Source organism: Mus musculus, chromosome X (assembly GCF_000001635.26).
Source record: "Mus musculus strain C57BL/6J chromosome X, GRCm38.p6 C57BL/6J".
NCBI lineage: Eukaryota > Metazoa > Chordata > Mammalia > Rodentia > Muridae > Mus > Mus musculus.
Genome location: NC_000086.7, coordinates 134,535,051 through 134,678,102, shown reverse-complemented (window position 1 = coordinate 134,678,102; position 143,052 = coordinate 134,535,051). Strand labels below are relative to the sequence as shown.

At 42.9% G+C, this 143,052-nt stretch overlaps 5 protein-coding genes and 2 pseudogenes across 10 annotated transcripts; 5 read left to right on the top strand and 2 right to left on the bottom strand.

Moving 5' to 3' along the window:
* Positions 27,461 to 27,711, top strand: Gm19502 (predicted gene, 19502; annotated as a pseudogene).
* On the top strand, positions 52,039 to 53,174 carry Gm7855 (annotated as a pseudogene).
* Positions 53,175 to 71,042: 17,868 nt separating this feature from the next.
* On the bottom strand, positions 71,043 to 76,924 carry Hnrnph2 (heterogeneous nuclear ribonucleoprotein H2). 3 transcript variants are annotated; one of them, NM_019868.4, is made up of 4 exons: positions 76,770 to 76,924; positions 75,341 to 75,411; positions 75,141 to 75,185; positions 71,043 to 73,248 (listed from the first exon to the last, which is right to left on the bottom strand). In NM_019868.4, the coding sequence occupies exon 4, from the start codon at positions 73,193 to 73,195 to the stop codon at positions 71,846 to 71,848; it is 1,350 nt and encodes a 449-aa protein (NP_063921.1). In that variant the 5' UTR covers positions 73,196 to 73,248; positions 75,141 to 75,185; positions 75,341 to 75,411; positions 76,770 to 76,924; the 3' UTR covers positions 71,043 to 71,845. The 3 variants fall into 3 exon arrangements, with proteins under 3 accessions (NP_063921.1, NP_001300645.1, NP_001300646.1); NM_001313716.1 differs by lacking the exon at positions 75,141 to 75,185; NM_001313717.1 differs by lacking the exon at positions 75,341 to 75,411.
* A 173-nt stretch (positions 76,925 to 77,097) lies between these two features.
* Positions 77,098 to 89,934, top strand: Gla (galactosidase, alpha). The gene is made up of 7 exons (NM_013463.2): positions 77,098 to 77,365; positions 81,654 to 81,828; positions 82,746 to 82,923; positions 84,378 to 84,469; positions 85,877 to 86,038; positions 86,960 to 87,157; positions 87,976 to 89,934. The coding sequence occupies exons 1-7, from the start codon at positions 77,166 to 77,168 to the stop codon at positions 88,234 to 88,236; spliced, it is 1,266 nt and encodes a 421-aa protein (NP_038491.2). The 5' UTR covers positions 77,098 to 77,165; the 3' UTR covers positions 88,237 to 89,934.
* Positions 89,935 to 90,040: 106 nt separating this feature from the next.
* Rpl36a (ribosomal protein L36A) lies at positions 90,041 to 92,449 on the bottom strand. The gene is made up of 5 exons (NM_019865.5): positions 92,384 to 92,449; positions 91,920 to 92,025; positions 91,525 to 91,592; positions 90,530 to 90,652; positions 90,041 to 90,166 (listed from the first exon to the last, which is right to left on the bottom strand). Exons 1-5 carry the CDS (start codon positions 92,384 to 92,386, stop codon positions 90,146 to 90,148), a joined length of 321 nt encoding a protein of 106 aa, NP_063918.1. The 5' UTR covers positions 92,387 to 92,449; the 3' UTR covers positions 90,041 to 90,145.
* Positions 92,450 to 94,474: 2,025 nt separating this feature from the next.
* On the top strand, positions 94,475 to 135,769 carry Btk (Bruton agammaglobulinemia tyrosine kinase). Of its 4 annotated transcripts, XM_006528483.4 has the most exons (20): positions 94,475 to 94,650; positions 95,004 to 95,092; positions 104,016 to 104,186; positions 104,796 to 104,894; positions 109,130 to 109,198; positions 112,425 to 112,506; positions 118,777 to 118,905; positions 119,349 to 119,416; positions 121,128 to 121,315; positions 121,703 to 121,765; positions 122,500 to 122,554; positions 123,335 to 123,414; positions 123,577 to 123,704; positions 126,827 to 126,901; positions 127,625 to 127,796; positions 128,472 to 128,688; positions 130,477 to 130,541; positions 131,273 to 131,391; positions 132,464 to 132,621; positions 135,296 to 135,769. In XM_006528483.4, exons 3-20 carry the CDS (start codon positions 104,046 to 104,048, stop codon positions 135,365 to 135,367), a joined length of 1,980 nt encoding a protein of 659 aa, XP_006528546.1. In that variant the 5' UTR covers positions 94,475 to 94,650; positions 95,004 to 95,092; positions 104,016 to 104,045; the 3' UTR covers positions 135,368 to 135,769. The 4 variants fall into 4 exon arrangements, with proteins under 4 accessions (XP_006528546.1, XP_006528548.1, NP_038510.2 ...); XM_006528485.4 differs by lacking the exon at positions 95,004 to 95,092 and having other exon boundaries at positions 94,483 to 94,650; NM_013482.2 differs by lacking the exon at positions 94,475 to 94,650 and having other exon boundaries at positions 94,963 to 95,092; positions 135,296 to 135,762.
* Positions 135,770 to 136,432: 663 nt separating this feature from the next.
* Timm8a1 (translocase of inner mitochondrial membrane 8A1) lies at positions 136,433 to 140,847 on the top strand. Its single transcript, NM_013898.3, has 2 exons — positions 136,433 to 136,646; positions 139,836 to 140,847. The coding sequence occupies exons 1-2, from the start codon at positions 136,515 to 136,517 to the stop codon at positions 139,995 to 139,997; spliced, it is 294 nt and encodes a 97-aa protein (NP_038926.1). The 5' UTR covers positions 136,433 to 136,514; the 3' UTR covers positions 139,998 to 140,847.
* The last annotated feature ends 2,205 nt before the right edge of the window (positions 140,848 to 143,052 follow it).

Here is a 143,052-nt window from a genome sequence, read left to right as displayed (position 1 = left end):
AGAACAAAGCTAGTAATATCACACTAAGTTGAAAACAATTTTGTACATACATATAGTAAGCAAAATAGCATGGAATTTGCATTAAAAGAGAAAGGTAGACTAATGGATCAGACTGGAGAGTTGAAAAACAAGCCTATGTTTTACACCAATGAATTTCTTAACAAAAAATGTCAAGGTCACGGGACAAGGAAAAAACTGTTTAATAAAAGAAAAGCACGATCCATAAAAAAATTTTTTTTTAAATCTGAGATTGATTAACTATTTAAATGTAAAGGTTGAAATTATGAAATTGTTGGAAGAGAGTAGGCCGAGGAGTATATTCCAGGACATTATTCTGCTCAAGGACTGATTTAGACAAGATCTCAAAAATCACAAGAAGGAAAAGCAAAAATAAAGCAAATGAGATTGTGCTGCCTAAAACGCTACTGTAGAACAAAGGACTATCAGCACAGTGAAAAGACAATGCATACAGGATGTCAGAAAATATTTTCAAATTATACATCTAACAAAGGGTTAACATTCAGAATTTATAAGGAATTCAAAGTACTAATAACCCAAGTGATTTCACTGAATTTTTTGATTAGCTTGGGGAATACTTGAAATCTTAGTAACAAGCTATTTTGATCCATGGTCATGCAGTATTTCTGAAATTTATTCATGAAACTGGAAACGTGTCTGAGCAATAGAGTGTTTGCCTAAAATTTATTCACAACCTCTTTTGTTTCCCTCAGGGAAATTATATGGTCTTCTTCATATCGATTTGACACATTTCTTATTTAGCCATAATCCCGGATATTTTAGTTTCTAAGATTGTGAAATATGACAATTTTTGTATCCTGTCTTCTCCTTTTGTTCTTTAAAAAAATAATTTTACTCTTTTTTTAAAAAAATGATTCTGGCTTATTCTTAAAAAGTCGATGCAATGTAAGGTAATGCCAGGATAAAAGGTATAGTATCTCTTGGACTTCTAACAATGTGAAATAACTAAATTCTCAAGCATGAGTTAGGCTTCCCAGGAACACAATATGTGTTCCCATTAGATTTTATTTTGGTTTGGTTTTTAAGACAGGGTCTCACTATGTAGTCCCAGCTAGCCTGAAACTCAAAATCGTACACCAGACTGGCTTCAAAATCACAGAGACCCACCCGCCTGCCTCTGCCTCTTGAATTCTGGGATTGAAGGTGTGTGCCAACACCTGTTTTTTAAGGCAAAACATTTTAATCTTCCTTTTAAAACAATGTTGATATATAATCAGCTCTCCATATGCCTTGGTTTTATATCCGTGGATTCAACCACCCTCAGATAGAAAACATCTATTAAAAAATCTTATCTAGGTGTTGGGGATTTAGCTCAGTGGTAGAGTGCTTGCCTAGCAAGCACAAGGCCCTGGCTTCAGTCCTCAGCTCTGAAAAAAAATTGTATCTAGGGGCTGAAGAGATGGTTCAGTGCTTAAGAGCATGTTGTCATTTTCCAGAGGACCTGAGTTTAGTTCCCCAAATCTACATTGGACAGTTCACAACGTCTTGTAACCCAACTTATATAGGGAGGTCTGGCAATCTCTGGCCTTTGATCTCTCTCTCTCTCTCTCTCTCTCTCACACACACACACACACACGTAATTCAAAATAATAAGAATAAATGCTTTTAAATGTATCCACACAAAACAGTATAGATTTTTTTGTCATTACTATCTAACAGCTATGTCCATGATGTTTACTTTATATTTTGTATTATAAATAATGAGATACAATTTAAAGTAGATGGGATTAAGAATAGAAACATTATAAAAATAAGTAATTGTAATAATGGAATGCAACTGATTACATAAAATAAGAATCCATGCATGAAGTCTGATGAGGTGGTTTAGTGAATAAAAGCAGTTGCCATGACAACCTGGTGACCTGAGTTCCATTTTCAGACCCTTCATAGAAGTGGAAGGAGATAACCGGCTGCACAAAATTGTCCTGTGATTGCAGCATGCATGTAATGACATCCTCTGCCCATCCTCCTAACACATACACACACACAAAAAAACCTCTTCAAACTGAACATTCTGTGCCAGAGACTCTATATAAACTGTATCTCACTATATTCAAAGTTGTCCTTTGGCTTCCTATATCCACACTGTGGCATAAGCACAAACAAAATAATTTTTAAAGAAATTCCATGCATGGCTTCATGGTGACAAAAATGCAACAAATAAATGTAACTGAATGATGTGTGCAGGTTATATGAAAATAATATATCATCTTATACGAGCTATATGGGCCCACAAATGTGAACATCTGTAGAAGGGCCCTGGCTACGACATATGCATGTGCCTGTGTTCATGGATGTGTATATAGTAGATATAGAATTGTTTCTTTTCATTTCTTTCACGTTTTCATGTCCAATCAATGTGATTATTTTCAGCCTTTACCTGCTCATAACTCAATTTCTAGTCACATATTTAAATTGTATGTTGCTTATGAATGATTATTTCTGAAGCTTTTTTCTGTGTTTAGGCAGTGCTGGGTCATTTGTTGCTTCTATAAAGGTGTTTTTCAGTCTGGTTCTTACTAGTCACCTAATTCTGTGATTTTCACATCTTGTCGTTTAGCTCTTGTTTTTAAGTTTTAAGTTCAAATTGCTCTATAGCTTGGTTCATAGTGGATAGTCCATCTGCTCTTTGGGGTATTTTTTTTTCTTCCTTGGATTCTTTGTCTTTTACTTTTTTACCTGTTAAATTAAATCCAGAGCGTCTGAGAAGTGAGAGCAAAGTTCAGACCCTCCAGTCTGGATCCTTTCTGTTTCTGGGTTGGCCCTTTTTAAGAATGCCAGCAGGATGTTCTTTGTTTCCTAGCGGCTGACCTCCACTCCACTCCTGGGCTGTTTTGTTCTGTCTTAGGGCTTTATTGTTGTTGTTGAGTTTCCCCCTCCCCCACCCCAACCCAGCTTTTTTGTATTAAATAAAAGGAGAGGTTCTCCGAGGTGGCCTCTTTCCGCTATTCTCACACAAAAGCTTCTTTTAGTGTATTTTCTAGTTGTTTATCACTGGCATACGCTATGCTTTCTAAATTGGGAAGTTGTAGCAAGCCACACAAATATTTTTCATTGGTTCTAAATGTTTTTTCATGCATGTTGGTACATTCATTTAATCCCAGCTCTTGAGGGCAGAGGCTGCAGGATTAGGTATTCAAGGTCTTTCAATTGAATGGTGAGTTTAAACCAGCCTGGGATACAGTAGTCTAAAGCCCCAAAATTGAAAATTTGTCTACTGCCTCTCTGAATTTTTAAGAGACATTATATTGTTTATCAATGATACTCTAGTACTTTTCCTTTTTGATATTTTATTTTTTATTTTATTCATATTTCTGGAGTCACAGATAGCTTTTTACATACTTCATACTGTTCTTGTATTCCTTTTTTCTTACTGCATGGACCAAAACCTCTAGAAAAATGTCCATTAGTAAAGGTGATTATAGACATCCTTATAATCAATCTAAATCCTGATTATAGTGGGATGTAAGGGTCCAGAAATCACTGCAGAATGACATTCTGGACTCAAATAGTATGTAAACAAACGCAATGTTTTATTCTGCAGAAGTCCAGCATGCTGGGGCCTCCCATCATCAAGATAGAGAGACAAGCACTTGAGCTTGCAGGCCTGATTTAAAGCACATTAGGGAATTCCCGGGTAGGTGAACTCCATGTTAATCTGTTGGGTCCATCTCTATGGACATGCCACTACCGGGGTGTAGGGGCTGGAAACTGGCTGGGGAAGTCTGGAAACTGTTACTGAGGAAGTCACTGAGGAAGTCTGGAAACTGCTGGGATCCATTGTCCTTGCCTCAGGCCAGGTGGCAGGGCAGCTTCTGAGGCCTGGACTTGCCTGGAACTGCCCAGTTCCTAGAAACAGAGATTTAGGCCTAGTCTCCTGAACTACCAATTTGAAGCCTGTTGTGGAGTCAGCTTAGCCATTTCATTCCTTCCTTTTAGTAATGGGCCTTGAATCCTTAAAATGTTCTTGAGGCCCCTACACTAGCAGCTCCAGCCAGCCCTATGTCAAGGAGAGAACCTGGTAGCACTGGGGAAATAGCTACCCTTTTAACTTGATTGTTGGAGGTGCTAGTGAAAGTATAACAACGTAAAAACAGAATTCTAGGCCTTTAGGCCCAGGCTTGGAAATGTGGCCTTTGTAAAGGTATGCTAATCATAAAACAGATAGACAATCCTCCACCCACCCGCTTCCTGGGTTCAAAGAGTGCTCATTCATAGAAAGTCACCCAGAACCTGCAATGCAAATGTACTATTGTTAGGGGCTCTTAGAAGCTGTCTTGAGAGTTAACACTTACCAGGTATTCCTTGTGACTCTTGTAACTTTACACTTCCTTGTGACTCTTAACTGGTACCTTTGGTATCTTCCAACAACTCCCTCCCTACTTCCTTGAGCTGTGGTTTCTTCCTTTAAATACCCCCTTACCCAGCTACTTGGGGCGCCATGGTCCTCTACCCCTGCGTGGTGTATGACCATGGGCCCGAGAGCGCTCTTGAATAAAAATCCTCTTGCAATTTGCAGCAAGACCTGTTTCTTGTGGGTGATTTTGGGGTGTCGCCTCTCCTGAGTCAGAACGTGGGGGAGTCCTCACGTTGTGGGTCTTTCACTAGCCGGTTGAAGACATCCTCTCCAGAGTAATAAGTCACTCTGAGTACAAGCTGTACTAGAATATGAAAATCCACAGAAGTATTTACAAGCATGCCATAAATGCATGGAGTAAGCTCCAAGGTGCAAGCCCACCAAGCATTCAGTGGGGGCAGCATTTATTCTGCAACAGTAGTGGGTACAGTGTGGTTGCATGGATGGGAAAGGGCTGAGGGTACCTTATTTCCAATGCAGAGTCCCTGTTCGGTAACCAACAGTTCTGTGTTAAGTCCGAGAAGAGAAGAGTGGCTATCCAATTGGCCTTCTTGCCAGCCACTGAGAACTTGATGACAAGGCTGTTGCATCGACTGCTGCGGGGTACCCAGATAGTAAGGGGGCAGTGGCTGGTGCAGCAAAGCATAAACAGCAAGCAAGCAGGATCAGGAGCACTGGAGTCACAGTTTCAGCAGATCAACATGGTGTAAAGTGACCTTCCATCCTTTCTGTGGCGGTTCACCTAGAAGTCTCCTCTGCTGGGACCTCAACTGCTGGATCATCTCTGCTGGTGAAAGACCCACAACATGAGGACTACCCCACGTTCTGACTTAGGAGAGGCGACACCCCAAATCACTCACGAGAAACGGTCTTGTTGCAAACTGCAAGAGAACTTTTTATTTCAAGAGTGCTCTGGGGCCCACAGTCATACACCACGCAGGGGTAGAGGAGCGTGGTGCCCCGAGTAGCTGGGTAAGGGAGTATTTAAAGGAAGAAACCACAACTCAAGGGGGTGGGAAGGGTGTTGTTGGAAAATACCAAAAATACCAGTTAAGAATCACAAGGAAGTGCAAAGTCACAAGAGTCACAAGGAATACCTGGTAATTGTGCGGGTTATTTCTCAAAACAGTTTCTAAGAGCCCCTAACAATAGCACATTTACGTAGCGGGTTTCAGCAATGGTCAGGATGGGTCAGGATGACTTTCTTTGAACACTCCTTGAACCCAGGAAGCGAGTGGGTGGAAGAATGTCGCTGTTTTATGATTAGCATACCTTGAAGCATTGAGTCACAGAGGTCACATTCTCAAGCCTGGGCCTAAAGGCCTAGAATTTTGCTTTTTTATACTTTTTCACTGGCAGGCTTAATGTGGGAGTAATGTATCCAAGTCCTGATCCTATCTATTCACCTTATCAGCCATAGGCATGGTCAGGATCATAGTGTGGGGCCCTTTCCAGAGAGGTTCTGGAATCTTGTGGCTATGTGTCTTAATCCAGACTTCATCACTTGATTCAAAGCAATGGGGATTAGGAGGAGGAGCAGACTCATAAACCTGGCAGATGGCAGGCCAGAGTTGCTTCTGGACCCTAAGGATTTTAAATTTTTACGTTGGTCATACTCAGCTAAGATATCAGGCTAGAGGCTAGGCATCATGGGAGGGGGCTTCCCATCCAGGATCTCAAAAAAAGGCGGGGTGGGGGGGTGGGTCCTAAAACTAAGGAGGTGTTTCTAGCCCTATATAAGGCATAAGGTAGGAGAGACACCCAGACACTGCCAGTTTCATTGGTTAATTTGGTCGAGGCCTGTTGGGAATTGGTTCTAGTACTTTGAATTAATCTGACCCCCCCAAAAAAAATCTGGAATCTGCATGTCCAAATGCTGAAGGTCCTTCTCCCGATTGGTTTTCGATTAATCAATAAAGAGCCAATGGCCGAGACAGATCAGATTTAGAGCTGCAGAAGAAAAACCATCCAAAATGTAGGTGGAAAGGGAAAGCTGCCCTATGGGAGGGGCTACCCAGAAGGTAATAGGGCAGCAAAGATAAAAGTGATTTAGAAGGGTTAGAGCCTTTAGTTCAGCTTTCTGGGCTAAAATTCCCAACAGAATGTTGCTCAAATAACAGTCCAAATCCATCACCACTGCCCCTGCATACCTGATTCCATTCTGGATGAAGCTGCTCCCATTCTGTGAAGTAGATACATTCTGCATCTGGCCAGGGTCTGTCAATCAAGTCTAGCATGATGTTCTGGATGTGCCCCAGAACTATAAAGCAATCATACTACATGTCTAAGGATGGGTCAGGTAGCAATGTGGCTGGGTTTAGGGCAGATGATGGGTTATCTGATATGCAAGGGGGATTCAAAAGTAGAGCCTGAAAGTGCAGCAGCTATCTGACCTTGGACAGCCACCAGCTGGATGGATCCTTGAGGGTCCTCTCAATAGAATGGGGGGGTGGGGGATAACAAGTTCCTGCCCCATGGTTATTTTGTCAGCATCCTTGACTAGCAGGGCAGTAGCAGCTATGATCTGAAGGCAAGCTGGCCATCCTTGGTCCATCAGGTCCAGCTTCTTAGATAAATAAACCACAAGTCTTTTCCATGGTCACAAGATTTGGGTGAGGGCCTCCTTTGCTATCCCCTTTCTCTGATCCACATACAGATGGAAAGGTTTGCGAATGTCCAGGAGGGCCAAGGCCAGCACCTCCAATAAGGCTCTTCCTAGACTCTTAAAAGCCATGTCCATATCAGGGGTCTTTACTGGCTGGTTTTGTGTGTCAACTTGACACAGGCTGGAGTTATCACAGATAAAGGAGCTTCAGTTGGGGAAGTGCCTCCATGAGATCTAGCTGTAAGGCATTTTCTCAATTAGTGATCAAGGGGAAAGGCCCCTTGTGGGTGGGACCAACCCTGGGCTGGTAGTCTTGGGTTCTATAAGAAAGCAGGCTGAGCAAGCCAGGGGAAGCAAACCAGTGAGAAACACCCTTCCATGGCCTCTGCATTAGCTCCTGCTTCCTGACCTGCTTGAGTTCCAGTCCTGACTTCCTTTGGTGATGAACAGCAGTGTGGAAATGTAAGCTGAATAAACCCTTTCCTCCCCAACTTGCTTCTTGGTCATGATGTTTGTGCAGGAATAGAAACCCTGACTAAGACAAATTGGTACCAGCATAGTGGGGTATTCCTGTGACAACCTGACCATGATTTGGGGAGGACTGTGGAAGGACTTTGGAACTTTGGGCTAGAAGATCCATTTGGTGTTAAGAGCTCTGTGGGATGTTGTGTAGGAGCTTGGAAGATAATGTTGAGAACAGTGCAGAAGATGGAGGCCTGGCTTGTAAAATTTAAGAGGGAAGATTAAAGACTCTTTTCAGGGCCATTGCTATTTTGATTGTGAAGATTCTGTGGTTCTGGTTAGCTGGGGCTGAAGAATCAGCTGTGATTAACAAGATAGCAGAACTACTAAAGAGAAAACTTTGCATTACTGGGACTATTGATGCTGGTTAGCTGGAGCTAAGAAATTAGCGGTGATTAAGAAGAGACCATCTTGAGGTGACATCTTCTGGAAAGTGTTTTCTGAAAGCACAAAGAGGCTGTGTTCCAGAGATAGCCAAAGTTGTACATTGTGCTGTGGCTGGACTTGGTAATGTATAAGAGTCACCCAGGTGGTACTGGTTTTGAAAGCATGAAGGGGTCATGCAGAGCAGCTGAGGCTCGGCACTGTGAGAGGCCATGGAAGGCCATTGGTGAATGTTCAGCCTCAGTTGCAATTGTTGGCCCAGGACTTAAGGGGTCATGCAGTATTTTGGAGATGCCAGGACCATGAATGAACACCAAGAACAGCAACAGCAGTGGAGTACAGCAGCTGGAGCCTAGAAGACAAGATGTGTGCTACAAAGGGCATGGCTGGAGAAGTGACCCAAGCCCTTGGAGGAGCCCAGAAGATTGTGAGTTGGATCTCAGACATTGGACAGTTGGAGTTTAATTTTTGCTTTTGATTGTGACTGCGCCCTGATATTTTTCCCCTTGAAGGAAGAAAATATTTTAGTGGATCCCACAGTTAAGAGACTTTTAACTGTAAAAGGACTTTGGATTTTAAAAGAGATTGGATATTTTAAGGAGATTGAAATTTTAAGATTTTGCAAAGACTGTGGGACTTTTAAAATTATTTAGATCTTGGGGATGAATAAGAAACTAAGGGTTGAGGCTTACTAGTGATGTGTTTGTGTGTCAAGTTGACAAGGGGTCAATTGTACTGGCTAGTTTTGTGTCACCTTGACACAGGCTGGAGTTATCACAAAGAAATGAGCTTCAGTTGGGGAAATGCCTCCACGAGATCCAGCTGTAAGGCATTTTCTCAATTAGTGATCAAGAGGGGAGGTCCCGGGCTGGTGAGATGGCTCAGTGGGTAAGAGCACCCGACTGCTCTTCCGAAGGTCCGGAGTTCAAATCCCAGCAACCACATGGTGGCTCACAACCATCCGTAACGAGATCTGATGCCCTCTTCTGGAGTGTCTGAAGACAGCTACAGTGTACTTACATATAATAAATAAATAAATCTTTAAAAAAAAAAAAGAGGGGCGGTCCCCTTGTGGGTGGGACCATCTCTGGGCTGGTAGTCTCGGGTTATATAAGAAAGCAGGCTGAGCAAGCCAGGGGAAGCAAGCCAGTAAAGAACATCCCTCCATGGCCTCTGCATCAGCTTCTGCTTTCTGACCTGCTTGAGTTCCAGTCCTGACTTCCTTGGTGATGACCAGCAATGTGGAAGTGTAAGCTGAATAAACCCTTTCCTCCCCAACTTGCTTCTTGGTCATGATGTTTGTGCACGAATAGAAACCCTGACTAAGACAGGGTCCATTCTCTTCTTGGCCCCTGGTGGCCTCATACAACGGTTTGGCTATCTCAGTGAACCCTGACACCCAAAGTCTACAGAACCCAGCAGATCTCAGAAATTGCCTTCGGGTTGATGGGACTGGGATGCTAAGGATGGTTTGCTTCTGGGAGTCCAACAGCATGCATTGGTCACCCCTTCACCCTGCCCCAGTTGAATATGTACTCCAGATAGATGATCTCAAGTTGACAAATCTGGGCCTTCTTAGCAGACACTCAGTAGCTATGTTAACTCTGTTCTTATAGCAGGTCTCATGTGGCATTTGGGCATGTCTCCAAGTCGGGGGACCACAATAGATTTGGGGGTGGGCCTGCTGGTACTCACCTAAGTCCTTATGCAGTGCCTCCTCAAAGGTGGTTGGGTGAGTTTTTGAATCCTTGAGGCAGGAGCATCCAAGTCACTTGTCCCTTGAAGCCTCTCTCCAAGTCTTGCCATTCAAAGACAAATAAAGGCTGGCTTTTGGGTGCCAGAGGCAGGCTGCAAAGTCATTTTGTGCTTGAAGCTTCCAACAGATATCAGGGGCAGCTTGGTTAACAAAAGCCAGGCTCACAGCTGACTGGTGCTCTCTGGCTTCTGGGTCAAAAGTAGTGTAGGTTCTATAGGCTTCAAAAAGTCTTTCTAGATGTTCTCTGTGGCTCTCATTTTGTCCCTGTGTCACCTTGCTTACCTGAGATAAATCAATGGGTGGTCTGGTGGTCTCTTGGAACCGCCCTCCCCATCAGAATCTGGCAGCAGACTCAGAGCCTTCAGTAGTGTTAAAATCCGAGTCGGGGCGAGTCAAAGGGAAAGCTGCATAGATATCATCCTGAACTTGAATGGGGAGCCCATTTGCTTTGGGAACCAATTTCCAGGAGGCTCCCATGATCCTCCCAATTGCTGACAGTCATCCCAGGTGGGCAAGTAAGCCAGCATGATTGAGTCTAGAAGACTTGTGAGAGCTGATGAGCTTTCTAAAAATGAGTTCTGCAACTTCCAATTGTAAAGATCACTAGTGGCAAATGACACATATGCCATGAACTGTCTCCCCTGAGCATCTGGGGGTCCTGTAGCCCAGAGGGGTAAGACCAGAGTAGAGTCGGTCCTCTGTGCAGTATGGTCCAAATGTAAGGTGGGCTCCAAGTGGAGTTGGGGGCATCAGGGGTTGCTCCCTATGCCTGTGCTGGCTGGGCAGGACCAGGAACATAAGAAACAGGACAGAGATCCCCCTCAGGAGTAGAAAAGGAGAGCAAAGCAAGGGGCCAAGGTTGACCCTCCTGCAGAGAAAGAAGGTTGGGGAGCAGCTAGTCCTATAGCACTTGGTCTGGGTGGCTCTAGGCTTCATAAACTAAACCTTCACCCTGTAAGTGATAGGAAGATAGAAAGTCCCCTTGTTGGACCATCCTACTTTATAAGTAGGCCATTCATTCCTGCAAAAGATAGTTAGTTTGCAGGGATGAACAACCAGACCCGAGTCTTCTGTGACTGAGGGGAAGTCCTTAAAATGGTTCAGTGAGGTGCTTTGTGCCTGTCCCATCCTAGGAATCAAAGAAAAATTTGTAAGAGAAAATAAAAAGTACAAACAGACAAACACAGAAGGGCATTCCAGGGAAAACAAAAACAAACTGAAAGTCTGTCTCAGATGGTCTTCCTCCTGCTCATAGGAAGCCCGTAGACCCCACAGTCCATTCAGAAGCCAGATAAGAACTAGCAAGTTCGCCAGCTTCCGATAGGGGGGTCAGGAGCATCCTCCATTGTCCTATGCTGAGTGACAAAATAGAGTCTGCTTTGTTCCTTTCAGCCTCCAGATTAAACCCAAAACAGATTTAAATCTGAAACAGAACACAGATATGTACAAGACAAAAAAAAACAACTGGGTTTCTGGACTTGCCAATCAGAAAAACATTCTACTATTTGGGTCAGGAGGTCTCCAGCGAATCCTGGGATGAGTTCCTAAATGAGGTCCATGATTCACTGAAGAATGATACCCTGAACTCAAATAACGAACAGTGTGTTTTAGTCTACAAAAGTCCAGCATGCTGGGGTCTCCCATAGACAACCAAGTAAGCTTGCACACTGATTTAAAGCACATTAGGGAATTCCAGAGTAGGTGACCTCCATGTTAATCTGTTGGGTCCATCTCTATGGACATTCCATTACGGGAGTGTGGGGCTGGAAACTGGCTGGGGAGGTCTGGAAACTGTTACTGAGGAAGTCGCTGAGGAAGTCTGGAAACTGCTGGGATCCATTGTCCTTGCCTCAGGCCAGGTGGCAGGGAGGCTTCTGAGGCCTGGACTTGCCTGGAACTGCCCAGTTCCTAGAAACAGAGATTTAGGCCTAGTCTCCTGAACTACCAATTTGAAGCCTGTCATGGAGTCAGCCTAGCCTTCTCAGGGAGTGCTTCAAATAGTTCATCCTCAAGTGTGTTTCTGTATATCTCCTATGCAAATCATTTGTCAAGTTAATTTTTTTTCTCTGTTCCAGGAATGCTAGGAGATCTCACTCAATAGCGAATGTTTAAGGCTGGCAAGGTAACTTAGATGGTCAAGGTGCTTTCTACCAATCCTGATGTCCTCAGTTTAAGACCTGGGAATATAAGGTGGAGGGAGATGACTTGACCTAATTGCCTTTTGACTTCCAAATACGTACATGCAGACATGCACACACATATACTAAAATAAATAAATAAATATAACATTTTTTAAAAGAATGGATCCCAAAACAAAAAAATATGGATGCCTAATTCCAACAAATAATTTTGTGAAACATATTGAATGTCCATATTTTTAAATGTGTATTATACTTTTACCACACTTGGATTACCTATATAAACCTCATATGGTAATGATAATTTTTTAATATCCCATTACACTTTAATTTTCTAATATTTGATTTCATAGTTTGGCAGATATTCCCTGATGAAATCAGTTTACACTTTTCTTTCTGTCATACTAAACTTTTCCAATGCGGGTATCATCTACAATAAATTAACTGGAATTTTATTCTGTGGTCTAGAAATGGTTTGTATCACAAGAACATTTTTGACTCCTTGCTAGTTGGAAAAGCTTTCCTAAAGAGAAATCAGCGGTGTCATCCACAGCTCCTGAGCTGAGCTCAGGTGCCCCACGAGTTTTGGAGTTCAAGGAGGCTGTCATTGAGATGCACTAGCAACACTTCTTCCATGCCACCTGCAGATTCCTGCTGCTGTGAGCTGCCCACTGATGATGATGCAAAGCAGGAGACCAGGCTGGGAAGCAGCAGCAGCATCAGTATCTGGTAAACTTCGATGGGACTGTGTGTGTGTGTGTGTGTGTGTGTGTGTGTGTGTGTGTGTGTGTGTGTGCACAAGTGCGCGTGTGAAGGGAGGTCTGCAAGAGTTCACTTCCTTTCACACCTCGAATCCCCATTTTTGGAAGAATGTTCTTTATTGTTTATTATCTGTTCAGGTTTTAAAAATTCTTTTCTTTTAGCCTAGTCAGCCACCAGTGGAAAAAGAGGCCCATTGGTCATGCAAACTTTATATGCCTCAGTACAGGTGAACGACAGGGCCAAGAAGGGGGAGTGGGTGGGTGGGGGAGTGGGTGGGGGAGCGTGTGGGGGACTTTTGGGATAGCATTGGAAATGTAAATAAAATAAATACCCAATAAAAAAGAACATTAAAAAATAAATAAAATGAATAAATAAATAAATAAAATAGCAGATTAAGATTAAATAATTTTACAATTTGGGACTGCAGTTTTGCATTACCTTGTTGTAATGTGTGTGTGTGTGTGTGTGTGTGTGTGTGTGTGTGTGTGCATTTGTGTATGTGTGTGTGTCCATAGCATGTGTGAAAAAAGTAGCTCCTCTTTGTATGATTATATATAGATAGACACGAAGAGTTGATTCTCAGAATCATACTGTAACAGAATTGTGTGCCCTACAGCAAAATGTTTTATGAGATACTCAATTTAAAAGAAATAATGTAAAATCAAATATTTCTTCTTGCAGTTTCTGAAACATATGTAAAAATAAACATTTTCACTTTTAATCATTAAAAAGAAAAGATTTATTTTGTTCTCTAAAGAATACAACACAACTTTCTATATAGCATTTCCAGTGCTATTAGGTAGTATAAGTAATTTAAAGTTTAGACAGGATCATTTGTTCCTTTGGGAATATGCCAAGGAGTGGTATAGCTGGGTCATATAGTAGATTAAATTTTAGCATTTTGAGAATTCTCCGCTGATTTCCAGAGCATCTGGACCACTTTGCAATTCCACCAACTGCAAATGAGGCTTTTCTTTTCTTTTTTTAGTTTTTCAAGAGAGGGTTTCTCTGTGTAGCCCTGGCTGTCCTGGAACTCACTCTGGAGTAGACTAGGCTGGCCTCAAACTCAGAAATCTGCCTGCCTATGCCTCCCATATCCCTGGCTGTCCTGGAACTCACTTTGTAGACCAGGCTGGCCTCAAACCCAGGAATCCGCCTGCCTCTGCCTCCCAAGTGCTGGGATTAAAGGTGTGCGCCACCACTGCCCGGCAAGAGGCTTTTATTTTCTCCAGAAGCAGGCCAGCACTTTTTGTTTGCTTTGTTAATCAGCTATTCTGACTGAGGTAAGATGAAATCTCAAAGTTGTTTTAATGTGCATTTTCCTGATTGCTAGGAACACTAAAAATCTTGAAGCGTTTCCTAATTGTTCTTATTTCATCTGTCTTTTCTTTATGCTTGACATCTTGTCAAATATTAGGTGTCACATATACTCGTGTTTGGGTCTTCTATTTTGTTTCATGGTTTGCATGTCTGTTCTGTCTGTTCAATACCATACCCAAAGCAGTTTTTAAAATAACACCCAGTGTTTGGCATGATGGTGCATGCTTTTAATCCCAGCACTTCAGAGGCAGAGGGTGATGGGCTTCTGAGTTTGAGGCTGCCCTGGACTATACAGTGAGTTCCAGAACGGCCAGGGCTATTTAGAAAGACAGTGTCTCAAAGAAAAATAGCACCCAAAGCCATAGTTTGGCTTGGGAGAGAATTTGTATGTATTTTCTAAAACTGATGAACAGAGAGAAAGTCTGACTGAACAATGCCAAAGCAGTATATTCTCGGGGGAAATTAGCTTCATTAAAGGAGATTCATCAAGCGATTCTGTGTTTTCCCAGCTGGAGTCAAATTTCAGGTAAGCCAAATCCCTGAGGTAGTACAGTGGAAACTTCCTTCTCATTTGAAAGAGTGATCACTAATAAGAATACTAGAATGATCAGATTCAACAGTTACCGGTTGTGATACCCGTCAATGAAATGATTGATTCAGACAAGGACATTTGATGTTTAAAAGCATCAGGCGCTCCTCAAGAGAGGCCCATAACATGTTAGGGTTCTCTGAAGGAATGCAGTGTGCGTGTGTGCGCGTGCGCGCATTTATTAGAATGACTTACAGGCTGTGATCCAGCTAATCCAGCAATGGCTGTCTACATTGTAGAAGAACCAAGAATCTAGTAGCTGTCCAGTCCATGAGGCTGGGTGTCTCAGATTGTCTTCAGTGTACACAAGAATCCTGAAGAAGTGGGCTCTGAATTCCAGAGAAGGAATCCACTTGCTAGCAAGAGTGGGGGGTGGGAGAGGGAGGGAGGGAGGGAGGGAGGGAGGGAGAGAGAGAGAGAGAGAGAGAGAGAGAGAGAGAGAGAGAGAGATTCCTCCTTCTATATCTTTTATATAGGCTTCCAGCTGAAGGTATGGTCTCAATTAAAGGTGGATCTTCCTACCTCAAAGATCCAAAGTAGGAGTGGGTTATCCCACTTCAAATGATTTTATTAAGGAAAAAAGAATCCGTCACAGGTGTGACAAATCATTTGGGTTTTAGTTAATTCCAGATGTATTCAAGTTGACAACCAGTGAAAGCCATCATAACCAATAACAACACATTGTGATTTAGCAGGGTTTTTATCGTTTCTTTAAAATTTAGATTTATTTATTTTATTAATGCTTTGCCCACGGAGGTCAGAGGACAGTGCTGAATCCTCTACAACAGGAGTCACGGATATTTCTAAATATCCTGGAACAGAACCCAGGTCTTTTATAAAAACAAGTGTTCTTAACTGCTGAACCATCTCTCTTTCCAGCTTTTTGTTTTGTTTTATTTTGTTGTTCTTTTCAAGGCAGGGTTTCTCTGTACAGCCCTAGCTGTCCTGGAACTCACTGTGTAGACCAGGCTGGTCTCAAATTCTGAAATCTGCCTGCCTCTGCCTCCCAAGTGCTGGGATTAAAGGCGTGCACCACCACTGCCCGGCTCCTTTCAGCTTCTTGGGACAGATGATTTGACGGCTTATTCCCAGCTATTCTGGCTTCTAAACTGGGTTTATTGAGGTATAGTTTTCACAAGCCTTAAAATTCATTTTTGTAAATCTTTTAAAAATCTTTTTATTGGTTCTTTGTGAGTTTCACATCATGCACCCCAGTTCTGCTCATTTCCCTGCCCCCTCATATCCACCCTTTACTCTTGCAGTCCGCCCCCAACAAGATGACACGCACATACACAACCAAAAAGAAAGCATAGGAAATGATCTCATGGTGGAAGCTGTAGTAGTCAGTGCATCCCACAGTCTATCCTCCAGCCACATCTTGCAAATGTTCTTTGTAATGATTCTTTGGTCTGGTTCAAGGTCTCTGGCTCCTGGGGCACCCAGCTATACTGGATCATCACTGGGACATGGAGATCCTGCAGCTTTGAAACTATAGGACTGACCCTTTCATGCACACCAACTGTTTGTAGATAATATAGATTTGGGGGTGGGTCAACTCAGAGCCCTAGATCTGGATCTGGGTGGTAGCTGAGCTAGTCAGCTCACCTGCTTTCCCGTATCTGAATCATCATGGTGAGCCCTCCAGCATTGTTCGGGTTAGGCCAGCCACTGCTGCCATCAGCAGAAGGCCGGGTCAGCTCTCCTGCTCTCATGCCCTCAGGGTCAGCTAACCTGCACACACACCTCCAGAGCCAGCTCCACTGTGCTGCCCAGTCGAGGCACGGGGCCAGCTCTCCCAAGTGCTGTAGCCTTTGATGGGCTGGGACAGCCCTTCTGCTCCTATACCCTCAGGGCTGTCTCACCTGTGACTTTGCCAACTGGGCCAGGTCCACTTTACCCAGGCAAAGTGTCCGGCTTCCTCTCTGGAGAGCTGTAGCCAGTGAGGGGGCAGGGCTACCTCTCCTGCACTCATGCCCTTAGGGCCAACTCTTCCAACCAAGGCAGGTGGTGAGATGGGGAAAGACATTATGCCCACACTCACACTGCCTCACAGCTGACAGGGGGTGGGACAAGATCTCCTGCACTCTAACCCTCAAGGCTGCCCCACCTGTGCCCCTTCTACCAGAGCCAGCTCTAATGTGCTGTCCAGGCAAGGTGCAGGGCTCACACTCTCTTGTACTGCAGCCAGTGAGCAGCAGTGAGTGGCAGGGCCAGCTCACCTGTTCTCACGACCAGGTCAGTTCTCCCGACTGCCTCCAGTGGTAAGGGGCAAGGGGCCAGAAGGCATCTCCCCCTGCCCAAGCTACTTCATGGCAAAGGAGTGGTGAGGCCAGCTCTCTCATGCTCACATCCTTGGGGCAGCCTCACCTGCATCTGTACCAGCAGGGTCAGCTCTGCTATACTGTCCAGGCAGCAGGGCTAGCTCTCTCACTTAGGACACTGTGGGCAGCTTTGCCCACTGCCAGCTCTTTCATACTCACCTCCTTAGAGCCAACACACACACACACACACACACACACACACACACACACACACACACACTACCATCACCATCACTCCACTGTGCTGTCTGGGCAAGGCTCGAGCCTGCTTTCCCTATAGTGTTGCTGCTGTTGAGAAGTGGGGCCAGCTCTCCAGACCTGCAGCCAGCGAAGAGTGGGGCCAGTTCTGCACAGCCCCTAACCATCTACATGGTCCCTAGCTGCTGCCCCACCCAGGGACAGCCCCTTGTTCTACAGTGGTAACATAAGCCACGGGCATCGACATTAACCCCTACTGGTGCACAGACGTGGCCTCAGCAGCAGCTCAGGCTAGGACCTCACTATGGCCCCCACCACTCACAGCAGGCTACTCCTCTCCACCCTTGGGTCTTCAGATCCATCTTTCTTCACAGTGCTCAAGCTTCCCCACTTCTCTTTCTCTTCCATCGGTCCACCACATACTTGCACACTGTGGTGGCTCCTGTTGCAGATTGGGCATGTGGCTGGCAGGCCCCGGGGCGCGTGTCTTTGGCCTGCCTGTGCCTGGCTCTGGAGAGCAGGTCTGTGTGTGGCATGGCAGTCTGTCACTCTGTCTTCCCCCTTCCTTACTGCACTAAGTGGTGATAGGCGGGGGTGGGGGGTGGGGCTAGGGGCTCTGTGTGTGTGAGGCCCAATAGGGCAAAGGGTAGGCCTGTGGGTGTCTTTTCCCACCTGCACCATGTGGCATGGTGGAATACAGGTCTCTGTCTTCCTCCCCCTGTCCTGCCCTGCCTGGATTTGATCTGATCTGATTTTTCTGTGTCCTAGGCAGAAAACAGCTTCGGACACCAAGCCAGGCATCAAGCTAAGATGAACAAAGGACTGTCACTTGCTCTGCCCTGATTGATATAAGAACACCACTGCCACCACCAAGATGTCTCTTTGCGGGGAGGGGAAGGGGGGAGGGACTCCCTTTATTTATTTATTTATTTATTTATTCATTCATTCATTCATTCATTCATTCATTTATTGTCTTAGCGGTAAAGTTCTAAAAGCTTTTGTTTGGTATACATGATTTGTAGTTTGAGATCTTTCGGGTTTTTGCGTTTAAGAAAGGTGGCACACACCTTTAATCCCAGCACTCGGGAGGCAGAGGCAGGCGGATTTCTGAGTTCGATCGAGGCCAGCCTGGTCTACAGAGTGAGTTCCAGGACAGCCAGGGATACACAGAGAAACCCTGTCTCGAAAAGAAAGAAAGAAAGAAAGAAAGAAAGAAAGAAAGAAAGAAAGAAAGAAAGAAAGAAAGAAAGAAAGAAAGAAAGAAAGAAAGAAAGAAAGAAAGAAAGAGAAAAAGAAACAGTTTCATGTAGCCCAAAGACTCAGCTGGTATTATTCCACAGCCTCCTTAGTGCCAGGATCACAGGCATTCTCTCCACGCCTAAATTCCACAGTATTGACAACTGTATATAATCATGTAACTACCACAGTCATGATATACAATAATTTAATCACCTCCACAACATTCTCTTGTGCCCCATGTATTGTATCCTCTCTCCTCAATCTGGAAACTACTGCTAATAATTTTGCCTCTTTCAAAATGTATAAATATGCAGGTCGTTTATAACCACCCAAGTTTCACTCAATACAATGCTTTTTAGTTTCATTCATATTATGGATTGGTTGAATATATTAGTACTTCCTTATTGCATTTGTATAGATAGTAAAAACTGCCCATTCATTCATCAGTTGATGGACACTTGGATCTTTTCCCGGTCTACCCCATTACAAACAAAGCTGTTATGCAGATTTGCATACAAGTCTTTGTGTTAATCCATGTTTTTATTTCTATTGTATAAATACTTAAGATTTGGCTTGTTAGGCATCTACAAAGACATATTTAATCTTATTTTAAAAGCTATTTTTTCTTTTCTTTTTCTTTTTCTTTTTCTTTTTCTTTTTCTTTTTCTTTTTCTTTTCTTTTCTTTCTTTCTTTCTTTCTTTCTTTCTTTCTTTCTTTCTTTCTTTCTTTCTTTCTTTCTTTTAGACTGGTTTCTCTAGTAGCCCAGGTTGGCATCATCCTCCTTGTGTGTATGAGGATAATAATTGCTGATCCTCCTGCCTCCAATCACTGTCCTAGGCTTACAGATATAAACCAGCACACCTAGTTTACACAGTGCTGAGGACCGAAGCATGGCTTTGGGCCTGCTAGGCAATTGCTATAGCAGTTCACCTCCATCCCCAGGCCCAAGTCATTTCTAGATTGTGAAGGTAGGTCCTTCACTAGCTTTGTTGCTTTGCAAATCCCTTACCCAAGGCTATGGTTTTGCTTTTCAATTTCTTAACAGTATCTTGAGAAGAAGATTTTAATTTTGATAAATCCAGTTTATTGGTTCTTCATGGTTTGGGTTGTTTTTGTCCTAACAAAAGGTCAAATGATTTTTTATCATTTCTAGATATTTTTGTCACTGAAGCTCTTACATGTAAATTGGCAATACATTTCAGTTATTTTTCATAGACGCTATAAATCAGAGTTCATTCTTCTCCATATCGCTGTCCAATTGTTTGTTCCACCACCATTTGTTGAAGATTTGTTTCTTCCTCTGCTAAGTTATCTTGATGCTTTTATTTAAAATCAGTTGACCAAATGTGCATGGATCTAATTCTGTACTCTCTATTCTGGCTCATTGATCTGTGGACCCATCTAGTCCAAACCACATTCTTGAGATCTGTGCTTTACAGTAAGTATCAAATAGCATGACTTCTTCAATTTTGTTCATTCCCTAAATGTTTTTGGTATTCAAGGCTATTTTAGAATCAGCTTGTCAATTTTGACCCCCCCCCCAAAAAAAAGCCTGCTTGGATTTCATATCCCACAAATTTTCTTATATCATGATTTAATTTATAACTCAGCCCAAAATGTTTTCAAATATCTGTTTTATTTCTTCTTTGAACAGCAAGTTATATTTAGAAATATATCTCTTGGGGCTTAGAGGTTTAGAACACATACTTCTCTTCCAGAGGACCCAGGTTTGGTTCCCTGTACCCACGTGCTGGCTGACAACTTTAACTCCAGTACCAGGGGGTCTATTGTACTCTCATGCCCTCTCCAGATATCTAGCATGCACACAAACATACACATAGGTAAAACACTCGTACCATAAAACATAAGGTGAAATAGAAATATAGTTCTCAATTTCAAAGCACACAGTGACTTCTAGTTTTTTGCATCATTTCTCACTTTATTTCATGATGGTCAGAGACTATGCTTTGTGCTCTTTCACTCTTTGCAGTTTGTTCAGACTTGCTTTACACCCTTTGTGTAGTCAATTTTGTAGATTCTTTTTTTTATTTCTAATGAGAAAGTAAACTATCTACTTTTAGAGTGGAGACTTGTGTATTCATTAGTTATATTAACATGATGAATTATGCTAGTCAAGAATTTTTATATTCTCACTAATTTTGTCTTATTATTTTACCAATGATGAGAATGTTTTATTCCCCATTATATTTAGGCAATAAATCACTATACAGCAATAATAGTGAATAATTTACATTCTCATGCAACCAGATGGATGATTAATGAACTGATAATGGAGAATGGGGAAAAGGCAGACACAAAGGAGTACTCTCTGGATGATTCTATTTAGATAAAATTCAACTAACAGACAAAACTCATCTAGGTTTTTATAAGTCCCAACAATGACTGCACCTGGCTGGGAATAGGACATCAATGTGGGGTATAGGACACTAGGAATGTTTTCTTTCCTAATTTGGTTTCTAGCCAGACAAATGTGTTTGCTTTGGAAAAAGTTATAGAGATATATATTTATAACTTGTGAACTTTTGATAGCATTTTAAAAGTCAATCTAGACATGGTAGCCAACACCTGTAATGCTAGCGTTTGGAGACTGAGCCTGGAGGTGCCCAAGGAAGCCAGAGTAAGATGGAACCTTTAAAACTATTGGCCTGTTTTGACCTGTTTTAATTCACTCACCACTATGTGGGCATCAGCAAATCTCAGAAATGGGTAGGCTGCTCTAATTGATGGGTTCTGTTATTATGTATTTTCCAACAGTTCTATAAAGTGCATGTATCATTTACATCTCAAGAAAAGAATAAAATAATAGTGCACATACTAAGAGTGCTCCTCATCCATTCCTCATTGTCATAGAGCAAACTAATTCCACTCATGGTCACTACCAAGTGCTTATCTCTTCATTCTATAAGCCTAGTGTCTTTCCCAAAGAAAAAATTGATCCCTAGCCTTCCTGAGACCCCATTTTTTTTCGAGATAGGGTTTCTCTGTGTAGCCCTGGCTGTCCTGGAACTCACTCTGTAGACCAGGCTGGCCTTGAACTCAGGAATCCACCTGCCTCTGCCTCCCGAGTGCTGGGACACCACACCCAGCTCAAGACCCCATTTCTACATCCTTTAAAGAGTTCATCAAGGCCAGGCATGGTGGTGCACGCCTTTAATCCCAGCACTTGGGAGGTAGAGGCAGGTGGATTTCTGAGTTTGAGGCCAGCCTGGTCTACAGAGTGAGCTCCAGAACAGCCAGGGCTACACAGAGAAACCCTGTCTTGAAAAAGAGTTCACCAAGTGCATATGGTCATCACGTAGGTACAAAGTGTTAAAATCTGTCCATTTCATTCCAGCCTGCTAAAGAGGCACACACAGAACACAGGAGACCCTTAAGGAATCAGGACAATATGCAGTTTTCCAAAAGCACAGAGCACATGGGAGATGAGGCTGTAAACATAACCTGGATCCATGTGTTCAAGAGCCTTGAATGCTCCTTGGGAAAACTCTGGAGTCCCTTATTAGGAAGTAGAGCTCCTCTGTGTTTATGTAATTGTAGCAGTGCTTGCTTCAGAGATACTGCTCTGGGAAATTAAGGGTTAGAATGCCTTACAGTGGAATGGTACTTGGGAGATGATGGTAAGAATTACATTCTTTCCAGGAAAATCTGCTCTCCAGTAAGACTGAAACAACAAGGAAGAGAATGAATGGGGAGGGAGGAGAAGCAGAGGGAGGCAAGGCAGGCAGCTACATCAAGCCTCTGATATGAAGAGGTCTCTTCAAATAGAAGAATTAGTGAGCTGTTCAGATTGCAGACAAAAAGTGAAGGCTTAGCCGGGCGTGGTGGCACACGCCTTTAATCCCAGCACTCGGGAGGCAGAGGCAGGCAGATTTCTGAGTTTCAGGCCAGCCTGGTCTACAAAGTGAGTTCCAGGACAGCCAGGGATACACAGAGAAACCTTGTCTTAAACACCCCCCCACACACACACACAGACACACAAAGTGAAGGCTTTCTCTTGGAATAAATTCCTTAAGCAGCACGGCCTGTTAGAAATTGACAAATATTGTCTACTGGACCTAAGGGGCTAGAATGTTCTATACTAAAATTTGGGAGGGGTGACCACAAACTGTTTACCCACCTTGGCTGTATACAAAGAGGAACTGAGAAGCTGACAGTGACCAGGGATAGGAGGCCAGTCCATGAAGAGGTTTCTAACACTTCTTGGTTGGTTAGTTCTAAAACCAGAACATGGTGTGGCCTCAATCAGTAACCCTCAACACCAAGAAAGGAACGTAGATCAGCTAATTTTCTTTACTTTGATGATCCAGCTTAAAGCTGTCAGTTAAACGATCTTTTTAAGTAAATGGAGAGAAACTGGAAGCAATCCCACTAAAATCAGGGACTAGACAAGGCTGCCCACTTTCTACCTACCTATTCAATATAATACTTGAAGTTCTAGCCAGAGCAATTCGACAACAAAAGAAGATCAAGGGGATACAAATTGGAAAGGAAGAAGTCAAAATATCACTTTTTGCAGATGATATGATAGTATATATAAGGGACCCTAAAAATTCCACCAGAGAACTCCTAAACCTGATAAACAGCTTCGGTGAAGTAGCTGGATATAAAATTAGCTCAAACAAGTCAATGGCCTTTCTGTACACAAAGGATAAGCAGGCTGAGAAAGAAATTAGGGAAACAACACCCTTCTCAATAGTCACAAATAATATAAAATACCTTGGCGTGACTCTAACTAAGGAAGTGAAAGATCTGTATGATAAGAACTTCAAGTCTCTGAAGAAAGAAATTAAAGAAGATCTCAGAAGATAAAGATCTCCCATGCTCATGGATTGGCAGGATCAATATAGTAAAAATGGCTACCTTGCCAAAAGCAATCTACAGATTCAATGCAATCCCCATAAAAATTCCAACTCAATTCTTCTACGAATTAGAAGGCGCAATCTGCAAATTCATCTGGAATAACAAAAAACCTAGGATAGCAAAAACTCTTCTCAAGGATAAAAGAACCTCTGGGGGAATCACCATGCCTGACCTAAAGCTGTACTACAGAGCAATTGTGATAAAAACTGCATGGTACTGGTATAGCGACAGACAAGTAGACGAATGGAATAGAATTGAAGACCCAGAAATGAACTCACACACCTATGGTCACTTGATCTTTGACAAGGGAGCTAAAACCATCCAGTGGAAAAAAAGACAGCATTTTCAACAAATGGTGCTGGCACAACTGGAGGTTATCATGTAGAAGAATGAGAATTGATCCATTCCTATCTCCTTGTACTAAGGTCAAATCTAAGTGGATTAAGGAACTCCACAGAAAACTAGACACTGAAACTTATAGAGGAGAAAGTGGGGGAAAGCCTCGAAGATATTGACACAGGGGAAAAATTTCTGAATAGAACAGCAATGGCTTGTGCTGTAAGATCGAGAATAGACAAATGGGACCTCATAAAATTGCAAAGCTTCTGTAAGGCAAAAGACACTGTCAATAAGACAAAAAGGCCTATCCAAAATCAGATAGGGGACTAATATCCAATATATACAAAGAGCTCAAGAAGCTGGACCCCAGAAAATCAAATAACCCCATTAAAAAGGGGAGCTCAGAGCTAAACAAAGAATTCTCACCTGAGGAATACCGAATGGCTGAGAAGCACCTGAAAAAATGTTCAGCATCCTTAATCATCAGGGAAATGCAAATCAAAGCAACCCTGAGATTCTACCTCACACCAGTCAGAATGGCTAAGATTAAAAACTCAGGTGACAGCAGATGCTGTCGAGGATGTGGAGAAAGAGGAACACTCCTCCATTGTTGGTGGGATTGCAAGCTTCTACAACCACTCTGGAAATCAGTCTGGCAGTTCCTCAGAAAACTGGACATAGTACTAACGGAGGATCCTGCAATACCTCTCCTGGGCATATATCCAGAAGATATTCCAACTGGTAAGAAGGACACATGTTCCACTATGTTCATAGCAGCCTTATTTATAATAGCCAGAAGCTGGAAAGAACCCAGATGTCCCTCAACAGAAGAATGGATACAGAAAATGTGGTACATTTACACAATGGAGTACTACTCAGCTATTAAAAAGAATGAATTTATGAAATTCCTAGGCAAATGGATGGACCTGGAGGGCATCATCCTGAGTGAGGTAACCCAATCACAAAAGAACTCACATGATATGCACTCACTGATAAGTGGATATTAGCCCAGAAACTTAGGATACCCAAGATACAAGATACAATCTGCAAAACACATGAAACTCATGAAGAACAAAGACCAAAATGTGGACACTTTCCCCCTTCTTAGAATTGGGAACAAAACACCCATGGAAGGAGTTACAGAGACAAAGTTTGGAGCTGAGACGAAAGGATGGACCATCTAGAGACTGCCATACCCAGGGATCCATCCCATAATCAGCCTCCAAACGCTGACACCATTGCATACACTAGCAAGATTTTGCTGAAAGGACCCAGATATAGCTGTCTCTTGTGAGGCTATGCAAACACAGAAGTGGATGCTCACAGTTAGCTATTGGATGGATCACAGGGCCCCCAATGGAGGAGCTAGAGAAAGTACCCAAGGAGGTAAAGGGGTCTGCGACCCTATAGGTGGACCAACAATATGAACTAACCAGTACCCCTCCTCCCGAACTCGTGTTTCTAGCTGCTGACCTAGTTGGCCATCATTGGAAAGAGAGGCCCATAGGTCTTGCAAACTTTATATGCCCCAGTACAGGGGAACGCCAGGGCCAAGAAGCAGGAGTGGGGGAGTGGGGGAGAGGATATGGGGGAACTTTTGAGATAGCATTGGAAATGTAAGTGAAGAAAACACCTAATAAAAAAACTTTAAAAAAAGATTTGACTCACCTACACATATAAAATAAGCATATTTTTAAATGAGAAAAATGATTACCTTATATTTCTAAATATATATAAAGTACTTCTATCTTTGAAAAGAAAACACATTAAAAGTAAATAAATGTTATAAGATTGATACTAAAAGAATAAAAATGATAAGCTTAAAAAAAAAAACGATCTTTTTAAAAACATTGTTCCAGTGTCCAACCTCAATCATCTAACATGATTTAGGTAGGACATTACACAAGTCTTATCAAGAGGCTGAGAAGGTTGCAGCTCAAACTATATTTTCCTCCCCGAGAGCCTTGTCTATGGTATGGACAGATGAAGCAACCTTGTCTAAGAATAACAGGTAGGAGGAGGTGCAAGCATTCAGGAGGCAGAGGCAATCCTGGAGCACATAATGAGGATCTGTCTCAAAAACATCAGCCAGGCATGCTGGTGCGCACCTTTAATCTCAGCATTCACGAGGCAGACACAAGCTGAACTCTGGGAGTTCAAGGCCAGCCTGGTCTACATAGAACCAGGGTAGCCAGGGCTTTGTCATAAGACCCTGATTCAGCAAACAAAGATACTCCTTGTGGTTGACAATGTGGCTCCGTGGTCCTGATCTAACACAAGGAAAGATTCCCAGCATCTCAAACAAACACACTTCCTATCATCTTCTGTTTTCTTTTTGGTTCTGGGGATTGACTGATTCATGCCTGTGGGGCAAGTACACTGCTGCTGAGTTGTAGCCCCAGACTGCAGCATCATTTCCTGCTAGCTCAGGAATTGCCACACAATTCCTGAACTCAGTTAATATGAACTCAGTTAAGCAAGAATAGTTCATTGAATGCACACCCCAAGACTGAACTTCAGGACCACAAAAAAGGACTTGGGAGCCTAATTGTGGTACCAGTTTGTTCTTGGGACAGGCTTATAAAGGAAAAAAAAATACTACAATGAGCTCACATGCAGCTTTGGGAAGTACTACCTACGAGGTGGTTAGCTCTGACTCAGCCATTTTAGACATAACAGTTCATAGTGACCTTTAATTTGATGGGTTCTATGTAAAGCTTTGTGTAATTTTTTAAGATTATCAAACTTCATACAGAACATAACAGGAAATGTTGAACAGCATGACCCTGCTCTGCATCAAGTGATTTTTCTGTGTTAATGACTGGCAGGCATGTCACAGCAGGAATATGAAATAGCTGGCAGGCATAGAACAAAATGGCTACAGCGATGCTGGGGCAGGAGAGGCCTAAACACTTTTTGTTCATGTTCAAAAAGTGATAAAGTAATGAGTTTCCTTATGGCATTTCCACAATCTTCTGGTGTTCGCTGATCTTGGTCCCTGCACACCCAACCCTGCCCCCTTGCTTTCCCCCTACAGCTCCGGTTCCCAGGAACCCCACTTCTGGTTTTGTTGTTTTATTCTTTTGCCTTCTCTCCTCCTCAACCCTCCCTTAGTTTCCTTTTTCTCTTTTCATAGTGCCCTTTCTGCTTTCATGACTAACAGGTACACACACACACACACACACACACACACACACACACACACACACCACACACACATGTTTTTTTGTCCTGAGACTTTGTTTGTTTGTTTGTTTGTTTTGAAACAGTGTCTTTCTGTGTCAGCCTGGCTGTCCTGGAACTTGCTATGTAGATCAGACTGGTCTTGAACTCACAAAGACCCTCCTGCCTCCGCCTTGCAGCACTATGCCCACCTTGGATATAATCATTTCTACCTCCATTCATTTTGCTGAACAATATCATAATTTTATTTTTATTTTTAGCTGCATAAGACTCTGTTGTGTATTGGCTTATACATGATTTTTTTCACAATCAACTTTTTGTTTATTTTTAAGTCATGTGGGAGGGGGTCTGTGTATGTGTGCTAGTAGGTGTTTGTGAAGGTCAAAGGCTTCAGACCCTGAACCTGGACTTGCAAGTGGTTGTGGATCAGCTACCCCAAGTAGATACAGGGACTTGAACTCTGATCTGAGAGAGCAGTGTGTGCTCATAAGCGCTAAGCCATCTCTCCAGGCACCCTGTTTTGTTTATTGAAGCTGTTTGTACTCAAAATACTATATGAAGCAATGAGTATAATATACCCTTTTTTGAGGCAAAGTTTAACTGTGTAGCTCTGGTTGTCTTGCACAGAACCAGGCTGGCCTTGAACTCACACGAAGCCTTTCTGAATCAGCTTGTGAAATACAGGGTGAATCCTAGTCCTACTGTGGGAACAACTAGGGAACTATATGAAAAAAGTTGTTGAAATTGAGGGAACAAGGAACAGAATGAAGATCTCCTCAACCATCTTTCTTCCTCAGCAAAAATTATGAGACAGAACGAACGGTATTAATGACTTTAACAGGTATGGTGACAATGACCAAGACTCCAAAATAGAGCCCAAGCTTAAGAAGAAAAGCCCACTAAAAGGCAGGGCAAAGACTCTGATAACATACAAGCAAAGAGGAACTGAGCATAATCAGAACTCTTCTCAGGCTGGACTAATGGAGACTGAACGGACAAGTGGACATTCAAAGGCGGGCCTGTGTAGATGTTACCTAGTGAGTCTACAAGAGGATGGAGAACTGCAAGGAAAGGAGTGGGAGCCTCACGACCTTCTTTTATTTTTTGTTTGTTTGTTTTGTTTTGTTTGCTTTTGTTTGTTTGTTTGAGACAGGGTTTCTCTGTATAGCCCTGGTTGTCCTGGAACTCACTCTGTAGACCAGGATGGCTTCAAACTCAGAAATCTGGCTGCCTCTGCCTCCCAAGTGCTGCGATTAAAGACATGCACCACCACTGCCTGGCTTTTTAAAGATTTATTTATTATTGTATCTAAGTACACTTTAGTGGTCTTCAGATGCACCAAAAGAGGGAGTCAGATCTCATTATGGATGGTTGTGAGCCACCATGTGGTTGTTGGGATTTGAACTTGGGACCTTTGGAAGATCAATCAGTGCTCTTAATCGCTGAGCCATCAATCCAGCCCTGACGACCTTTCCTTATAGATGGTACAATAATTCCAGACAGTACTCTGTTGCTGATACTACAATGGCTTCCAGCAACTGATCCTTAGTTGTGGGTAGATTAACTGGAAGTTTCGAGCTTGCAGTTCCTAGTCTGCCAGTCACTGAGTTTTCATACACATCCAGAAGAAAGTCACAGCAATCACTGAAGAGAGCTGAATTGGAAGGGGGTGGGGAAGGAGGAAAGAAGAGCAGAAAGGGACAGTCTTAAAGAAATGGTCCCCTAAGAAACATCTATAGCAACAGAATCAATGGTAGTTGCTGCAGACCAACAAGTCAGGGTGCAAGCCAGCCACTAGAACTCAGATGACTTAAACATGGGAGAGTCATCTAAATATGCCTTTAAGTATGGTCCCTTGGCAGATGTCCCAAGATAGAGAAGGGATGAAAGTGGTGCTGTTTGTTATTGAAGGTTTGGCTTGCCTTCCTTCCTTCCTTCCTTCCTTCCTTCCTTCCTTCCTTCCTTTCTTTCTTTCTTTCTTTCTTTCTTCCTTTCTTTCTAAACCTTTTAAGCCATAGAAACCAACCAAGGAAATCTCTTCTCTAATTTTCTTCAAGATGCTAAAATATCAACTGAAGTTGGATATTTTGGCACATTCAAGTTAATCTCCTGTAATAACTGTGTAGAAAACATTTGTGTCCACTTGTTGACTGAAAAAACAAGATTGTGATTTCACCTCAAAGTTAATGCTGCATCAAAAGTGAACGGGATGCATGCATAGACTTTGTTTCATTATTCTGGACTTTGGAGATCACATTGTGTCATGAATAATCTTTTCTAGCTCTGAAAAATTTTTTGTAGGCTGTGTTTTTTAATGTGGACAGCTTATTTCACTTTGGAGGAAAATACATTATTTTGTGTATTTGGAAAACGAAGCAAACATGATGATGAAATGTGAAACTGCACGTTAAGTACTTGGAATTCTTACCAAAAAGATCTATGACTTATTCTCTCCTGGGTAAAGATGTTACAGATGTGGATGAAGTTCAGAGGGTCATGTGGTTGTGTTTCCTGTAGTGCAGCTGTTGTTCGTGGAAGGAACCGCAATAAGCTTTTCTGTGACTTCTGTTAATGACAGCATTGCTGTTAGAGCACTATCACACCGCTTTCTGAAATAATTTTCATATGATGAAAGTCTCATTAAGATCCATTTAAGTACATTTGATTTTTAGCAGGGATCTTTGAGGGAAGTGTGTGTGTGTGTGTGTGTGTGTGTGTGTGTGTGTGTGTGTGTGTGTGTTTGAGAACTATAGCTAGCTGGTTATATTTGAAAATGCTGTTAACTAGCCATAATTTATTGTCATTGGAATCTTGTTCTTTCTATTTACAGTAAAGCATTTATACTGTCAATACAGCTTATTATCAAAATACGTTTGAGATAAATAAATGTGAGGTGTGCTTGTTTAGAAGTTAAAAATTAAACACTGATTCTCTGTTCCACCTGGACCCATTGTTGCATTGTCTTCTGTTACCAAAACTATGTATTTTGCTAGGGATTTTTTTGGGGGGTGGGGTGGGGAGGATTGTTGAGGTTTTCGTTTGTTTTAACCATATAAAATTTGATTTAAATATTAGAACAAGTATTTGCTTTTGAATTATACACGCGTGTGCGCGCACACGCGCACACCACACACACACATTCACACATCCTTTTGTGTCCTTTAATTAGGGACAATGAAGACAGATGCCACCTGGTGGTCGGAATCAAAATTGCAGTTCTGAAACACTGATGCTTCTCAAACAGAACCTGAGAGGAGAGGGAGGGGCTTAGACTTCTTGACTTAAACCAGATCTGTCTAGAATTTACAACCCACTGGCAGCGATTCTCTAAACACAAGGTTTTTCCACGGTCTCTAAGTCCCAAAGTAGATATCCACTTCCTGCCTGAATTGAAGAGAAAACTGCATGACTATTTTAGACACAGTTTGAGACAGAAACACACCCAAAGATATACTACCAAAATATTCTTTTTAATCTAAACATATTTGCCCAACAAGCCAATATATTATGTACACACTTCTAAAATATACTATTAGTACATAATTTCATAAATTGTTGTCAGTTGGGTTACATCATTTTTACATTTTAAATCTTTTTTTTGTTTGTTTGTTTTTGTTTTGTTTTTCGAGACAGGGTTTCTCTGTATAGCCCTGGCTGTCCTGGAACTCACTTTGTAGACCAGGCTGGCCTCGAACTCAGAAATCCACCTTCCTCTGCCTCCCGAGTGCTGGGATTAAAGGCGTGTGCCACCATGCCCGGCTTAAATCTTTTCCACTTATTTGTTTACCCTCTATGTGTGTGTATGAGCACACACACATGCACACGTGGATATACCTGTGTCTCAATGTATGAGTGTAGAGGTCAGAGAACTTGTAGGAGTCACTTGCTTCTCTCCTTCCACCCTGTTGGGTCTATAGGAAGCAAGGAGGTCCCAGATTAGCACTAGAGAAAACGGAAACGTTAAACACACAGGGTTGTTCCTTCAAGCAAAGGAATGCATATCCTGTTAAACTCCCAGAAGGCTGGCAATGGCTTCGTTTAACAGGCTGGTGACCTTTGCGCTGTCTGTGTGGCAGAGATCACACCAGATCTTCCCACAGGGTCTGATCGTAAGCTTGATTTTCTCAGTCATTCTACAGAAACCAAATTTTGAATCTACACTGGCTACTTAGTCATGCTCAACTACTCTGCTGGCTCTGGTGGTCAGAGACCCCCTCCTCTACACCCCACATCCCCACACCACCTCTGCAAGTTTCCAGAGGTCAAATGTCATGTTGCTTGGCAGTAAGCCCCCTTTACCTGCTTATCCTAGTTCCACAGTTCTATCTTAATATGGTTTCCTAATTACAAGTTTTCAACCAAGACCAAAAAGAGGTATATGTGTAAACTGAACCCTATGTGTGTCATCAGCCTGACCCTCACTCCCTGACTCAAATATATTCCCTGAAAATTGATATGCTTCTCTGAGTATAGTTTAAATACAAAAGAAAGCATTTACCTAAAATATATATTATACAGAATTATAATCACTCCATATGTACTCTCTTACATTCTGCCTATTTAACTTACCATTGTAGCTCCCCTTTTCACTGACATTAAATAACTAGTGGTCTGGGCTAGAGAGAGATGGCTCAGTGGTTAAGAGCACTGACTGCTCTTCCAGAGGTCCTAAATTCAATTCCCAGCAACCACATGATGGCTCACAACCATCTGTAATGGGATCTGATGCCCTCTTCTGGAGTGTCTGAAGACAGCTACAGTGTACTCGTATACATAAAATAAATAGATATATCTTTAAAAAAATAACTATTGATCAATAGGCACAGATAATACTTCCTTCTGTTTTAAAGGCAGGATCTCTTGTAGCCCAGGATGACCTTGAACTGGCTGTGTTGTTGAAGATAGCCTGGAAACTGAATCCTCTTGCTGCCATATCTTGAGTGCAGAGATAGCAAATATGCATTTCCTTGTCTAGCTCCAAACATCACTTTAACACACCCATCCCTTAGTAAGGCAGTTTGCCTAACATACTGCAGAATGAACCTCATACAGTTTGCAACACTCAATTTTTCACCTAACCTTTGACTGTTTCCCTGCTAGCCATAGTACTTACTTAACTGTTTTCAATATTTTAATTTTAATTATTACTTTTCAGTGTCTCATGTAGATCAAACTGGCTTTGAACTCATTATGGATTGTCCTGAACTCCTGATCCTAAGTGCAGAGGATACAGGTGTGCATCACCATATCCAGTTTTCATTTTTTCTATAATATTAGTATTAAACTTTTACATATAAAATAACAAACAAAATAAAGATTTTTAAATTTTTATTTTAAAGTTTATTTTAAGATACATAGTGTATAACATCCAGTAAAATAGCTATTATCAAAATATAGCACACAATCTGTTGATCAAGGTATGAAGAAAAACAATATAGGCATATCTATATCAGTATATCAGTGATTCTTTTTTTTTTTTCTGACTTCAAGAAATGAAATCTTGCTGGGCAGTGGTGGCGCACGCCTTTAATGCCAGCACTTGGGAGGCAGAGACAGGCAGATTTCTGAGTTTGAGGCCAGCCTGGTCTACAGAGTGAGTTGCAGGACAGCCAGGGCTATACAGAGAAACCCTGTCTCGAAAAACAAACAAACAAACAAAAGACAGCAAATTCCATTTCAATCATAGTAGAGAGGCCTGTTCAGATATATTAAGGACAGTCTACAAGGCAAGTCAGCTGGCTTGCCCAAAACAGTGGCAGCATAATCTGAATGCTTTTGCATTACTGTATACATTGTATCTGTCATAATCTGGAACATTTCTGTTAGACAGAAAACTGCAAGTATAGGAAGAAACTTACTATGTGCATGCAGATGCATACATGAGCATTAATTCCTGTGTTCCAGGCCAGCTAGGACTACTTAGCAAGAGACTGTCTCCAAAAGCCACAAGAAGACCAACAGAGTCAACTAACCTTGGGGCTCTCAGAGACTGAACCACCAACATACATACACAGCATACACAGGCTGGACCTAGTCCTCCCCATACATATGTAGCAGATGTACAGCTTGGTCTTCATGTGACTCTCAAACTGGAGCAGGGGGCTATCCCAAAAGCTGTTTCCTAACCATGGGATATGTTCTTCTAGCTGGGCTACCTTGTCTGGACTCAGTGGGAGAGGATCCACCTAGACCCAGCAGAGACTTGATGTGCCAGGGTGGGGGAATACCAAGAGGGGCCCCACCATATCAGAGGAGAAGAGGGGATGGAGGGAAGGATTATGGGAGGGGGTGACCAGGAGGAGCGGGAGTGAATGGGATGTAAATAAATAAGGATAGATAAATAGATAGATACATAAAATCCATATACAACCCTTGCAAAAAAGAATTTGGCAATGTTTAATAAAATTATGTACAACTACAAATTGTGTACATTTACGTGTACACTTTAACTAAGTAGTACTATGGGAGGTTTTACTGTTTTTTTCAATTATTATTTTAATTAGAAACTGAATTTCATACATGAATATAATGTATTTTCACCATATCCACCATATCCACTTCTCCCCTCAATTTCTGTGTCCCCATCCCTTTCAGATTCATGTCTCTCTCTCTCTCTCTCTCTCTCTCTCTCTCTCTCTATCTATCTATCTATATATATAGTATGTATATATATTATATATGTATGTATATACACATACACATCACACATATATATAACGTACCAAGGCTAATTAGTCCAATTAGTATTGCTCATATTTACATATTTACTTGGATATAGGGCTGACCATTTGGGTATAGGCAAACTCTTGGGGACACGCCCCTGACAAAAACCCATTCTCTTCCATCAGCAGCCAACAACTGCCTGTAGCTCTTCAACCAGGGATAAAAAACCTTGTATGCCCTTCTCTCCACTGATTGATATGTTCTTGTGAATGTAACCATATCGTTGAAAGTTCATGGATACAACATCCCTGTTGTGTCCAGAAGACATTATTTTACAGCAATCCCTAGTTGTCTGACACTGACAACCTTTCAAACCCTGCTTCCAAGATGTTTCCTGCGCCTTGGATATAAGGGCTATGTCTTAGATGCCTCATTAAGGGATGGGCACACCACAGTCACCTATTCTCTGATTTTTGAATAGCCTCCACCTGCTACAAAAGGAATCTTCTTTAATAATGGGTGAGAGCAGCACTTACCCATGAGTATAAAGATAAGTATTTAGAAGACCATTGGAAACTATGTAAGTTTAGTAAACTGGTAGTAGCTGGCTCTCCTCTAGGATCCATGGCCTCTCCAGCCACAGATTCTTAGATGGGTTTGCAGTATCCATCATGAGTTACTTCCTATTGAGTGGTCCTTATGTCCAATCAGAGAGCTGTTGGTTACCTCCAAGTAGCATCACTATTGCACCATCGAACATATCTCACTGGTTCACTCATTATTGTCGTTCACGGGATTTATAGCTGGATATGACTGCTGACAACTTTTCTTCCCAAGCAGCTTGCATAGATAATATAAGAGCTACTTATCTAGGAGGAGGCTTCCTGGTCACTCCCAGATTGATTTTCCCTAGTCCTGTGACCAAACAATGCGATGTAGTCCACAAAAGTGTCTTAAGCTCTGGCGGGCGACCAAGAGTAATGAAGGTAGCCTATTCATTTTAGGAATATCTTGAGTGCTCCTGGTCAACATCTCAAGGGAAGAAGATATTTCCACCTGGGGCTGGGTTTTTACGGCATCGAGGAGAGCATTGTCTATCTCTCCATGTAAGATGATCCCAGTTAAACCATCCTTAGAGTTATTTATTTCTTCCACCAACTTTCTTTAGGCTTTAACCTCTCATCCCCTGCCCCACTTAAGTCTCTCCCCATGCTTTCTGCCTTCCCCTTTTTATAGCACTTGGGTTTTTATAGCACTTGGGTTCTTCTTTAGAGCTTTGTTGTTGTTGTTGTTGTTGTTGTTGTTGTTGTTGTTGTTCTCCTCCTAAATGGTCAATTTCTACTTCCCTAGTGTTATAGTTAAGGTTTCTGGTTTCTAGTGCTGTAAAGAAACACCAAGACCACAGCAACTCTTATAAAGGGAACTGTTTCATTGGGGCTGACTTACAGGTTCTGAGCTTTAGGTCCACTGTCATCATGGTGAGGAGCATGGTGATGCTCAGGCAGAAATGGTGCTGGAGAAGGAGCTGTGAGTTCTACATCTAGATTGGCAAGCAGCAGAGAGAGGGGGGAGGGAGACTAGGCATGGTTTGAGCATTTGAAACCTCAAAGCCCACTTCCAGTGACGCACTTCATCTAACAAGGCTACTCCAACAAGGCCACATCTCCTAATAGTGCCGCTCCTTGTTGACCAAGCAACCCAATCTATGAGCCCATGGATGCCATTCTTATTCACACTACCACTTCTAGCTTTTATGGCTTATTTATTATCCATTTTATTGATTTTTAAACTGTTTTTGCTTGTCTATTTTTATTTTATGTGCATGGATGCTTTGTCTGCAAGTATGTAAAATGCCCAGGTGCATGCAGTTTCCATAAAAGCTGTAAGATCACCTAAGATTGCAGTTATAGAAGAATGTGGGTCCTGGGAGTCGAACTTAGGTCCTTCAGAAGAGCAGCTGATGATCTTGACCACTGAGCCATCTCCTCAGCCCACACATCAGATCTATACCTGTGATCTTGTGGGCCCACATGCATTCTTGGGTTTGACCAAAATCATCAGAATGAGAAGTTTTAAAGGTAAGGCCCTTCACTTAGTGTTCACATGCTCTGCAAATGAGTTACACTGAGGTTTTAGCCCCTCCATTCTAAATTGATTGACTGGTACTGTTTTATACATTATACTTTCCTGAGCCTGAGTCTCCTTGGTGGAACTATCAAACTCACCTCTTCACCAAAGTGACTTAAAATGAAGAGAAAACCTAAGTAAATTCTCTGGCTTTGTTTTCTTTTAGTTACTTGCTTTTCCTTGATTTTAGAAATCACTAATTCTGGGGCTGGAGAGATAGCTCAGCAGTTCAGAGCACCAACTGCACTCCAGAGGACCTGAGTTTCATTCCTATTACTCAGTTGTGGCCAATAACAACCCTTAACTCCAGCTCCAGGGAATTCAATATGACATCTTCTGACCTCCTTGGGTACTGTGCACATGTGGTTCACAGACCAACAGGCAACCAAAACACAGGTACACATAAAACCGTAAAACAAAACATTTTTAAAAACTGTCTTATATTTTTGGTTGTGAGCCTAGCTTTTAACGGCTGAGCCATCTCTCTGATCCATGGCTCCAGCTGCATATGTAGCAGAGGATGGCCTTGTTGGTCATCAGTGGGAGGAGATGCCCTTGGTCCTATGAAGGCTCAATAGATGCCCCAGGATAGGGGAATGCCAGGGTGGGGACGCAGGAGTGGGTGGGGGAGCATCATTATAGAAGCAGGGGGAAGGGGGTGGGGTAGGGGGTTTCCAGAGGGGAAACCTGGAAAGGGGATAACATTTGAAATGTAAATAAAGAAAATATCCAATATAAAAAGAAAAGAAAACCTTCAACACTTATGAAGTATAAATTCTAAATGGAAAAAAAAACTGTCATTAAAAAATACCACTAATTCTGGGCTAGCAAGACAGTTCCTCAGGCAAAGAAGTCTGCTGCCAAGCCTGAGTTTGATTCCTGGAAACCCCATGGTAGAAGGAAAGAACTGTCTCTAACACGTTGTTTCCACATACACGCTGAAGATCTGAAGGACTGGCTGTGGTAGAAACAGTTGTCTAGATTACTTTTTCAGCCACTTTTGTAGAAACCATTGGCACTTCACTTGGACCTGCAATAGCATTAGGCTGGTAACCTTTGGTATCAAGAACCTCAAAACTCCACCCTCAGATCCTACTAACTGCTTTTCTGACCATGTGCCCTGTGAAGTCTCATGGGGACTGATAATAGATGCTCAGACCACTGATACTTCACTCCGGATTACTTTCCCCTCACACCTTAATCAGCCCAATCCCTTTTTCCATTAATATCCCCAAACTGTATACTTGGGGAGGCAGGTTGGAGAGTGTAGGTCTTTTCTTCCACTCTTGAATGTCCTGTAAACTCTGTTTTGGGGGCGGGGGGAAGCATCTCAGTGATTGACATAATGTGAGGCGGCCAAACAGGCCTGTTGTAATAACGGTGTAAGGAGTAAAAAGGAAACCCTGTGCAGATGGTATCTGCAGATAATGCAAGGCTATGAGACTAATTGCTTCCGGGCTTCAGAAAAGAATAGAAGATCTCTGTTCGATTTCCTGTTTCTAAAATATGCTTTCTTTTCCTCCTTTATCTTCTGCATGGCGGTAAGTGAAAAAAAAACATAATGAGCAAGTGTGCAGAGAATGTCTGACGTCCAGCAGGACCTGAACAACTGTTAGCCTCACCCAACCTGCTTTCTCCCACACAGAAAAGATTTCTAGGATCCAGTGAGATGGCTCAGGCTCATAAGGCACTGGCTCCACCCATATTCAATCCCTGGAGCCCCATGCAAATGTAGAAAAGAGAGACCCCACTCCATAAAGTTGTCTTCTGACCTCCACATGCATGGTGTGTGTGCCCAGAAACACACACCCACACTAAAAATACATTTTAAAATGTTAAAAGCTTTGACTTTGACATAAACTGCATGTGATGGCTACTGTAGCTTCTGGAAATATAGGCAAGGAATTAAAGGCGCATACACAGTTGCATAATGCTTTCTCCCAGAAGGGAGACCATGCTCCAGCTTCCCTCTGTTCCGAGTGCTCAGTTGCCCTTGTCAGGTTAGTTATAGCTTCCCATTGGAGAAGGAACATTCCCACCTGTACCATTTCCAGACTGCAGATCTGGGCAGGCAATCCTAGCTAATCTGAGCTGCAGTTGACAGAAACATAGTTATATGACCAGAATTATGTCTACAACTGACCAGTCACTCATTGAATAACTAGGACTCTGTCTCTGGAAGGCCATTACTCTCCTTGTGCCGCAGGCTAGAATCACAATGTCTGATAAATGAGAAGAAGCAGCCTCTGGTTCAAGGGGTCCGGCAGGCACCTCACCTGAGGAAGGAAGGCTGCAGGAAGTGGTTTTGACAGCATCATAAGGGGACATATGCAAGTCAAGGAAGCAGGAGTCAGCCAAGTGGTAATCCTTACTAGGAGAACCCTTCATCAGATGGGCACAGATGGGTGACAGAGCCACTGCAGGATAGGTAGTCAGACAAATGCCACGGACTAGGGCCTTCATCCAAGGAGGACAGTCAAGAAGACCTTTTCTTTAAGGGCTTCCTGTGCTCAGGGGCGCGAGGTGCCTGCTCCAAGGGAGTTGTCCTCTCTTGTTCTGTACACACAGTTCATGGTATCCCCGCCCTCACCCCTTCCCTGAGCCCCTCTCTTGAACCTTACCTCTCCTAAGCATAGCAGTACCTTTCTGCCCCTGCCTCCTGTGAGCCCTGGTGAGTGCACCTGTCCTCAGGGAGCAGGAGCTCTGTCCTCTAGGAGCAGGGGGCCCAGAGAGCTGGACTCTGTGGTGCATTTTGTCTCCATGTTTGTGCAGGCCGCAAAGTCAAAGAGGAGGCCAGTGCCCCTTTTTAATTGTCTTGCCAATCGAAGCACACAGTTTATTGAGGATACACACTGGGGGTGAGAGTAAAAAATGAGAAGAAGATAAATGAGAAGAAGCAGCCTCTGGCCCTGCCAGTGGGCCAGGTGCTGATCTGTGTTTAGGACATACATGAATGAAGAAAACAAAGTTCTTGCCCTTCACACACCAAGAACCTATGATCTTAAAGTATGAAAGGAAGAAATGAAATGTCATATGGATATAATGTCAGATAGTGATGTGTTATGGACATGAAGTTCTATAGATATGCAGTTATTGCTGTACCAACAATATATTTTGCGAAAAATGGTTGATGCCAGTTCTGGTGTACTTAATGTGCAAAAAAAAAAATAGCTTAAAAATACCCTGTTATACAATTTACTAAAGAAGCTCTCAAAAGGTCATGGCAAAAGGACATGATAGAAAACATTAAAAAGCTTTTACTGGTCAAAGACAGAAATTTTCTTTTTTCTTCTTTGTGTGTGTGTGTGTGTGTGTGTGTGTGTGTGTGTGTGTGAACTTCACACATGAACAACAAATCTGTCTACATTACCTCCCTGCACTTTCTCCTTCTCTCCTACTCTTCCTGTATCCAATCGTTTCTTCTCATATTCATGAGCTGTCCTTTAGTTATTATTGTTACATCTATATGTATATGTATAAAGATCCATACATGTGCACATAACCTACTGAGTTCCTTTAGCATTGTTTGTTTGTATCTATGTCCAGGGATGACCACTCGAGATTAGGTAGCCTATTCCCCAGAGGAAACTAATTCTCCCTCCTTCAGAACCATTGACCACCTATAGCTCTTTATTCAAAGGTGAGTCCCTGCAATACTTCTCTTTTTTGATCCACCATTGTCTGTATCCTGGGTTATCTTTGAATTTGACTTTGAAACCCTGATCCTCTTGCCTCCACCTGCAGAATCCTGGTATCACAGATATAAGACAACTCCATGCATGCTAGGCAAGTGTTCTACCAATTAAGCAATATCCCCCATTTCTAAAGGATAATAATTGAGCAATTAAAAATATATAATAGACTCTGCATAATCCATCCTTTTGTCTTAGCTCCAAACTTTGTCTCTGTAATTCCTTCCATGGGTATTTCGTTCCCCATTCTAAGAAGGAATGAAGTATCCACACATTGGTCTTCCTTCTTCTTGATTTTCTTGTGTTTTGCAAATTGTATCTTGGGTATTCTAAGATTCTGTGCTAATATCCACTTGTCAGTGAGTGCATATCTAATGACTTCTTTTGTGATTGGGTTACCTCACTAAGGATGATATCCTCCAGATACATCCATTTGCCCAAGATTTTCATAAATTCATTGTTTTTAATAGCAGAGTAGTACTCCATTGTGTAAATGTACCACATTTTCTGTATCCATTCCTCTGTTGAGGGACATCTGGGTTCTTTCCAGCTTCTGGCTATTATAAATAAGGCTGTTATGAACATAATGGAGCATGTGTTCTTATTACCCTGATATAGCTGTCTCGTATGAGGCTATGCCAGTGCCTGGCAAATACAGAAGTGGATGCTCACAGTCATCTATAGGATGTAACACAGGGCCCCAAATGGAGAAGCTAGAGAAAGTACCCAAGGAGCTGAAGGGGTCTGCAACCCTATAAGAGGAACAACAATATGAACTAACCAGAACCCCCCAGAGCTCCTGTCTCTAGCTGCATATGCAGCAGAAGATGGCCTAGTCAGCCATCATTGGGAAGAGAGGCCCCTTGGTATTGCAAAAAATGTTTTTAAAGACCGGGGATATATATATATATATTAGCTTGAAATACATTAAATATATATTATTTTTAAAGATTTATTTATTGTATGTATGTGAGTACACTGTCGCTGTCTTCAGACACCACAGAAGAGGCATCTGATCCCATTACAGATGGTTGTGAGCCACCATGTGGTTGCTGGGAATTGAACTCAGGGCCTCTGGAAGAGCAGTCAGTGTTCTTAATCACTGAACAATCTCTCCAGCCCCCATTAAATAAATTTTAAACTGTCAGGACAGTACTTATTTGGGCTAGAGGAATGTCTCATCAGTTAACAGCACTTGTTGCTCTTACAGAAGACCCAGATTCCATTTCCAACACCTACAGAAAGGCAAACAACCATCTGTAAGTCCAGTTCCAGGTGTGGAGAGCGTTTTGGGGTGCCACTTGGCAGGAATCTGACATTAAGCCCTAACAAAGAAGTAAATCCAGGCAGGAATCTGACAGTAGGGCATGACAAAGAAGTTCAGGCAGGGACCTGAAATTGGCCAAGGACAAGGAAGTAAGAATCTGATTTTAGGGTAAACAAAGAAGTAGGCTCAGATATCTTGATCATCCTTAGACACAGTGTTCACCAGAGTGATCATGGGACTTTGTGTTTATTGTCTTACTTGTTCCTTGACTATTGTCTTGCTTGATTCTTCGTTGTGCTACTCACCCTTAATACTTGCATGTAATCAAAATGGTATAAAAGCAGATTAGAAAAAATTAAACCTGCCTTCAGTCTCAGAATTGACTAGGGTCATGCTACGATGTTGTTTACTTGTCTTTCTGCTTTTCAACCCTCAGCCCTGCAATGTAGAACCTGTTGATTGATTGAGCAGGCTTGGTCATCCAGGGGATCTGACTTCTTCACTTCTTGTCTCTGTATGTATGCACCAAGCATGCAAGTGATACACAGACTACATACTGGCAAGACACCCACACACATAAAGGTTTTCTAAGTAATTAAAAAGAAATCAATGTGCAGGGAAAAAATACAATCATATGAAAAGTATTACTCATAAGAATATATATTATAAGTAAACTATGACAGATTTATCCTTTAACAGATGGGGAAAATTCGAAGTTTTATATACATAGTGTTCTGGGGAAGCTATGAGCAAGCATTCTAGTATCATTTTGATAGTGAGAACATATAACTGCATCACCTTCTTGGATGGGAGATGGTTGATACCCTGCTCAATTCCCCTCTCATCTAACAATCCCACGTCTTGAAATCCATCCCAGACAGCAGCAACAACAACAACAAACCACTACAACACATGGATGAGATCATTCCCAGAAGCTCTCTATGCAAAAGCAGGATGGTTAACCAAAACGAAACCAAACTGTCTATCAGTAGGACTGTTTGTACCAATTTCAGTATTCTCGTTAGATGGCATATGTTGCAGCAATAAAAAAAAAATGAAGACCATGCATTCCATACACCTGGAAGTGATCTTTTGATATATTGCTAGGTGAAAAAAGCAAGATGGAGAAAAATATGACAAGCATGCTCCTATTTGTCTAAGGAAAAAAGAGGGATGTTGCATACATATAAGATATAAGACTGATTAAAGAGAGAGAAACAGATATATAAACAGACAGACACACAGACAGATGTAGATGTAGATAGGTAGATGAATAGAAAATTTTCTTTATTTAGAACCCCAGTAGCTCAGGCTGGGGAGTGTGCGGATCAGAAATAGCTGAACCTCATGACAACCCACGGGCACCTAGAAACCCTCCTCTCCTCATTGTGACCAATACCAAGATTTCCACAAAGAAAGTGAATTCAGCTAAAGAGACAATACATAAAGAGGTTGGGAGATCTGCAGCCTGCAGGTTAAATCTATGGCTATAAAAGTTGAAACAAAGCCCAAAGCAAAGGTCAACAGGAAGAAGACAAGCCTTGAGGGAAAAGTGCAAACATTCAGGAAAGGAGAGGCTAGCACAGCAGTGGCTAGCAAAGAGGGCAGGAAATGAAACCAAGGAAGGCTAGTCCTACCCCTGATGGAACTGGACAGCAGGAAGTCAGGAGCAACAGATGTCTTTGTAAACACGCTTTATTGCTGATCCCAGTAATCCCTTCCTGTAGCACAGATAACGGCTGCTACCAATTCTTCCAGGAATGAAAGTATTTTAGTACGTAATAGTTCCAGGAACACATTTTTTTTGAGGCATGATCTCATGTAGCCCAAGCTAGCCTCAAACTCACTATGTAACCACTGGCCTTGAATTGCTGACCCTTTAGTTACCTTCTTCTGTGTGAGTGGATTGTAAGTGGATCACAATGCCAACTGAAAATGCAGCTCTTGTCAAGATTGTTTTCTATGAGACAGAGTATCACAGACTAACCTGGAACTCACGGCGAGGCTGTCCTCTCGGGTCAGCAATTCCGTTGCCCATCCTCTTGAGTGCTCAGAGTATAAGTGTGAGCCACCATACTTGGTCATGAATTCATCCTGAACAGAGAGTTTGTTTGTTTGTTTCAGAGTTTGTTTGTTTGTTTCTCTGGCAGTGATAGGTATTAAACTAATGGCCTTAGAAATTACGAGGAAATACTCTCTACCATTGAGTTGTATCTCCAGCACAGAACACAATTATAAGAAGGGGGAAAAAATCCCACTTCATTTAAAAAATGTTTTTAGTAGATGTAAGTGCTTTGCAAAGGCATGAAATCCTGTACAGGAAACAGAGAAAGAGAGACGTGGGAATACCAAGATCCCCAAAGCCCACCTGTGGCGATTTACTTTCCTCCAACAAGATCACACCTCTAACAGAATAGAACCATTAACTGACTCAGTATTTAAATATCTGAGCTTCTAGGGGACATTGTCATTCAAAACACCACAGCAACTTAGTGAAACCTCCAGGACAGAAACGAGAAAAAAAAAAAAAAAAAAAAAAAAACCTGTGAAACTTGAAATGGGTTATACAAGCCAGTCTCAGTATTCTTTTGTTGTTGTTGGTTTTTGTTTTTTTTGTTTTTTTTTGTTTTTTTTTTCGAGACAGGGTTTCTCTGTGTAGTCTTGGCTGGCCTGGAACTCACTCTGTAGGCCAGGCTGGCCTCGAACTCAGAAATCTGCCTGCCTCTGCCTCCCAAGTGCTGGGATTAAAGGCATGAGCCACCACTGCCCGGCCTCAGTATTCTTAAGAATAATAACTGCTATGAACTGCTAAAGTACATTTAATAAGTTAAAACAGCATGAGTGATATAATTATATGGATCTAACTTCATTTGCCAACCTTGGAAGATGAAGCTGATATGCGCCTAATCTTATAGAGACTTGATGTCCCAAGTGAAGGGGGATGGAGGATGAGGAGGGGATCAGAGGCTGGGGGAGGGGAGATGGGGGGAGACCCCTCTCAGAGGCAAAGGGGAAAAGGGGATAGGGTGATGAACTCTTGGAGGGGGGATCAGGAAGGGGAAAACATTTGAAATGTAAATAAATAAGCAATTGTTTAAAAAAAGAATCCAAACTTCACATCACACACTGGCACTTCTCCCTTTAAGTGTTAAGACAATAGAGGCAGTGGACCTCAAGAAATTGAAATTTCCCCCAAAGAAAGAGATGAGGGCCCAGGTACCAGTGAATATGGAGAGATGGAAGGGTTTTCCAGGAAAGAGAATTCGCACAGCCCCTACAACTTAACAGACCACCTTGCAGGACAGAACAACAGATGACAATGATATGTCCACGAAGGGCAGAACAGCACCTAGACTGGGATTGCTTAGTTGTGCATACTTCTTATTCTCTGCCAGGACGTAACTAGGTTACAGACTTCTTGCTTAGCACATATAAAGTCAGCACTGCACAAACCAGCCATGGGGGTGCACAATGTAATGCCAGCACTCAGGAGGTGGAGACAGCGAGTTCAAGGCTAGGCTGGGCTGTGTGACACACGATCTCAAAGAGGGGGGGCAGAAAGGTTTTGTATGTATCTCAGTTGAAAGAGTGATTATCTAGCATGCAGGAAGTCCTGGGTTCCATCTCTTGCACTGCAGAAACCTAACATAGTGGCAGATGTCTGTAATCCTTCACTTCACAACTAATTTGAGGTGAGGCTGGCTGAAATACAATGTCTCAAAGCAAACACCCTGAACGACTTCATAGGAGTGGGAGAAGTGGCTCAGTGGTTAAGAGCACTTGTTCTTGCAGAGGATCTGAGACCAACTCCCAGAAACCATAGGGTAGGTCACGACTATCCAGTTCTAGGGGACCTGTCATTTTCTTTCTGTCCCCATAGACACCAGGCATGGTCCCGATACACATACACTCATGCAAGCAAAGCACTCATACACATAAAAATAAATAAGAATTGGTTTTGGAAGGAAAAAAAAGCAGAACAGAGACTGGACAGATGGCTGCTCCTCCAGAGGACCCGGGTTCAATTCCCAGCATCTACACAGTGCTTCACATCTGGCTGAAACTCCAGTTCCAGGGGAACTGACATCTTCTTTTGGCCTCTGTGATCACGAGGTATGCACATGGTTCACAGACATATACTTTCACAAAACTCCTATATACATAAATTATTTTTTTAACCTGGCTGTCCTGGAATTCACTAGGTAGACCAGGCTGGCCTTGAACTCAGAGATCTGCCTGCCTCTGCCTCTCAAGTGCTGGGATACCTGTCTTTGTAATTTGCCTACTGAGGACTTGTACCAGAGTCTAGTTGCTGAGCCTTCAAGGGACCAAGGCTTTGACCAAGCAATCCCACTTAATACTACAGCATAGGGGAGGGGTGTGCTTTGATCACATAGATCTGAGACTCCTTGGCAGCTGACTAATGTGCCTATTAGGAAACTACTAAGACTAGGCAAGTTTGAAAGACAATGAGAAAAGACTTGAACAAGTCCAGTTGTGGGTTGGTTGGGAAGTCTTCTGGAAGATGGTCACAATTGCAGTCCTTGAGAAGAGCTGAGAAATGTGATGATTGACAGACATCCCTGGAATGATGCACCAAGTGGACCTACTAAAAGTCTACTTGCAGTAGACACTGAAGAGCCTCCGGGAAAGGACTCAAGCTGTGTCTGATGCCGGACTCAGGCAATATCAAGAGACCTGTTTTAGAGACCTGACTTTTTTCAGGTCTCATCTGTAGGGCAGCATCCACTACAAAGGAGTCCAACTGAAAGGAAAACAGAAGTACGTGGAGCTCAGCTCAGAATGCAAGCCTTGTCTTTAGGGAAGTAGAGCAATATTAAAAGCAGCACCAGGGTGAGTATAAGGAAATGGCTCAGAAATGTATCACTGAATCGATGAAAAGAACTCTTGAGTGCTGTCTCTCAGTACCCATCTCTGCTTTCAAAAACCTAACTTCTGTCTGAGGGCTGCAGCCAGGTGTATATAGTCAGTGCTCTTAACCGCTGAGTCATCTCTCCAATCCTAGTTCCAGAAACTTTTGAGGCTGCTATCCCTTAACCATTCCAAAAGCAATACTAGTTCAGCCTATGAGCTGCCTGCCTATTCCACTGCTTCCAGCTTTAGCTATGGTAAATACGTGTCTGATGGAAAGAATGGTTTCCCTCCCTATCTTACTTAGGGTTTTATTGCTGCGATAAACCCCGTGACCAAAAGCAACTCAAAGAGGATAGGGTTTATTCCCACTGACCATTATAGTCCACTGTGACAGGAAGGCAGGGCAGGAACTCAAAGCAAGAACCTGGAGGCAGGAACTGAAGCAGCATCCATGGAGGAGTGGTGCTTGCTGGCTTGCTCTTCATGGCTAGCTCAACCTGCCTTCTTATACACAATGGCCTGTCCCTAACTAAGACAATGCCCCACAGGGTGGACTACAGGCCGATGGAAGTACTTTCTCAGTTGTGGTTCCCTCTTCTCAGATATACCTACGTTTCTGTTGAGTTGACAAAAATTAACCAGCACACTCATCAAGGTTTACCAAAAATACTCCTCGCTCTGGATCTGAAAGAGCTTTCCAATTGCTACTAATCTTAACTTCTGACTCAGGCAACTAGCTAGATTCTATAGTGGTCCCCTTTATCCCAAAAAAGCCCTTGGTCTCATGACCATGCTTTAGGATGGGATGGATAAACTCCCAAATAAAGGAATGAGAGTACATTGTAGAAACCACGAATAAACCTGTAGCAGAACTACCCTAGACACTTGTCAAACCACAATGTGTTGTTCCATTTTTCAGGGTTTCTGAATCAGTTCATAGGAAGTGAAGATTCCCATTCCTAAGGAAGCCCTAGGTTACATGGTTGTAGCTGCTTCTGTTGATAATGATCCACAAACCACACTTAGACCCACTGATACAAGCCATTGTTGGAGACCGCCTTAGGCCTCGGATTGTATTGTTTTGGGGGCTTTTTAAAAAATTTTTATTAGGTATTTTCCTCATTTACATTTCCAATGCTATCCCAAAAGTCCCCCATACCCACCACCCCCCCACACTTCCCTACCCACCCACTCCCCCTTTTTGGCCCTGGCATTCCCCTGTACTGGGGCATATAAAGTTTGCAAGTCCAATGGGCCTCTCTTTCCAGTGATGGCCGGCCAACTAGGCCATCTTTTGATACATATGCAGCTAGAGTCAAGAGCTCCGGGGTACTGGTTAGTTCATATTGTTGTTCCACCTATAGGGTTGCAGATCCCTTCAGCTCCTTGGGTACTTTCTCTAGCTCCTCCATTGGGGGCCCTGTGATCCATCCAATAGCTCACTGTGAGCATCCACTTCTGTGTTTGCTAGGCCTTGGGGGCTTTTTTAAAGCCAAGTCTCTCATGTAACCCAGGCTGACCTGGAACTTGATAGTTAGGAGAGTGCTGTGAATACAAGTGGAGGCCATAACAAGCTAAGGACATGATTATGATAAGTGTGCCTTTCAACACTATTGATCCTGCAGAATAACTCATCTGTGCATTCTAAAATGATGCCTCCTGGACTCAAGGTGTATGCCAGTGATAGGGTACTTGCCTAGCACGTGTAAGGTCCTGTATTCACTCTTTAACACCACCCCAAAATTAAAATCAATCCAAAATCCATTAGATAGGGATGTGGGTGGGTCGCCTCCTTTCTCTCCCATCCAACTTCCCTGGGTGGTATTAAATGAGAGTGTTGGGCCTCTGATGAGAGAGACTGTGATTACACTTTTGCTATTGACCCCTTGCACATCTGCAGTGCTCACCACTGATCTTTCCCACATTCTCTCTCTCTCTCTCTCTCTCTCTCTCTCTCTCTCTCTCTCTCTCTCTCTCTCTCTCTGTTTTGTTTTTCAAGACAGGGTTTCTCTGTATAGCCCTGGCTGTCCTGGAACTAACTCTGTAGACCAGGCTGGCCTCGAACTCAGAAACTTGCCTACCTCTGCCTCCCAAGTGCTGGGATCAAAGGCTTGTGCTACCACACCCGGCATTCTCTCTCTTTTGCTTTCTTGAAATCAAGGGTTGAAGAAAATGAAAGAAATGATTGGTTACTTCCTTCTCTGTGCCATTCAGCGAGTTCATCACCATGAAGAAGTGAACCATGGGTTTTGGGTTTTTTAGGTCACTGGCACATGCTCATCTTTGAAGGTTATACCCAGTCTCCAATTCCCTTCTCATGTTCTGCTTCCTATCTATCATGAGGTGAGCAATCTCCTTGGCATACTTCTGATGCCACAGCATCTGTTCGACCCATCTAGAAACACCGAGAAGTGCCTATGGACTGTGAGACTGTGAGTCAAAATAAATAAATCTTTTCCTTCTTAGACTGTTTCTATCAGACATTTTGTCACAATTATGCAAAACATAACCAATAATATATAAATGCTAAAGCCAGGCGTGGTGGTGCACGCCTTTGATCCCAGCACTTGGGAGGCAGAGGCAGGCAAATTTCTGAGTTCGAGGCCAGCCTGGTCTACAGAGTGAGTTCCAGGACAGCCAGGGCTACACAGAGAAACCCTGTCTCAAAAAAACCAAATACACACACACACACACACACACACACACACACACACACATATATATATATATATATATATATATATATATATATATACTAAAATTATAGGAGTGTATCACCATACCTAGCTGAAAAGGTATACATTCTTATAATATATACCAACATGGGAAATCTCAAAATAATTATGCTATGAGAAAAAAATCAGATACTATATTCTGGTTAATATCATACTGATCCTCTCCAATCCCCCTGCCTTGTCTACCCCTCCTTCCCTACATGTGCCCTTCTTACTGTCATGTCTACTAGGGTGTCTGTGTGACCATGAGTTTAGAACTACCAATTGGAATCTGGTAGGCTTGCCTATGGGAACTGAACTGAAGACAATGACTGCCTATCTCCCAGAATCAATTAATAGCCAATATTTCAGTAAGGAGGGGGTGAGCCTTGTAAGCCCCTCCCCAATCTATATTGACTAACGACCAGCTCAGCCTTGTACAGCCCTCATAGAAGCAACCCAGGAAGAATGTTATAAGGTCAGCTTGGGATATGTAGTAAGTTCCAGGCCTGCCTGGATTACTGAGTGGGACTCTTTTTCAGTCAAAACAAAGGCCCCTAAAAATGTGCCAGGAAGGAGCTGGAGAGATTGCTCAGGGGTTAAGAACACTGACTGCTCTGCCAGAGGTCCTGAGTTCAAATCCTAGCAACCACATGGTAGCTCACAACCATCAGAGTGACAGTGTATTTATATACTGTAAATAAATATTTTTTTAAAAGCGTGTCAGGAAATGAAGTTTGAGGATCATGAGTTTGCAACCAACATAGGCTACTCTCTCAACAAAACAAACAAAAATGCACACTTTTTCATACCACCTGAATACTAATTTTTTTTTTGGTTGTTTTGAGATAGGGTTTCTCTGTGTAGCCCTGGCAGTCCTGGAACTCACTCTGTAGACCAGGCTGGCCTCAAACTCAGAGATCTGCCTGCCTCTGCCTCCCAAGTGCTGGGATCAAAGGCGTGCGCCACCACTGCCCGGCTCTGAATCCTATTTTATAGGTAATAAGAATAGCAGTTTCTTCTGGGGTGAAGATCACCTGAGAAGAGGAGTAAGCATTATGAGGTAATAGAAATGTTTTATATTTTCGTTGGTTACATTGGTGCAGATGAACACAGGAAGTTCATCAAACTGCACATTTAAATTTTGTGCATATTGCTGTGTGAATTTTAATGTTGTACCATTTTTTTCCTGCACTGGGGGTTACTAGGGCCTTGTGGTATGCTAGGCACGTATTCTACCACTGAGCTATACCCCTGGTCTTCTTTGTTTCTTTTTTTTTTCATCTTTCTGTTTAAAAATATTTTGAGACAGGATCTCGCATCGCCCATGCTAACCTTGAGCTGCTTAGAGGATGACTTTGTGTTCCTGGACCTCCTATTTCCACCTTCCAAGTGCTGGGGTTATATTTGTGCACCATCACAGCTCACTTTTGTTTCTGCATCTTGAGACAGAATTTCTCTGAGTTGCCATGGTTACTTACTGTAAATGAGGCAGACTTTGAACTTGGGACCCTTTTGCTTCAGCCTCTGGAGTATCTGGTATTAGATGCTTGTAGTATCAGATCTGTCTCATTCAACTGCTTTTGTTGGCTCCTTTCATCTTTCCCTTGGTCACTTCCAGCACTCTTTTCTCCATCCTTCTATTTCTTAAATATTTACGGGAGAAGAGTTGATAAGGTACTGATTTCATCTGTTATCTTGAAAATCCCATGTCCTCACCATAAAAATGCGGAAGCCATTTATTGCAGGAAGTAGGACAAAGGAAGAGTATGTCAAAGGGTGACTCCTGGAGAGAACATTACAGCCTTATCTTTCCACTTGCATTCTGGGCCCTTGCCTTTTTTGTGGTAATTCTCTACAACCCATTTTCTGGGCTCAGAAGGACTTTCATCTGAGTTCCTGCTGTGCCATATACTTGACCCTGAAAAACTGACTTAACTCCTGCCTTAGTTTTCATTTGATTTCATTGTTGTTGGGTTTTTTTTTTCTTTTTTGTTTGTTTGTTTGGTTGGTTGGTTGGTTGGTTTTTTATTTTTTTCAAGACAGGGTTTCTTTGTGTAGCCCTGGCTGTCCTGGAACTCACTCTGTAGACCAGGCTGGCCTCAAACTCAGAGATCCGGCTGCCTCTGCCTCCCAAGTGCTGGGATTAAAGGAATGCACCAGGACCACCTGGCTTTTTTTAATTAAAAAGGTATTTTTCTCTTTTACAGTACAACCCAAACACAGTTTTCCCTCCTCCTCCTCCTCCCCTCACTTTATCTCACCTGCCTTTTCCTCCCTTCAGATCCATTTCTCCTTTGTTTCCCTTCCAAAAAAGGGAAGGGCCAGGTCTTCTAGGGATATCAACCAAGCACTGCATAACAAGTTACAAGAAGACTAGCTACCTCCCCTCACATCAAGGTTGGGTGTGGCAGCCCAGTAGTGGGGAAAAGGGTCCCAAAAGCAGACAAAAGAGTCACAGACACCCCCACTACCACTGTTTGGAGTCCCACAAGAACACCAAACCAACAACCATAACATATATACAGGGGACCTGGTACAGATCCAAGCAGGCTTCATGATTTCTGCTTCAGTCTCTGTGAGCTCCTATGAGCCCTGCTTAGTTGATTCTGTGGGCCTTGTTCTCCTGTTATCCTCAATCCCTCTGGCTCCTACAATCCGTCTTCCCCCCTCTTCTGCAGGGTTCCCTGAGGTTCTTATTCAGAGCACATTGTAATCAATGTCTACTTCCAAGGCTGCTTTAAGAATGAAGCAAGATAAAAAGCTATTACAATGACTACTGCAGCTAAGAAGAAGCCTTATAAAAGATGTCCTTGAACTTCTTATTCTCCTACCTCTGCTCTCCCAGCACTGGAATGACATGCTTGGCAGTACATACAACATAGCCCCTTCTTTCCTTCCTTCCTCTCTCCTTCCATCCATCGCTCCCTTCCTCCCTCTCTACTTCCCTCCCTCATTCCTCTTTTTTTTTTCCAGACAGGGTTTCTCTGTATAGCTCTAGTTGTCCTGGAACTTGATCTAGACCAAGCTGTCCTCTAGCTCAGAGGTCTGCCTGCCTATTTATTCTTCCAGGGTGCTGGAATTAAAGGCATAAGCCACCAACTCACAGGCCCTCCCTGCTTTCTCTGTTTTTTTTTTTTTTTGGAGGGGGGTCGTGATTATAGGGTTTCATGTAACTCAGGCTGGCCTGGAACTTACCATAGCCAAAGATGACCTCAAATTCCTGATCTTCCTGTGTTTACCCCTTGAGTACAGGTGTTACAAGCAGGTAGTACACAGCCATTTTTAATTTATTTTATTCTACTAAATAAGCAGGCCTGGGTGGTTAGTTATTTGTTGCTATTCTATTACAAAGTTGAAGACAGGAGTGGTGCCATCAAGAAGCACTTAGACTTAGTGGCAGGCCTAGCCTGTCTATCTTACCTTGTACAGATATACTAAGACGTTGCAGAAACCTCCGCAAATAAAATGTCTTGTGATTGTCTTTCTCCTCCAGACTTTACCAGCTAGAAATGGCAGGCAGAGTCAACCAGAACACAGCGCCTATTTGTTTCCCTCCTTGCTGACCCATTTTGGAAAGTATTTTATGCTGTACTATTTAGTTGACCTCAGAGTTGTCTAGTCCAGAGGATGTTCCATGGAAAGAGAACTGGCTGCTCGGTGTCCGTCTTGGGTCTAAGGTTTATTTCCAAAGCTCACTGTTGACTTGCTTTTAAAAGAGAGAACTAATTTCTTGGCAGACAGTTGGTTGTATGACCAAAGCAGTATCCTCTATCTCCATTTATCACTTTTGTTTGGTTTTTCTGTCTATTTAACAAAGAGGTGTCACCGGGCAGTGGTGGCGCACGTCTTTAATTCCAGCACTTGGGAGGCAGAGGCAGGCGGGTTTCTGAGTTCGTCGAGGCCAGCCTGGTCTACAAAGTGAGTTCCGGGACAGTCAGGGCTACACAGAGAAACCCTGTCTTGAAAAACAATAAATAGGTCTGCGGTCCCCGCGCTGGTGCTGCTGCTCCTGCTGCCGCCGCTCGCTTCCGGAGACTCCGCGTCCTGCCCGCAGACCCGAACCATGAACCCGGGCGGCGGTGAGCGGGGCTCCTCGGAGGACAGCCATGGTCTGCAGCGCTCCAAGGTGCCGGGCTCCGACCCGCAGGGCAGCAAAGAAATGCTCCTGCTGACATCCCGGGGGGGGGGGGGAGATTCCCCGGAGCAGCGGCACCACGTCCTCTACTTCCCCGGGGACGTGCAGACCATCCCATGGCTTCCTGACCCTCAGCAGTAAGAGCTGGAGTTCTCTCAAGTGCTAGAAATCCAGGTGCCATCACAGCTTGCTTTCCTGCAGGGTAACTGTCGAGGAAGTTTTCTGAAAAGATTCTTTGGACTCCAGTTCATCCTGAGAATTATCAATGGGAAAATTGGAGTCTAGAAAATATTGCTACCATTTTAGCCCGCCATTTTCCCAATAGTTATATTTGGGTAATAAATTGTTCCCGAATGCATTTGCACAAATTCAGCTGCTATGACAATTTTGTGAAAAGCAACATGTTTGGTGCACCAGAACATACTCCGGACTTTGGAGCCTTTAAGCACTTGTATATGTTATTGGTTAATGCTTTTAACCTGACTCAGAACGGTATGCTGTTCAAGAACAGGAGTGTTTGGAATAAGGATTGTAAAGCATCTAACTGTGAGTCTAATCCTTCTACTAGTAATGATGGCCAAAAGGGAAACGAGAGGACCTGTGAGCATGTTGATGAGCCTTCCGTGAGTTTTGCTCCACTGTCATTGGCTGGTGCATCGTTTACTTTGATTGGATTCAGTAAAGGCTGTGTTGTTTTGAATCAGTTGCTGTTTGAGTTGAAAGAAGCAGAGAAAGACAAGAACATAGATGCATTCATCAAAAGCATAAGAACAATGTACTGGCTAGATGGTGGGCATTCTGGAGGAAGCAATACGTGGGTCACATATCCAGAAGTCTTGGAAGAATTTGCTCAAACAGGAATTACTGTTCACACTCATGTAACACCTTACCAAGTACATGATCCAATGAGATCCTGGATTGGAAAGGAGCACAAAAATTTGTTCAGATACTCAGGGATTTGGGTATGCAAGTGACCAGCCAAATTCATTTTGCGAAGGAAACTCCTTCCATAGAGAATCATTTCAGGGTTCACAAAGTATTCTGAGACTATTAATGTGCTTGCTTAATGGAAGAATAAATTTTTGAATGTTATAAAAAAAGAAAAACAAGAAAGAAAGAGAGAGAGAGAGAGAGAGAGAGAGAGAGAGAGAGAGAAAGAAAGAAAGAAAGAAAGAAAGAAAGAAAGAAAGAAAGAGGTGTCAATAGTCTAGCTTTTCTGTCTCAGTTCCATTACAGTCAATGGTGTAGGTATTTTCCTGAAACTAAAACACCATTCAACTTAACCAAAGAACTAACCAATCACCGAAGGAACCTAATCTCCAAACGAACCTTGGGTTCATGTTCTTTGGTGTTTTGTTTGCATGTATGTCTGTGTGAGGATGTTGGGACTAGAGTTACAGATGGTTGTGAGCTGTCAAGTGAATGCTAGGAATTGAACCCTGGTCCTCTGGAAGAGCAGCCAGTGTTCTTAACTGTTAAGCCATCTCTCTAGCCCCTTCTCTAAATGAACCTTTGATCCAATAGTCACCCACCTACCCATCTGTTTGTTCATTCACTTCACAAAGATTTATGAGCTCTTGGACCAGGTGCGAGGTAGGTAGCAAGTAGGGGTGAGGTGTGGGGACCTCAGAGTGGAACAGGATTTGTCTTTCACAAATGAAAGCAAGTCCCCTCTAGGGACCTCTTATAAGTGAACAGCCTTATAGTTGGGGTAGAAAGGGAGGATAGTTTGAGAAGGAAGAAAAATATGGATTGTATCATATTCATGGGATCCTAAAAATCTCATTTGACAAAAGGATTGCTGATTCGGAGAACTGACTGCTCTTCTGAAGGTCCTGAGTTCAATTCCCTACAACCACATGGTGGCTCACAACCATCTGTAATGAGATCTGCTACACTCTTCTGGTGTGTGTGAAGACAGCTACAGTGTACTCATATGCATAGAAAAACAAAACAAAACAAACTGCAGCATCTTAGGAACTCCTTTGACTAAGGCCGAGCTTTGTCTTCTTCATCCTCTGTATGCCTCTGATGGTGAAGATGGTATCTAGCCAAAGGTACTATCCTATCCAGTGTATGCTTATTGTCTCTCATGCTGTACAGATATCTTGTTAATGGTCAGGCTTGAACTTCTTGCCACTTTAAAGCTGCTATCAGGCTACAGACTGGGAGAATGAAAGGGTTGTGGCTCCCATCTTAGCATAAGGCACAGTGAAACAAGCATAAATAAATCCTTATAACCTAGGTTTAAACATGCGCTCGTCTCTCAAATTGTGTGTTCTGTACTGAGTTTTGATCATCATATTTTCTCTCCTTTATACACCATAACTCCCAGAAGTTCAAAGTATTTCCCAAACTACTGAAAAGCAGTTGAGGAACTGCCCATATCTGGTCTTAAAAAAGTTTACATAGCGAATTCCTTTAAGGCAGATAGCGAGATAGCCATTTTTCCTGGCTTTGTTAAGAGGTTGTATTATTGTTCTGATCTTTTAGTAGCACTGTGTTCTATAGCAATGTATGAAAACACAGGACTACAGAGAGATAAAAATGAATTAGAGGAAACTGCTGTTGACATCTGGACATATTTTTCTCTAGCTTGTAAAAAAAAACAAATCTTGACTACACAATCTTAAATCTGTCTTTCAAAAAATTGGCATTATAACACATGCTTTTGTACTGGCTAGTTTAATATCACCTTAGCACAAGCTAATGTCATCAGAGACGAGAGAACACTAGTTAAGGAAAGGCCTTCAGGAGCATCTGTGTGAGTTTGAAGCCAGCCTGCTCTAAGTAGTGAGTTCAAAGACAGCCAGAGCTACATAGTGAGATCCTGTCTATGAAAGAGCAACAATAACAAAAGTGCCTCTATTAAGACTGGGCTATAGGCAAGACTGTAGGACATTCTTAATTAGTGACTCATATGGATGTGCTTAGCCCATTGAGGGTAGTGCTCTGGGCATGTGGTCCTGGGTGCTACAAGAAAGCAGGCTGAGTAAGACATAAGGAGCAAGCCAGTAAGCTGCACCCCTTCATGGCCTCTGCATCAGCTCCTGCCTCCAGGTCCCTGCCATGTTTGAGTTCCTGTCCTGACTTCCTTTGATGATAAACAGTGCTCTGGAAGTGTAAGGCAAATACACCTTTTCCTCTCCACCTTGCTTTTGGTCATGATATTTCATCTCAGCAATAGTAACCCTAACTAACTATAGTAACTTAGTTACTATAGTAACTAAGACAGTGCTCATGTTTCACTTAAATGTCTCATAAACATTTGCTTTTAACTTTGCATGGTTTCTCACGTATTGCCACAAGCAGGTTCAGTCAACAGCACCTTAGCCAGGAATACCACTCTGACCATTCATTCCTGTCCTCTAGTCCCTGCCTCTAGAAGAGTCTGAATCAAATAGGGTCTCCCTATCTCTTCCTTTATAACGGTTTCCTATACAATAAGAAGACCTTTAAAATCACTTCTAGGAAAAGCATTTGATTTCCCTAAGCCCTAGCTTCCACATGGATCACATGGATCTATAAAATACCACTTTCTTAGGCTGTTGTGGTCAGTAAAGGAGAAAATGCCAATAAAGCCATCCCAGTGTCTATATATGGAATCAGGCAAATCTCACGCTTGCATGAGAAACGGCCTGAGTGAAAGAGAATGTGGGCTGAATGGGACAAAGCTTAGAACGACTGATTAATCATGTTATGTTTGTTTGTTTGTTTGTTTGTTTGTTTGTTTGTTTTTGGGATTTTTCGAGACAGGGCTATAATTTTTATTGGGTTTTTGCTGTTGTTGTTGTCGTTGTTTTTCTAAGACATAGTTTCTCTGTGTAGTCTTGGCTGTCCTGGAACTCACTCTGTAGACCAGGCTGGCCTCGAACTCAGAAATCTGCCTGCCTCTGCCTCCCAAGTGCTGGGATTAAAGGCGTGCATCACCACTGCCTGGCTTTTTATTGTTTTTATTCGTTATTTTTTTATTTGCATTTCAAATGTTATCTCCTTTCCCAGTCCACCCCCCCACCCCCACCCCAGTGCTTCTAGGAGGGTGTTCTACTACCCACTCACTCCAGGCAATCCTTTCATATGCAGCTCACACCAGGCACACCTTGCCCTGGAGGCAGGTGAAAGTGTAAGCCACTGCTAGGACCCTGGGAGGAGCCTAGCGGAATTGCCTTAAGCTAACACTTTGGAAGGAGAGGTAGGTAGATCTCTGAAAGTTCCAGGCCAGCCTGGTCCATAGACTCAAAACTCTGAGTCTTATGGTCTCTTGCCTGACCTGGATTTTAGGTAAATTAATTTCCTCCACAAAACAGAAACTATACATGTTCTCCATAGAACACTGGAAAATAGAAGGCAGGTATAGTGACACAGACCTGTATTGCTAGCACACAGATGGTAGAAACAAAAAAAGTCATAGGTTTGAGTACAGCCTAGGCTACAGAGTTCCAGACCACCCGGAGCTACATACAGAAACCCTGTCTCAAATAACAAGGATCCAGGAGGGGGCTTGAGAAGGTTTAGCAGATCAAGGTAATTGTCACAAAGCTTGACCACCTTGCTTTTATGCTTGAAAACCACACGGTGGAGAAGCCAAATTGCTGTAACTTGTCTTCTGACTCTGACATGTGCCCCCTCCAATAAGTAAGTAATTAAGTAAGTAAGTAAGTAGATAAATAAATAAATAAATAAATAAGAAGTTTAAAAAACAAAATATAAACTGAACATGGTAGCACACTTCTTTAATCCCTGCATTCAGGAGGCAAAGGCAAACAGATTTCTCTGAGTTTGAAGAAGGCCTGGTCTATCTAGTGAGCTCTAGGATGGTCAGTGCTACATAGTGAGATGCTGTCTCAAAATAAATAGATAGATAAATAGATAGATAGATAGATAGATAGATAGATAGATATAGATAGATAGATAGGTAGATAAGTAAATACATATAATTGCGCATGATGACATACACCTATAATCCTAGCTCTTGAGAATTAGAGGCAGGAGGATGAGTACCAACTATAGAATGTGTTTTAAGCCAGCTGAAACCGAAAAACCCTGTCTCAAAAAATAAAGGCCCACAAAAGAAAAATCTAAGGAAAAAAAATAAAAAAGAAGAAAATTAATCCTCCTGCAACAGAGCTCAAAATTTCTCTTTTCTTTCTGGGATTCAGCGTTGATTACTGGCTGCCTTGAGAGTGCAGAATCCTAGGTAGAGATTTTCTGGGAAATTAACTGAGCAGACTGTCAAGCATAAAATCAATTTGCAAATCCATGGAGATGCTCTCTATGGAAGAATCAGAGCTCACTATACTTTGAGGCTCAGCTCACACAGAGCCTCTAATCAGGCCCAGAAAGGCAAACAACTAGCAGCTTTTCCGAGCTTTCTTCCTACACAGCACAGGAGACAAAGGAACACAACCGTTTATTCTGCTCTGGCAACTCAGCTCGTGCCTATTAAGAGAAAAAAAAAAACTGCTTAGATTGCATCATAACGCATGCTGCGTTTATTCTTCTCTGGCAACTCAGTGTGTACCTAGTGGAAGAGGAAAAAATGTGTAGATCACATTATAATAATGGGTGCTGTGTTCGTACAAAGGAATACGGTGCAGCCATTAAATGTGATTATGTAGACTTATATTTTACAATAGTAAAGTATGATCAGGACCTAATTTCAGGACATAGGTGCATTTAGTGGTCAAGATGATAGGTGTTGGAACAAGATAACCTGGATATGATGCTAGGCTGCAGATCTAGCTTTCTAACCTTAAACAAATGAGAGAGCTTTGCTATCTCTCCATTTTATCATCTTGAAAAGGAGGTAAAAATAATCTCCTGCTTATTAGGCTGCTTTGAAGATGAAATAAAATACCTTAACCCTTAGAAAAGCCCTTAGGAAAAGTAAAGTGTGGTTCACAGTAAATCTGCCATTGACAACCCGAAATCAGAGTTACCCAGTCAGTCGCCCACTTCTCTAGTCCTCCCACGAGCTGCACTCACCCCTCACCTCACTGAACCTTCTCCTTTGTCTTCAAAACCTCCAGCCACTGGCCGTCATATTGTCTCTATGTGCAGTGCTTGGGAGCACACTCCATTTACATAAAAAAGAACGGTTGTGCCCTGTCAGAAAAGAGCTCCCTCTCGGCTTCCCCAAGCAAGCATAACCAGTCCAGCTGCTCAAGCCACCTTGCGAACAGTCTCTCAGCTAGGACAAGGATCGCCCAGGCCTCCTACACACCACCTATATTTTAGGTCTCAGATCCTCCTTTTTCTTCGTAGCTGCACACTATAGCATCATCCTTTTCTCTGCTCAGGTACTCACTCCCAACAAATGCTTAATTGTAATCTTTACACAGTCATAACATTTCTCCCGATTAAAAAGGGCTTCTCTTTAGCCCTTTAGAGGTGAAGAAGGACAATCAGGAGCTCCAGGTCATCTCTGCTTACTTAGTAGGTTTGAGGCCAGCCTTACATACATGAAATTCTGCAATAATAATAATAATAATAATAATATAACTCATAATCTCATTCCCATTACACTATTACATTCCCTTTATGAGCATGATGCTTCAAATAATTGCCTATAATCATTTTTTCTATTTTGTTGGGTATTCCTATCATCTAGCCATACCTCCGTACACTCCAGCCTAGATTTCTACCCATCATTTCATAAAAATAGATCTAGCACTGTGCATCGTATCTCACGCCTATAATCCCAGCACCAGAGACGGATTGCCAGAAGCGCAGGCAAACCTGGGCTACATAATAAGCTCTAAGCCAGCTTGGACTATAGAGTAAGATTGTTTCTCAAAAAAAGAAGAAAGGAAGGAAGGGAGGGAGGGAGGGAGGGAGGGAGGGAGGGTGAGAGCGAGAGAGCGAGAGAGCGAGCGAGAGAGAGAGAGAGAGAGAGAGAGAGAGAGAGAGAGAAGGTGCTGGAGAGATGGCTTAGCAGTTAAGAGCATTGACTGCTCTTCCAGAGGTCCTGAGTTCAAATTCCAGCAACCACATGGTGGCTCATAACCATCTGTAATGGGATCCTATTCCCTCTTCTGGTGTGTCTGAAGACAGTGACAGTGTACTCATGTAAATAAAATAAGTAAATCTTAAAGAAAAAAGGAAGGGAGGAAGGAAGGAAGCTACCATGTACACCCAGATACCAGTCCTCCTCATTAGTGAGCAGAACACATTCATTCTAAGAACTCCCAAGGGGTTTAGGAGTTGTATGTCAGAAACCAACAGTGAAGACTGCCATTTGTCTTCTCTAAAACTTCTGTTAAAATCTAACTGCCAGCCGGGTGTGGTGGTGGCCCACGCCTTTAGTCCCAGCACTTGGGAGGCAGAGGCAGGCAAATTTCTGAGTTCGACGAGGCCAGCCTGGTCTACAAAGTGAGTTCCAGGACAGCCAGGGCTACACAGAGAAATCCTGTCTCGGAAAAAAAAAAATCTAACTGCCATTCTAACAGTGTTAAGTAGCAGGGGAGTTGGGTGTGATAGTTCAAGGCCACCTTGGTCTACATAGTGAGTTCCAGGACAGCCAGGGCTACACCAAGAAGCCCTGTCTTAGAAAAACCAAAGAATAAAAGAAGCATCAGGGGGATCAGAAAGTTCAAAGGCAATCTCAGCTGCAATAGTGCGTCTGAAGCTAGATGGGGCTACATAAATCAGGTCTCCACAACAGTTAAATGAAAGCAATGGGTGGTTCAAGGTCTCACTCTCTGCATAATGTCTGGCTGTAGGTCTCTGTATTGGTTCCCATGTACTACAGGAGGAAGCTTCTCTGATGATGGCTGAGCAAGGCACTGACCTATGAGTAGAACAGAATACAATGGCTGGTAATTCCCACAAGCTTTGCTCCACCATTGCAATAGAACTACCTTCCCGTAGCATGGATGCTAGCATGTCGGGGTGAAGGTTTATGTATGTACCAGTTCATCTTTTCCATGTTCAGTGAGTTCTGTGGGTCTCTTCAGAAATAGGACTTTGAAAATCAGTTTGTGGAAAGTAACATATCCTGGACAACATCCTGGGCTGTTTGGGGGGCTCCTATGGGACCCGTTTGATTAAAATACTCAATTAGATGTAACCCATTCCTGGTTCTTGGAACACTCAGCCCTAAATGGGATGTCTCCATCACATCTTTCCCCTCAGGGTTCAGGGAACCTTGCAGAAAAGAAGATAGAAAAAGTGTAAGAGCAAAGAAGATAGAAAAAGTGTAAGAGCCAGAGAGGAATGGAAGACACCAAGGAAACAAGGCCCTCTAAGGATCAACACACTTCATGTGAACTCAGAGACTAAGGCAGCTCGCAGAGGTCCTGCACAGGTGGAGTCCTGGAGCTGAAAGGAGGAGTGGATACATCCTTTTATCCCTAACCTAGAAGTTATCTCCAATGGATAGCCACTTGCCAATGAAAAGTGAGTTTTCTCCAAGAGAGTCTCACTGGGGAAAGGGTAGGCTGCACACTCAGTTATAAATGCTAACAGAAAACCAACTCAACAGTATGTTGGGAAGTTACTTGTTCCATAACATCATATCAGGGCCCCATCTCTCTCTACAGGTCCTTTGCATATATATTATGGCTTCCAGTTTAGTGTCTTAATGAGGTTTCTGAAGGTCTAAAAGAGTCTATATACATTTCACGTCCCCCTTTAGGGGACACATTTTCTTTAGTTTGTTTTGTCCTATTACAATGTGTTAGTTATTTTATTTTATCATTGTCCCTCAGAAGCCTGTTTATTTTCTAATGAGACACAGAAAGGGAGTGCATCTGGATGGTAGGAAAGGTGAGAGGGACTTGGGGGAGTAGAGGGAAGTGAAGTTGTAATCAGGACATATTGTATGAGGAAAGAAATCTATTTTTAATATAACCAATGATAATATAAGGGAGAGGGGAGAAAGTAATGGGTTCTGGGATTCCATAGCACAATGTGGCGAGTGTGGTCTGCAACAACCTATCACAGAGTTTGTAAAACAAAAACAAAAAAACCCAAAAAAACTGGAGAAATGGAGTTTGAAAGTACCAAACATAAGTAAAGGAATAAGGAAATTAATTACCTTCATATACACATTATATACAAGTATTAAAAGGTCAATATATATGTACAATAGTAATAATAATAGTAATTTATTAAAAAAGAGGTCATGGGTTGGGAAGATAGATCAGTGGGTAAGCTTGCTGCACTTGCATACGGACCTGGGTTTGAATCCCCATAGCCCCCATAAAAGCGCAGTGCAGTAGGATCAGGTCTGTAACCCCTAAGAGGAGCCAGACATGATGATACATCCCTTTTAGCCCACCACTCTAGAGTCGGAGGTAGGAGCATTTCTGAGAGTCTGGGGTCATCCTGATCTATATAGTGAGTTCCAGGCTAATCAGTGCTACACAGTAATTCCCTAATCTCAAACAAACAAACAAAAATCCCTGGTAGGGATTCTGACCCCTTCCCAATCCTTTCCCCACACTGTAGCCAGGGCTATTATTTTCAGAAAGCTTATCTGATTCATTGCCTACACTCCACAGGGTTTCCAATAGCTCTTAGGATATGCATAAAACAACTTAAGCTAGTTTCTAACGCCTTGTCTGATCTGACCCTCCACATGGGCACAGCCTCAACTCCCATTCCAATTCTCTCCCAACTGTCCATACATATTATTTAACACCTTTTTTCTTCATTCTATCTTCAGACATATAGCCTGAACTCTTCCCATAGTTGTCAGGTCAATATTCTCTCTCTCTCTCTTTCTTTCTTTCTTTCTTTCTTTCTTTCTAAGATTTATTTATTTATGTATATGAGTATACTGTAGTTGTTTTGTCTTCAGACACACCAGAAGAGGGCGTCAGATCCCATTGCAGATGGTTGTGAGCCATCATGTGGTTGCTGGGATTTGAACTCAGGACCTTTGGAAGAGCAGTCAGTGCTCTTAACCACTGAGTCATCTCTCCAGCCTGATATTCACTTGCTTAGGCTCTATGCCAGATGAGTCAATTCCCCCTTCTTTAATTTTTAAAAAGATTTATTTATTTTGTGCAGATAATTGTTTTGCCTGCATGTGTGTATGCACATCACATGCATGCCTAGTGCCTATAGAGGCTAGAAGAGGTTATTGGGTTCTCTGGAACTGGAGATATGGCTATTTACTACAATAAAGATGCGGGGGACCAAACGCAGGTTTTCTGAGTTTGAGCACTAAGTGCTCTTCAGCACTGAGCCATCTCTCAAATGCCTCTTCCTTATGGGTTTTCTAGCACGATGTACCTTCTTCTACGGAGGACTTACATTCATTTCCATTACACACACACATAGCCTTTTGCTTTTTATTTGGCTCCCCGGTTGACTGTGCGTTCATTGAGGGCAGAGACTTTGGAGGAGTTTTGCTCACTTATCCTTGGTACCCAGCACAGTGCCTGGCAACAAGTATGGGGTCTTTAAAAAAATTGTAGGCTCTAGATCGATGTCTGGCATCATATGCCATTAACCCCTACAACCTGGGAGACAGAGGCAGGCACATGTCTGTGAGTTCAAGATCACCCTGGTCTACATAGTGAGTTCTAGGCCAGCCAGGACAACATCAATGGAATCCCAAGACTCTCTCTCTCTCTCTCTCTCTCTCTCTCTCTCTCCCTCTCCCTCTCCCTCCCCCTCCCCTCCCCCTCTCCCTCTCTCCCTTTGTGTCTCTCTCTTTCACACACACACACACACACACACAGTGTTCTTGCAGATTACCCAAATTAAGTTCCTAGAAGCCTCATCTGATGGCTCCCAACAGCTTATAAGTTCAGTTTCACAGGGGTTCCTCTGGCTTCCAAAGGCACCTGAAGTCATTTATATCCACATTCCCACCTCCATCTCACACATGCAATTAAATATAAAATAAATATGTTAGGACGTTTTAGGTGTGTACTTTGACACATGTAAGCTCTGGATGACCTGGTACTCACTATATAGATCAGGCTGGCCTCAAATTCACAGACATTGGCCCTCTCTACTTCCCAAGTACTGAGCCTAAAGGTATGTGCCACCATGCCCTGCTAAACTAAACTAAATCTGCTAATAATAATTGTCCTCCAGGAGGCCAGTCTATAGATTACTATGGTATAAGTATCTAGGAGTGTCTTTTTCCCAAGAGAAAGAGCTACATATTAGTTAAAAGTAGTAAAGCTATGAACTGGAAAATGGTTCAGTGAGCAAGACTAATTACTATGCAAGCATGAGAATTTGAGTTTGGATTCCCAGAACCCATGTTACAAAAAGGCAGGCATGGCTGCATAATTGCTGGCCAGCCAACCTAACTGAAGAGAAATGAACAGTGAGAGAATCTGTCTTGAGAGAATGGAACATAGGAGGACTGAGCCAACAATGCTGGCCTTCTTGGGCACAAAAGAAAAAATACTTAAGTTAAATTTTTAATAGCTTTTAATAATCATTTTATAAGTAAAGGGTGATTTGCCTGTATGCATGTCTGTGTACCATGTGTGTCCAGTTCCAAGGAAGGCCAGAAGAGGGCGACATATCCCTTGGAGTTACTTTGGGAGCCATCATGTGGGTTCTGGGAATTGAACCCAAGTCTTCTGGCAAAGCAACCCGGTCTCTCTTTTTGTTTTGTTTGGTTTGGTTTGGTTTGGTTTGGTTTGGTTTGGTTTGGTTTGGTTTGGTTTGGTTTTTTGAGACAGGGTTTCTCTGTATAGTCCTGGCTGTCCTGGAACTCACTCTGTAGACCAGGCTGGCCTCAAACTCAGAAATCTGCCTGCCTCTGCCTCCCAAGTGCTGGGATTAAAGGCGTGCGTGCGCCACCAATGCCCCGTGCAACTTGGCCTCTTAACCACTGAGCGATCTCTCCACTCCCTAGATAGGTTTTTGAGTACAAACTCCTATAATAAAAGAAAAGGGATATTTCAATATAGAACAACTCAATTCCAAATATAACAACAATAGCATAGATTTACAGCCAAGGAGCCGAGTGAGGGTGTTGGTAGCTGGAGACTACTTGGTGAAGGAAAGGAGGATTCTTATTAAAACAGTCCTTTGTAAATTTACAGACTTGGTCAAACCATCCCTACAATGGAAGTTTTAGGACATTCTTATTACCTCTAAAAAAAAGCTTCATGTCCATTATTCCTCAGTCTCCATCCAACAGGAAGGTTTTGGAAGTCATCACATTTAATGATTACTGGCTTATGATGGGTCAACAACAAGCAATAATAAATAAATAAATAAATAAATAAATAAATAAATAAATAAGCAAGCAAGCAAGCAACAACCCTACATGCCTAAGTTGGGAAAAGCACTAGGCCCCCACACCACCAACATCGGGAGGAGAACAGCTTAACAGGAAAATTTAAAAAACACACGTCAAGAGCTAGAGAGATGCAGTGGTTAAGAGAACTAACTCTTCTAAAGGTCCTGAGTTCAATTCTCAGCAGTGGCTCACAACCACCCGTAATGAGATATGATGCCCTCTTCAAGTGTGTCTGAAGACAGCTACAGTGTACTCATATAAATAAGATAAATCTTTAAGAAACACACACACACATGTCATATAATTTGAAAATGGTAAGTGCTCAGTTTATTTGCTCAAAAAGATTTAGACAACAGAAATCTGTATGGATCACTACCCTACATGTAGCACAGGCCTGAAATGTAGCTTTTGGAAGCAGGAGGCAGGAGACTGTGTGTTTAAGGTCCTGTTGAGCTACCACAGTTCAGACAAAGCAAAGCAAAATGGGAGCAAGTAAGTGTGAACTAAAAAGAGAGGGGTGGGCAGAAGAAACATGCTTTTAGGATTTTGCTACTTAGGAAAAAAATATCTAAAAGAAGAAAAGGAAAAAACAATGGGTAGAAAAATAAAAACAACCAGCATGTTTTCAGAACTTGTAAAAGTTCCAATATGGTGTTGTGACAGTTGTCCTTGATCCCTTCATCAATAGGAGATTCAAGAACAGAAGGAAAAAGATTAATCACAAGCCATAAACCTTGGATCAACACTCAACTGAAAATAAACTTGTATTCTGCTGCTTCTTGCAAGCCAAGACAGGAGCGCTGAGTAGGGTAATGTGACACCTTCTAGAGGAGGTAGCTGCAGTGCCCCCTCCCACCCACTCCGGGGGGCTGCCCTGAGTGCAAGGAGTCCCCGCTTGAAGGGCCAGACTGGGGAACCAATGAGCCTCCAATAACCCGGGGAAGGGTGGCGGTCCAGACTTCCCTGTCTTTGGTTATGCTGCATTTTGGCCAGCTTTCCCCGCCCTGCTTGGGGGAGGGGGAGGGGTCTGAGAAGGCGGGAGAGATAGCCTGGCCTTTCCAGATGCTTAGCAATAGCTAACAAAAGTGGTATTTATTCCCTCCCCTACCTCTGCAGACACCTTCCGCATCTTCCTTCCCCTCACCACCATCTGCCATTCACCAGTCTTGACCACTCCCCCATTTGCTTCGGTGACCCGGTACCAGCCCCCACCAGGCTTTAGCCGCCATTTCCTGGCAGCCTTTTCCCAACTCCGTCCCTGAAGTGGAATGTGCTGGGGGGAGTGGATTGTTTAAGGGCCTCCAGCCATCTGGAAAGAGAGGAAGAGATGGGATTCCTGCCAAATTCTCTCGACCCTCCCGAGCCCAGCCCCGCACCCCTCTGCTTATTGTGAGCTCCCTAGTGAGGACCAGAGAGAGAAAGAGAAGGCTGAGAGTGGTTCTAGCATTGTTCAGGAATATCCTCACCCACAAGTTCCCAGGAACCGCTACACAATCCCACGTGGAACCCAGACACGTCCTTCACTCCCCCACCCACATTATTTTCTGCTTTCCTTCAGCCCAAGTTTCTTTCCCCAAGATAGTTGAGTCCCTGAGACTCAGTTCCCTCGTCTCTAAAGTGGAGCTGTCAATGAAACCTAACAGCATCCGGTATTTGAGAAACAGATCAAGCACAAAGGGTAGCAGCAAGAGGAAGGAGGGTAAAAAGGATGCTGGGAAAAGGGTCTCGGCAATATCCAATTTTATTTTAAAAGGGTTAGGTATGGAGCTCAGCGGTTTTGTCCATCATAGGCAAGGTCCCAGGTTCACTCCTCAGCTTCCCTCAACCTAGGAAGGAAGGAAGGAAGGAAGGAAGGAAGGAAGGAAGGAAGGAAGAAAGAAAGAAAGAAAGAAAGAAAGAAAGAAAGAAAGAAAGAAAGAAAGAAAGAAAGAAAGAAAGAAAGAAAGAAAGAAAGAAAATAGAAGTAACAGCTAGGTGTCTGGGCTGGAGACATGGTTCAGTAGTTAAGAATACCGACTGCTCTTCTTAAGGTCCTGAGTTCAAATCCCAAAACCACATGGGTGACTCACAACTGTCCGTAACGAGATCTGACTCCCTCTTCTGGAGTGTCAGAAGACAGCTACAGTGTACTTACATATAATAAATAAATAAATCTTTAAAAAAAAAGCTAGATGTCTTAACAGGTTGGCCAAACAGAGCATTATAAATAGATAAATGGGACACCCACACAACGGAGCACCAGTTAGCCGGCTGGCTTTTCAGAAAAAAAAAAAAAAAGTAAAATGTCCTTTTCTTCTATCTCCTTTCTAAGTATGCTAACAAATTGGCCTTCATTCTTTCTCTAACCCAAATAGCATGACTTCCTCTCTTTCCTCGGTCTTCCCATTCCTGGAAGCTACCAAGATTTATAGCTTGCTACCCTCGGATTTTTCTTTTAGACTTTAATAAAACTGTCCTCAAGCTTAGGGTGGGGCTGAAGAAAGCAGAGTGTCTATTGGTTAGGGACACTGGCTTCTCTCCTAGAGGACCCAGGCTCTGTTCCTAGCATCCACAGGATGGCCCGTTCTAGTCCCCTCCTCCCCTCTGGCTTCCACTGCTCAAGTGGTGCACAGATAAACACACAGGCGACTCCCCACCCATATACATAAAAGAATTTTATCTTAATGTGCAGAAAAGAAGGAAGGGAGGGAAAGAAAGGGGCTAAGCAGTTAAGACCATGCCATTCCCAAGACTGAACTGTAGTCAGTGTGGGAACAGGTTACAAAAGGGCTCTCAGCCCGGTACTTGGCAACTAAATCGACATCACCAGTTGTATGGCAATTTCTCTCAAGACCCATTTTGGGAAAAAAATATCATTTTTACTGATAGCATTAAAAATTCCTCTTAGTGCTGGAGAGATGGCTCAGTAATTAAGAGCACTGGTTTGCTCATCCAGAGATCCTGAGTTCAATTCCCAACAACCACATGATGGCTCACAACCATCTGTAATGGGATCTGATGCCCTCTTCTGGCATGCAGATGTTCATGGAGACAGAGCACTCATATACATTAAATAAATACTTTTTAAAGATTTATTTATTATATGTAAGTATACTCGCTGTCTTCAGACACCCAGAAGAGTGTATCAGATCCCATTACGGATAGACGGATGGTCATGAACCACCATGTGGTTGCTGGGATAAGAACTCAGGACCTTCGGAAGAGCACTCAGTGCTCTTAACCGCTGAGCCATCTCTCCAGCCTCAAATAAATCCTTTTTTTTTAATTCCTCTTGATGGAAATGGTGTTTGATTTATAAATAAACTTGACATCACTTTTTCTTATCATTTTGCTAGGGGATGAGCCAACAGTCTTCTGTGGTTACATATATGATTGTCTCTATTTGGTTACCTATTTTAGGGCCAGATTCATTAATTTCGGAATGGATGAATGAACTGGTGACTTAAAGAACCCACATATAAATAAGCACGTTAGCAGAATACATGACATACTTATTAAAGCACAGCTTGTTGGGAGTTTTTCAATCATTCCAATCCATCTGGGCTGAAAAGCCTCATTCTTAAGGAAGCCCGAGGTTGTGCTGTTGCTGCTCCACAAACCACACCGGCACACTGACACAAGCTATTATGGGAACAATTTTAGGCCATGATTATTGTACCATATAACTTTTTGCTGCTCTTGCCAAGTAGCTTGACTCAATGGAGTGGAACGTCCACTTTAGCTTCTGTAACACTCCCCTGGGTAACTTCTATGCTGGGTCACTAGCAGCGGTGTGTGTTTGTGTCGGGCACTGGGGGGACGACCTGTAGACTATTCAAGGATCAGTGTTGTTGCCCTGATGGGTACTATTATCCTGATCACGTTTGTTCGTTCTCCAGGTTCCTTCCTTTGACTGTTCTCCACAGCCTGAGTTTCTTACTATTTTCTTGGGGGTAGGGGACACACATGAGAGGAAACTGGTCAGAGGACAACTTTCTGAGCTCCATCGTCAGTCATCGGTGTAGGTCTCTTTGGTGTGGGTCCCCAGGGATCAAACATTGAGAGGCACAGCAGGCAGGAAGCACCTTTACCTGCTGAGCTGTCTTGCTGGCCCCATTTTAACGGCACAAAGAGCATTCTAGCATCTCAGGGTTCAGCTTTCCTTTTTGGGGACTTGGTGACATCTAGTGGCTAACTGGAGCTTTTTCACTAATACTTGTAGAAACTTCTGGAAAAATTACTCAGCACCGTGGAAAGCAAAAATATCTTGAATTTATTTTCTTCTCTGAGAAAGGGTTCTAAAATGTGCTTAGGAGAAAAGGATAGTGGTTGGTGCAATGACATAAAAGTCAAAATGGATGGCCTACTTTCCTGTCAACTGTAATAGAAATTCGAAACAATTTGAAAATCAACCAACCAACCAACCAAAAATATTAAATAGAAACAATTGGTGAATCTGAAATCTCACTGCCATTTTTTTAACTTCCAGAAACGATACTTTAAAAAAAAAAGTATCCCTAAGTACAAATTAATATGAAGTTGTCATCTGTATCCTATATCACAGGGCATTTCTACACATGCCAGAGCATAGACAGCTCAAAGACAACGATCAGTTCCTGAGCAGTCATATACCCAGAAATATGTGTTTAGTGTGCAGCTTTTAGTGATCTGAGGGTGTCCGTGCTAACCACTAGGATACAGACATGTGAGGTACCAGAAGACAAGTGCCGCAGGTGCTCAGAATGCTCATGGGAGGTGCATGGTTGGGTAAACAATCAACTGTGGCTTGCACATCACAAGAAATGTTGAGCTACTTGCTAAGGATGAGAACAGGAGATCATAAATACTTCTTAACAGCTCCTTCTAGGGTTAAACCTTTAGCAGAGAGAGAATCCTAAGGTGTTTTTAAAATGTGCTCCTAAGTACGCTTGGCACAGTACTCTGCATCCTCTCAGAACTTTCCCAAACCAAGGGCCAGCAATCAATGCCTTTAAATATGTTCCAGTGACACTAACACACAATATCAGAGGACCAGTGGCTCACAGGCTTTTTAGATGTCTGAAAACCCTAAAAGCCAAGGGCTGGACAGACGACTCAACCGTTAAGAGCACTGACTGCTCTTCCAGAGGTCCTGAGTTCAATTCCCAACAACCACATGGTGACTCACAACCATCTGTTATGGGATCCGGTGCGCTCTTCTGGTGTCTCTGAAGATAGCTAGTGTGATCATATAAAGAAAACTAATTGAATCTTTTAAAAAAAAAGTTTTATCAAATAATTTGTGTAGAATGGGTTTTTCCCTATAGCCTGCTTTATTTTTTCTAGAAAAGGCATAGTATTATCATTTATGGTAAAATGAAAGCAATTATTTGCTTTCTTTCTCTTTGGATTTGGGGAATGTTGTCTTGATAACGCACAAAGTCTCCAAGAATTCTGTAGAGATAGTTTAAAAACAAACCTTTAGGAAATCAAACATAGAGCTGGGTAGCAGTGGAGGTAGGAAGATCTTTTGAGTTTGAAGCCAGCCTGGTCTACAGACTCCAGGACAGCCAGGGCTACACAGAGAAATACTCTCTAAATCAACATTGCAGGGATGGAGAGGCATCTTAACGGGTAGAGTGCTTGCTGTGGCCAGGAGGTAGCAACATGTGCCGTTAATCCTAGCACTCTTAGGTGTTTTATCTGCATTCATGTCTGTGTGACGGCCACGTGGGTGCTGGGAATTGAACCTGGATCCTCTGGAAAGCAGCCAGTGCTCTTAACCATTGAGCCATCTCTCCAGCCCTAATCCCAGTACTCTTAATTCCAGCACTGGGGAGGCAGGGGCAGGTGGATCTTTATCTTTGTGAGTTCAAGGCCAGCGAAAGAAATAAAGGAAGGAAGGAAAGAAGGAAGGAAGAAGGGAAGAGAGAAAGAAGGAAAGAAAGAGAAAAAGAGGAAAACTAAAAGAGTGGAAGGAAGGAAGGAAGGAAGGAAGGAAGGAAGGAAGGAAGGAAGGAAGGAAGGAAGGAAGGAAATAGGCCAGGCATGGTGATGTACACTTTTAATCTAAGCACTCGAGAATCTGAGGCAGGTGAATCTCTGTGAGGTCGAGGCCAGCCTGGTTCAGCCTGGTCTACAGAGTTCTAGGACACCCAGAATGACATAGATCCTGTCTCAAAGCATAGTAAACAAACAGAAATGAGTGCTTGTTGAGCAAGCCAACAAGCTGAGTTCACATCTTCAGCAGCCATGTAACAACCCAGCCATGGTCACCCACAAAGTGTGACCCAGTAAGATCAGTGTGATTATAACCCCAGTGCAGTGTACAGCAGTGGCAGATCACTGGGACTTCCTGGCTGCCAGCCTAGTTGCAGGCTCAGTGAAAGACCCCATTACCACCAAGACAATAAGGCAGGGCATTTAGAAAAGGAGATCCAATATTGTTCTCTACCCTCTAGCAACACACAATCAAAATTTAGGCTATGAATATAGCTCTGTTGGTACAGTTCATGTCTTGTATGCAAGCAGCCCTGGGTTTGTTCTCCAGCACTGCATAAACTGGACAGTGACGTATGACTGCAATTCTAATCCTTAGGAAGTAGAGGCAGGAGGATCAAAACTTGAGTCATTCATAGCCTGGAATATTTGAGAAAAAAATTAAAATTTCAACAGCAGAGAACTTTAAAAGCCAGTTACTGTGTGTCCATATAATAGAACATGATTTTAAAAAAGAAAATCAAACTATGCAAGATTTTTCCAGTTTTTAAAAGGAAGATTTATTTAACAAGTTTCACTTAGTACAATACATCTAAATGGAATTCACAATACAAGGTAAGGTTTAAATCAAAGCCCCAGAATTCCATACAAATAACATGACCAAACTCCTAATGTATTGGTATCACATCTCAAAATTGTTCCGGATCTTTAAAAAAAAAAGTGAAAGTGTACACTCACGTGCCTTACAGGATATTAAACCAAAAAGCTAGAATTAACAAACATGCCAAATGTTGTCACTTTGAATCATAGACACAGCTCCTATATATATTTTTTTTTACAGAAAAGCATGTTTTTCAACATGCATCTGAAGTTTTCGATGTATTGTGGTATAAGAGCAACATTTAACGTAAGTGAAACTGCTTTAAACCTAAATATGCTTGCTGCTTAAGTACACTCCTACAACATAACTAACTTGAGGAAAGCTCAAAGGGGAGTTGACAGTTATGGTCAATACTGAACTTGTTATTACATCCTAGATGAATATTTTCAGTGTTCAAAATTGCTGAGCTTAAAGTTTGAAAACAATCTTAACTTTCACTTTACAGTAAGCATGAATCACAAGCTTGTAATGCGAAACTGTTAAAACTTAAATTTTTGTTCTTTTTTTTAAAAAAAAAAAAAGGAAAAAGAAGAAAGAAGCTGACCAATAGTGATCAGAAGCAGTTGTACTTCCCATTTACCAATCATACTGGATATAAAGACACCCTCCCTACTCTATCCAGTTCCTATAAAGATAGCTTTTATTCATGTAGATGTTATTGGATGGTCCCTTGCTTCCTAAGCAAGGTTTGACTGATAGTCACTTGAGTTTTCCTGAAGAACTTGGTCATATCCACTCATACTGCTCTGACCACCATAACCCCCTCCATAGCCACCACTCAGCTGCTGGCTGGCCGGACCTCCATAACTAGACTGGTTGGATAAACCCATCCCTCCCATCATCTGGCTACCGTAAGCACCACCACTTGCCCCTGCTGTAGAATTCAAAAAGAGCTCTACATAGCTATGATCATAAGCTCCTCCACTTGTCCCTGCGGTAGAATTCAAGAAGAGCTCCACATATCTGTGTTGCATATTTGCTTTATCTTTTGCCATAGCTGCCACAGCGTCTTCATGAGTAGCAAACTCAACATCTGCCTCACCAGTAACTCTTCCATCAGGTCCTATTTCAATGTGCACTCTCATGGGATTAAGAGGTGAGAAAAAATTGTAAATATCATTCTCGGTGGCTCTGTATGGTAACCCCCTCATATGTACACAGTGCCCCGTGGTGCTCTGGAAACTGGACCCACCATCTCCATATCTATGATCAGACATTCCTGAGAAACAGTAGTTTAGGTCTCTTCCAAATCTATCAGACCCAAAACCATACCCGTCATTATAACCTCCATAGTCATCATAGCCTCCATACCCTCCACCATAGGCACCCCGCCTCATTCTTTCAAACCCGGCTCCTCTGCCAATGCTATTATACCCTCTTCCAGCCCCTGGCCTATCGTAAGGACCCGGGCGCTGCATAGTCATGAGCTTTCTAGGTGGATCATAGTGGGTTCGGACTTCAGCTCGGCTACTCTTGAAGATTTCGATGTACCTATGCCCTATTCTTTCCTTGTGTTTCTTTAAGGCCTTCTCAGCTATCTCCTGTGAAGCAAACTGCACAAAAGCTTCCCCTGTGCTCCGCCCCTGAAAGTCCACTGGCAGTGTCATCCCATTTGGCACAATTTCCAACCCTGAAAAGAACTGAACAATTTCTTCCTTGCTACAGCCAAATGGGAGTCCTCTGAGTCGTACAAAACCATCATTGGCAGTATCAGGACTATTTGGACCTGTATGCTTTAACACCCAATCCATTTCAACACTGTTGGATTTGAATACTTCAACATATCTGTGTCCCATGGTTTCTCTGTCTTTCTTTAAAGCCAATTTCACTTCATCTTCAGATTCAAGTTCGACAAATGCTTCACCACTCGGTCTGCCTTCTCTGGTGTAGATGAAACGAACACCTGATGTGCCATTTTGGATTTTGCAATCAGAGAAGAAGCGCATCACTTCCTCGGCTGAGCAGGACCAGGGTAGGCCCCTGACCTTCACCACGAACCCCTCCCTGCCCTCTGTGCTCAGCATCATGGTGACTGATGGACTCTTGGTGGCAAGCTTGGCTCAATGCAAATTCAATGTGGCTTTAAAAAAATTAGAAAACTATTGTCATGAAAAAGTGTATATAATATAGTAAGAGAAACAAAGAAAACTATTATTTTACAAGTTCACATCAGTAAGTTTTTCAAAGGAGCCATATGAGCAAAGACTGCATAAAACTTTTAATCCATTCACTTAGCGAGTGCTTATACCATTTCTCTTATGTATCAGGTCTAATTAACAGTGGTTATTTCTGGGTAACAGTACTATAGGAATTTTTTTTTGTTTCCATGGATACTTTTTTCCTTTAGATAATTTCGAATATTCTAAATTTTCTGCACTGAGCCAATGTATTAACATCACAGAGAGAAAATTAAAACTAAATATAACAATGTACAACTATATCCCATTATAGAAAAATGAAAATATTCTTTAAATCAAAAGACAAACAAAACTCATGAGACAATACAACAAATCCATTAAATAGCCTAAAAATATAAAGAATGAATACAAGTCAATAAAATACAGAAGTACTAAAGCCTAAGAGATAAATGGAAGACATTAATATACATTTAAACAAGTTTTAGGAGCCAGCTTCAGTCCACAGTTCTGCCACGGACGAATCACAGTTCTATAGGAGAACTATGTGTCCTCAACAAAGTGCAGATACATAGACTACATAGAAGGCACGTTCATAGAAGGATTGGTTGATTACGTGTATCAATGGGAGACAGAAGGGTTAATTGAAACAAACTATCCTGATTGTGTTCCAGGATCCAAAAACTATCTATAAAGACTTTTAATGGAGCACAAAGTGGAAGGGGACAGAACTCCAAAGACAAGAAGACTATCACGAAAGAGAGCAGCTCCAGAGCGTTCTAGTTAATGTAAGTAGACTAGACTCTTGCTTGCTTCACAAGCACAATGATTCAGTATTCACATTACTATGTGACACGTACCTCCCCCAAATGTAGCATTCAAACAGAAGGAAAGGAGGACTAGGTGAAATGAACAAATTTTAAAGTGACCCACTGAGGAGCTTGCTTAAGAGCACTGGCTGCTTTTCCAGAGGTCCTGAGTTCAATTCCCAGCAACCACATGGGCTCATGATCATTCATCAATGGGATCCAATGCCCTGCTCTGTATACCCTCTTCTGTCATGCAGGCTGCATACATGCAGAACACTCAAATAAACAAATCTTTTTAAAAAATGACCCACTGAGATGGGTGTGCCGGCATGGGCCTTTAATCTCAGCACTCTGGAAACAGAGGCAGGAGGGCCTCTGAGTTTGAGGCCAGCATGCCCAACAAAGGGAGGAGTTCCAGGTCAGCCAAGGATGCATAGTTGAGACCCCCATCCCCCAAAAAAAAACCGAACAAATCACAACAAAGGAGGATACAGGACTGCAGGCAACTAAGGGATGCTGATAGTGGAGAGCGATGTCTTTCCCCAGAGCAAAGCACACCGATTGGTTACCTAATGGCAAATGATCAGGCCTCAAAGCGTGCACAGATATGCTGAGCAGGAGGTATTTATGTCTTAGGAACACACACACACACACACACACACACACACACACACATGTAATAGAGAAAAAGAGGCCAAGAATTTAAAAGAGAGCAATGTGGAGAGGTGATTACGCATGGGAAGGTTGGAGCGAAGGAAAAGGAAAGGCGTAATGCTCGGATTATAACTTCAGTAACAAACTTAAATGCAGAGGTGAAAGGATCATGCGTTTAGGGAAAAAGTCTGGGACATGTTCAAACTTCATTCAAAATGAAATTGAAAATAAACATTTTAACACACCCATCAAAAATAGTGGAAATTCAACAGTGACAATAAGTCAACATTACGGACAGTTCACAAACTAGAGTTCACCAGAAGAATTAAAAACTGCACTATTCTGGAAAAACATGTTGGTAATATTTACCACACCTTCTGACAGAAAATCCACTTCAGGTATGTGCCTTAAGGAATTATCTGAAATTAAGAGCAGGACTTATTGAACTATGTAATATTTGAAAGGCATTTTATGAAGAAAAGTGGAGCATTATACATTTAATATAAAGTTATAAAATTTTAAATGACTCAAGATTATTCATCTCAATTATGTTAAAAAATAATAATTCACATACCCTTTGACCCTGTTAGAGTTTCTTCCAGGTATCTGGTCGACAGAAATACTTTAAAAATGTTTGCTGCAGGACTGTAATGGTAAAAAACAAATCAGAAGACTAAATGGTCAAGAGAAACGGATGAAATATATTTCTACCTTAAATGGAATTCTATGCAATTACTGACTAAGCAATCTGCCCCTACCTGGAGAGATTTCCAAAATAAATTGAATGAATGAATGAATGAATGATCATCCATAGTATAATCCTACCTCTATTAAAATGTTCAAGAATGTAACGTACAGTTTCATTGGGTGAGAGACGGTCTGAAAGTAGCTTTGCAATAAGATAAACTATAAGAACAAATGGAGCCCAAGGGAATGAATGCCATTTACCCTTTAATACTAGACAATTTCATTTTTTAAAAATTCTTTAAGCTCACTATATTGGGACAAAAATAATCTTAGAACAAAAACATAAGCATGGAAAATATGACAAAAAATTTTTTAAAACTTTTTTTGTGTGCAGGGATGGGGATCAGACATCAAATGTAAACAATAGCTATTGAGTTTATGGTCTATTTTTTTAATTTTATTTTGTGCAGGCTTAACGGTCTGCTTAAAGAATGATTTGACACAACACCCCAGGGACGATGGTGATTTCTACAGCATTCTGTCTCAATAGGTCCTCCCTAGTGGTTGAGAGGTTTGGCTTCCTTACGTTTCCTGAGAAGGCCACCAGGATTCTGTTACCTAACGTAGTAACCAAAATTTATGAGTTAAGCATCCGTGTACTTATACCCGTGTTACAGCACACTTTTGGTAACTGTAATAAGAGTTGGGTAGTGCTGAACTGTGTCCCTTTTAAACGAATTTATTACTTTTCGAACGACCAAAATTCAACTCGTAGATCGTGATAAGCAGAAAAAAACAAACGTTCAAATAATTAAGTGAAAGCATTTATTGGGCGCCTCTCGAGCACGCATCACTTGCCCAACTCATACTTTCAAGGATGGAATTCCCTCGGGACCCCTCACGACCATCCGGCAGTTTGAATAGTTGAGCGCATGAATGGATGGAGCGGTACTCAGACCGCGGGTCTCACTCTGTTGTTTATTTTTCTTTCTTTTCTTTTTTTCCCTAACTCCGGACCGACCGTGTTTGAAACGCTTTTCATCTTACGGGTCCCTCTTGCGGGCAGAGGGGGAAAAGTCCCCCGAGATCCAGCCAAAGGAACTGATTTACAAAAACACGCACGCAGTCACGACCGTCCACCATTTCCCCACCAGACGCAGCGCAGGCCGCTTCCCGGCACTCGGGGAGGGGGAGGGGGGAGGAGGACGGGGTTTGGGGGGGGAGCCGAGCACGAAAAAGGCGGAGGCGACCCCGGACCCGACTCTGCTCTTCCTTATCACCACCCGGGGGTCCCCAGTTCCCACCCGCACACCAACCTCCAACGAGACCGGGGGATTTTCCTTCTTCTTCCCTCAAACGGCTATAGCGAGACGATAGACGACGACCAGAACTACTTCTGCTCACGTAAGCGATTGATCACGTGAGCATCTACGTCATGTGAGATCTCGGTCACGTGAGCAACTCTCGGCTTAAACTCGGGATCACTGAGATGCCGCACTTCCTCCTCCTTTGGAAATGGGGCGGGCCAAGGTAAAGAGAGCGCCAATACATGCGTTTCTTACCTGACTGTTCATTGGTTCATTTTTGGAGATAACGGCCTAGTTGCCTGAGAAACGATGATGTCATTAGGAGTAGCTCATTGCTGATTGGTCCGCCCCGAGGGTAAACTTAAAAGCCCAGCTTAACTCGGGAAACTGAACCAAAGGATTTCTATGGCCATGAAGCTTTTGAGCAGAGATACGCGGCTGGTCTGTGAGCTTGCGCTTTGTCCCCTGGCTTTAGTTTTCTGGAGCATTCTTGGGGTCAGAGCATTGGACAATGGCTTGGCGCGGACTCCTACTATGGGCTGGCTGCATTGGGAACGTTTCATGTGCAACCTTGACTGCCAAGAAGAGCCTGATGCCTGCATAAGGTATGAATGAGATGTGGAGTGATCCTTCCTCTTTCCGTGTGTTTGTGTGGGTGTCTTTGGTAGAAGGAGTGGAGCATTTGAGCTGGAGGGGTAGATCTCGAACTACAGATGCTTTTTTATTCCAGCAATTTTTATATTCCACCCGAGATCTAGACTGTCTCTAAACCATCATCAATGTGAGCTATCCTGGGATTGAAGCTAGCCAGCAGCTAGTGCTTCGCTCCCGCTCTATCTCTACCTCACTGGGAATTTTTCATTTATTATTTGGTTCCACGCAGACCCTTTGTGTGGGTTTGTATTCTGCTCTTGTTTAGTGCTAGCCTTGAGCTAGCCATACGTACAGTTGGATTGGGCAAGAGGATGACTAAGACCAATGTGATTTTTTTTTTCTTTTTGGATCACGGGTTCTTTAGCTGTAATGAAGCTCGAGTTAGAGAAACCATAGGATAGCTGAGGTGTTCCTGAACCCCCCTCCCTTAAGCATAGCACCAGGCTGGAAGGCTGACCTGAAAGAACTTGATACAGCAAAGGTGAGAGTTGCGACCAGGCACAACCCTAGTTTGCAAACTAGGATAAATGTCCGTTTTAACGCATGGAGCTGACACGGAAAAAGCTGTAAAATTGCTGGGCATGGTGGCTCAGGACTTTAGTCCCAGCACTCCAGTGCCAGAGGCAGGCAGATCTCTTTTGAGTTCAAGGCCAGCCAGGGCTACATAGTGAGACACTGACTGAAAAAGGAAGAGCTGTAAAATGGTTATCTGACAGAGATGATCTTCTCAGTTAAAGTAAACCCACTTTAAAAACCAGCTATTCCTGCTCTGGTCACCTCAATTAGGCAAATACATCAGTTGTCTTTATTCTGGCATAAGAAAATGAATTATAAGTTTACACATATATGTGGGCACTTTTCTAGAAAAGATAGGTTTTCCTTTCTTCAGAATATATATATTTTTTGAGACAAGGGTTCTCTGTGTCCTCTGCCTCCTGAGTGCTGGGATTAAAGGTGAATGCTACCACACCTGGCCTCTTCAGATTCTTAAAAGAATCTGTGATCTAGAAAAGATTAAGAACCAAGTTTTAGATAGTGCATGGCTCCCTTATAAGTATTATTGAAAACATAGTAAGGTCACCCAGTGGTGACACAACTTCCTCTCTGTGTTCACCAGTTACTTCTCTGAATGCCTATAAGGGTAAAGTCAAGGTATTGGACAGACATCATAAGAGAAAATGGCTTTCTGAGTTTCAGACTATGCCCATTGTATCCCTGAGTTAAAATCTGTGGTAACTTGACAATATAGGGTTTTGGGGGCTTTTTTTTTGTCTTTTTGTTTTGTTAATGGTGGCTGGTTTTTTTTTGGGGGGGGGAGGCTGTTAGAAAACTAACACATGGTCACTGCAAACAAGTTAGTGGTAAAAATGATATGATGGAAATTAAGCCTTTTTATTTCATCATCCAGAAATAATCATGGTGAATATCTATATACAAATCTGCAGTTGTTTATTATGTAAATGAAAACACAGATTTCTAATTGACTCCCAAAAAATAGCATGACTTTTATGTGTGAGTACCATCAAGACCCCAGTGCCCTGCCTAGGTTCAAATTCTACGTTAGTGTGGCTTTAGGCGAAGCATTCATTTACTTTTGTTTTTCTTGAAGTTTGGGGACATGTCTGAGGGTATTGCATATGTTAAGAAAGTGTTCTTTCTTAGAAAGGGCTGAATCCCTTACCCTTGGATTTGGGGTCATGGTCACCCTATGTGGATCAAGGTCATGTTGAACTGTGGATCCTTCTTCCACCTTGCTGGGGTTACAGGCATGCAGAACCATGTCCAGTATCATTGTTTTGTCTCAATTGGGCTGGGGGTGCAGCTCAGTTGGCACGGGGTTTGCCTAGCATAGCTTTTGTAAACTCAGAATGGTGGTGCACATGGACGTCCCAGGGTTCAGGAGGTGGAAGTTCAAGTTCAGCTCATGTCACACAAGTTTGGGGCCAGCCTGGGATACATGTAAGTGACCTCAAAAAAAAAAAGTGCAGAGTAGAGTACCTGGTACAGAGTAAGAACTTGATAAATTCAAGTCTCTGTATATGCTATTTTGTGCATCCTATACGCGATTTCTTTCTTTCCTTTAATGCTTTTTTTTTTTTTGCCATTTAACTGTATCATCTGAGGTTTTTCTTTTATTCCGTTTGTTTTGGGTCTAGCATTTGTGTAGTCCTCTGTTAAGAGTTATTGATATTCTTCAACTTTTGTGCATCCTATATGTGATTTCTTTCTTTCCTTTAATGGTTTTTCTTTTTTAAATGAGAAAGGTCTCACTGTGTGGGCCTGGCTGATCTAGTGCCTCAGAGGTCCCAAGTGCTGAGATATCACGAGCCACCACACCGGGCCAGGCTTCATTGTTTTCTTAGAACACTAATTTTAGGGTGTAAAGGTATGATTATTTTGATAATCTTAAACAGTCATTAACCAAGAATTATTATTATTATTATTATTATTGGTTTTTCGATACAGGGTTTCTCTGTGTAGCCCTGACTGTCCTGGAACTCACTCTGTAGACCAGGCTGGCCTCGAACTCAGAAATCCGCCTGCTTCTGCCTCCCAAGTGCTGAGATTAAAGGTGTGCGCCACCACTGCCCGGCTTATTAACCCAGATTTTGCGGATGCATGCGCACACCCACAGTGTGTCTGTCATCCATCTTGCCTCTTTTCACAGCAATGTAGCCAATCCTGCGCTTTGTCATCTTTTTAGAACTTTTACCAATCTGCTTTGTGTTATTAAGTATTTTTTCTGCTCCTGGGGGACTTCAACCCAGGATTTAACATGTTCCAAAATACTCTGACACTGACCTACACCCCAGCCCTTCTTATGTACATTATTGTAGTTAATTTCTAAGGAGGTTTAATGTCTTTTCCTACTTTAAATCAGCTCCTTCAACTGTTTCTTCAACGGAGTTCCTTTTGGTTTTTTTTTGCCATTTAACTGTATCATCTGAGTTTTTCTCTTATGCCATTTGTTTTGGGTCTAGCATCTATTGCAGATACAGCTGGTTCTTGACTATGAGTTATTTTGAAATTCATGTAATGGGACATGTCAATTCTTTATTTCTGTCTTTGAAGTCTTATACCAAGAAATCAAAGTTAAAACAAAAGGTAAATCGCATTTGAGTGCAGGGTAAGTTTGCACATAGGAAACAAAGACTCAGTTTGACTGAAATAGCATCCGAGAAGGAAGGTGGATTTTTCTAAGAATGTGATTGTGAGCCAGGCGTGGTGGTACAGATCTTTAATCCCAGTACTTCAGAGACAGAAGCAGAGGCAGGCAGATGTCTGTTAGTTCAAGGCCTGGTCTACAGAGCTAGTTCCAGAACATCCAGGGCTACACAGAGAAACTATCTCAAAAAACAAACAAACAAACAAAATGGGTGGTGGTGGTCGTGAAACCTTGTATTCTTTGGGGGAAGCTAGAAGACTCAGGTATTAGATAAATGGCTCTTTCTGAAATCTTGAATCACTGTAGTCTCTGTATTCTAAACGCCACGCTACAGTAGCTTCATTTCTTTTGTGGGACATAAGCATTTCATCTTGGAGGTGAGCTCCTGAAATCTTGCCAAATTCCTTCAAAAGTCTTTTTTGGGATTTGTTCAAGGTTTCCTGATCCAAGAGTAAGATAATGTTTCTCCATTTATTCAAGCCATTGAGAAACAGAATAGTTTTAACATATAGTTGATAAACATAGTAATCTCTATGTATCCTAGCCTTTGCTGGCTCTTTTGTTGTTGTTGTTGTTAGTATTATGTACGAATGAGATTGTCTTCTCTAAGTAAAGCTGATACCAGAAGAAGCAGTTTATCATACTCAGCCTTCTCTGCTGGGATTTCTCCAGTTGTTCGTAGGCCAGGCAGGCCTTGCTCCTTCACATCCTCCGGTTTTGGTCTCCTCAATAGCTAGGATTACAGGCCTGTGTCAGCACAGCTTGTTAGTTACAATAGCTTTTCAGTTTTGTTATGGGTTGCATTCTTAATTATTTGGAGGTTTTCTTTATTTCTTTTGTGCTTCGGCGTGGACCTGGAGGCCCCACCCCTTCTGTGAGTTCTGGGTCAGAGGTAGTGGGAGGAGGGAGAGAGGAGTAATGGGAAGGATGGTTCATTTTTACCTCAGGGGTTGTGATTACTACCACGGTGCTACTGCATTTTTAGAAACTGTGAAATCCCGAGGTACCTTAAAATGGGAGCGCTGAAGTAGTCACCTAACACATTGGAATGACTGTCTGAATTTCTTTTTCAGTGAGCAACTGTTCATGCAGATGGCAGAGCTCATGGTCTCTGATGGCTGGCGGGATGCAGGTTATGACTATCTCTGCATAGATGACTGTTGGATGGCTCCCGAGAGGGATTCAAAGGGCAGGCTTCAGGCAGATCCCCAACGCTTTCCTAGTGGGATCAAACACCTCGCAAATTACGTGAGTTTAGAGCCCATTGTTTATTTTTTATGGCTTTATGAAGGCTTATTATGAAACAGACCACATGATACTTTGAAAATGTAATGTAATGTTGTCTGAATGATAAATTACGGTGCTTACCAAGTGGAATTATCATATTAGCCTATAAACATTTCGCAATAGTTTCCAGGGCTTGAATACTCTAAGTGAAAAGGATGGTTGTGACTTGAATGCTTGTATTTCCACATCAGCACCAGAGGCTATTGTAGTTAGACATACTATTATTAAGTATGTAGTTGAACTATATACTCAGTGAATGTTAAAAGATAAAAACAAATACTCTGGAGACTATTGAAAACAAATGAGGCCTGATACTATTCAGTACTGTAGGAGAAAAGGTCACATTCCAAACCAGATGGACAAGTGAGACCGTACAACCAGTGAGTAAGTCCTGGGAGTTCAGCAGCTGGCAAACTGCTAAAGGAGACACGGAGAGTCAGAGGATAGGATACCTTACTGGGTATCCTGGCTCTATCCAAACTCACCCAGACAGACGCCAGGAAGGCCAAGACTGGAGGAATGTCAGAGAGACTAACTGAAATATCCTCACCCTTTTCAAGACACGTCTATCACTGTTTGGAAAAGGGACTGTTTAGGGTCCCATGAGGAACATTAAAGTGGACATAGCCCTTTCCTCGCTTCTGTGCTACTGTCCACATGCGTAGTTAGAACTGCCTTAGCAAAATTGGAGGGTCGGTTCCCTGCTTCCAACAACTTCAGCTTAAAAAACTGGAGTGCTGTAAGGAACCAAGTTGCCAAGACCCGGAGAAGCACACATCTCTGCTTAGTCTTAGTAAGTGGCCCTCCCACCAATTTTTTTTTTTTTTACTACTTCCTGGTTGGTTTCCTATTGTGGTCCATCTTTCTTCTCATTTTAGGTCCACAGCAAAGGATTGAAGCTAGGGATTTATGCAGATGTTGGGAATAAAACCTGTGCAGGTTTCCCCGGGAGTTTTGGATCCTATGACATTGATGCGCAGACATTTGCTGACTGGGGCGTAGATCTGCTAAAATTTGATGGTTGTCACTGTGACAGTGTAGTATCCTTGGAGAATGGTATGTTTCTTTTTTTTTTAATTCCATTTTTAAAATTATGTTAAAATCAACAATGTGACTGTATTGGGGGGGGGGTGCGCTATGGTGCCTGTTGAGAAGTCAGAGGGCAACTTGCAGGGATCTGTTCGCTCTTTCCAACCATATGAGTCCCAGGGATCAACCTCAGGTCGTTGGGCTTGGCAATAAGAACCTTTGCTAGCTGTACCATTTCATTAGCCTAAATTGTATGTTGTCTGCAAGAGATTTAGCCATAATTATTTCTTGGCCTTTTGGTTAACACCAAGTAAAAGGTCTAGCCAGAAACAAGAACTTGAGGCTATTGTTAAGCTGAGCCTCCAAAGAGCTAATCTCTCCCCATTTCCCTCTCCCTCCCTCTTTCTTTCTTTCTTTCTTTCTTTCTTTCTTTCTTTCTTTCTTTCTTTCTTTCTTTCTTCCTTTCTTCCTTTCTTCCTTTCTTCCTTTCTTTCTTTCTTTCTTTCCTCTCTCTTTCTCTCTCTTTCTCTCTCTCTCTTTTCTCTCTCTCTCTCTCTCTCTCTCTCTCTCTCTCTCTCTCTCTCTCTCTCTCTTTTTCTTTCTTTCTTTCTCTGTGTAGCCCTGGTGGTCCTGGAACCAGCAGCTCTGTAGATCAGAGTGGCCTTGAACTCACAGAGATTGTCATGCCTCTGCCTCCTGAGAGCTGGGACCACTGCCCAGCCAAAGAAGTTGTCTCCATCATTTATTCATCTATGTCGAATTCATACATGCCTACCATGGCACATGACATATACTGTGCACTTTTGATTCAAGGACTCTGAGAATACATTATAATTATTAATTATAACTAGATCCGATACTGTTTGTGAGAGCCCAGATAAAGAGGCATCTAACCGCTATCTTTTCTCTATGCCTATGGTCTCTGTACCACCTCCTCAGAGCAACCCAATAGTCACAGGTTAAGCAGTTTTTTTTTTTAAAAAGATTTACTTATTTTATGTATGTGAGTACACTGTAGGTCTAGGGATGGTTGTGAGCCTTCACATGGTTGCTGGGAATTGAACTCAGGTCCTCTGCTCGCTCTGGCCCAAAGATTTATTTGTTGTTATATGTAAGTAAGAGGGTGTCAGATCTCATTATGAGTGGTTGGGAGCCACCATGTGGTTGCTGGGATTTGTTGACCCATCCCTGAGCTAACTTCTGAGCAGGTTTGTTTTGTTTTGTTGTTTGGATTTTTCGAAACAGGGTTTCTCTGTGTAGCCCTGGCTGTCCTGGAACTCACTCTGTAGACCAGGCTGGCCTCGAACTCAGAAATTACCTGCCTCTGCCTCCCAAGTGCTGTGATTAAAGGTGTGTGCCACCACTGCCCAGACACTAGTTTTAAATATAAACATGGACTTTCTAAGTGGCCTCTTCAGATATACCACACTGCCTGGAAATCGCCTGCTTCCCCCTATTTACCTATTATTTTCCTCATACAGGTTATAAGTACATGGCCTTGGCCTTGAACAGGACAGGCCGAAGCATTGTATACTCCTGTGAGTGGCCACTTTATTTGAGACCCTTTCATAAGGTGAGCTAGTGGGCCCAGAATCTAAACTTCCGAGCTTAAGTACAAAGATGCACTTCTCCCCCTCCCTGTCCTAGCTGTTTGTAACTATAGCCTAAGCTTTCACCAACTAGGAAACCATCTTTGATTTTTTTTTTCCTTTTCTTCTACCATTCACATCCTGCCCACCAGCAATCCTGCCAGTATTCGCTCTGAAAGTCTCTCTCTCTCTCAGATTTATTTTATTTTATTTATATGAGTACACTCTAGCTGTCATTAGACACACCAGAAGAGGGCATCAGATCTCATTACGGATGGTTGTAAGCGTGGTTGCCAGGATTTGAACTTATGACCTCTGGAAGAGCAGTCTGTGCTTTTAACCACTGAGCCATCTCTCCAGGCCCCTGAAAGTCTCTCTTGATACCACTAACTTGCTGTCCTTCCATCCACACTGGCCTTCCAGGCCACTCTCATCTCACCCCGCTGAAAACCTATCAAGGGCCTCCCCTCTGTCTCCTCCTTAGAATGTAACTGTAACTGGCTTCCCATTGCACTTGGAATAAAATCAAACTCCATCAGCATGCTTCTTGCCTGCCTCCAGCCCCCAACAGCTCTTTCCAGCTCGGCGCTTTGTCTTTTCTGTGTATCATATACCATATTTACCCCACTGCTGTATATTCACTGTGCATGGATGGTAATGGATCCCACAAAGGCATTTCCATATAAGCCTATGGTGATGTACTTCCTTATTGTTTCTTCCGTGTCTTGCCCCAAGATTTTAAAAAGGGTTGGTTAATTAACATTGAAATCTGACCAGATGTTCCATGCTTGGATTTTCTCTACTTTAAAAAGAGCCTCCGCCCATTCACTATCTAGGCATTAACTGTTTGGTTTTCCAGGAGGGTAGGTCTTTAAAGTATTTATAAATGAATTTATATTGTTTTCTTGAACTTTAGATAGTCTAACTTTTTCCTCAGCATTTTAGATCTTGGATGTTATACCGGTGAATCTACACATTGGTTCATTCCACAATTTACATCTTTCAAATTCTGATCTTACTGTGTTCAATAGTATCCCATATAACTTTATAGACTTTATATTAACCATCTAGTAGATCATTGTAATTTATTATCAATGAAGCCATCTTAGGTAAGTTTACACATTACAGTAAAAACAAAGATATTTCGTAATGCCAGCACTTAGACACCACAGTTCAGTGCACGTCCAACATAAATAGTATTAAAGTCACTTTGTAAACAGGTACTTAAAATTATATGGCCTACTTATATGAAGTGAACATCTTCTGGTGAAATTCCCTTACATTTAGAACTCCAAAAGATGGTCAGGCTTTGTTGTGGGAGACTTTTGATCTGTAGATCAGCAAAATCTCACAAGAAAGTTAAGACTATAAAGAATTGTATCTTTTTACAGCCCAATTATACAGATATCCAATATTACTGCAATCATTGGAGAAATTTTGATGATGTTTATGATTCCTGGGAAAGCATAAAGAATATCTTGTCTTGGACAGTGGTTTACCAGAAGGAGATTGTTGAAGTCGCTGGACCAGGCAGCTGGAATGACCCAGACATGGTAAAGCCCTGAACCCTCCTCATTTAAGAGGTAGCTTTTGTACTTTGGTGTCTGGCTCTGAAACTCGGGCCTTGCACAAGCCACGCCCACGCCGATCCCTTGGAAGAGGCCTTCTGTGAATATTTACATCACCATGCTGTAGAAAATGGTTTCTCTCGGTCAATTATTTAGGAAATTTTAAAAATGTTTCAGCGGGCATTGTGTGTAGTTGCTTGGGGTCTCAGAACTCCAGAGGCTAAGGCAGGAGAGTTGCTCCAAATTCAAGGCCTAAAGGTTCGTTTGGACCTTATCTCCAAACTAAGAAAAGAAAAAAAGAACTATTGAGGGGTCCCTGCAGGTATCCAAGCAAGGACATGAACCCATTGAAGAGATAAGAATGAAAACCTGGTGCATATTTGCTTTGTCAACCTGGGTCAGATTTTGGGGAGTCTAACGCCATTGTCCAAATATTGAAAACAAGGTCTGATTCTAGGTGCACAATAAAGCTCAAGGTGTAGCTACATAGAAACTCTTTTACACAGTCCATGTCTCATGTGACCATGAGAGTGAGTTGTATAGCTAAGAAGCCTAGAATCTAGTGTGGTCTCTGACCAATAGCACAGAGGTCAGCAGGCCATGAAGTACATGTGACATCTCCCCCTAAGGATAAGGATCTAGGGAGAGAAGGATGGTGAGATGATCATTCTATGGAATTTGGGTGAGGTCTGATTCCACAGATAGCAAAAAGGTCACCAGGTTGTTGACAAAATCTTCTCCTAGCCTTCTGGGCAGGAAAACTGGTATTTATCGCCTCCATTGTAAAGAGGGCCCTGTGTGTTTTAACATTCCTGGTTTTCAGACAAGGACTTCTGTATCCCCAACAACAGAAACCCAATCAGTTGACTATTTTTCCCATCTGAGTTATTCTACTCTTTGTCCTAGTTAGTGATCGGCAACTTTGGCCTCAGTTGGGACCAGCAGGTGACACAGATGGCCCTCTGGGCTATCATGGCCGCTCCCCTACTCATGTCCAACGATCTGCGACAAATCAGCTCTCAAGCCAAAGCTCTGCTTCAGAATAAGGATGTAATTGCCATCAACCAAGACCCCTTGGGCAAGCAGGGCTACTGTTTCAGAAAGGTAAGTGATGCTTCTTGGACGCATATTGGCCAAGGAACATATCCTGCGTTAGAGTGTCTGATTCACAGGATTTTGTGATGGGCTTTTCATACTCAAATACAAATTTATCTCAAGCCCAACTCTGCCAAATGAAGACACGACTAACCTTGCTAACAGAGTGGTGAATAATAAGGCTTTTGCCGGAACTATTACTTTCGAAAGACAGAATTTCTCTGTTGTAGTCCTGGCTGCCCTGGAAGTAGCTCTGTTGGCCAGGCTTCTTGTGGGTATCCACCGGAGAAGACTACTCTGACATGGATTTAAGCCAATAGAAAGTCCTTTTTTAGCCAGCTGACAACTGCACTCAGGTGTTTGGAATCCCAGGGTAGCCCAGAGCCTTTATCAGGATGAGCCTTTAAGCGTAAATCCATGCCCTGGGTGGACATACTTCAGTTCAGAAGAACACTTAGCCAGAATTTGAACTACAGAAGCCAAAAAAGACAAATTTAGGATATTTAGGGACTTTCCTAGAAGTATATGAACCATTTTGGCAGATGAGGTCTTTTTGATTTTTAAAAACAGGGTTTCTTGTTTAGCCTGACTGTATTGAAATGCCCTCTGTAGACCAGGCTGGCCTTGAACCAGCCTCTGCATCCTGAGTGCTGGGATTAAAGGTGTGTGCCACCACACCCAGCATGACTTTTAAATTTCTAAAATATACTGCTGGCTAACTTTTTTCTTCTCTGAGTGCATGATAGTTCTGCTAATAAGGTTGAATATCAAATATGGCTAGTGATGAGGTTAACCACATGTTCACAATTCTTTTCTTGGCTTTTCAGGAAAACCACATTGAGGTTTGGGAACGGCCACTCTCCAACCTAGCCTGGGCTGTGGCTGTGAGAAACCTGCAGGAGATTGGTGGACCTTGTCCTTATACCATCCAGATTTCTTCCCTGGGTAGAGGACTAGCCTGCAATCCTGGCTGCATCATTACTCAGCTTCTCCCCGAGAAAGTACACCTAGGCTTCTATGAATGGACTTTGACCTTAAAAACTCGAGTAAACCCCTCAGGCACTGTTTTGTTTCGGTTAGAAAGATAAACTACTATATAGGCAGAGTTCTATGTCCCGTTTTACTACAAACCAAACTATTTCCTGCCCCTCCCTCTAAAAATAAAGTATCCCAAAGGCATTGCCCTTAAAAGCTGCTTTTCAACATAGGCTTTTGAAATTAAGTGGGTACTCCTGTGCAATATTCCGAGGTGGACTGGGAGGAGGGTAAAAGTGTGGAATGTATTGAAAACAGATTTCAAAAAAAAAGTCTCTACTTCGGGTTTTCTTATAACTTGTAACCGGTAGGCTGTAGCAGATGCTTCCGTACACTGGTTGATTTTAACCTTCACAACCCTGAAGCAGCTGTTTATCCACTATAATCTTTACAGCCAAGTCAAAAGCAACAAAAAACCCTTTAGATGTATGTGGTTCAAGAGTTTTGCCTGTATGTATGAGGTCCACATACATACCGGGTGCCCAGGAAGCCAGAAGAACAAGTGCTTTTTTTTCCCCAAGACAGGGTTTCTCCATATAGCCCTGGCTGTCCTGGAACTCACTCTGTAGACCAGGATGGCCTTGAATTTAGAAATCCGCCTGCCTCAGCCTCCAAAGTGCTGGGATTAAAGGCCTGCGCCACCACCGCCCAGCCTTTTTTGTTGTTTTGACAAGTGCCCTTAATCACTGAGCCAGCAAGCTCTAGCACCCAGAACCAGGATTTAAAGCTAAACCAGCCAGACACAAATAACTATATGGAGGCACTGCTTAGTCTAGTGCAAAGGAAAAAATGAAAATCTGCTTCCTCCAGGTGACAGACTGGATGTGGTAGCATGTCCTTAATCCCAGTACTAGGGAGGCAATGGCAAGTATAATTCAAGGCCAGCCTGGACTACAAAGTGCAAGCCTGGCTGGAAACAAACTCATATGCCCAGGTTATCCCCTAGAGCTAAGAAATGCAGATAGGATTACCTGTATTTACCAATGGTGATTGGCTACATGATGTCCTAAGAGCAATTGATGAACTGTCCTGGTGACAAACTGGGGGATTCGGGAGGAAAAAGGTTTGGAAGGATGCTCAGGTGTTATTTTACACAAAGCCAGTATGATGGTGTTCCATGCCTCCAATTCCAGCACTTGGTGAGGATAAGGCCAGAGAAACCCAGGGGAGGAACTAGGGACACTTCCAACAATCTAAAACAAGGGATGTATATTGAAGCATGCTCCCCAGACTCCCTTAATGCCTGAAGTGCCCAGCAGTGGTAGCACACGCCTTTAATCCTAGCACTTAGGAGGCAGAGGCAGCCGGATGAGTTCTGAATTCGAGGCCAGCCTGGTCTACAGAGTTCCAGGACAGCCAGGGCTATACAGAGAAACCCTGTCTCAGGGGAAAAAAATGAGGGCCTGGAGAAATGATTCAGCGGTTAAGAGGATTGACTGCTCTTCCAAAGGTCATGAGTTCAAATCCCAGCAACCACATGGTGGCTCACAATAATCTGCAATGAGATCTGATGCCCTCTTCTGGTTCTCTAGACAGCAACATTATACTTGCATAATAATCTTTTAAAAAAAAAGAAAATGCCTGAAGCAAAACATATTTAAAGCTTATTACTGGCCTCAAATCCCTTGAAATACAAGTCTCTACCTCAGGGGGTGGGGGCATCTTCTGGGGAGGTGGGGGATGTGCAATATTCCAAGGTGGACTGGGAAGGGGATAAAAATCTGGAATGTATTGAAAATAAAAAATTTCAAATAAAAGTCTCTACACTGCGTTTTCTTATCATTTGTAACCCGTGACTTTAAATGCCAAGTAGGATGCCAACATGTCACATTTCATACCACTCAACAGGAGAAAAACTTCAGGTAATTTCTGAAAGCTTTTAATGTATTCCCTCCCAAACGAACAACTGCAATCAAAGGGGTTGAAAGGTCAAGATTTTATTGTCTTCATAACAAAATCTGCTTAGAACTGGATCACTTGGCCCTGTAAACAGAACAGAAAAACAAAATGTTGTGTTTTGTAATTTTTAAGGAACCTTTTTACATAATCTATGGTCCTGTGTTCAATCCCAGCCACAGCCAAAATCCAAATACTGAAATCGTAGAGGCCATTTCTTTTATATATTGGTGTTCAAACTTTTGCACTTGTGCAAACTTTTGTGCCTACTAATAAAGCATATGCCAGATTCACAGAACATAAAAAAAAATACTTCTGGTCCCATGCATTCAGATATGGGTTATGTAACTCAGCTGTGGACAATATAATATCTTGGAGGGTACCCTATATACACCGAGGCCTGAGACAGTTAGCTCTACAAATAAGGCTTTACATTCAAAAGGAGAGTACCTTTCTCTTCTTGTCGCCTCCCAATTCAAAATGCTTGCATCTCTTAATAGCCAGCATCCTCTTAGATCTGCAGTTGGGCTCAACGCACTCCAGTCTCAGCACAATCTTCTTTGTAGTTTTAGCCTAGAAAAGATACCAAGTCAAACCTCTCATGAAATTCCATTCTGCCACAGTCTGCATTTAGCTATGGAGTTAAAAAAAAATCCAGAAGCCTGTTGATTTTAAGAGAAAAGTCTAACAGTAACAAAATGAAATGGAAACAGTGCTTGCTGCCACACACTTGTGGTTCCCAGAGGCAAGGTACAGCCACAGGAATGTGAGGTTAGCCTGTGCTACATAGTTCCCCCCCCCCCAACACACAAAAAAGCTACATTAAATTGGTAGCCTTCTAGGTTACTTTATTTTTGCCAGCCAAACTCATGCTAACTAGGAATTAAAACTTTTGGAATTCATAATAAGATGGATCACTTTCCTTAAAACTTCCATTAGACTAATGTACACTTTTCTGGACTTCTACACTCACTGCCCACTAATAATCAACTGAGTCCACCATTTTGGCCAAAGACTTGCTATTTGGCAGTTTGAAAGTTGAAATGTTATCAATTTTCCACACAAGTTAGCTGGACATTTAAATGTTTTCATTCAGCCCAGCTGGTAGTGGCGAACGCCTTTAATCCCAGCTCTTGAGAGGCAGAGGCAGGCAGATTTCTGAGTTCGAGGCCAGCCTGGTCTTCAGAGCGAGTTCCAGGGCAGCCAGGGCTATAGAGAAACCCTGTCTCAAAAAAACAACAAAAAACACCCCCAAAAGTTTTCATTCCCCTAACAGCTTAACATGGTAAGTTCTAAGACAGATCTGGGTTGAAGCCCAGCTCTGCTACCTGGGAAATGTCCCTGCCACCAAGTGGGAGAACTTTACTGTGGTCAACACTAAAGCAACGCTTGCTAACAAGGGGTGACAAAATTCAAGTCCTTACCATGTGTCGGCAATCACTAACCTTTTTGCGGAAAATAGGCTTAGTCTGCCCACCATAGCCACTCTGTTTCCTGTCGTAACGCCGCTTTCCTGGAAAAAGTTACTCGTTAGGGTACTAAGTTAGGGTCCTAAGTCAAAATAGTCACAAGGAAAAGTCTCAGGTTTAAATTTGAGGCTGCCCTGCATTAAGAAATAGTACTAAGGGGGGTGGGGGGGAGGGATGCCTGCATCTGTCACATCAAAACCAAATTATTGAGTCTGGCATGCCAGGGAACAGGTACAGCCCTAACCCTTGAGAGGCCGAGGTAGGAAGTTTGCTTATTCCGGGCCAGCCTGCCTTACAGAGGGGGAGGCTCTGGTCTTTCTCAACAACTCCCCACCACACAACCACCACCAAATTCCATCTAAGCAGCTTACCCTGGGCATACAAAGAATCCTTGCCCTTCTTGTACTGTGTCACCTTGTGGGGTTGGTGCTTCCCACATTTCTTGCAGAATGTCCGGCGGGTTTTAGGCACGTTCACCTAGTAAGAATAGTGTACAGCACTCGGTTACCGGACCACAATGGCGCAGAGTCCTCGCTGGATGCAAATAAAGCTGATTTATTCTACGACTCCTCACTAACACACAACGACCATGTAGCTCTAAAAGGCGTTGCAGTCCCACGCGCCACCAAACTGCGCATCCACCCGCCGCTAAGTCACGCCATCAAGTCAATTCCTCCACCCAGAACTCGGTTCCCTCTGTGTCGCTCTCTGCTATGTTAGGTTTCTCGGGTACATCGAGGTCATGCCAGAGCCCAGATGCACGCTGGGATGGTGCTGTACACGCTGGGTACAAGGATTAAACTGGATGCTATCAAAGCCCCACAGACGACCGTACCATGTTCGCAGGAGCGCTAGCAGCTCGGAAAGAGAGAGGCTAGAGCCGCAACGGAAGTTTATAGGCGGTGCCTGGGTGCACTTCCTCAGAGCCGTGGGAAACGGCGACCATAGAGCTGTCTGTAGGGAGCTCAGCACAGCGCCCCCGTATGCCTGGATGATTTATCTTCGTTGCAGACGCGAGTTTGAGCCGAGGCTCCGCCTAGGGTCTGCAGCCATCGGCTCCACTTCCTCCCGCCCAGCGCCAGTAACTGCTTTATCCCTGTTGGCGGAGGACGTTGCAATTTAGTAGCTTATGCGAAGAAAGCAGTTCTCTTCCCAGACTCTAATTGCCCGTGTTGGAGCAGACCCGGGACTAGGATCAAGTGGAGGGGGTCCTTCACCTCAGCATAACATTCTTTTAGTTCCACTTCAAGGAGACTGGGATGATCTTTCGCAGCAAAGTGGGGCTTAAGGAAGCCCTGGGACGGTGCTAATTGCTTCCGTTCGTTTTTCATGTGATCAGTGGGGTCCACATGTTGATTTAATGTCTATTCTGTTTCAGACAATGTTGTAGGAGCAGAACAAGGTAATTGAGTGTGCTCCCCAAAGTCCATTTTCAGGCTAAGTACAGTGAAGAAAAGGAACAATAAAAGCAGTGGCCTTTTAGCTGAGGAACTAAATGGGCTGATTTGGCTCTGAAAACTGGCAATGAATTTACCCAGCTTCTGAAGTACTCGGGTCCAATATTTGGCAGCAGGCATGCATGATGTTTCAAGGTAGTTCTGCAGAGAAAGGCTGAAGGGTGCTGAGTTTGAAAGTAGACTTTTCCGAGTAATTCTAGGAGAAAGATGGTGATGCTCCTTCCATTTTCCAGGTGAGGAAAGCCGTGGTGTTTCCCAGTGGCACGGGAAACCATTTGTCCAGTGTCAGTAGCAGTGTCTTCAGAATGCATACCCCATGTGTTATGACTCCGGAACCTAATTTCCTTTTAACATCACATAATATTACTCTCGTGACCTGTGGATCATAACAGCTATCTTTAAGACAGTGAGGGCCTCACTAATTCCAGGCTGCCCTTAAACTCACCTGCGTAGCTGAAGGTGGCTGCGAATTTCAGATCCTTGAGTGGTGGAGGCCATGGGTATGTGCAACCGTGTCTGGTTTATGCCTGCCTCTTTAAATCCTGTCCATTTCAGGAGCTGCTTACTAGTACAAATGAAGAGACTGAGGCACAAGAGGCCTTCCTTAAATGCACTTGTCTAAAAGTCACACACATGGTTATTGTGAAGCTGGAATTCCATCTTTAAGCTGTTTAATATGATATAGCCCTAGCCTTAGCCAGCATATTACACAGGGAAAGAGAGGCAACCACAAGTAGACAAATGGGCCAGAATGCAGAAGGGGATAGCAAGAGGCCTAGGAGCTAATAGCAGGAGACCCTGGAGTATCCTGCTGGCATATCGCTCTGGTGCTCATTGATCTATACCCATGTAGTGATTTACCAATTTGCCATTCTACAAATGCTTGAAAAAAATTCCCAGTACTTTCCAAATTCTGACCAATTTTGGGGATCAGTAATATGTTTCTGTTTTAGGGTGTAATGTCTCTGTAAGGCAATATGAAAGTGGTCCATAAGAGAAGACAGAAAAGATCAGTCACCAGAGCCTCTGCCACCATCATGTGGCAAATATTGGCTACATTTCTTTAGGGGAATCCTTGGGGAGGAGATGGAAGCTGGGACACAAACCTGGGACCCACTGAGGGAACAGTCAGGCTTTAAAGAACACATCTAGTCTTGTTTGCTAGGTGACAGAATCAAAGAAAATATTGTACCTTGTTTGACTTGGAGGAAATAAATGAGACAGAATCTCCTATGTTGTCCAGGCTTTGAACTGGTTGGTGATCGTCCTGTCCCCCATCACCCCAGTAGCTGGGATTATATATTTTTTCCAGCATGGCTCAGCTCATAAGGCTGAATTTTGAAGGTAAAATAGTCACAAAAGAACATTTGAAAAAATGGGGAAGGGCACAAGTCCTTGTGTGGGCTTATATTCCGGCATCTTTATCTGCAGAAGAAAAATGCTTTCTTAGAAAATGACTCAGCAGGGAAGTCTTGTCTCTACCTCTGTCCGGCTATGTATTTCAGGGTCTCTGAGTGAGCCTTCTTTGTCTGTCCTCCAAGTTGACTTGTGTGATCCCGATTCTCCCCTACTGAGGCCACAGGAGACCTTAAAGACACTGGCATCTCTCTTCTTCCTGTGCTGATCGTCCCCCACAGTCCTTTAGGTACGTCATTCCTTTGCCCCAGAGAGGGTAGTCTGGTTATGACCTGTTGTTTGTTCAGCCCAGCCCCATCTTTTTAGGAGACTCAACCACCACCATAATGGGAAGAGTCTCTCAGAGCTGGACTCTTGAGTGTAAAGAGGTCCCAGGCAAATGTCGGGGGGTGGGGGTAGAGAGTTGGGGGTGGGGAGTGGAATAGGGACAGCAGCTCGAAATCAGATACCATATTGCTAAGGAGAAAAAAAAAAGGGCAATGGTTTAAGTCAGGAAACAAAAAAAGGGAACTGAGTGGCTGCGAAAGGGTGGGGTTTGCTCAGACTGTCCTTCCTCTCTGGACTGTAAGAATATGTCTCCAGGTCCAGAGTCTTCAGAGATCAAGTCCCACCTTCCAAGTCCTGGCATCTCACGACGTCTGGGGAGCTACCTGCATTAAGTCAGAACTGAGGTGGGTTTGGGCTGAGGTAGAGCCTGGGCAGAGGCCATAATTACTTCTTGTGGAACTCTCAAAGGTCGGACAGGAAGCATGGCTGGTTCCATATATCTACTGCTGGAGGACGCTCATGGAGAGTGGGAGTGTCACCAGCAGAAGGCCCTGGTGTTCCCTTCCAATGATGGAGGGGAACATAAAATGTCTTCTGAAGACGGCGAGTGCGGTGGGGTGGTTATAGGAAGAGGAAAGTGTGACCTGAGGTGACCGTCTGAAAAGGTAGCAAATGTTGGGAAGGGAGCTCTGCAGCTCTCGATGGGAATGAGACACTACAGGCAGCAGCAGGGTAAAAATGAGCCATTTTCACCAAACACTGTCTGAAGACACAAAATGCATCCTTGTATCAATGAGAACCTTAGAAGGAGGAATTCTAAAAGGACATTTCATCTGCAAAAAGCTAAAATAGCTCCTGTGTACCCAACGGCAGTGCTGAGGAAAGGTCCGTGCTCTAGAGGGTGGGGACAGCTTGTCTTGGCCTCCGACGGGCCAGATAGTATCAGGATGAGAGCTGGCTATGAGGAAGGATTGTGTGGAAGCTGAGGCAGCCTCGTGGTAACAGTGGGTAGGAAACAGAGCCAGCGGAACGCAGCCTCTGCCTCAGCTGAGACCGTGTGGCCAACCCGTGGTCTGCGGAAAGGTTTGTCCTTTTACAGTTAACCTACCATGTGCATGGCTGCCTTTTCTCTTGGCGTTGTTATTTCTCCTCTCCTCTCCTCTCCTCTCCTCTCCTCTCCTCTCCTCTCCTCTCCTCTCCTCTCCTCTCCTCTCCTCTCCTCTCCTCTCCTTTCCTTTCCTCTCCCTCCCCTTCCTCTTCCTTTTGGCCAGTATCCCCTGATCCAGAATCAGCGCTTAACAGCCTTTAAATTGTATCAAATTTGTCTAGCCCCTTTCTCTTCAGGCTCCCTTGTCTTTTTCTCTTACCCCCTCCCCACATGCCTGTTACTTTGCTCTGGAAGATCATTGCCAGGATTTCAAGTGTAAATAAATATAAAGTGGTTGAGGCCTCCGGCAAGAGTAAGTGCTGGATCTCAGCAGTCAGTACTAGTTTAGTTCTGCCCGAGTCCTGCCAGTGCCCACTAGGGTTGGCCTAGGGGCAAATAGAGTGAATTTTTGACTCTGCTCAGATCAAGCTGATGGAGACCTTCTGAAGTGAGCCTCCAGACACCCGAGTGGGATCATATGCTCCTCACTACCCAGCTCTCAATGTTGGAAGGGTTAACCCATGCCAAGCTTTTCCAAGGGCTGAGCGAGTGGCAGCAGTTCAGAGGGTGGGGTGGATGCACGCAGCTCAAGGCCTAGCCATCCTCTTATGCTGTTAGGTAGGTATATGCTTTAGCTCTGTTCCTTCCCTCGTCTTGCGTGCCACACTTCTGAAGGCAAGGGCTCTATGGCCTTTCTCAAGTATTTGAAATAAGCCACAAAATGCAAATTGTCATGGTAACCTAAAGTGTTACAGCTATGCGATAGAACTTAAGGCTTGCCCTACCACTGTAGACTGTTTAATCTTTTCATTTGGAAGTAAGGTCAGGCCTACCTAGCCAAGGCTATGTAGCCCAGACTAGTGTCAAACTTGTCCTTCTGCCTTACTCACCTGCATGCTAGGATGACATGAGGACATTGTCACATCCACCTGACTTCTATTTTATTTAGGCTGTTTAATCTATTTGCTGCTTATTGCTGTTGATGTTTTGTTTAGAATCTTTGCAAATGCCTTATGGGGAGAACTAGTGTAACTTTCCGTCTACTTGTAGGGTCTTGGTGCAACTGAAGCAGGCGCTATGATGTGTTGTTTCCATCTGAGCAAATTTCCTATAAAGTATCTTATCAGTTGTCTGGAGCCATAGCAGGAAGTCACTTAGATACATGTCATCTGAAACCCAAAGTTTGGACGTTCTCCAAAGGGTCATCTGGATCGGTGTCTCTACTTTTCTCTCAGCAATGCTGAGGTCTCATTGCTAACCCCTGAGGATAAGGGATGGCTAGAATTCAGCGTATAACAGAACATAAGAAGAGCTGGAGGAGGCGGTACAGACTTGTAATCCCAGCACTCACGAGGCTGAGGCAGGAGGGTTGCCTAGAGTTCCAGACCAACCTGAATTACAGGGGAAGACCTTGTTTCAAGGAGGAGGAGGAGGAGGAGGAGGAAGTAGTTGTTGTTATGGAGGAGACTTTGACTTTTTTGTACTCCAAACCTGCTTGGTTATGCATGAAGACATCAGGGGAGGGGGAGGGGACACACCTCTGAGGAGCTTGAAACAATTGGGCCACGTGTAACTTTCAGTTTGTTGCGGAGGTTTATGTACAGTAATGGAGCATCGTCTTAGAACGTTATAAACCTGGAATGTCTAAACACGGGCATCCTTCCCCACTGCCCACTCCCTGAAAGCCCTCTTCAAATAAGCCCCGAAATGCAAAAACTTCGGGTTATACAGTTCACACTGCTGACCTTCTCCAAAATGAGAATCCAGCCTCACTCCTATGAAGAAATTGTAGAGAGTTACGAGGAATTGAGTTTTAGACAAATGGAGGATTAAAATAAACTGGCGTGTGAAAAAGTTAGTGTAGAATAAAGCCAGAGTTTAAAAAAAAATGACTGAAAAGTGATGTGAAAATGAAATAAAGATGTAGAGGAAAAGAACTCAGTTTCTCAAAGCATGCTGTTAGGATCAGAAATTGGTACACTAGTTCTGGAGAGTAGTTTGGCAACATGTAGCAAAATGTACACACAATTTTTCACATTCCTTTATATATTGTGGTGTGTCTGCATGTGTTTATGGCATGTGTGTCTTTTTGTCTTACGTCTGTGTGTACATGGTGTGTGTATGTGGTTTCATGGTACATATATATATATATATATGTGTGTGTGTGTGTGTGTGTGTGTGTGTGTGTGTGTGTGTATGTGTGTGTGTGTGTGTGTATGTCAGTATATATATGACATATGTGCCTGTATTTGGGATGTGTGTGGGTATTTGTGTGTGTGGTGTCTGTATAGTGAATATGCATGCACAAGTGTGTGCTGATGATGCCTTCACAGAGTGTCAGAGTTACAGGACGCTTGATATGGATGCTCAGAGCTGAACTTGGGTCCTCTGGAAGAGCAGCAAGCACCTTTCTTATCTGCTGAGCCATCTCTCCAATTCCTCATCCTCATTAGTATTATTATTGTTGTTCTTTCTCTTGTTATTTAGATTTTGAGACCCGGTTTCACTGTGTAGCCCAGGCTGACCTTAAACTCACTATATGATCCTCCTGCCTCAGCCTCCTGAGTGCTGAGATGACACTCATACTTCCCAGCCATGGCTAGGAATAATGGTAAAGACAAATCTTAGAGCCGGGCAGTGGTGGCACACATCTTTAATCCCAGCACTTGGGAGGCAGAGGCAGGCCTGGTCTACAGAGTGAGTTCCAGGACGGCCAGGGCCACACAGAGAAACAACAAACAAACAAACAAACAAACACCCTTAGAACCTTTTTTTTTTACAAGATGTATGGTGCATGGATTGATGAATGGATATATAGATAATCTTAAATATAAGCAAACTACACATAACATGTGCAATATGATTCCAAGTTTAATAAGAAAAATGCACAGAAAAAAAGAAAAAAGATGCCAAAATTCTAACACATCTATCTATCTATCTAAAGTTTGTAATTGATTTTTTTATTTTTAATGTCCTTAAACTTGAAACATTTTCTACAACGAATTTGCATTATTTTGACATAATAGGGAAAAATAAGTGTTTACCCAAAGGGAAACAAAAACTCAGTTGAAAAATAAACCCAATAAAAGGGAAGTCTTCATCATGAATTTGGTCACAAAGTGAGTAGGTTTCAGTCGAGTCCGAGCAGCGATTCCTGAGAACTTACAGCTAACAAGTGGGTTGCTTTGATGCTATGGGCATGACATTGTAAAGACCTTTCTTCTGCCCCAGTATGATGATACATGCCTTTAATTCCAGCACTTGGGGAGGCAGAGGCAGGGGAATCTTATGAGTTTAAAGACAGCTTGATGTACATAGAGTTCCAGGACAGCCAGGGCTATGTAGTGAGACCTTCTCAAAGAAAAGAGAAAAGAAAAGAAAAGAAAAGAAAAGAAAAGAAAAGAAAAGAAAAGAAAAGAAAAGAGAAGAGAAGAGAAGAGAAAAGAAAAGAAAAGAAAAGAGCCAGTGGGTTTACTATCACCACATAAACTGGGTATGGGGATGCAGACCTATAATCCCAACACTCAGCAGGTGGAGGAAAGAGAAGATCAGAAGGCCATGGTCATCCTTGACTACATAGAAAGTTTAATAACAACCTAGCTAAATGTAACCTTGTGGGGGGGGGAGGGAGATCAACCTGGGAAGTAATAGCATGCTACAGCAACTGCAAGATACAGCAGGAGCTAGAGATGGATGAAGGTGGACAAGGTACACAGTCACACACGTATTAGCTTCATTAGGTTTGTTGTCAAGAACAAATGAAATAAGCCATGGAAGACGTTGGTCAGAAGCTGGGACGTGGGGCTCAGGGGCAGAGCTCTAGCTTAGTGTGCACAAGGTCCTGAGTTTCCTCCCCAGCAGCACAAGCATAAATGGCAAAATAATATAAAGTGCCTGACAGGTAGACGACACTAGAACAGGAGTTCTTTTCCATTTCCTTACAGAGGAAAAAAAAAATCGAAATAGCCAGATGCTTGATGGCCAATTACCAAGAGCTTTAAAGGAGAACTAATGAGAAAAGGCTACTTCTTTGATGTTCTGGTTAAGTAGTTCTATTGGAGTACTATTGACTCATAGCTTTCTCATCAACCGTCTTCAATCATAGGCAAGCTGGCTCATTTACTGCATATTGCGCCAGTGTGGTTTCTAGTAGTGCTCCATCTTATCATAAGCAAGGATAATTGCCAGTAATGCTTTCATTTATTGACTCTTCAAGTGCTATCACTATTAATGCCTCGGCATAGTGCAGTTTGTATGCTAACTGAACTCTTACTAATAGGCTTCCTCTTTTTTAATTCTACTGCTGCATGTAGAGCCGAGGGGCTGCAGAAAAGGTGGCTATGTATATTCCTTGTATTTGGATTGTAATAACGTGACAACACTATATGTCACACAACCAACTCAGATTTTCTCCCTTTCTCATCACCTATATGAGCCTCTCTCAGTACATGTGACATTTCTGTTACTTCCGTTTCCACCTAGTCTCTTATTCCTTGACTAACATGTGCAAGGTCAGCTCTATTGTGTATTTTTTTTTTTTTTTTGGTGTGTGTTTGGATGGCCTCTATTGGTCAATGAAATTGCTAGAGGCAAAAATTAGAGCTTCCCATAATAAGTAGCTCCAAGGCTCTTACCTGCTATCAAAGAGCTGCACTGTGCCAGCCTTCTGGAAGACACTGAGATAGATGCTTCTTCTCTTATATTATTGGCTAGTAGACCTAAGGAAGAGCTACCATATTTTTAGGTTGTATGAGTCTGGATTGCATCCTAAGGAAAGGAAGAAGAACAAAGGGATAGCAAACCATGGTCATTCCAGTAACTATGCAGTTCAATGGTCTAGAGGTAGAGACCATCTCACTTCTTGCTCAGAGGGCCATGGTGGCTACTTCCTCATATGTAGACCAGCACTGAACCTTTCCTCAACACAAGCACTTGAGAGAGACAGACAGAAGTCTTCCTCTTGTACAAATTGGATTTGTTCAAGGAAGGAAGGGAGGGAGGAAGGGAGGGAGAGAGAGAAAGAGAGAGAAAGAGAGAGAAAGAGAGAGAGAGAGAGAGAGAGAGAGAGGAAGGAAGGAAGGAAGGAAGGAAGGAAGAAAGAAAGAAAGAAAGAAAGAAAGAAAGAAAGAAAGAAAGAAAGAAAGAAAGACAGGCAGAGGCAACAGCAGCACATGTCTTACAGTACATAAGAGCAGGTATCAGGACTGAAACTGATACTGGGTCTAAGCAGGGAATGTGTCCACTTAGAGCACTCAGCATAATTGAAGGTAAAAGCACTTTACTCTCTAGCACACACACTAATGGATATGGTTCCTTGGGATGCTTTTGACCCTCTACTGCTTATGCTACTCAATTTCCTTAGGGTTTTATTTTGCCTTCCGTAATTTGGGTCTTTGATTATGAAGAGGTACTTGGTTGTAATTCATCATGAAGCAAGAGTGATATTATAACAAATGACTTAGTAATTAATAAGTAATAATGACTTATTAATTACAATCAATAATTAATCATACATCATTGATTGCAATTAATAAATAATAGCTTATTAATTACAATTAATAAGTAATAACCAAATAATAAGTAACAATGACTTATTACTCCATGACATAGCAGTTAATAAGACGAGTATAAGGTTTGCCATGCTACCACTACTTGTGAGTAATGAAGAATTATGCTATTAAGTGGAAATTTGGAGTTTGAGCTGAAACTGAAGGTAGGACTGATGGCCTGTCACTCTGGTGGGAGTCCATTTTAGGCAGAAGGCAATTAAGGGGACTTATGGGCTGGAGAGATGGCTCAGTGGTTAAGAGCAATGACTGCTCTTCCAGAGGTCCTGAGTTCAAATCCCAGCAACCACATGGTGGCTCACAACCATCTGTAATGGGATCTGATGCCCTCTTCTGGTGTGTCTGAAGACAGCGACAGTGTACTTATATATAATAATAAATAAATCTTAAAAAAAGAAAGAAAGGGGAGTTATATAGCAAGGTGAATGGAAACATTTGCATTTCTACATCATTTCTTTCTAAAGATTACCAACAAAATATTAACCCAACCCACTGCCAGAAGGCGGCGGCAGCTGTGCCGTAGACAGAAGGCAGAGATCATTCTGACAGTCTTGTAATCCATTTTTATCTTCTCAGCATGGTAATACAGCTGTCTACACCACAGGAAAGAGCAAAACAACTGTACATAGCACCAAACTTTAATTAAAAACCAAAAAGCCAAACCAAACCAAAACCCCCCTTGCTCTCCCTGCTTTAAAAAAAAAATCACCTTTTCAGAGGAAAAAAAAAAAACAATAAAAGTCCCAACTTTACTTATTTGGCTTTTATAGTGCGACCAAAAGCAAAAGGTATTTCCTGAAAACAAAAGTCTGCACTCCTTGCAGGGAACGAGCCTCTGATTATAAACAAAGCTCCAAGGAGATATAATGAATTTTTTGTTACTCTGTGGTCCATTTTTATGACTATCATCTTTTCACATATGTTTCTAGTGAAAGTTTAGAATTGTTAGGTAGAGAGAGAGAGAGAGTCTGTCTGTCTGTCTGTCTGTCTGTCTGAAGAAGTCATTGTTGAGCTGTGCCTGGCATGGCAGGCCTGTAATCTAGATAGCACTGTAGATGCTGAAGCAGCAGGATTGATGTGATGTCTAGGTCTGGGTCTGCCTGGACTACCAAATGAGTTGAAGGTCAGCATGAGCTATGCTGGGGCATCAATCTTCAGCACCACAGAAAAGCATTTGATGGTTTTGTGGAATGTTCTGGAGTATTCTAAGCACTGTTCTTCCAAAATGAGCACAGCTGGCATCCTTAACAGCAACATAGTTATGTCACTTGTTTTAAAAATAGATGTTATTTTAGTGTATGATTATGAGTGTTTTGCCTGGGGCTGGTGAGATGGCTCAGTGGTAAGAGCACCCGACTGTTCTTCTGAAGGTCCAGAGTTCAAATCCCAGCAACCACATGGTGGCTCACAACCATCTGTAACAAGATCTGACGCCCTCTTGTGGTGTGTCTGAAGACAAGTACAGTGTACTTACATGTAATAAATAAATAAATCTTTAAAAAAAAATGAGTGTTTTGCCTGCAGTAACATATATGCACCACTAGCATGCCTGATGCCCAAGGAAGTCAGAAGAAGGCACCACATCTCCTGGAACTGGGGTTACAAGTGGTTGTGAGCCATCATCTGGGTGCTGGAAACTGAATGCTGGTTTTCTGCATGAGCAACAAGTTCTCTTAACCACTGCTCCATTGATGCATCATTTATACCTCGTGCCATCTAAAAGAAACTGTCTAAGGGAAGGGGAGAGGGAGGCCAAAGTGCTAAATTACTGTAGGAAAGCTGGTCTCAGCTTGAAAACGAAGCTTCTCTCCTTTATACCCTGGTTAGCTGACAATGGGCTAAATCACCTGGATGGTAGTCACTGTGTATTTATAAGTATAGGTGATGACGTATGTTTTAGCTACAGACCTGAGTGAGTCCAATTTTGAAAAATTACATCATTGTTTAGGATCCTGGGAACTGAAAGTTTAATATCTGCCTTAGTGGTTTCTGGTACTTGAATTATCCCTTCTGAGAATACCAGGGTCAACAGTTTCACCGAAAATGTTGCTGTTTACAGATTAGAAACATGTGTCATAAAGGGGTAAGTAGTGTAAAGTGGTGTCTAGACATTACTGACCACCCAGGGCTATGTTGTCGGGCTCTAGAGCATTCAGTTCCCTTACCCAAGAAGCCCAGTTTTGTAAACTCACCATGTAGAATCAATCCCCTGGTTAAATAGTATGAGTTTGGGCTGGAGAGAAGGCTCAGTGGTTAAGAGCACTGACTGCTCTTCCACAGGTCCTGAGTTCAATTCCCAGCAACCACATGGTGGCTCACAGCCATCTGTAAAGGGATCCGATGCCCTCTTGCGGCATGCAGGTGTACATGCAGATAGAGCACTCACACATAAAATAAATAAATCTTTTTAAAAAAAATAGTATGCGTTCACTGTACTTGAAATTTGACCAAGATGGGGGGACTGTGGAAGAAGGAGCTCAGGCAGAAAGAAACAAGATTCCCTGCTAGCGTTGTATATTTGTGTTTTGTTTACAACAGGGAGCAGGGCTGAGGCAGAACCAGGTAGGACAAAGATGACTATGCTAGAACCTTAAAAACTTTCCTTATCCACAGTACACAAACAAGTTCCAGAGAGAGGAAGCCATGGCTGCAGTGATACTGGAGAGCATCTTTCTGAAGCGCTCCCAGCAGAAAAAGAAAACATCACCTTTAAACTTCAAGAAGCGCCTGTTTCTCTTGACTGTACACAAACTTTCATACTATGAATATGACTTTGAACGTGGGGTAAGTTTCCCAAATGAGAAGTCCAAATTTCACCATAGTCTTGGATCTTCTGTGAGAAATGAGATATGTGGTAGGTAGGAACTTAGTAGAGCTAAGTACATCAAACTTGAAAACATATTTCCTAGCCTAGGAGTAGGCACAGTCATGGCAGGGGAAAAGTCAAATATGTTAAGAAGCTGTTCAGAATGTCTTACCATGGAATTGTGTGGTTAGTAAGAACTCACTCTATGCTTCTTGAGAATGAAATCCAAGAATTTGACATTGCGTTTTTATTTCTGGAACAATAATGCATATAATCATTTATTCTTCTATGTTATCTGCTTCCCATTTGGCATTTAAAGGTTAAATAAAATGCTGGATTTGTTTAAAACTAACAGGTTCTGCCAGGCACAGTGGCACATACTTTTAGTCCCGGCACTCAGGTTTACACAGTGAGTTCTAGGCCAGCCAGGGCTACATTGTGAGACCTTGAGTCAAAAACAAAAAACCAGGTTCTTTTAGGCTGCCAGTACCACCTCACCACAGAGGGTGATTAGATACCTGTGTAAACATCTGGTGGCTCGATCACTCGTAACCTTTCTCCATTTTCTTCCTCATTCTTTCCTTCAGAGAAGAGGCAGTAAGAAAGGTTCAATAGATGTTGAGAAGATCACCTGTGTTGAAACAGTAATTCCTGAAAAAAATCCCCCACCAGAAAGACAGATTCCGGTAAGATGAGACCCATGTCAAAGAGAGGGGGCTGCAGATTGTAAGGCACTGGGAACTCTCAAATACTCCAATCCAATGGTGGTGGCGTAGTGTGGTATAGAATGCAGTTTTGGTTCCTTAGAAAATTCTTCACCGGGAGCCAGCAAGATTGCCCAGTAAGGAGGGGAACTTGTTTCCAAGCCTGATGACTTGAATTCTATCCCAGAAAATCGTCCTCTCACCTCCTCATGAGAACTGTGCCTCACATGTGGACACACACACACGAAGCAGAAAGCAAGAATGCAAGAAAAATACTTTTTTGCATTCAGGCTGAGAGATAATAAACTGTGTGCCACAGCAAGCCCAAGGGCTTGGGAATCACCAGAACTCACCCAAAGCCAGAGCTGGTAGAGGACACACATCTGCAAAAGCAGTCCTCCGATGGCAAGGTGGACACAGCGGAACTCCTGGAAGCTCAAGGTCCAACTAGTCTGACATATGAAAACGTGACCATGCCAGGCAGTGGTGGCTCATGCCTTTAATCCCAGCACTTGGGAGGCAGAGGCAGGTGGATTTCTGAGTTCGAGGCCAGCCTGGTCTACAGAGTGAGTTACAGGACAGCCAGGGTTACACAGAGAAACCCTGTCTCGAAAAACCAAAAAGAGAGAGAGAGAGAGAGAGAGAGAGAGAGAGAGAGAGAGAGAGAGAGAAAGTAACCATGTCTCAAAGAAGGTGGGAGGTGAGGACTGATAGCCACGACTGTCCTCTGACCTCCACAGGCAGGCAGGCTCCTGCAAATCCATCCATCCATCCACCCATCCATAGAGAGATTTTAAAAACTGCTTTCTTTTTTTTGAAGATTTATTTTTAAATGTGTATTGTGTTTATATGTATGTATATAGGTGGTTATGCATGTTATTATATATATATATATATATATATATATATGCATATATATACATACTCATATACATTATATAATTAGAATACAATACAACTATATAGCTTGATTTATTTTCTTTAAGAGGGACTTGATGTTTTAGATTTTTTTCTGGGTGTGTGTGGCATAAGTGTATACAAACACATGTGCACCTGTTTAAGTGTATGTGGGAGCCAGATAGCTTTCTCTGACACTCTCCTTCTTTTCTTTGTAAATTTTTAGAATTATATTTATCTCTTTATTTATGTATTTATGTCCGTATTTATTTATTTAGTCATTCATTATTTATTTGAGACAGAGTCTTACCATGTAGTGCTTGCTAGCCAGGAAGTCACTCTGTAGACCAGGCTGAATTTAAACCCAGAAATTTACCTGCCTCTGCCCGCTCAGTGCTAGGATTAAAAGCATGTGCTAGCATACCCAGCTGCACTTGGTTTGTTTGCTTGCTTGTTGCATGTAAGTGGGTAGGTGCAAACCTACACAGTGTGACTGGAAGCCAGGGGACAACTCGTGGAAATCAGTTCTTGCCTTCCACCACGAAGTTCCTGGAGATTGAACTCAGGTCATCAGGCTTGGTGACAAGTGCCTTGACTCTCCTAGCCACTTAGGGAACTGGAATTACAGACATTTATAAATTGCCATGTTGGTGTTGAGAATCAAATCCAGGTTCTTTGAAAAAGCATCCAAACCATTGAGCCATCTCCTCCAGAACTCTCTCTCTACCGCCCCCTTTTAAGGTTTACTATTTTGTGAATGTTTGTGTACATGTATGTGTACCACATGCATGCCTGGTACCTCTGTGCAGTGGCCAGAACACTGCATCAGTTCTGATGTTGGATGGTTCCCCTGGAACTAAAGTTGCAGGCAGTTATGAGCCTCCATGTAGGTATTGTGAACCAAATACGGGTCCTTTGCAAGATTAGCAAATACTCTACTTTTTCTGGTTTTTCAAGCAGAGGTGTGTGTGTGTGTGTGTGTGTGTGTGTGTGTGTGTGTGTGTGTGTTTTCTGTAGACCAGTCTGGCCTTAAACTCACAGAGATCCATCTGTCTCTGCCTCCCTAGTGCTGGGATTAAAGGTATATGCCACTTCCACCTGATTTAGCAAGTGCTCTTAACTACTGAGCCATCTTCTGCCCCAAACATTTCTTAAGGTACTTGAGTGTTTTGCCTACATGTCTATAAAAATGCAGTGTGTGCATGTCTGGTGTGAATGAGGGCCAGAAAAGGGTGTCAGATACACTGGGCATTGAAGTTGCAGGTAGTGTGGGACCTGAGACATAAACTTAGACCTCTGCAAGAACAGGCAGTAGTCTTAACTGTTGAGCCATCTCTCCAACCCCAATAATGCTTTTATTATTTTTTATTATATTCCATTTCATTTTTTAGATGTTGAAAACTACACGGGATGTGTTTCTACCCATTCTTTTTTTGGGGGGTGGTGGTGATGGTTCAAGACAGGGTTTCTCTGTGTAGCCCTGGCTGTCCTGAAACTCACTCTGTAGATCAGTATGGCCTCAATCTCAGAAATCCGCCTGCCTCTGCCTCCCAAGTGCTGGGATTAAAGGCGTGCACCACCACTGCCCGGATCCTGTTTGTATTTTTGACAGTCTCCCTCTGTAGCCCAGGTAGCCCAGGTTGGCTCAAAGTCCCTCTATACCCAGGCTCCCAAGCCCTGAGATTACAGCTGTGTACCATCACACCCACATCCTCATTTCTCTCTGATTGTTTTTTTCTGCAATGCTGGTAATTGAGTCCAGAACATCATGTGTATAAGGAAGCACTCTAGCACTGAGGTACAGCCCCAGTCCATCATAGTTCTCCTTTCATCTTATTTGCTTAAATCCATCCGAACTTAGTTAGCGTGTTATATGAAATAGCTTTCTAATTCCTAGCACCAATTGTTGAGAAACTACACTTTCGCTCATGATGTGAAATGTCTATGGGTCTATTGGAATGGAAGGGATCATTAAATTACTTTGGCACCTGGAGAGATGGCTCAGTAGTTAAAAGCACTTGTTGCTCTTGCAGAGGCATAAGTACAGTTCTTAAAATCCACAGTGGATGGCTCACCATCACCAGAACTCCAGGTCCAGGGAAAAGCATGCTGTTTTCTGGCATCTATAGAGTAGACATATAGATATAAAATAAATATATTTTTTAAATATAAAGGTCTGACATTTTTGCTAGAGTTTTTTTGTTTTGTTTTGTTTTGTTTTTTTGTTTTTTTGTTTTTTTTTTTTTTGATGGCATGGTAGAAGATTTTTAGTACTAAAGGATACCTGGAAACGAGCAGCACCTCTATCATACTTACTTAGTTACACCATGGCCAAAACAACGTATAAAAGAAAATGTTTAGGGGCTGGAGAGATGGCTCTGCGGTTAAGAGGACTGTCTGCTTTCCAGAGGTCCTGAGTTCAATTCCCAGCAACCAATGGTGGCTCACAACCATCTATAATGCAATCTGATGCCCTCTTCTGGCATGCAAGTATACATGCAGATAGAGCACTCATACATAAATAAATAAACATTAAGAAAAGAAAAGAAGCCAGGCGTGGTGACGCAGGCCTTTAATCACAGCACTCGGGAGGCAGAGGCAGGCGGATTTTTGAGTTTGAGGCCAGCCTGGTCTACAGAGTGAGCTCCAGGACAGCCAGGGCTATATAGAGAAACCCTGTCTTGAAAAACAAAACAAAAAAAGAAGAAAGAAAAGAAAAGAAAAGAAAAGAAAAGAAAAGAAAAGAAAAGAAAAGAAAGGAAAATGTTTAATTTGGGGCTTATGGTTTCAAAGGGGTAGAATCTATGATGGTGGAGCAAAGGTATGTACAGAGGAACAGCTGAGAGCTCACATCATGATCCACACTTCAGAATGTGGACCTGAAGCTGATAGGCTGAAAATGAGTCATTTGAAACCCCCAAACCTACCCCCCCCCCAGTGACATACCTCCTCCAAGAAAACCACACTTCGACTGGGCGGTGGTGGCACATGCCTTTGATCCCAGCACTTGGGAGGCAGAGGCAGGTGGATTTCTGAATTCGAGGCCAGCCTGGTGTGTAGAGTGAGTTCCAGGACAGTCAGGGCTATACAGAGAAACCCTGTCTCGAAAAACAAAAACAAAAACAAAAACAAAAAACAAAAAAAGAAGAAGAAAGAAAGAAAGAAAGAAAGAAAGAAGAAAACCATACTTCCTAGTCCTTCCCATAAGTCCCACCACCCACAGACCAAGTATTCAAATTCATGAGCCAATGGAGGCCATTCGCATCCAAACCACCACAGCATCCATAAGTAATCAACCCTACTTCCTTTTTTCATTACAGAGGAGAGGTGAGGAGTCTAGTGAAATGGAACAGATTTCAATCATTGAAAGGTTCCCGTACCCATTCCAGGTGAGTCATTTTATCTAGTGCACTCTGAAAACGCCTCTGTAATGAAGTCATTCGGAATAAGTTGAAGGATACTAGGTCCCAGTGAGCCGAAATTGACGTTGTCAAGGAAGACATGTTAAGGAACCAGGCCTGTTTGGTCCAGTGCACAGTATACCAGTCACTAAGCTGAGTTTCCAAGAGAGAAAGAGTTTACTTATAAGGCAGTCAGTTGTAGAAGTAGGAGATGAATGTCTCAAATAGTCTTCTCTGCTGGGGTTGGAGGACATTTATTGAAACTGTAAGCAGGGCAACATAAGGTATGGAGACAGGTGGTTAAAGATAATCAGCTGTTGGCAAATGCACAATCAATTGTCATGGCTCTTCATGGGAGACATGTTCAGAAAATGGTATAATCCGAGGGTGAAGTTTTCATCGCTATTAGACCAATCGTTGAGAATCTGCACAGGCACAAGGGAAGAGCCAATGGTTTCTTCTAATTTCCCCTCTCCATCCTAGCCCTTCTCTCTCTCTCAGCCCACTCTCTGTCCCTCGGAAGCCCCTCTCCTAACCTTCTCCCCCTCTGTCTTCCTCTCCCTCCGGACCCCACCTCCCTTTTAGTCCTCTCCCTCTCTGTCCTAAACTCTCCCTCCTAATCTTCCTCTTCTCACCTTCACCCACTTAAAAAATGATGAGCTCGCTCCATGAGATGTAAGGCAGGTCTCAAACTTCTCAAACTTCTACCATAGCCTCCCGGCTGCTGGGATTACAGGCTTACTAACAATTGCTACCACACCCAATCACAACTGGTAATTCTGGTTGGTAAGAGACCTTGGAGGTCCTTGAAAGGTAACCCAGGCAACAATTATTACAATTAATCTTCTATCAGAGGTCTTTAAAGCAAAGCTGGGGCTGGCTGATATATACCTCAGCTGTGTTATTGGCAGGATTAATGGGTTTTTTTTGAAGTCAAATAAAAGCAAAGAAAAGGTAGGTTAGTGTAAATGAGATTAGCCCAGCTGTGTTTGTTGACTAATAATGACATGTTAGGATTCTGTCCTTCTATGGAGTCTCAGACATCTCTATGTCTTATTCTTTGAATGCCAACATTCATGAGAATGGCTCTCAGATCCTTCCAAGATACTTCTGAGCTGCAAATGACATATATTTACTATGGGAAACCCTTCATTTAGTGCATCAGAAGCCTCCTGGGCAGCAAGACCAACAGGCAAAAAGAAAAATGTAAAGAAGCAAAGGCTTATTTATTTATTTATTTATTTATTTATTTATTTATTTACATTTTAAAACTTTATACTCAATATATGAAATTGACAAGCATATTTGCTTTTGTGTTTTCTCCATCTACCACAATTTCTTTTCATCTACACCTCTGTACTGGCTAGTTTTGTGTCAGCTTGACACAGCTGGAGTTATCACAGAGAAAGGAGCTTCAGGTGAGGAAATGCCTCCATGAGATCCAGCTGTAAGGCATTTTTCTCAATTAGTGATCAAGGGGGAAAGGCCCCTTGTGGGTGGGACCATCTCTGGGCTGGTAGTCTTGGTTCTATATGAGAGCAGGCTGAGCAAGCCAGAGGAAGCAATCCAGTAAAGAACATCCCTCCATGGCCTCTGCATCAGCTCCTGCTTTCTGACCTGCCTGAGTTCCAGTCCTGACTTCCCTTGGTGATGAACAGCAGTATGGAAATGTAAGCTGAATAAACTCTTCCCTTCCCAACTTGCTTCTTGGTCCTGATGTTTGTGCAGGAATAGAAACCCTGACTATGACAACCTCTAAAAGGTTATAAATCAGCAGGATGCCTATTCTGTTATGTTTTGTTTGTGATGACTGAATTGAGAAAGGCACTCTGCTTGTTGACTGACCATCTCACTTCCTCCTGGTTCTGCGTATCTCCTTAATGGTGGTCATGTGGGTTGAAAAGGCAGAAAAGGGGAGGGAAGGGTAAGTATTAGGAAGTTCAGTATGGAGAAGGCTTATTAGACATTCATATACATTCTAGTCTAGTCGGAAACAAATGAAGAGTGTCTTTTTGATATGCCATGTAAGCCATAGAAAAGAGTACAATTTGCGCTTCCAGTTGGCGTGTTTGTCTCCTGAGAGCTGCGTAGGTCACATGCAGTGACTGTAGCAGCCTCTGAAGCAGTGAAAGTCAGAAAAGGAAGTGGAAAGTCTCAGGGGAGGGGGCTTCCTGTCATGGATGTATGAGCACGGCAAGACCAACAGGCAAAGAAAACTGTAAAATGATTTTTTTCATGTCTCTGACTGTTAGGAAACTTGTGAAGGTAGGGTGTTTGTGACATTGCTTTTATTATCACTGTCTTCGAACAAGATCTTGTTTGGCAATGTGAGCAGATAATGAAGAACAGCGTTATATAGTTAAGAATAATTCATAATTCAAAAAACTGTATTTGACTTTAGAATTCATTGTGTGATATCTATTAACCTTATGAGAGTTAGACGCCAAACTTTTTTGAGACACTATTTCACTATGTACCCAAGGCTAGCCTAGAGTTCACCATCCTCCTGCCTCAACTTCCTGAGAAATGGGATTACAGGTATGTGTCACCATTCTTGACTTTAAAACCAATTTTTTTATATTTTATGCATCTCTGTAATACCTACCACAATGAAAATGATGTTTGAAAAATACTGACGGATTTAATGATAGTCCCTGATATATACTTACTCAATTTGAGGTATGTTTGTAGTTCTAATTTGGGTTTGTTTGGCAAATATTAGTGAGAAAAGACCACTGGAGAGAGATGTAACCATCGCAAATTTAAAATTTTACTCCCTCTTATTCAAGCCCCCAAAAAATGAATAAAAGTTTAAGTCATATATATTACCCCTTCAATTTTCTTGCATATAAACCAAAATTTAATACTAAAATCATAAATATCCTCTGCTAAAGGAAAAATTTTTACCAAGAGCTAAGGAAAACATTGTAAACTAAATAGATACCTAAATTAAAACATACATTAATGGGACTTAAGATTATTCAAAAGCTAAGAGCTTTGACGTCTTACATCCCTGGACATGAAGTAGTTCAGGAGTTCTTCAGCTGGTTTACCTGACCTCTGGACCACTGCTAACTGAAGACCCTGTTTGCTTGTATTTTCTTTCTTTTATACAACAAATATACAGTGCTGTATCTTAAGACTCACTCATTGCTCTGAGATCTTTCTTGTTACTTTCTGAGCCCTAATCTTGGAATTTGGTGTGTCACTCTAGGTTGTATATGATGAAGGACCTCTCTATGTTTTCTCCCCAACTGAAGAGCTGAGAAAGCGCTGGATTCACCAGCTCAAAAATGGTGAGAATTGCTTTGAAAGTAAACTAGTTTTAAAAAGGAAAAGAAGGAAATTGTAAGAAAGAGAGGAGAGGAGGGAGAGAGAAAGAGAGAGAAGGAGAAACAAAGGAAAAGGAACTGATGAAAGGGAAAGGACTCAGCAGGGGGTAATAGAGGGAGGAGAAAAGAAGAGTGAAAGAGTGTTTTGCCTCAACAGATAAATATTCCACCATAGGAATAAAGGATAACTTAATAAACTGAGAGTCCTAACCCAGTTCCACCATCATTTCTCCAGCACAATTTTGTGCTTTTAAAATATTGCTGCTGTTGTTGTTGTTGGTGGTGGTGTGTTTGTGTGTGCATGTGTGGGCAATAATGGATAACTTTCAGTATTCAGTTCTCTACTTCAATTGTGAGTTCCAAGAATGAAACTTGTGTCATTAGGTTTGCATGGAAAGTTCCTTTACCCAGGAAGCCATCTCACCACCAGCCCTCTCTAATGCAGTTTTGTAATTGTGGACGTGTTCATTTTCTTATTTATATAGCAATATCATGTAAATGCTGCACCATTTACAAAGGTTGATATATGACTCAATGGTTATACATATTTAACATCTTCGGTATGAGATGCCTAGCTAATAAAAATTAATTAAATGGGGCATGAGAGTGCTTGAAGTCAGAGTCAAAGATCTTAGTTGCAAGCCACTTTCTACCATTGACTTTTGCCAAGCAGGCCATGGGCTTCTTGTGGTCCAGCTTTTTCTTCCAAATGGCCGTGATGATAATGCCTGCCATACCCACCTCCAGAGTTGCCTAATAATCAAACAAATAATAACATGTGTGAAAGTATGAACAGAAAAAAATAAAGGGACTAGATAAGAGAGGGACAGCCATCTCCTTATTGTGGGTAAACATCTCCCAAGGAGCTACTTTGTAGTTGTTGCTTTGTGAAGACCTAAACTTGAACATTTCCTCAGTGTTTCACCATACAGTGATTATGATAAGCTTCACTGTAAATGCTTGCAGCACAGGATGCATGCACATATTGTAGTGTGTATATATAGCTACGCGTCAAGTGACTGAGAGATTAACTGGTTGAGTTGACATCAGGAAAGGCTGCCTAGAGAAACAGGAAGGAGAGCAGACCGATAACGGCACAGTTGGGTTATTGCATGACAGCTCTTTGTCTTCACAAACATTTAGATTCTGATACTCAGTGGTTGGCCTTGTTCACTCCTTGGAAATATGAATAGTACAAATTATAATCACCAATTCTTTCAAAATAAAGGAGGAAAGGAAGAAAAGGACCATTTATTTATTGAATTTTTACTGTGCACCAGACACTGAGTTAAGTAACCTATATGTATTCTTGTGTTTCATTCTCACAATAATCTTGGACTAATAGCAACCATAGCACCTTACAGGCACATACTATGCTCCAGGGTCTGTGATAAGTGCTTCAAATGTGTTGGCTCATTTAATCCTCACAATAGCTTTATGATTTCCCATTCTCCTACTTCCAGGTGAAAGAATTAAGGCTCAAAGAAGTAACATAGCCACTCATGAGCATATAGCTAATCAGTGGTGAAGCCTGGATACAGGCTGAGACTCCAGTCTCAAAAATGAATATACTATTACCGAGCCAGAGAAGTATTCCTAAAGACTAATATAAGAATTAGAGAGGGTATCTATATTTCTACCACTTTGGTTCTATTGACAGTGTTTCATTCAATGTCTTGCACTCGGAAAACAGTTGATTAAAAGAAAAAGACATGCATATTGAATTTTCTATGGGAGCTAGTACCTACCACCAAGCTAGGTTCTGCAATGCTGGCTGACAGTGAGTTAGTTAGGAAACAGGAAACCATGGGCAGACTATCTGAGGAGAAGCTAAGGAGAAATGTGTGAGTTAGCAGTTCTTTCACGCTTCAAACACTCATCTCCAAACCAAGATCATTAACCAAAATGACCATAAGCTAAATAAACATGAAGCTAAGATAACTGAAACCCTGTCACTTCAGCTATATTGTTAATGGTCCCTAGACAGCTTAGCTAGGGACAGTTTTGCATCCTTTTCTGTTTTGCTGAAGATAACCACCAATATATGTTGTCACACCAATTTAGACATACCACAGAAGGCAAAGTAGGAGCTTTCTATTCTAACAAGTAGTATCGTTGCTGAGAGATTGAGATGAAAGTCTCAATAATCTCAGGTTAGACCTAGGTGCTAATAATGAAGAAAAGAAAAGAGCTGTCCTGCTTGTTGTAGTGGTACACTCCTTTTAATTCCAGTACTCAGAAGGCAGAGGCAGGAGGTTCGTTGTGAATTTCAGGTTAGCTTGGTCTACATAGAAAGCTCCAGGCCAGTCAGGGCTACATAGTGAGACCCTGTCTCAAAAACAGCAACCAAAAAAATCTTTATTAGGAACCTTCAAGTCTTATTAGAGTGATACTATCCCTCTCTGGGATTAAAAAGCATCAAGTAGAAATCACCAGCATGCAAAGGAGAAGACTTCTGCTTCTCCTCTTCCTCCTCTATCCCCTTCTTGCCCTCCTCCTTTTCCTTCTTCCTTCTCCTCCTTCCTCTCCTCTGCCTTTCCCCTTTCCACTCTCCTCCTTCCTTTCCCTTATTGATTTAATTGGAGTCCATATATGTGCCATGGTACAAGTCTGGAAGTCAGAGGGCAGCTTGCCTTGTGGGATTTGGTTCTTTCTGTCTACCACATGGATTGTGGGGATTGAAGTCAGGTTATCAGAGGCCTGAAGAGGGCATCAGTTCTCCTAGAACTGGAGTTACATATGGTTGTCATAACCATGTGGGTGCTGGGGATCAAAATCAAGTCCTCTGCAAGAGCAACAAGAACTCTTAACTGCTAAGCCCTCCCTCCAGCTCTCCCTTTCCAAGAGATTTCTTAAGAAACAAACATTATTATGGAATGTCAATAGTTCTTTTTTGTTGTTATTTGGAGGCTAGAGTCTTACCACTTATTCCAGGCTGGCCTGGAACTTGCTTTAGAACTCAGGTTGGCCTTGAACTACTACTGATCCTCCTGCTTGAGACTCCCAAATGCTGCAATTACAGAAATAGACCTATAAGTCTGTCTTTTTTCTTTTCTTTTCTTTTCTTTTCTTTTCTTTTCTTTTCTTTTCTTTTCTTTTCTTTTCTTTCCTCTTTTCTTTTCTTTTCTTTTCTTTTCTTCCTTCCTTCCTCCCCCTCTCTCTTTCTTTTCTTTCCTTTTCCTTTCTTTCTTTCTTTCTTTCTTTCTTTCTTTCTTTCTTTCTTTCTTTCTTTCTTTCTGACAGTCTCACTAATATAGCTTTGCATGACCTGGCACTTTAGACCTAGAACTTCCCATCCAGGATAGCCTGGTACTCACAGCGATATGCCAGCTTCAGCCTTCTGGGTGCTACAGTTAAAGGCATGGCACACTACATCCAGTGCTGAGAGGGATCTGAACAAGCACACTGCAAAAGGAGACCGTAGGAAGCTTGATTTCCCCTCAGTAGCACACAAGCATAGACTAGATTGTTAAGTCTTCTAGCGGTATCGACTGCTGCCCTGGCCTTCCTCCAGAAGGCACAGAGGAGCTGGAGGTCTTGAAACCATTTGCTGAAGGGTATAGCCTGGTATGGAGAAGCAGATGGTGACTGTGATCAAAGCAATTAGCCCAGGCAGGCATTATTTACAAATATCAGTGCCTGTTAATAATTAAAGCTATATAGACTTTTGGCCACTTGTACTACATTTTTTTAAATTATTTATTTTATGTATATGAGTACACTGTAGCTGTCTTCAGACACACCAGAAGAGGGCGTCGGATCCCATTACAGGTGGTTGTTGAGTCACCCTGTGGCTGCTGGGAATTGAACTCAGGACTTCTCTCCATCTCTCCATTACTGTTTTAAAAGTGCCTATAGGTGATATAACTGCCACCCACCCTGTGCTTGGTAATGGTGCAAAGTCTCAAAGGTCATGACAAAAAGCTGGGAATGTCACTCAGCTCAGGGGTACCACTTGCCTAGCATGCTCAAGGCCTCCATTTCAATTCCTAGCACCACCCCACTCCCCAAAAATCCATGTTGTGAAAAGCTTCAAAAAGTCCTCTTTTTGTTTCTTTTGTTTTTGTTGTCTTTTTTGCTTAGTTTTTTGATTTTTTTGTTTGGTTGTTTGGTTGGTTTTGTTTTTTTTTTGTTTTCTTTTGTTTTGTTTTTTGAGAGAGAGGGTTTCATGGAACCCAGGGTGGTCTCAAACTTGCTCCATGGTTAAGGATGGAGGTTCTTGACCTCTGCTTCTTAAGTCTTAGGATTACCAATGTATGCCACTATACCTGTTCAATGAGATGGCAGGGATTGAACCTGGCGTCTTTGCACATGCTAAGCAAGTACTCTCTCAACTGAGCTACATCCTCACCTTCAGGATTTTGTATTGCATTTTCCCCAGCCAAACCTTGAACTTCCCGCTCTTTCTGCCTCAGCCTCCCAAGTGCTACTTTGGGCTACACAAGGAAACCCTGTCTGGAAAAACCAAAACCAAACCAAGCAACCAGCCAGCTAACAGCAGCAACAACAATAACAACAAAAAAGAACTTTTAAGTTACCTTATCTTTTTAAATTTTTTTTGTACTGTAAGTTTTATTTACTAATAAAAGATCATCTTACTTAAGTTACCTTCTACACTGGGATATTTTGGGTTTGTTCTTAAACAAGATTCTTCTTAGCAGTAATGTGCTTGTGGCTCTTGTTCCCAGCGCTCACGTTTGCCAGTTGTTCCCACTGAGTTTACTTCTCTTGGTTATCAGACACCATGGTCCCTAGATGCCTTTCAAAGTATTTATTTGTTTGATTAGGGATGTCAGTGTGGGCATCTGTATGACGAGGCCATCTGTGAGTTCAGAAGAGAACTTTGTTTCTCATCTTCCATCTTATTTCTGAGCCAGACTCTCTCCCTTCTGCTACACATTCAAACTTCTGTAGGATTCTCCTGTCTCTACTTTCAGGCTTGGTTCTCTTCTCTTTAACATCCATCTTGGTAGGAATGCTACAGTTACATATTTGCACCACAGTTAGCTTTTTAAGTCTGGGAACACAGTTCAGGTTGCCAGGCTTCAGTCATAAGTACTTTTACCATCTGTCTGCCCTGCCCTAGACACATTTTAAAAATGAAATTGTTTTTCACACAATAAACTTTGATCATGTGTTCTCCCTTCCGCAACTCTTCCCTGAATCTGAGATACTCCTCCTTACCCAACTTTAGATTTTTTTCTCTCTCTAAAAAAAAAAAAAAGAAAATCAAAACAAAACAAAACCCAACAAGACAGACATCCTTTTGAAATTGACTACGTTGTAAGGTTCTCGAGATGCCAGTGAATAAATGAATTATGAACAGTAATCACACCTATATGCAAATCACTTTGCATCAATTACTTTGACTTCTGAGAGATTCTTTTGAGCCTGCTTTCCAGTTCTGTGAGGGAAATGGAATTGTGTATATATGTTTGGCAATAAGATTACACCCCCCCCCCCACTTGCTTGTCTTAGTCAGTGATCAAGGAAGCTGGCGAGCTTGGTGGTTTTTGGTTTGTATGTGTGTTTGGTTTTTCCTAAAGGCAGACTCACTTGCAATGTCCCTTAAACTCAGCTCTGATGACTATTCTATATATATAGAAAGCCCAATGCTATATAACTTCTGCATAAGGCAGGTGCCACTAAATCCTGTGGCTCAGGATCCAGGCAGAGTACCTTACACCTGCAATCTCAGGACATGACAGACTGAGACAGAGGTCATTAATTTTGAGTATAAGGCTACCCTAGGCCACATCATGAATTTTAGGCCAGCCTAGGCTACGAAATGAGAATCTGTATCAACAAACAAGAAAAAAGAGTGGGAATCAGGAAATTGGTGTACTAAACTATGGAATGAGTTGAATCTGGGCACATTTATTTCCTTCATCTGGCAAACAAACAGCACTCAAAACTCACAAGTGCCTTGGAAGATAATGAATACCGAGAAAACATAGATAATATCTTTGTCATTGAGTTCTGGAGCTATCAGTTAATCTTGTTGTGTTGATTGGAGGATACTCATAACAGACCACTAAAGAACATGCTTTGGGTCCGTGCAGACAGACAGGCCAGGAGACGCCTGGGAACCAACTGGGTTGCTTGCTTTCTGTGTCCCTCAGAGTGGTTGAGGGGAGAGACTAGTTGATGCTCAACACTCCTGCCAAAGAGAAAACAGGCAGATGGCATATTCTCTGGCATGTTCTATGTGGTCTCTCCTCTCTCTTGCAACAGTAATCCGGTACAATAGTGACCTGGTACAGAAATACCATCCTTGCTTCTGGATTGATGGACAGTATCTCTGCTGCTCTCAGACAGCCAAGAATGCTATGGGCTGCCAAATTTTGGAGAACAGGAATGGAAGTAAGATATCTAATCAATACAACTCCCTTACCTCCCTTTGGTGTGTGTGTGTGTGTGTGTGTGTGTGTGTGTGTGAGAGAGAGAGAGAGAGAGAGAGAGAGAGAAAGTGTGTATATTGCTGAGGATGGAACCCAAGGCTTCATATAACTGGGTCCTCATACTGATTTCTCTTTCCTTTGACATTATTTCCATCACATTCTCAAGAGTCTGTCAAATTTAAGGACACAACACAAATTTTGTGCATTTTCACCGCTAGAGGGAGGAATTAGTTAATGGTGGCTAAAAATCAGCTGGTTTTATGCTCAGCTGTGTGACTAAGCACCAAGAATCTCTTTCTGACTTGCATAAAGGCAGCAATACAACAGTAACACCCAGGACCAAGCCTGTCTCAGGGCCCCCACCTAAAGTTCATTTTACACTACCACTGGCTTCTTGTTTTACAGGCTTAAAACCTGGGAGTTCTCATCGAAAAACGAAAAAGCCTCTTCCCCCTACCCCAGAGGAAGATCAGGTATACAGGGAAATTACATACAACTGTGGGTTAAATAAAAATTTGTTGTCACTGGGCATGGTGGCACACACCTTTAGTCCCAGCATTTGGCAGAGGAGAGGGAGGGTTAGGGACGGGGCAGAGACAGAGGCAGAGGGAGAAGCAGAGGCAGGTGGATCTTTGTGAGGACAATCTGATCTACAGAGTGAGTTCCAGGACAGCAAGAGATCTTGTCTCAAACACGCACACGCACACAGTGGTGGTGCACACATTTAATCTGAGCACTTGGGAGGCAGAGGCAGGTGGATCTCTTGAGTTTGAGGCCTACCTGGTCTACAGAGTGAGTTCCAGGACAAACAGCCAGGGCTACACAGATAAACTCTGTCTCAAATGACAACAACAAATATTGTCAAACACTGAGCACACATCAGAGTCTTAGACTTACCTAGAATTTGGGACTACTCACTGGTATTGTGCTGAGCAAAAGGGTCTGCCCATCTACTTAGATTTCCTCTTCAGTGAGACAAGGGCTATAAAGTAGCTCTTGGCAGCTATTTAATGCGATCACTTTGTTTGTTTGTTTGTTTTTGAGATGGGGCCTCACTCTATAGTGTTGGCTGCCCTGGAACTCACCTTGTAGACAGGCTGACCTCAGACTCAGAGATCTGCCTGTCTCTGCCTCCAGAGTAGTGGAATTAAAGGTCACCATGACCAGTTTATTGTTTTCAATCAAAAATATTTTCAAACATATAGTAAGGTGAAAAGAATATAGCATCGAGCCACATTTAGACACTACCATTACTTCCCATGTGTTTCTTTTACTCTCTTTTTCATTTTACGATTGGTTCTCATTACGTACTCAAATGTAGCTTAGGATGGTCTTGAACTGCTAATCTTCTTCACCCCTCTACCAAGTGCAGGCATTACAGATGTGTGCTACTATGTTTAGCTAGCCTCAAAGTCTTAATCTACCTCCCTCTGTCTCCTGAGTGCTGGGATTACATCCATGTTTCACTATCCCTGGCTAACATTTTACTTCAAAGTTTGATTTTTGGGGGGTTGTTGAGATGGGTTGTCAGGTAAAGACAATTGCCACCACACCTGACAACCTGAGTTTGATTCTTTTTTTTTTTCTTTTTTTCCGAGACAGGGTTTCTCTGTTTAGTCCTGGCTGTCCTGGAACTCACTCTGTAGACCAGGCTGGCCTCGAACTCATGTGTACCTTGTGAAACACATACATGAACTCACACACACACACATACACACACACACACGGAGACAGAGAATAAATATAATTTTAAAAATGTTGATTTGGGACTCCATTTTGACTTTAGGGGGTTTTATTATAATCATTTTGCAAAGAAGGAATCAGTTATTGGGTCCATGTACTACTTAAGTGCCAAACAGGTTTCCAGGTCTCAGATAAAGAATGCTAATGTCTGTGTCCTACTCCCAGAAAATGTGCTATAGGTAGTCAGCTGGAAACTTCCTGAAGATAAGAGTGTTGAAATACTCCTTAGGTGATCTGCATGTGTTCCCAAGTCGGGAGCACCTACTTGAGGGTCAAATGGTTGTGGAATGTGTGTTGACTAAAATATTGATTATGCCTGAGATGGGTTAAGATGGTTTCTTTCTTCTGCAAACCATAAAGTTGGAAAGGAGGAGGAGAGTGCTTGACAGGTAACCGACCTTTCTTTCTCTCCTACTACTTGCCGTCCTCCTAACCACCCAGATCTTGAAAAAACCGCTTCCCCCGGAGCCAACAGCAGCACCAATCTCCACAACCGAGCTGAAAAAGGTCGTGGCCCTTTATGATTACATGCCAATGAACGCAAATGACTTACAATTGCGAAAGGGCGAGGAGTATTTTATCCTGGAGGAGAGCAACCTACCGTGGTGGCGAGCACGAGATAAAAATGGGTGAGTTCCCGCAGCCCCTCCTAAGTCTTTGCCTGCCCGCTCTACCTGCACACAAAATACTGCAATATGATTCTCCTATCCCGTGTTTGGATCAGAGTTTGTTCTCCTCACAACACAATGACTACATCCTCTCTTAAGTATTTCCCAATGAACAGCTCAGTATGCAACATCTGTCACCGGCAAGAACATCTGCAGTGATTCCTGGAATGCCAAAGCCGAGAAGCTCCACTTTTCCCTGGCTGCATTAGGCATTAGAGACGTGGTCTTCTTTAATGGATATATTTCTATCTCTATTTGAGATTTTGTTTGAGCTCAGGGAATCGGGTCCAGGAATGTGACTGCCTGAGGGTAGCGAAGCACTGCATGATCATATTGTCGTCTCTACAGGCAGGAAGGCTACATCCCAAGTAACTATATCACTGAAGCTGAGGACTCCATAGAGATGTATGAGTGAGTATGTTCCAGGAGAAACAGTACAGTATATACTTTTCAATACTTCTGTTTGTTTTGTTTTTTCAAGCCAGGGTCTCTCTTTGTAGTTTTGGCTGTTCTGGAACTTGCACTGTAGGCCAGATTGGTCTCGATCTGAGCACTGAGATTGAAGGTGGATGTGACTGTGGCCTTTTTTTTTTTTTTTTTTTTTTTTTTTTTTTGCAAACAACCATACTTTCTAACAAGGTCTGTTTATTTCAAGATTGATATTAAAATTAGTACCAATGCAGGCAACTGATGCCCCCATGCCAAATTAGTATGTCTATCTTGCTGGGATACCCACCCGCAAATCCCTATACATACGAGTGCTGGAGAGGTTCTCAGACTCTCCAATTCAGAAGAATCTCATTCAAAGAACTGAGACTCTCAGAGGAAACATCTGAAAACATGAAAACGCCAAAACTGAACCAGTGTCCTTTCTTCTCTCATCACTGAAGTGGGTGGGTTGCCCTTGAGTGAGCCAGTCCCTAATATTTTCCCTATCAACTCTGTCTGCCCTCTACTCTCTGTATTCACAAGTGCCAACTTGGGCTTCACAAGGGCTAGAGTAGGCAATGTGGATGACTGATAGATCCTTGATAGTGTTTGAATGAAGTGATGGAATTACAGTACCAGTGAGCCCTAGAGGGTGCTCTAACGTCCAGGACACTTGGATCTGGCCTAGAAGCCAACCAAGCACTCTCTCTTTACAGGTGGTATTCCAAGCACATGACTCGAAGTCAAGCTGAGCAACTGCTAAAGCAAGAGGTGAGTTCAGGCCGCAAGCAAAATGCATTCTCAGTACACAATATGCAAAACCCAGAATTAGGTCCAACTTTAAACTGCACTCCCAGTTTGAGCTTTTGACGCATTAAAAGTGAAGAGGTTGCATCTCCAGCAGGGACCTTGAGCAGAAAGTCAGGGCTATTCTATTTTCTCTCTCCTGTGTTTGGCCAGGTAGGATGCAGACATAAACACTGTAGCAGTGAATTTGTTAAACTGCTCTGGCTCCTGGAGCCAGCTAATTTTGATATGCCTTGATATCGGTGATATCAATGATTGATAGTTCAATGGCTGGGCACTTCGAAACCTCCCCTCGGCTAGCACACACTTCCCTCAGGTATTCCTGGTTTAACATCTTCTAAATCTCTATTTTATCTTTGCTGCCCTATTACTTTCTGGGCACTGCCCCCCCACCCCCCACCCCCACCCCCGAGTATTCCCTTTCCACCTACATTGCTAGATGGTTTCTCTCCTGCAGCTCTTAAATCTGACCCCTCTGCCTCCGAGTCAGTGTGATTCTCCCCTTTCTCTCCCTCTTGCTCCCTTGCCCACTTAATCTAAAGGTCCCATCTCCTTGCCTTGCCGTTGGCTGTATGGCAGTTCTTTATTATCAATCAATATAATCAATATAATCCCAGCTTGGGGCAGGGATCCTCAGGTCTGGAAGTGCGGCTTTTAGGAGCCGAAATAAGACAAAAGCATTAGAACCAATTCCCAACAAAACACCATTTTCTTTTACAGTGAACTTCTTTTTTGTTGTTTCAGGGGAAAGAAGGAGGTTTCATTGTCAGAGACTCCAGCAAAGCTGGAAAATACACCGTGTCTGTGTTTGCTAAATCTACTGGGTACGTGTTATGGTTCCAGTGATATGGGGTTAAAGGTTAAGGGTGGCCTCCCAACACTTCCTCTTTCACTTTCTCAGCCTTAAACATAAAATTGCCTCACTTCATTGTCCAGGTCCTTCCGTATCTTGTTCCCAAGTTACTGACTGAATATAATTTCCTCAGGGAGCCTCAAGGGGTGATCCGCCATTACGTTGTGTGTTCCACGCCACAGAGCCAGTATTACCTGGCTGAGAAACACCTCTTCAGCACCATCCCTGAGCTCATTAACTACCATCAACACAACTCTGCAGGTGAGTGCCTGCAGGCAGCAGAGAAGGCTTGCAAACACCCAGGGAAGCAATTCAAAACAAGGAGAGAGAAAGTAGTCCCACCAAGCAGTGTGAATTAGTTATGAAAGTTAGTCCCTGTGACGCTGAACAAGGTTCGAGTCAAGATGTAGTCACACACACACACATTGACTTATTTATTTATTTTCTTTTTCTTTTTTCTTTTTTGTTTTTTCGAGACAGGGTTTCTCTGTGTAGCCCTGGCTGTCCTGGAACTCACTCTGTAGACCAGGCTGGCCTCGAACTCAGAAGTCCATCTGCCTCTGCCTCCCAAGTGCTGGGATCAAAGGCGTGCACCACCACACCCAGCTTATTTTTATTTTTTATTTTTATGTAGTGCCCCACCACGCCCAGCTTATTTTTATTTTTTTATTTTTATGTAGTGCCAGGGAATTTAACCCAACATTCTAGGCAAGTGTTCTACCATTGAGCAACTCTCTCAGTCCTGTTTGTTTTTACTTTTGTTTTCTTTTGGGTTTTCAAGACAGAGTTTCTCTATGGAGCCCTGGCTATCCTAGAACTCATTCTGTAAACCAGAGATCTGCCTGCCTTTGCCTCTGCCTCTGCCTTCCAGTGCTAGAATTAAAGCATGTGCCACCACATCTGGCTTTACTTGTTTTTAAAAAAATTTACAATTTTTTATTAATTCTTCATAAATGTCACATCATGTACCCCAATCTCACACATCTCCCCATCCCTTCAATATCCGCCCTCCACCCCTGCAACTTCCCTCCCAAAAGAAAGCAAAAAATAAAAATAGAAATGAAAGACAAACAAACAAAGAAGTAAAAACTCTGGCCCTGGAAGCAGCACACCCTTTCCCCTAATTGGCTTTACTTGCAAATGTTCACTGCAACGAGCCATTGGTCTGGTTCAAGGCCTCTAGCTTCTGCTACACTATCAATACTGGATCCTCACCAGGACTCCTTTTGGAAATCCTTTTTTTTTTTTTAAAGATTTATTTATTTATTATATGTAAGTACACTGTAGCTGTCCTCAGATACTCCAGAAGAACGCATCAGATTTCGTTATGGATGGTTGTGAGCCACCATGTGGTTGCTGGGATTTGAACTCAGGACCTTTGGAAGAGCAGTCGGTGCTCTTAACCACTAACCCACTAAGCCATCTCGCCAGCCCCAGAAATCCTATTTTTTTGCCCTTGGTCATGGAGATCCTGCAGCTTTGGGATCTGTAGGACTGGCCTCTCCACAGGCTCCATAGATGGGGTGGATGTTGGGGTGGGCCAACTCAGAGCCCTGGATCTGGGCCTGGGAAGCATCTGAGCTGGTCAGCCCACCCACTCTCTGGCACCTGCATCACCAGGGTCAGCTCTCCCACTTTTCCCAATCAAGGGGTGGGGCTGGCTCTCCTGTCTCACACCCTTGGGGCTGGCTCACCCATGCCCCCACCAACAGAGCCAACTCTACTGTGCTGCCCAGGCAATGGATGTGGGAAGGGACAGTTTACCTTTTATTTTTACGCAGGCTCTTACTATGTTGTTAAGACTGGCATGGAACTTACTCTGTAGGCCAGGCTATCCTTGAATTCCTGATTCTCCTGCCTCAGCTTCCTGAGCTGGGGTTACAGGCTTGTATAGTGGGACTGACAAGACTATTTCTCTTCCTCATCTGCCATTTATATTTATTATTTTAAAGTGTGTTTGTGTGCGTATGAGTGTTTGAGAGAGAGAGAGAGAGAGAGAGAGAGAGAGAGAAGAGAGAAGAGAGAAGAGAGAACAGGCGCCTATGGGGTCTAGAGGCATTGGATTTCCTGGAACTATGGTTATGTGGGTGCTGGGAACTGAACTCAGGTCCTCTATAAGAACAGTATGTGCTCTTAACCACTGAGCCACTTCTCCATCTGAGGACTAACTTCTTACTTGGTGCTAAGTGAAGATGCGATGATACAGTGACTAATGAGTCAGAGCATGTTCACTAGCAACTATTCAGTGTTCCTACCACGTACCCTTGCAATTCAGTGTTCCTACCACGTACCCTTGCAATTCATTCAGTTCTAGGAGGGAATAAACTTCTGAGTCAAGATGCTTTTTCCTGCTTATTTTTGATTCAATAAAGTTTTATTTTCCCCAAATGTACAGCTGATTGAACCTGTTCCTGCACCTTCACCAGCAGCTGGGGCATCTCCACCCCTTGTGTTTCTGGTGTAAATGGGCTCTGTGCTTTGAAACCAGCTTGAGCAGTCCTTTAGTAAGGAGCTCCAGAAGGGCTGTCCTGGCCAAGGAACCGTGAGTCTTCCAGTCTCTCGGAGACCACGGCGGGAGTAATAAACCTATAACTGGGAACTTCCTGACAGAGTTTGTCCTATGTAGCTTTGTCAAACAGGACGAGATGAAAAAAGCTTGTCCTGAACTTTGCCTTTGGGCCACTTCTTTTTGGCCTAGCCACCAGATTTATTTACTAGGTCTTTGTCTTTTTTTTTGGCTGGCTTTCTGGCATCTTTCTTCTTCTGGTCATCCTTGGGCACCGTGGTGAAGCTCAGGAGTCGTGTGCAGCCCCACTAAGATGTCAGAAAAAAAAAGGAAATTTCTTTTTTTTTTTCCTTTAAGACAGGGTTTCTCTGTGTAGCCCTGGCTGTCCTGGAACTCACTTTGTTGACCAGGCTGGCCTCGAACTCAGAAATCCCCCTGCCTCTGCCTCCCAAGTGCTGGGATTAAAGATGTGCGCCCAGCCTTTGTTTCCATTTTTACTTTCTTTTGAAATAAGACCTTTTTATCTTGTTATGTAGCCCAGGATGGCCTCAACTCAGAGCAATCCTCCTGCCTCAGTGCCTCAGTGTCTAGACTAAAGAAATTACAGGTGTGAACCACTATACCCAACAATAGGGAATATATTTCAATTATTATTTTCTTCTTTATTTTTTTTTGTTTGTTTTGTTTGTTTTTGAGTTTTTCCACAAAAAATTTGGTGAAGGGAGAAACCATCAGAAAACACTTGTGGGTTAGTGGAGATCCTCTGGAATTCAAAATGAACTAGAAAGGTTCATACTAGAATTGTGAGAATTTAAGATGATGGGCATGTGCAAGGAATCCCAGCCCCGATGCTGACATTGTGACCTCTCTGTTTCAGGCCTCATATCCAGGCTGAAATATCCTGTGTCTAAACAAAACAAAAACGCGCCTTCTACTGCAGGCCTGGGCTATGGTAACTACTTATTTCTGTGGACTTGGATGAACTGGCCGTTATAAGAACCACCTCAGCAGACCCTGCCTTTTAGGACACTCTTAAGATGTACTGTTCTGTGCCAGCTGTCGCTAGGAAGGGCTAGATAGAACCAAGATATTTAGAAAATGTCTCCCTCTAGTGGTTTCTTCTGGGACTGCAAAAACGGATTCCTAAAAGGATTTATTGTTGATGGTTTAACTTTCTCCATTTCTTTTCTTGGGCCTGTGAATACACATATGCATTAGTGCAGTTGCATAAGTCAGAGGACAAGCTGGAGTTGACTCTCTCTAGCATACAGGTCCAGGGGATCAAACTCGTGTCTTCAAGCTTAGTGGCAAGCACCTCCATCTACAGAGCCATCTCACCAGCCCTGTTTATTTTATCATATAAAAAATTCAATATCATTCATTAGTTTATTAACTGTCATTATTAACCTAGTCGTAAATGAATTTTGGAAGGTCGTTTGGGCTCTCTTCTTGCCTCCTGGCCAATTTGTACTAAAATTTCTGGATTCCTCCAACCAGTAATCCCCCACCCTCCTTCCCTGGAGATTTGCCTGAATAAAGAAAGGTGGATCAGTACTCGTGAGAATATCCCCTTTAATGTTTTTTCCTATTTATTCCTTAGTAAGGAATCTTATCTATTGCAGTCATGATATATACATGCCCCCCTCAAAGAATCACAACAAGTCTTTGTTGGTAGGATCATGGGAAATTGATCCAAAGGACCTCACCTTCTTGAAGGAGCTTGGGACTGGACAATTCGGTGTCGTGAAATATGGGAAGTGGAGGGGCCAATATGATGTGGCCATCAAGATGATCAGAGAAGGTTCCATGTCGGAGGATGAATTCATTGAAGAAGCCAAAGTCATGATGTGAGTTACATCCTAAATTCAACTCTCAATCCAGCTGTAGAAAGAACTACAAGGTCAGCGCACTGTGGTCTAAGGTGGCTTACAGTGTGAGGAGCTTGGGATAGGGGTCTGAGGTTTGCCTTTGGTGGGTTTACCTTACAGAACTGCTAAGGTAGTCAGTTCTATGACTTAGATACTGGTTGAGAATAGTGTTATGAGCTGGGCGTGGTGGCTCACGCCTTTAATCCCAGCACTTGGGAGGCAGAGGCAGGTGGATTTCTAAGTTCGAGGCCAGCCTGGTCTACAAAGTGAGTTCCAGGACAGCCAGGGCTATACAGAGAAACCCTGTCTCGAAAAACTGAAAAAAAAAAGAGAGAGAGAGAGAGAATAGTGTTATGGACCTTCTCAGTAGCATTTTGAGCGACATGTACAATATTAGACTTTTGAAAGAAATGATGACTATAGTTTTACCTATTGTTTTTCTAAGCTTGGGCTTGTTTCTTGTTCATTGGGTAGACTCCAAAGCCCTGCGCACCCCCACATTTGAGGCACTTTTGGGATTTGTTATGGGAAGGAAAGAATAACCCTGCTATTATGGTACCATAGTCAATGTTCTCTGCTAGGCCAAGCCCTTTCCTACCCTGCCCCTTTATGACTAGTCTGCAGGGGCAAGATGCAGACTTGCCTCTCCCACAGGAATCTTTCCCATGAGAAGCTGGTGCAGTTGTATGGCGTCTGCACCAAACAACGCCCCATCTTCATCATCACCGAGTACATGGCTAATGGCTGCCTCTTGAACTACCTGAGGGAGATGCGGCACCGCTTCCAGACACAGCAGCTGCTTGAGATGTGCAAAGATGTCTGTGAAGCAATGGAATACTTGGAGTCGAAGCAGTTCCTTCACAGAGACCTGGTGAGCCCTCCGAAGGACTGGTTGGGGATCAAGGGGTAGAATAATGAACGCTGGGAGATAGAGCGTCCACCGCTGAGGAGGGTGGCAGGTGCCAGCACTTAGCTTGTCTCTAGAAATCATTACAGGTTAAGTGTGCATCTACCCCACAGTTGAACCCATCATTTGTCTCTAGCCTTAATTCCAACAGGCCTGCCACTTACCTTGAGTCCTTACCACTTATGAGGAAACAGCACCCACTCTAGACCTTGAGCAGAAGAGCAATTCTGTGTTTTCCAGTGGGACTTCTGATACGAAGCCACTATTTGGTTATGTCAGAGTTACAAATATAACCCATAGATACATTTTGATCCATGGTTTCTTTTCTTTCTATTTTATTTTATTTTTAAAGTAAGGTTTTATGTAGCCCAGGCTGGCTTTGGACTTCTGATCCCTCTTTCTCTACTCCCAAGTGCTGGTATTATATGTGTGTACCACCAGCCCTGGCTTATGCAGTGCTGGGAACTGAACCCAGAGCTTCATGCTTGCTAGTCAAGTGTTCTACTAACTGAGCACAAAAACTGTTCTATTATAGTTAGCAAATACCTAAAGAGGAACATTGTACATTTGAAAAACAACTGTACATTCCAGATTCTCTTGAAAAATTAGACCATCTGAGAAAACAGGACCCACAATCTCACTGCCCATGCTAATCGTCACCTGGAGGTGGGGAGTAGCTCTCCCCTTCATACCCAGCCTGTGTGCTCCCATTTTCTGTGGTCTCCACTCACCCCACTTCACTCTTTTCTTGCCCACTTAGCTCCTGGAGGCATCAGTTGTTGCCTCTGTTTCTTTCAGCTAGGTGGAGACTCAAGTTGTCCTATTCTTCCTGCCAGAAAGACCAAAACCAATGCAAACTTGTTGGCTGTTTCTTCTGAGTTCTCTTAGTAGTTCAGTGAAGTGGAGTTGTCCACATGAACGAAATTATTTGCATGCTTGGTTTAGGACTGTGTATCAGGTTGCTCTCCATATGATGGAAATGCAGCAAAATTTCTCAGGATCAGTCAAATGTGTGGCCTCACCCTCATAATCCCAGCCCTTTCAAGATTGAAACAGGAGGATTCCCATGAGTTTGAGGACAGCCTGAGCTATATCCTGAGTTCAGCCTGGAGTACAGAATAAGACTCCCTCCTCCTCGGGCTGGAGAGTTGGCTTAATGGTTAAGAGCACCGACTGCTCTTCCAGAGGCCCTGAGTTCAATTCCCAGCAAACACATGGTGGCTCACAACCATCTGTAATGGGATTGGATGCCCTCTTCTGGCATGTGTGAAGACAGCAACAGTGTACTCACATACATAAAATAAATAAATAAATAAATATTTTAAATAAAAGACCTTCGTTCCCTCTCTTTAAAAAGGCAAGGGAGCTAGCTTTGCTGGTAAAGTGCCTATAGAATTGAAAAAAAACAAAACAAAACAAAACAAAAAACAGAACACCAAGTTCAGATCTCTAGTACCAATATAAAAGCCAGTATAACAATGCATATCTGTAATCCCAGCACTAGGGCACTGGGGAGAGACAGGCAGATCCCTGGAGCTTATTGGCCAGCCTGGCCCAATCAGTGAGCTCTAGGTTCAGTGACGCTGTCTCTAGAGACAAAGTAGAGAGTCATTAAAAAAGACACCTGACATCAACCTCTGGCCTCTATATGCACACACCATACATGTGCATATGCAACTCCATGCTGATGGGCAGAAACTATGTCTTTAACTAAGGTCAAGGATGCAGTCTCACATATCTATTGTACTATAGGCAGCTCGAAACTGTTTGGTAAACGATCAAGGAGTTGTGAAAGTATCTGACTTTGGCCTGTCTAGGTGAGTGTGCCTTTTTCATCTCCCCAGTTTTTATTTATTTTGGCAAAGGGGTTGTGCTATGTGGTCCATGCTGGCCTAACTCATGAGTACTGTTATCTTGCCTTGGCTATCCACGACTGGGATTCCAGGCACGAGACATCACCCCAGCTTTACCCTTGCCTTCATTGCTGGATGTCTCTTTTCCTTTCCTCTTTTTCCTCTGTACCCTTCCCCCCTCTCCATTCTTCTTCTATTTCCCCAGTATCTTATCTTGATCTGCTAAACCCACTGACTTTCCCCCATTACTCCTTCCTTGGTCTAACCTTTATTGGCTCCTGCAGGCTGCAAGAAAGTGGGGAAGAGCCAAAACTGATGGCCCAGGCCTGGAATCCCATCAACTCTAGAGGCTCAAACAGTACCATGATTGAAAATTCAAGACCAGCCTAGGCAATTTAGCGAGACACTGTCTCGATTGTTCCTCAAAAGTACAAAAAATGTTAGAAGTATTTATCATCAGTAGCCTAGCGTGTGCAAGGCCCTAGGTTCAACCACGTAGAAGGTAAATACTTTTCTAAACAGAAAGAAAACAGAGGTTTTGTTAAAAGTAACATTTGTAAAAGGCATTGACTAGCCAGCAGAGACTTTGAGAAAGTAAGTGTGCAGTTGGACAGCCCTTATGGTGTGTGCTGAGAAGACGGGCACACATCAAGCCATCTAAATCTTAATGGTAACAAGTCTTGAATCGCTTGCAGGTATGTCCTTGATGATGAGTACACCAGCTCTGTAGGCTCCAAGTTTCCAGTCCGGTGGTCTCCACCAGAAGTGCTTATGTATAGCAAGTTCAGCAGCAAATCTGACATCTGGGCTTTTGGTAAGTAGATAAGAACATACAGGTGAGGATGCCAATATGGCTTAGTGGGTAAACTGCTTCTCATGCAGCGCTGGCAACCCCAGTTCAATCCTCAGAACCCACAGAAAAGCTGGAATCAATGGAGAAGAATACAGGCATCTGTAATCTCACTATGCCCCCACCAGCAGATAGGAGGTAGAGACCAGTGAATCAAAAGTCGTGGACCTGCTAGCCTGTAGAATGTACCAGAAAAACAGCAAGGCAGACCGTTGTCTCAAACAAGGTGAAAGGTGAAGAGCAACACTTGAGGCTGTTGTCATCTCACTTCCACTGTATGCTGTGGTGCAAGTGCTGGAGCACACACGCGCACACACATGCGCACGCACGCATGCACGCGCACACATGCACAGTGGGGTGGAGGGAGAGGAGAAGAGAGAATATAGCTCAAAGAAGAACATACAGGAAAGTTTAAACTTGTATTCCTCTTGTCATTCATCTGATCCTTGGGTGTTTCTTATGTGTCAGGGACCACAGGGGTTTGTGGGGACAAACACAACCAACTGGACATAATCTCTATCTTCTTAGAAATTACAATCTACCCCCAGGAAACAAAACGTTCATTCTTCAACAGCTTCTGAATACTGATTATGTACTAGGCACTCTGTCAGAGCCTGAAGCTACCAAGACAAACAAGACACAGTCTGTCTCTTCTACGGTAACTAATAATGGGCTAGCGTAGTGCAGCTCTGCTAGCCGTCGGGACAGCCAGGACCGTGGCAGGAGCCTGGACAAATGCAAAAGCCATAGAGGGGAGAAACCAGCATATTCTAATCTTTTTTTTTTTTTTTTTTTTTTTGGTTTTTTCGAGACAGGGTTTCTCTGTATAGCCCTGGCTGTCCTGGAACTCACTCTGTAGACCAGGCTGGCCTCGAACTCAGAAATCCGCCTGCCTCTGCCTCCCCGAGTGCTGGGACTAAAGGCGTGCGCCACCACGCCCGGCTTCAGCATATTCTAATCTTAATGGTTCATCGAGAAGGATTAGGCCCCAAGGATCCCAAGAAAGCTGAGTGTACGTCCCCTTTATATCTCCTAGGGGTTTTAATGTGGGAGATCTACTCCCTGGGGAAGATGCCGTATGAGAGATTTACTAACAGTGAGACAGCAGAACACATTGCTCAAGGCTTACGTCTCTACAGGCCTCATCTGGCATCAGAGAGGGTATATACCATCATGTACAGCTGCTGGCACGAGGTAAGGTTCCCTCTTACACTATTCCCTTGAACTCAGTTTCATATTGAGCTGCCCAGGCCCTGCTCCCCACGGCCACATGTCAGCTGGGCACTGCCTTACAGCTAGCTACACATGCTTTCTCATTCTGGGCTGCACCCCAATCCTCTGATGGCCTTTTCATACCCACCCTGATGAAGTTGTAGTATTTTGGAAATACGGATCATGTTTTACTATTCTAAAAATGCTTTTCTGGGGCTGGGAAATGTAGCTTAATTGTAGGGTAGAGTGCTTACCTAGCATCAAGTACGCCTTTGTTTGGCCTCCAGCACTTCCTAAGCCAGATGTGTGGTGCAGGTGTCTGATTGAGACCAGGTCTTGGAATGTCAGGCTGGCCTCAAATGCTTTATATGGCCAAGGTTGACTTTCAATTTCTGGCTCTCATGTCTTCACCCCAATTGCAGGGGTCAGAGGCATGCATTCCTATGACATATTCCTATACTTGATCTTAGCCAAAAGACCGAGAAACGATCTATGCCCTATTCCTAAGGATTTTTAAAGCTTTTTTTTTTCTTTGAGACAGTCTCTCTACATAGCCCTGGCTGTCCTGGACATTCTATATAGATTAGGTCAAATTCAAACTCACAAAGATCCACCTGTCTCTGTCTTCCAAGTGTCAGACTCAAGGCACGTGCCACCATGCTCAGCCTTCTAAGGAATTTTTAGGAATATTAACTGCTGAGCCTCTTTCCCAGAGATTCTGTTAAGGTATATCTGCTATGAAATGCTGAAACCCTTTCAAGTTTCCCAGGATCTGCTGATACTTGAAAACCACTGATTTAAGCACTATGAAAATGATGGCCCTTCAATTGTGATACATTGAAGCCATTCTGTCATGAATCCTTCCTGAATTATCAAAAATCCCAGGGACAACTATGTAGTCCCAACACTCAGGAATTTGAGGCCAGAGGTTTTGCCATGAATTTCAGGTTAGCTTGGGCTACATCTTGTATTCCAGGGTAGCCCGGGATATAGAGTGACATGCTATCTCAAAACAAACAACAAAAATCTAAAATAAAATTTCTTTTTAAAAAAGACCAAATCTCAGCCAGGCATGATAGCACATGCCTTTCGCCTCAGCATTCAGGAGGCAGAGGCAGGTGGATCACTGTGAGTTTGAGGCTAGCCTGGTCTATATAGTGAGTTCTAGGACTTCCAGGGATATGTAAAGAGACATTGTCTCAAAATAGAAAAAAACCAAAATCTAAAAAATGACCTAGTCTAATTGACCTCTAAAAGAACCTTAATCTGTCTGTGGATCTCCAAAAGACTAGTAACCTTAAAGTCAGACTAACAAAAGGCCCTAGTTGTGAAGGGTCCATCCCAGGCAGTCTGGGGCTTTGTAAAGTTAAATGCTCTGCTCATTTAGCTTTATAATCACAGAAAGTGTATTGGGACCTGGCCTTTATGAGTTCTGTTCTGTCAACCAGCTAAGCACACCTGATAGCCGTTTTCAATTGAAGCTCTGAAATAACGAAGTAGTCTGTATAAATTTGCAGTGAACTTATCCTCACTCTTGTGTGTGTGTGTTTTGAGACAGGGTTTCTCTGTACAGCCCTGGCTGTCCTGGAACTCACTCTGTAGACCAGGCTGGCCTCGAACTCAAAAATCCGCCTGCCTCTGCCTCCCGAGTGCTGGGATTAAAGGCGTGCACCACCACGCCCGGATTATCCTCACTCTTAATCAGCATGCCATCTTAATTTGACAATTGTTCTTATCACACAAATAACTTGAGTTGTTCTGGGCTGTGGCCACAACAAGCTTTTGTTTGTTTGTTTGTTTGTTTGTTTGTTTGTTTTTGAGACAGGGTTTCCCTGTACACCCCTGGCTGTCCTGGAATTCACTTTGTAGACCAGGCTGGCCTCCAACTCAGAAATCCGCCTGCTTCTGCCTCCCAAATGCTGGGATTAAAGGTGTGCACCACCACCGCCAGGCCAGGCACAAGTTTTTAATCCCAGTAGAGACAGGAGGATCTCAGAGTTCAAGGCCAGCCCAGTCAGCCAAGCAAGTTCCACAACAGCCAGGGCTACACAGAGAAACTGTCTTTAAATTAAACAAAGAACAAGATACAAAACAACAACAAACAAATGAATGAGTAAAAGAGAAATTCTATACTCATTTGTATAACAGGCAGATAAAAGCTTGGCTAGGCAGGCCTTGCCTAGTCTCTGGGAAAAGATGCAAGGGAGAAAGAAGTAAAGGCAAAAGTAGTTACCATTGTGGGCTGGAGAGATGGCTCAGTAGTTAAGAGCACTTGCTGCTCTTTCAGAGGACCTACTTTCAATCCCCAGAACCCACATGGCAGCTTGCTCACAACTATTCATACCCCCATATCCAGGTGATCTGATATTCTCACACAGACAAATGTGCAGGCAAAACACCAGTGCACATCAAAATAAATAAAAACAACAACAACAAAACCGAGTTGCTAAGTTGAAAAGCACACAAGGACTTGATGGAGATCCTCCCCCCCCCCCCCAATTTCATTTTTCCTCTTTGCATGCTATCTAGAAGCTGCTGCTGCTGCTGGGTATTTAGTATATACTTAATAAACATAACACTTTGTGATTTACCACCCAGGGTTCCTTGTGGATTCTCGATTCTACACTGTAACACTATCCATTTTCTTTGGTTTTAGAAAGCAGATGAACGTCCTAGTTTCAAAATTCTCTTGAGTAACATTCTAGATGTGATGGATGAAGAATCCTGAGCTGGCTGCTAAGCTCCGTGGATCTCCTCCTCTCTCCTACAAAACCTAATTCCATGTTTCCTGAGGAGTTCCCTGGCTGCAGGGCTCTAGCCTTCCATGCGCCTACTGAATGCATGAAGAGCCCTGGACATCTAGGAATGCCTTTCTTCTCTCGTTCCCTGGCATACTGCTCTAAGCAAAGGTCAAGGGATTTCTGTGCCTAGTATTACCCATAACTTCAAGACTCCTAACAGACTGAATTGGGGATGGGAACACTTTGGGGGAGGGAAAACTGTAAATAGCTCCACTAGTTGTCCAACAGCTTGTTGGTTAAGTGTTAAGAGTGGTGGTGGTGGTGGGGGGGTAGGAATGTTGCCATTAAAATGGGTTGTTTTGTTACAATAAAATTATTGGAAAGAGTTATCTATTTTAATTTATTACACAGCTGCTCTGAAGCTATCTGAAAATTGCAAAAAAAAAAAAAATCCTATCATTAGTTTGACATATTCCTAATCTAGAACTCGACAGAACTCACATTTCACTCCCTCATACTCTTGTTAAAGCCTGCCCCTGCCTCTGAATTCTGGACGCATTTACAAACTTTCCACAGTGCTGGGCACACAGTAGCTAACAGTATCGTTTGAATAAATCTTAAACTTAGGAACAAACTCAGCCAGAGCCTCATTTCCATACATTTAGAGGAGAACTCAAAGAAACACTGGGGCCAAGGGAGAGTAGCTAGTTAATTCGCCAGAAGAGTTCTGGCTTGGGGGTAAAGCCAGGGCTGAGAAAGCGCGGGCCAATTTGGAAGTGGGCAGGGTGGGGTCAGAGGGCGGGCCCTTCAGTGGACCACGTGGGATGAAGCAACTTCCTCCTTTCCTTTATGCTACTCTTTTCTTTTTGGAGTTTCGCTCCCACGGGCCGGGCGTTACCGCGGTGTTGCTGCGGGGAGCCGATTCCGCTCGCGGGGACTGCGGAGCGCAGCGGCTCGAGGGGAGCGGGCAGAGCCGGCGGGGACAGCAGCCCCGCGCCGACGCGGTGAGCTCACAGGGCGGTCCCCGGCGGGGGCGGGGGGCGGGGGAGGTTGTAGTTCCGGTTCCGTCACCCAGACACGTGAAGGTCGGCAAGTCGCTTCAGTGCTCGCCTCGGCCCGCGTGGTCGTGCCGGGATGGAGTCCTCCACGTCCTCTTCGGGCTCGGCTCTGGGCGCCGTGGACCCTCAGTTGCAGCATTTCATCGAGGTGGAGACGCAGAAGCAGCGCTTCCAGCAGCTGGTGCACCAGATGACGGAACTTTGCTGGGTGAGCTCGGGACTCAGATCCGGACGCTGTGCCTACTTTTCCCGTGCCCTTGCACCCAGAGGACTTGCTAGGAAGTGGGGCTCTCCAGAGTGGGAGGAGGTCTTGATTGTACCCCGGGTTCTTAGATTCCTTATGCCGAGCCGAGCCGAGCCGGGAGGCACTACAGTGACTCCTCAGGGAGACCCTAGGTGCAGCGGATTGGGAGTCACACTTACACTGCTGTCCCACCCAGCGCTCTGAGGCACCTGAGGTTGAAGTTGTTTAGTGCTGGCCACTAGAACTGATCAGAATCCCCAATCCTGGAATTTTAGGGAGGCCGAATCCCAGCGAGTCTGTGACTTATTTCTGGACTCCTCGGGATTTGCCTAGATTACCCAGATATAACCCTTCTGATGAAATGACAAGCGGCTCTGTCTCATTAAGTATAAAAGTGGCATAATCTCTCCTAACACACATATATTAGTTGCCTTCGCCGTGAGTCGTCGTGTTGTGTAAGACCAAGCCATTAAGGTTTGAAGGTTGAGAAATTGAGTCTGCTCCGAGAGGGGACTTTGGCAAAGGGGCAGAGGCGTTTGTTTGTAGCTGAGATCAAAGTGTTCTTGTTGCCAAGGGCAGCACACTGCCCTCCACCGACATAAAAACTTAAAGGATTTTACAGGCCAAGGATAATATTCATTGGAATTGGAGAGACTCTTAAGCATTGTGTATAAAAGGAGAGAACCATGAACAAAATTTATTCTAGAAGCTTCAAACTATATACAGACATTGCTTTTTGGTCCTTTCCCTGTAAACTTACATATTGCTGTGCTCTTCTGGTCTGCCTCCGGATCAGAGGCTGGCGCTCTCTCTCTCTCTCTCTCTCTCTCTCTCTCTCTCTCTCTCTCTCTCTCTCTCTCTCTCTGTCCCTCCCTCCCTCCCTCACTCCCTCCAAGGTTTCCTGTATTTCAGGCTGGCATCATACTGAATAGATGGCTTAGAATAGCTGAAAATGACCTTGAATTCCTCATCTTCCTGCTTCCCATACCTTTCAAGTACCCAGTTTACAGTCATTCACCATCACCTCCAGCTTTTGAAAAATCCTTTTAAAAATGTATCTTTAGAGACAGGGCTTTCCTCTTCACCCCCTACCTGTCTCGGAATGTAGAGATCCTCCTGCCTCTGCCGCCATCAAGACAGGATAGATTCTTTTTCTAAAAGTCTTTGGTTCATTATATTTGAGTGGGAGTTGGGTGTGATGATGGCTGTTAAGGATTGATGGTGGTACTTGCCTTTAATCCCAGCAGAGGCAGGTCTGTCCCTTGAGTTCGAGGCCAGGCTGGTTCAGGTATACTGGCGGGAACTCCTGCGGCAGGTCTACAGAGTGGGTTCCAGGATAGCCAGGACGATGCAGAGAAACTCTATCTTGAAAAGCCATAAAAGGGGGCTGGCGAGATGGCTCAGTGGTTAAGAGCGCCGACTGCTCTTCCGAAGGTAACCACATGGTGGCTCACAACCATCCGTAACGAAATCTGCTGCCCTCTTCTGGAGTGTCTGAAGACAGCTACAGTGTACTTACATATAATAAATAAATAAATAAATCTTTAAAAAAATATTAAAAAGAAAAGCCATAAAAGAATGAGCTAGAAGTGTACTGACTTCCAGAGGTCCTGAGTTCAAATCCCAGCAACCACATGGTGGCTCACAACCATCTGTACTGGGATCTGACCTCCTCTTCTGGTGTGTCTGAAGACAGCTACAGTGTACTCATATAAATAAATAATAGATCCTTTAAAACAGGAATGAGCTAGAAGAGAGGGATTTATTTTTTTCCCAATGTTATAGCCATGAGTAAGTTTCTCATGCTGTAATAAAGGAGCTCTACATGTACACTCAAGCAAGCAACCCGGACTAAGATTCAGTGGACACTAAAGGACAACAGTAGACCGAGGAACTGGGGAGAAGGAAAGGACAGGACTTGAGAATATAACGGTGAATATGCTCAAAGTAGATCATATACATGTAGGAAATTGTTGAAGCATTTTTTTTTAGTATTTATTTATTTATTTATTTTGGTTTTTCGAGACAGGGTTTCTCTGTGTGGCCCTGGCTGTCCTGGAACTCACTCTGTAGACCAGGCTGGCCTTGAACTCAGAAATCCACCTGCCTCTGCCTCCCGAGTGCTGGGATTAAAGGCGTGCGCCACCACGCCCAGCGCATTTTTTTAAAAGCTGAAATACAGAGCCTTCCTCAGAGAACATTAGCTTTTCATTTCTCCTGAGGAGATTCAAGAACCTTTGGTGTGTTGAGTAGGGTAATCAGTCCCCGAACTGGGAACTGTTGGAAGCAAGACAAAGGGATCACAATTTCCAGGCTGTCTAACCCTACATAGTGAGACCTTGTCTCTAAAGACAGTCAACACCACTTTAAATAAACGACTTACTGAAGGTTAGTATGTAGATTTTCTTTGTTTGAGTTGGGGCACCTAACTGATTTATCTCGTAATCATTTTCTTTAACAGTTCATTTAAAGGCATTTAATGTCAGCATTGTTGTGTGTAGAGTTACAGCCTAATCTAGAAAAAAGGTGTTTTTTTTTTTTGTGGGGGGAGGGCATCGAGACAGGGTTTGTCTGTGGTCCGGACTGGTCTTGAACTCAGTCAGATCCACCTGCTTTTGCCTCCCAAGTGCTATAAAAAGGTTATTTCTTGTGCATTTTTGCTGCTTTTCTCTTTCATGTAAGGTATGGCATTTTCTGGCCCCCATGAGCAAACTCTGCCAGAGTTCCCGCATAATCAGACGAGGACCGATAATGGTGTGTATTCCATTGCCTTGCTTTGGAATGTAAGCCTATGTCTAATTGCTTAACAAGTGGTAAGGTGCCAAATGTGAAAATTTTTATATTAATTTTTTTGGTCAGCATAAAAAACAAACAAACCATGGGCTTCATCATGGTGTATGTGTTGTTTTAGCACATGTATTTCTTGCTTTCCTTTCACTTCTTTCTATCATAGTCTTCTTTCTAGTTACATCTCTCTTTCTTTCTCTCCCCCCCCCCCCTTACACACATACACATACAGAAACATACAGTTTTAAACTAGATGCCACAGGTGAGAGAAAACAGGTCCAAATGCATTAACCCATCAGATGATTTAGGCAGAATTATTTCTATAAGCGAAGGACCCTTGGTGACTCTGTTTCTTGTTCTGAACAGGAGAAGTGCATGGATAAGCCTGGGCCTAAGTTGGACAGTCGGGCTGAGGCCTGTTTTGTGAACTGCGTTGAACGCTTCATTGATACAAGCCAGTTCATCTTAAATCGACTGGAACAGACCCAGAAGTCCAAACCCGTCTTCTCAGAAAGCCTTTCTGACTGATCTCAGCATTACCTCTTTGGAAAAGTAGTTCAAGAATTGAAGAGCTGCTGATGAGGTGGTTGAAGAAATGGCTATGGGGGGGATTAAACTCCCAATTTTCTTTATCGTCTTGGGACATCTTGTCACCTGAGAATGAACAAAGACCAATTTTTATGTATGGGAGTTGAGAGTCATGTGTATTTGGTTGTGTTTTTAAAGCTAACCATGTGACAATAATTGACAGATAAATGAAAGTGTGAGATGCATATAACTGTATATGGGACTGCTTTCTCAAGGTCCCTTTACTGCTTTATAAAATAATTTTGATAGGTGGACTGCTTTCTAGAATTTGATAGTGGGACCACATAGGGTAAATCTTGATTTGTATGGGTTCATTTCTGATTTTTTTAGGGAGATCTTTGTGTCAGTCAAATTGGCAGTGGGGAAAGATCCTGGCACTGTTTAACTGTGAGCTTTCTTTCATGTCTGACCTGGAGCTGAAAAAAAGTCCTATGGAGTGTTCCTGCAATCCAACTTCTTAGGTTGTCTCTCCCCTATACTGTGACTTACTTAACTCGCAAATTGAAAATATGGTCTCAAGGTAGAAGAGGAAGCCTGAGAATCCAAAGGGCTTTAGTCATAAAAGAATCTAGCTCATGAGTACTATTCTTATTACCAGACAGCCACGAGAAGAAGTTAACTTACTATGTATATCCAGATGCAAAACATTCACAGATGTGCCTAAAGAAACCGCGACTTAGGCCAGTTCAGAACTAACAACTGTTTCAGGTAGAGGTGCATGCCTGATGGTAGACATCGATTCCATTAACTGCATTCTTTTGGTCACTGAAATAAAAGCTCGCAAGATCAATGTTGTGACGAAGAGGCTTTCTGTTTTGGGTTTTTAACTGCAAACTCCGATTTTGGGCTCACTACCAAGACAGAAATGTAGTTGGTTTCTACTCTAGAGGTCCCCGAAGTTTTCATGAGAAGAAAATACTTGGTGATAAGAAGGGAAAAACTCTGTGCTAACACCTTAAGTCCCTGATAGAGGAGCTTTTGTGGACATCCCCTCTTGTTTTTATATTCTCGTAGTCTAAAGGGAAAGTGCCCAGTGCAGATCCATGAATCTGGACAAATACACACTTGTAGTATATCCTCATGTTTGGCAAACTGTGATGAAAAAAGTTATATATACATACATATATGCATGCATACATATATATGACAAACTAAAGTGCCTTTTCCAAGCTAGACTCAGGGATTGGATAGAAGCAGCCCCAAGGTTGAAGAGATTAGTCTTAGCCAAGGGAGACAGTAAGAAAGCCGTAAAGATTTTAGTGTTGTAAGCTCTATTAAGCAACGAAAAGTAAGTCGGAAAAGAATTTGAAAGAAAGAAACACACTAAGGGTGTTAGGAGATGTTTCTAGAGCTTTGTTAGTTTCTAACATAGCAGCTGAGGCCTGAAAGGATCAAGTGACCAAGCCTTACAAAAGTACCAAGGAGAATTGTGTGGTAGAGGTGACAGTCCAAGTGCCTCAGGGTAGAAGTTAAAAAACTAAAAGTGACTAAGGAAGAACACTGGCCTGTGTGAGTCCTTTCGGCTTTTACCTAGCATGATGGGAAGATTTTAGCAAATGTGTGATGTCATATAACTTGCTGCTTGGTGTAATAGTACTTAGGGTAGACACCTGACTGGCATATAATTTTTATGTATCAAGGTAAAACGTAAGTGGCACAGAGAGTTCTTTAGTCATTTTTTTCCCAGTTCTGTGTTTTGAGACAGAGTCTCTGTCCTGGCTGCCCTGGAGTTCACTCTGTAGACCAGATTGGCCTCAAACTAAGAGATTCTGCCTCTGCCCAGAGGATGAAAGACATGTACCACCATGCTGGAAATTATTCTTCATTCTTAATATACTTTATTACTATGCCATTATTCCTCCTGATTTCTCATTCCATAACAACATATTCTCATTGTATGTATGCAAGAAGTTCAATGTTTTCATATGCTCAGCTAATACAGTGAGAAGGTCATACATTATGTGAGGTCTGTACCTTACACCTTGTCACCGTAGGATTCAAAAGCACTAGGTACGAGACAATGGAGAAGCAAAGTATAACATTTTCTCCCGCTTCCAGAAATATCAGAGCAACCCCTAGGGTTTTGTTAGTCTTGGGCTTTCACATTCAGCTGTCTTCAGTTCTACTGGTGCAGTTCTGTTCATTTCTGTCCCCTCACCAGGAGGGGCTATTCCAAGGATTATCCACTGGCACAGTTCTCTTAAAACTTCTCCAGGCTTATATTTGTTGGCACATAATCCGACTCAAAGGCTGATGGAGATCTGACTTGTATCCCACATCTTCAGTCTATGTAGGCCTATGGGCCTTACTCGGATTTACCTTTCTCAAATGTATGCTTTGGATGGAGTTAAATGTATTCCCCATGGGTTCATGTACTGAAAACTTGGCTCAGTGTGGTAGCAAAAGGAAAAATGAAGAGATGGGACCTTAAGGTTGGAGAGATGGTTTAGTGGTTAAGATCATCTGCTGCTCTTGTGGCGGCCCTGGGTTCAGTTCCCAGAACCCACGTGACAGTTTACAGTTGACTATAACTCCAATTCCAGGGGATCCAACTCTGCCCGCTGGCCTCTGTGGGTACTAGGCACACATGTGAGGTGGAGACATGCATGGAGACACAGCACTCATACAAAAAAATGCCATGGGTGGGGCCTGAGGGTAGGTCATTAAGTTATTGGTGACATTAAGGTACGTTTTGCAGGGCACTGATCGGGTTCCTCAAAGAATGAGTTATCAGGAGACCCATGCTCTCCCACTTTTGCCACCTGTCATAAAGTGGTAGCTTTAAGGGGAGCCCTTGCCACAGCCAGTGATGTGTTGTTTGAACACTCAGATTTCAAATCTCTAGGTACATCTCAACATTTTACAAAGTCACCCTGCTTCAGGTATCTTATTAAGAGTATCTTATATTACTATATTATCAAAAGGCAACAGGTGTGGACTAAAAAGAGCATCTCCAAAGGCACAGAAAAAAATGAAGTTAAAAGTATGTAAAAGA

What these genes read in the sequence shown, in the direction of transcription:
- Rpl36a (NM_019865.5), bottom strand. An exon ending in GGATTCTTTGTATGCCCAGG is followed by an intron (nt 91,593 to 91,919) that starts GTAAGCTGCTTA and finishes AACTTTTTCCAG; the next exon opens with GAAAGCGGCGTTACGACAGG. An exon ending in AGCCTATTTTCCGCAAAAAG is followed by an intron (nt 90,653 to 91,524) that starts GTTAGTGATTGC and finishes TATCTTTTCTAG; the next exon opens with GCTAAAACTACAAAGAAGAT.
- Gla (NM_013463.2), top strand. Translation starts at nt 77,166, where the DNA reads ATGGCCATGAAGCTTTTGAGCAGAGATACGCGGCTGGTCTGTGAGCTT. An exon ending in TGTAGTATCCTTGGAGAATG is followed by an intron (nt 82,924 to 84,377) that starts GTATGTTTCTTT and finishes TTCCTCATACAG; the next exon opens with GTTATAAGTACATGGCCTTG. An exon ending in ATTTGAGACCCTTTCATAAG is followed by an intron (nt 84,470 to 85,876) that starts GTGAGCTAGTGG and finishes ATCTTTTTACAG; the next exon opens with CCCAATTATACAGATATCCA.
- Hnrnph2 (NM_019868.4), bottom strand. Translation starts at nt 73,195, where the DNA reads ATGATGCTGAGCACAGAGGGCAGGGAGGGGTTCGTGGTGAAGGTCAGG.
- Btk (XM_006528483.4), top strand. Translation starts at nt 104,046, where the DNA reads ATGGCTGCAGTGATACTGGAGAGCATCTTTCTGAAGCGCTCCCAGCAG. An exon ending in CGAGCACGAGATAAAAATGG is followed by an intron (nt 121,316 to 121,702) that starts GTGAGTTCCCGC and finishes TCGTCTCTACAG; the next exon opens with GCAGGAAGGCTACATCCCAA. An exon ending in GTGTTTGCTAAATCTACTGG is followed by an intron (nt 123,415 to 123,576) that starts GTACGTGTTATG and finishes TAATTTCCTCAG; the next exon opens with GGAGCCTCAAGGGGTGATCC.
- Timm8a1 (NM_013898.3), top strand. Translation starts at nt 136,515, where the DNA reads ATGGAGTCCTCCACGTCCTCTTCGGGCTCGGCTCTGGGCGCCGTGGAC. An exon ending in AGATGACGGAACTTTGCTGG is followed by an intron (nt 136,647 to 139,835) that starts GTGAGCTCGGGA and finishes TGTTCTGAACAG; the next exon opens with GAGAAGTGCATGGATAAGCC.